This window comes from Nuphar pumila, chromosome 10 (genome assembly GCF_984573655.1).
Source record: "Nuphar pumila chromosome 10, dmNupPumi1.hap1.1, whole genome shotgun sequence".
Lineage (NCBI taxonomy): Eukaryota > Viridiplantae > Streptophyta > Magnoliopsida > Nymphaeales > Nymphaeaceae > Nuphar > Nuphar pumila.
The window spans coordinates 35,253,870-35,398,048 of NC_143258.1; the positions used below are offsets into that span (position 1 = coordinate 35,253,870).

A 144,179-nucleotide genomic window follows, 5' to 3' on the forward strand; every position below is an offset into this window, starting at 1 on the left:
GAGAAATGAGAATGACCCCGATTACGCTTCAGCTAGCAGATCTCTCTGTCAAGGTGTCGAGAGGTATCTTGAAAGATGTGCTAGTGAAAGTGGATGATTTCTACTTTCTGGTCAATCTCATTATCCTTGACATGGAGGGAGTTGATAGCCAGCACCAGACTCTGATCATTTTGGGCAGACCATTTTTGGCGACTGCCAATGCCTGCATCAACTGCATAACCGGAGCTATGGACTTGTCGTTCGGCAACAGAAAAGTCAGGCTGAACATCTTTAATGCCGTAATGGGTCCCATGGGAGATACGGAGTGCTTCCAGGTTGATATAGCCCAAGATTTAGTAGAAGCACATCCGGAGTTGTACATGACAGAGGAGTCCCTTGATGTGTATTATACAGTAGATGATAGTTGTGGAGATAGTGTAGATATGTCGATAGTGTCATCAAGACCCCATCAATGGAGAAGGAGCATTGAACCTCTCCCACCACTTGCTGCTACCCCAGCCAGACTATCGATAGAGTCTCCCCCATAACTTGAGTTGAAGCCCTTGCCGGATTCACTCAAGTATGCATATCTCAGAGATGGAGAGACTCTGCCTGTGATCATCTCTTCGCAGCTCACTGAGGAGCAGGAGCGTAGATTGATAGACATCTTGTGAGAGCACAAGGCAACGATCGACTGGGGGGTAGCAGATTTGAAGGGGATTGATCCTTCATTTTGCATGCACCGGATTCATTGTGATGAAGAATCCAAACTGGTGCACGATATGCAGAGAAGATTGAACCCCAATATGAAGGAGGTGGTGAAAAATGAGGTGGTCAAGTGGTTAGATGCGAGAATCATATACCCCATTTCTGATAGTCAGTGGATCAGTCTGATTCGGATCGTGCCGAAGAAATCAGGACTCACTGTTGTGGAGAATGAGAAGGGGGAGAGCATTCCGTTGAGGACCACCATAGGATGGCGAGTCTGTATTGATTACAGAAAGTTGAATGTCGTATCACGGAAGGATCACTTTCCGTTGCCATTCATTGATCAAATTCTGGAAGGACTTGCTGGAAAGAGCTACTACTGCTTCTTGGACAGATATTTTGGATATAATCAAGTAGCTATCCATCCTGACGACCAGAAGAAAACCACATTTACATGTCTGTTTGGCACCTTCGCGTTTAGGCATATGCCGTTTGGGCTCTGCAATGCCCTGACAACTTTTTAGAGGTGCATGATAGCTATCTTCTTTGACATGGTGGACGATGTCATGGAAGTTTTCATGAACAATTTTTCTGTGTATGGCTCTTCCTTTGAGGATTGCCTCCAGAAACTTACCCGAGTACTAAGTAGGTGTATGGAGGCGAACCTAGTTCTGAGTTGGGAAAAGAGTCATTTTATGGTTCAAGAGGGGATTGTGCTTGAGTACATTATGTCCAAAAGAGAGATAGAGGTTGATCGAGCGAAGGTGGAGTTGATTTCACGATTGACTCCACCTACCACTGTTAGGCAGGTACGTTCATTCTTAGGGCATGCCGGATTTTATAGGCGGTTCATCAAGGATTTCAGCAAAATCTCTTGACCACTCTGCTCATTATTGGCAAAGGATCAACCCTTTGAATTTGATGATGATTGCATGAAGGCCTTTGAGACACTCAAAGAGGCCTTAACCACTGCACTCATTTTGAGATCTTCTGATTGGACGCTACCATTTAAGATCGTGTGTGATGCTTTCGATCATGCGATGGGAGCCATTTTAGGGTAAAGGATTGACAAGAAGCCCTATGTGATATACTATGCGAGCAGAACTCTAGCTGATACTCAGATGAACTACACTACAACAGAGAAGGAACTGCTCGCAGTAGTGTTCGCTTTGGATAAGTTTATGTCCTATCTTCTCGGTTCGAAGGTGGTTGTCTATTCTGATCATGCTGCACTGAAGTACCTTCTCAGCAAGAAAGACACCAAATCGAGGCTCATCCGATGGGTCTTGCTACTACAAGAGTTTGATCTCGAGATTTGAGATAAGAAGGGAAGCCAGAACGTAGCAGTAGACCATCTCTCTAGACTGATCGTGGATTTCACTCAGGATCATAGGCCGATCAGTGATTCTTTCTCCGATGAGCAGATTATGGTCGTCGAAACATCGTAGCTACCATGGTTCGCCGATATTGTGAACTATCTGGTTTTGCAACAGGTACTTGTGCATTGGAATAAGAATGAGCGAGAGCGATTCTTAGCACAGGTGAGGGAGTACTATTGGGATGAACCAGAGTTGTTCAGATATTGCGCAGACCAGATCATTAGGAGATGCATCCCGGAGGAGGAGTATGAGTCCATCCTCAATTTTTGTCATTCGCTACCTTGTGGAGGGCACTTTAGCAGTAGGAAGACAACTGCAAAGGTTTTGCAGTCTGGATTTTTTTGGCCCACACTCCACAAAGATGCTCATGAGTTCTGCAGAAAGTGTATCTGATGTCAGTAGACAGGGAACATGTCCAAGAGGGACATGATGCCCTTACTCCCGATGTTAATTGTTGAGATTTTTTATGTTTGGGGCATAGATTTTATAGGCCCATTCCCGCCATTGTTTGGCAATTTATATATCCTAGTGGCGGTTGATTACGTGTCCAAGTGGGTCGAGGCTGTGGCAACCAAGACCAACGTTCATCAAGTCGTGCTTAAGTTCATTAAGCATAATATTTTCAATCATTTTGTTGTGCCACGTGCGTTGATAAGTGATGGTGGAAAACATTTCAGGAATGTACAGGTAGCTTCTCTTTTGAGAAAATACTCTATCAATCATTGTTTCACCACTCCTTATCATCCGCAGACCAGTGGACAGGTTGAGGTTTCTAATAGGGAAATCAAGCGTATCTTAAAGAAGACAGTCCGCCCGGACCGCAGGGATTGGTCCCAGCGATTAGATGATGCTCTTTGGGCATATAGGACTGTGTTCAAAATCCCTATTGGCATGTCCCCATATCGTCTAGTTTTTGAGAAAGCGTGCCACCTCCCTGTCTGATTGGAACATAGGGCATACTGAGCAATCAAGAAGTTTAACTTCAATATCACCCAGGCTGACAAAGAGCGATCATTGCAATTCACTGAGCTCGAAGAGCTCAGAAATGATGCATACGAGAATGCCAAGTTATATAAAGCTCGCACTAAGGCTTTTCATGATAAGCACATTATTAGAAAAGTGTTTGAGCCAGATCAGAAAGTATGGTTGTTCAATTCTCGCTTGCATCTGTTCCCAGGTAAATTAAAGTCAAGATGGGATGGACCTTACATTGTGAGAGAAGTATTTCTGCATGGGGCAGTGACATTATTTGACCCACGTACCAAAGGCACATTCAAGGTCAATGGGCAAAGACTGAAGCCCTACATTTCAGATACCTCACAGACCGGTGAGTGTGAGGTTTGGGATCTCACAAAAGAATAGGGTCTGAGCGGAAAAATGTATCGTATATAAATAGTAGAATTAGGTTCTTCAGTTTTCGCATTTATTTTTGTTCATTCATTTGATTTCATATAAGCTTACAATTGCTTTGATTCATGCAGCTTTACCTAGCATTCAATGTGTGAGTATAGGTTACTAGATTTAGGACATGGCCTTCAAAGCAGGCAATTGGCAAGGTCAGCTGAAAACTGAGCATTGACGTATGCTTAGTGGTGGAGCATGATCCAGTCAAGAATCAACTCAAGAGGCCCCGCATATCAGGTTGTATCTATCTGTTCTCCTGTCTTGATTTCAAGTCACTTAGTGTGCATCTACATTGCATTCTTACATCTCTGCATGCCACTAGAGACAGTGTCATTCAAGCATGGGGGGATGGTTCAGTAGATACACACTATTTTTGCTCTAATTATCCTGTTTCAGTAGCTAAAACTCATAAATTAGGCGTTTCAGAATTTTTTTATCATATATGAATATTTTTTACATAATCTAACATATTAGAAATTTTTAGAAGCCCCATGAGGAAATTTTTTTTTAACAAAGCTAAAAAGAGTGAGTGTTTATGTGAAGTTCAAAGAAAAGACTGTATTTGAATATGAAAAGATAATTTTGAATCACAAAGTATAAGTAAGCACAATTTGAAATAAACTACTAAGTAATTAAAAAAGATAAAGAAAAAGCTCGAGCTCAAAAGAAAAGAGCATGCGTTAAGTTGTTTGGATGATTTCACAATCTTGAGTACGATGAGTTCAGACGCAAGTTGAAATGTTTGAATTTCATTCAAAATGAAAAGTGAGAACTTCGTGAACCTTAGAAGTTGAGATCACACACAAGTTGAGATCAGACACAAGTTGAAGTGTTTGAACCTCATGTCGAAGGGGTAAATGAAGGAAGTCACTTTTGTGTCTAGTTAATGTCTTTAACATACGGATAGTGGTATAAAAAGGCTTTAACATTGCACAGAGCACAAAAACAAACCACACGCAAGCTAGTAAAAGAAAAGAAAAGAATCTGAAAAATTGGAAAAATTAAAAATCCAATGAAAATAAGAGCTTAATGAAAAGAAAAAGTCATTACTTACAAGTAGGATGAAAGACCATGCAGAAAAAGATATGAGTGATGAAAAATGAATAATAGCATGATAATACACAATTTTCTGAGAAACAATCATAGATAAATGTGATTTTTAGAAGAGTGAAAGGAAAATTTTTATCGTGGAGGCATAGAATCTCTAATTATGTTCTGAGAAGTGAAAAATTATATGAAATGTCTGTTAAATTTGATTTCTGGAATTGCCTAGCATTTTAGAAGAAAATTTTGAAATTCTGCATGATTTTTATGTTTGTGGGTAGCATCTCTGCAAACCCTCACGAGACCTTGCTCGTCCACTGGGGTAACCCAGGTGTTTAAAGGGCTGGTTGCATGAGCTAAATGCAACCGTGATTCCTACAAAAGTGAATTAGTTTAATAAAATAATTTGCATTTTTATCAGGTAAGTCTGTATCTTCGTTGTCAGGGTAGTGCAAATTGCTAGGGACTAGCAATCATTCTAGCATGGGGGTATTTGATGAAGCATAAATTGCGCATCAAAGATTACATTAGAGTCATGCATTAAAGCATCATTTTTAGGTTTAGAACCTACATTTCGATTCATTTGAACATGAATGAGCTATGGTTCAAATCTTGTTCGAATCAGAGTTAAAACGAGAAAGTTATTGCATTTTCAGTGCATCGGGTCGGACCTCGGGATGAATTGGGGCAAATCCAGATCCAAATGGCCAATATGGGTCTTGGATCCATGCAAAAACCATATTATCCAATCCCAAATAGACCCAAACTCGATTTTTTATTTTATTTACTAAAACCCCCCTCTGAAAAGGGCACCCAACAAATAACTCCCTTTTAATCCCTTTTCTGGAAATAGTAAAATTTGGGATTTTACTATAAATGTGGCTATAAACCCTAGGCAAATCATTTTTGCCTAGAGATTTGCACCTAAAGTGTTGAGTCTTTACTCCTTCACGCCTCCCTCCTCAGCCCCCACACTCCATTGCCTTCTTCTTCTTGGTTTTGCTTGGATGTCTATAGCATCTCCAATAGCCGCCCCTCTCTTCTTCACCATTTCTTCTTCTCTTCCGTTGCTTTCGTTTTTTTTCTTCCTTGGTGTGTACTGAGTCATTTTTTTTTGCTGTGTTTGCAGGTGCAGCAGCTTGTGGAAGGTGTCATTCTTGGCTGGAGTGTTGTCTACTCCATTCGAGATCGTCCGGTTCTATCTCTTCGGCCTACTTCCCCACCCGAATTTGATTCAGTTCACTTTTCATCCCTCGGTGTATGTTCACCATGCTACAGCCAGCAACCCCAGCATTTTGACGCAGCCACAACATCCTTGAAGGGCTTTTGGCGCATTTTCATAGGCACACTCTGCTCACTCACCATCTACCCCTACATTCGTCGGATGGCCTCATATGGTATGTCTTCTTATCCCATTTCTTCTAGCTAAAACCGAGTATATGATTGCTTTGATTTTCCTTTGTCTGCATTTTCTAAATTGGTTCCAGCCTTAGTGTAGTAGTTGGTGCATCAACCAGTGCCCTAAATCGAGTCTAAATCGCAGTCCTAATTGATGTTTTCATGTTTTAGCATTTAGTTGAATTACTTTCTATTTTGCTAGTTGGTTGTGGCCCATTTGTCATTAGGCATTCTTTTTACTTGTGTTATGTAATTTAGCCTATTTTTGAGCAGTGAATTAATAGTACTAATTTCTGTAGCTCTAGTAGTTTGATTAGCAATTCAATGGTATATGTGTCATAACCCTCATACAACCAAAAAAGTGAAAACCGATTAGAAGTCCTTCTAATCGACTTGGATTTCTTTCCAAAGAGGTTATGGCATGTTAATTTCTGTGTTGATTTTTGTCTTAGCAGCATCTCTTGATTAGTTTATATGCTATTTAGTGGTCTGCTATTTAGTGAGTTAATGATTCTTGTATATGAAAGTGGTGTTATTTTGCTGAGATTGCTGTTGGGTATGATTAGATCATAAATTAATTTTGTCTAAGTTTTAGTTTCTTTTTATGCGAGTTGGGTTGCATATCGGGTTAGGTTGCTAGTTTTTGTTGTGGTCTTACCATAATATTCCGTCAAGTGTTGTTAGTATGGTAGTTTAGCTTGGGTTAATATTCTTTTACTGGTTTTTATTGGTGGAATTAGTTTAAGGATGTAGTAGAACTAAGAAGTTTCATTGTCCTGATTAGGCGATTTTAGGTGTCTTTCTTAATCACAGGTATTGGGTTGAATTGCGTGTAGAAGCAAATTTTCATGAGTTCCTCTGTTAGATTGTAGATTAAATTAGCCTACAGCAGCTTTAGTTTGTTAAATTTTGTTTTAATATTAATTAGTTTTTGTGTTAGAAGCTGAGTTGATATACTTTCTATATTAATTGAGGGTAGCATGGTGTAGTTGAGTAGTCTCACAAATTTCCATTAGGGTTAGAGTACCAGCATGTGCTATGGTTTGTGTAGTTAACATATCTTATGTTGATTAGTCTAGCTATTGTAGATTAGTGATTTCAGTTGTTATTGTATTGTCTTTAACATTTGATTAGTTGAGAACCATAAATCGACTAGAATCACTCTAGTCGATTGAAGCACTTTATGAGTAGGTGAGCCTACTATCATTTTCGGGTTTTCTAGCTAGTTGGATGTTGATTAGTTATTCTGCAACTTCTCACTAGCCTATTGTGGTTAGATTAGACTTCGTGTAGGTTTTGTAAATCCGTTGCAATAGTTTTAGCCTTCATTGCCGAAATCGGCTAGAGTCTTACCTCTAGTTGGAATCATTAGTCGTTGCAAGGAAAAACAACAGTTTAGGGTTATTGGTTTCTATAGTTTAATAGGGTAAGTAATATAGTAATTAGCATATTCGTGTTTCAGCAGCATGAGTAACATTTAGGGTAGAGTTTCTTCGTTGTTTTGACTGCCGCTATTTTAGAATTTCTTGATAGACATATCGCTACTTTGTCACTGACTTTGTGACACCTATATCTGGAGCTCTTGGGTTGATATTCATAATCTGAGAGTTGTGTTGTATTCGTGATCAAGTCAAGAATCCAACAAAACCAACATCGCATCAATCGGACTCTGTTTGAGCAGTCTGTTGTTCAGTTTCTGAACATCTATCAGAAATAAGGATTTAGGGTTGCGTAGGGGCATAGTTGTCTTTTTCTATTTTACATAGTTGTTCTAACTTCGGTTTTTAGTATTTCAGTAAGTTTTTAATATTAGTTCAGAGCTAATTGCAGGGTTAGAATAATTAGTTTAGGGGGTTAGTTCGGGTAAATTTGTGTTTTCCGTATAAATTAGATTATTAGCTAACTTTAGTATTAACATAGACGTAGTTGTTTTTAAAATCACTAAGTTAGTTTAACTAACTTCGTTTTTGTGTTTTGCAGGTAATACAAAGTTGCAGCTTCTACTATACTCCGTAAAGCTTTGGACTCATCTCATTGTTTTCTCTTTTCTTTTTATAACCTGTTTAATTTAGTTTTCATTGTATTATCCTCTCACTACAAGAAAAATGTGGATTAGCAACGGACGCTATCCGTCGCTAATCTGTCTCTAATCCATCGCTAAACAGTTTAGCGATGGATTGGCAATGGATTAAGATGGATAGCATCCGTCGCATAATCCTGGTCGCTAATTAGCGATAGAACTTATCTGTCGATACTTCCGTCGCTAATTTACGACAGATTAACGACGGACATGATCCGTCGCAAGTACGTCGTTATTTTAAATTAGCAACGAATAATATCCATCACTAAATTTTAAAAAAAAATTAAAAAATAATATTGCTCCCTGCTGGGCGGTATTCCGGCAGCAATAGGCCGGACTTGTACCGCACCACACATATGTTGCACCCGAGCGGCCCAGCCCACCACTGCAGGGTCTTTTGCATAAAACCGTCACGCTCTTCGGCATGCTCTCTGGTGCGCTCTCCGATGCACTCTCCGACATCGCGAACAATGACTTCAGCCCTCCCACCATGAACAGACTCGCCCCCTTCCCCTGGATCAGCCGGGGCCGCCTCGGGATGTCGAAGATCTCTCCCCACTTTCGCCGCTCGAGTAGATGATGAGAGAGTGGACGAAATTCGACTCACATCAGAGGTAGAGGAGGCCAGAGGATACGACAACGGGGATAGCGGATGAGAAGGGGAGGAAATCGAGCGAATAGCAGAGCCAAATGTCACTTTCGGTATCGTAGACGTAGAGGGACTCCGACGAGGCGCGGTGGGACTTTCGGCAGTGCGAGGGGTGGACGACGAACCAGCTGAGGGTGGTGCAGAAAGCGACCCGCTGGAGGAAGAAGGGGCAAGTCAGGGTCTGTTGGAACAGTTGGCACACAGCACGGCAGGCGAAGATCTCCCGGAGGGAGAGGTGCGAGAAGATCTTCTCAAGTGGGTCGGTCGGCAATTGATGTATGGTGGTCCGGCTTGTAGGCTCCATTGGACGCTGGAAAATCGACTCTGCCTGGTCCTCCAGCGCCGGCGGGCGACTCTAACTCCTCTTCTTCCTTGCATTCCTCTGCCATGAAATCGTCATCGTTCGAGAAGTCATCGGTTTAAATTTCGAACGAGGAGAGAGGGAAAATTTTGTGCCTTAGCTGAGATGGTTTAAATCGAAAAGTAGCGATGGATTAGTGATGGAATTGTTCCCTCGCTAATTAGCGAGGGAATCCCTCGCTAATTAGTGATAGATTAGCTACAGAATAATTCCCTCGCTAATTCCTTCGTTAATTAGCATTTTTTCTTGTAGTGTTTGGCGATGAAAAAATATTGTCACTAATCTGTTTCCGTAGCTAATTTTGCAAATATTTTGAATGTTAGCGATAGATAGTTTTATCTCGCTAATTCGTCGCACATTTACGATAGAAAAAATGCGTCGGAAATGTCCATCGCTAATCCACATTTTTCTTGTAGGGTCTGTAATTGAACAAGTTCGATATCAATAGAGTGTAATTGTTTGATTTAAATTGAGTGTATCCCATTCCCTGTGGATCGATCTGTACTCACCACGACAGTGGGAAGTCGGTTTTATTACTTGATTGGCGATTTTCCAAAGCATTTCAGTGAAAAATATGTTTTAAAATAACGATTACAAAAATCCGATCATCCTTCAACTTGGAGATGATCAGGGTCTTCCTTCGCCCCAGAAATTAGAATTGATAATGATGTCTCTTTTGATTGAACTCTTTTGATAGTATGAATCAAATATCTTTTAGGGCTTGTCGGGAGGTTCATCTCATTGGCCTTCAACTCGGCGATGATCTGAACTTTTCCTGGAAGGATACATCATACAATCCTTCAACTTGGAGGTGATTTGAATCTTTTTTATTCCTGGGGGTCTAACTCGCATATCAGTCTTCAACTTGACGATAGTTGAGAGATCCCTTTTGCAGATAATCAATTATACTTGATTTATTGAGAATTTTGAGTGGATTCTATATTGCTCATAATATTTCTACAATCATCTTTTAAAATACACCATAGCCATGATCAATATCAGTCCGCTTTTGGCTTTTCAAAATCATTGAACATTTCTTTGTTAATCATACCAAGGATATTTCTTTCATCCTTTTGGTTGATCAATAGGGAAAAGGTTTGAATTTTGCTCTTTTTCTCAGCAAGCTTCACCTTTTAGGAAAGAATACTAGAGGTAATCTATAGTGATTCTTTTATGTAGTAAAATATTGAAGTCAACAAATGTTTTTAGCAGATTGGCAAAAATGTTCAAGAATCCTTTATGAAACAATTACTCAATATCAATTTTGATGGGACCTTGAGCTAAAATTTGGAGGAAATAATGTGGAAGTTAAGAATAACATTGGTTTAATTAAGAACAACATCGGTTCAATGGGGATTCAACCTAAGAACCGTAAAGAATATTGGATCAGCAGTTATTCAACCCATAGATTGAATTTTCGAAAAGAAAATTGGTTCAAAAGCGATTCAACCTAAGAACTACAGAGACAGATGGATCAGTAGGGATTCAACCTACAGATTGAATTTTTGAAAATGAGATTGGTTCAAGAGGGATTCAACCTAAGAACCGCAAAGAAAGATGGATTAGTAGGGATTCAACCTACAGACTGAATTTTTAAAAATGAAACTGGTTCAAGAAGGATTCATCCTAAGAACCGTAGAGAATATTGGACCAGTAGGGATTCAACCTACAGACTGAATTTTTGAAAAGAAGATTGGTTAAAAGAGGGATTCAACCTAAGAACCGTGGATCAGTAGGGATTCAACCTACAGACTGAATTTTTGAAAATGACATTGGTTCAAGAGCAATTCAACCTAAGAATCTTGGATCAGGAGGCATTCAATCTTCAGATCATATTTCTTAAAAACACTAGTCCAAAAGGGGTTCAACCTAAGGACTGTAAAGAATATTGGATCAGGAGGGGTTCAACCTACAGATCAAATTTTCAACAATGAGATTGGTTCAAAAGGGATTCAATCTAAGAACCGTGAAGAAAGACAGATCCAGAGGGGTTCAACCTACAGATCAAATTTTTGGACAAGAAATTGGTTCAAAAAAGGATTCAACCTAAGAACCGTGAGGAAATGAGACCTGTGAAAAGGATCGATTTCTGACAAAAATGGGTCCTTCCTGAAGTTGGGATTTTTGAAAGAAATGTGTGAGTCAAAACTCGGTTTTGAAGGAAAGTCTGAGTTAAAATTTGGATTTGGAAGAGAAGAAGTTTGAGTCGGAACTCGAATATTCAAAAGAAAAATAGACCAATTTGAAAGTTGGTTTTGAAAAAGAAGGAAATCCGAGTCAGAACTCGAGTATTCAAAAGAAAATAGACCAATTTGAGAGTTGGGTTTTGAAAAGAAGGAAATCTGAGTCAGAACTCGGATGTTCAAAAGAAAATAGACCAACTTGAGAGTTAGGTTTTGAAAAGAAGGAAATGTGAGTCATAACTCGGGTATTCAAAAGAAAATAGACCAACTTGAGAGTTGGGTTTTGAAAAGAAGGAAATCTGAGTCGGAACTCGGGTATTCAAAAGGAAATAGACCAACTTGAGAGTTGGGTTTTGAAAAGAAGGAAATCAGAGTCGGAACTCAGGTATTCAAAAGAAAATATACCAACTTGAGAGTTGGGTTTTGAAAAGAAGGAAATCTGAGTCGGAACTTGGGTATTCAAAAAGAAATAGACCAACTTGAGAGTTGGGTTCTGAAAAGAAAGAAATCTGAGTCAGAACTCAGGTATTCAAAAGGAAATAGACCAACTTGAGAGTTGGGTTTTGAAAAGAAGGAAATTCGAGTCAAAACTCGGGTATTCAAAAAAAAAATAGACCAAATTGAGAGTTGGGTTTTGAAAAGAAGGAAATCTGAGTCGAAACTCGGGTATTCAAAAGGAAATAGACTAACTTGAGAGTTGGGTTTTAAAAAGAAGGAAATTCAAGTCAGAACTTGGGTATTCAAAAGAAAATAGACCAACTTGAGAGTTGGGTTTTGAAAAAAAGGAAATCTGAGTCAGAACTCGAGTATTCAAAAGAAAATAGACCAACTTGAGAGTTGGGTTTTAAAAAGAAAGAAATCTGACTCGGAACTCGGATATTCAAAAGAAAATAGACCAACTTGAGAGTTGGGTTTTGAAAAAAAAGGAAATGTGAGTCGAAACTCTAGTATTCAAAAGAAAATAGACCAACTTTAGAGTTGGGTTTTGAAAAGAAGAAAATCCGAGTCGAAAATCGGGTATTCAGAAGAAAATAGACTAACTTGACAGTTGGGTTTTGAAAAGAAAGAAATCTGAGTCGGAACTCGGGTATTCAAAATAAAATAGACCAACTCGAAAGTTGGGTTTTGAAAAGCGAGGAGTCTGAGTTGAAACTCGGTTTGGAAAGGAGACTAGAGCAACCCAAAGGTTGGAAAAAGAAGTCTGAGTCGGAACTCGGATTCTCAAATAAAACTTTAACGAGAAGGTTGAATTTTGAAAATCGCTAGTGTGAGGACTGGGTTCAGAAGATGGTTTGATCTAGGATCAAAAGTTTTGAGGATGACCAGTTCGAGGACTGGATTATTTAACTTGCAATAAATATTTTTGATGAAGACTTCTTAATTTAATAGACCATCATAGTTAACTGTATGTGGCCTGCTTTTAGGGTTATCCCCTTATTCTGAATGGAGAAGTTTGATAAAAATTAATGATGAATGATTTTATTTGATCCTGCCTGTATACAGGGTTTCTGAAAAACAAATTTTCATAAAATAAAAAAATGCCCTAGTATAATGGGGAAGAAAGAATAATATTTGAAGAAGGTTCTTTGAGAAGAAATACAATGACAAAAGAAGAAAATCAGAATTGATAATGAGCATCCTTGTGAATTCGGGAAAATATTTTAAAAGGAACTTTGCAAAAGAAGAAAGGCAAGCAAAAGCTTTCAAGGGAAATTTATTCATCACAAGAGATATATTGCATGAGAATTTGGAGAAATCATAGAGAAAGTGACACCCAGAGATAAGAAAAAAGTTGATGATTTCATTGATGCATTAAAAGAAATGACAAATTGAAAAGCAAAAACAACTGGGACTATATTGTCCTGACAAAAAGTAGACATGACAAAAGATGAGAGGGCATTGGTATTGTCATTCTTTTGAGTGTTCCGGAAAAGGCTTGGTCATGACACTCGGTTGTTCTTCTTCTTCGCCTTCCACCAAAATATTCTTATCAATGCATCCCTGGATGATGTTCTTAAGAACGAAACAATGCTCCGTGTCATGCCCTACTGACCGGTGAAACTTGCAAAACTGTTTTTTGAATTTGCCCATGATTGTCGGAGGATCGATAACTTTTGGTAAACAAATCATATCTTTCGCGAGCAAATATTTCAGAACACTCTCAAGTTTCTGGTCCAGAGGGGTGAACTTTCGGTCAGGACTCCAGTTTTTGCGTTTTGGTTTTTCCTAATCTTTCTCTTTTTGCTGAGGTCTAGATTAAAAAGGCTTATCATTATTGAAAAACTTTCCTTTGGGGCCTTTGAATCTCTTTGAATGGTTGCCATGATCATTCTTATCATCTTTGTTGTTGCAGGCAAAAAGGGTGAAGTGAGTTTTCTTTTTTGCATCTTGACTACTTCTTGCAATGGTAATGGTCTCATAGATTCCATTCTCTATCTCCATTTCGAGCCATTCGACTCATTCTATTAATTCAACAAAGGATCTTAATGGGTTGGTAGAGATCAGACCTCTCAAAGGTTAGGAGAAATTATTTAGGATCATTGACAATACATGCCCCTCCGATATCGGATCTCTCATCTTGTTGCAGGTGGATCTCCACCTATGAATGAAATTTCTGGCCTTTTCATTGTCATTCTATTTCAGATTGTAAAGATGGTTGAGGGTTGGCAAGGCCTCAGCATTGAACAAGAACCTTTCGATGAATAAGTCAACAACTTTGTCAAAGTCTCGCAACTCTATAGGATTGATATGCTCTGCATGCCACTTTGTTGTTATTCCCTCCAGACTGCGCAGAAAGCATATAAATAAAGCCCTGTTGTCCCTTTTAAACTGATTGCATTCTGCGAAGAACATGGCCAAATGAGCCTTGGGATTGCCAGTTCCATCAAATTTAATGACCTTTCGGGGAAGGTCTTCCAGGTTGTCATCCCCTTCTAGGTCGTCATAGAAATCTTCATGGGTGTAGACTCTCTTGCCTTTGTCCTGAGCCTGTAAATCTTTGACCACGTGAGTTATCTCCTTTAATTGCAGCTGGATCGGGTCTTCTACCGGGGTCTAAAACTTAGTTTTGTTCACTGACTCATCTCCTAAATGGCAAGGTCTGGACTAAACGTCCAGACCGAATGGGGCTCCACCCACCGCAACGGTCCAGGTCTGGACCGACTGGTCCAGACCATGCGGGGTTGGCTCAGACTTGAACATGGTCTGGACCGGATGTCCAGACCCAAGTTGGGTTACAACCAACATCCAAGGGTGGGGTGCAAGCCCACCAACCTGCACCTGGCTGCAGCCCAACCATTGCAGCCACTGCATCAGGTCCGAGAACCCAAAACAAACAGTGCAGGGCTTAACGCCCCAAACAGAAAAATGTGAAGGGCATGCCGCCCAACCGAACTCAGCTTAGGCCTTTGACAGGTCTGGACCATATTCGGTCTAGACCATGTCAGGCCAAAGGCAAACCGGTCCACACCCACCCGGTTCGGTGGGTTCGGCCATGGTTCACGTTGAACCAAAAAGAAAGGGGAAGGAGAGGCACCCACGTTGGGGGTAGGTCTGGGTCAATCACTGTTGGAATTTCACTATTCTTCTTTGATGCTCCCCTTTACGATCTCTTTCCTTCGTTCTCCTTCAACAGAAGAATAGAGAAATTCCAACAAATCTGCAAATTTTGAAGAACTGTCATCCAAGGGCGTGTAGTTCAAACACTTAGGTATTTAATCAGGCAAGGTCTTATGTTTGTAATATGCCATTATATTTCACTAAAGTTAGCATCTAATTGTTCGTAAGATCTGTATATAAAAGAACAGATCTGTCCCCTGTGAATTAAGTCATGCTACAGCTCCATACCACCAAGATATCGACAATGATGATGGGTATCTGTAAGAGATTTGTTTAATATGCCAATCTTATGCAATTTTTGAACCATGAAGTTTTATCTATTTCAAAATTAGATTTGCTTCATTGCTAGCCCATTCTTATATCACTTATATCTCAGCAAATTTTTTTTTTAGCTTATTTGCACATTGTGTTTCCATATTGCTATAGTCCCCCTTTGTTAGTAGTGAACCCATCTGGTGGGTCTTGTATTATTACTACCCAATTTGTACAAGCGAGAGGATAGGTTTTGTTGATGTTAAGACCACCGAAGTGATGAAGGCTAACTTGATGACAACCAGGTTGAAATCCAGTTGGATTCAACAAAAGCTTCTATGTTACCTGTGTGTGTTTGCCATCAGAAAGAAAGCAGTGTCAGTTTATAAGAAGTTGTGAACACCCCAAATTTTTCAAAATTTTATAAAATTTCCCTCTTGGTCTCTGACCTCATCTTTATGAATAAATTGAGTCATTTTCAATCCAAATTCCAGTTATTTCTCGGATTCACTGGAATCCAAATTCATGTTATATATCTGACTCAATTTCACATCCGGATACAGTGCTAGAATTCCAAACTGAGCCTCGTTATCCAGTTTTCAAAATCAATTTCACAAAGATACCAAAATCATTTCTGAAAGGCTCAGACAGTCCATTCGGTATCCATCTGGATCCATTAACTCTGTGTTTCTCAATTCGAGGTTCAAAACTTGAATATTTCCTCAAAACCAGGATCCAAATCCATTTTCTGAAGAAATCGAACCTAAATTCTCAGAAAACCTCTTTTTCGTAAATATTTCTCAAAAATACAAAAAATGGTTATAAACCCCTTTATTTTCCTTCAGTTTTTAGAGTTTTATTTAAAAAACACAAAAAAATACAGAAAAGGAAAAAAATATAAATAGACTTTGGAAACCTCCCTTTTAAAAGCCTCTTTTAGCTTAAAAAGCCCTTTTCAGAAAAATCTTTTGAAAACAACCATCATTTTGCAAAAATCTCCTTTTAAATTCGTTATTTTTAAAAATTCTTCTTTATATTTTGTTTAACTTAGATTTTAAACCCTTTAAAATCATAAAAATGTTTTTTTTTAAGAAAGGTCGCCTGATGCTGCCTCAGCCCTAAGACCCTCCAGAAAAATGGGAAGAAAAGGAGGAGGAAACAGAGGAAGAAAAACAGGAGGAAAAGAAGGAAGAAAATGAGCAGAAAAGATGCAGGAAAAGGAGGAGAAAGAAGGATAATAAGACAAAGGAAGGAAGGGGGAGAACATTCAGCGATTGGTGGTCAGCTCTCTCTCTCTTTCTCTCTCTCTCTCATCTCTCCTCTTCACTTGGAGTTTACGAAATTTGGAGAAGTTTTCAGTCCTTTCTTTCAGACCCCTTCAGCCAAGGTGTGTATTTCTCTTCTATTCCCTTAAAATTTCATGTCATAACATGATTAATAGATTAGAATCTGAGTTTTCATCTTCCTATTTGCTGCATTTTAATCCCGGTTTAACATATTTTGATTGAGCCAAAAGAATTGAAGTAATTTGATCGTTTTAGATCAAATCCTTCTTTCAAATGGGATACAACAAATTAGATTTGTGCCTCAGCCATTTTGGTTTTTTTTTAATGCATTTTTTGTCTTAATTTTTCATCATTCATGCATTCATTCATATTTTAAGGCATTAGATTTCATGTTTGAACATCTACGCATGTGTAGTTTGCTTTCATTATGCTCAATTGTTTTCTGGATTGTATTTTTAATTCTGTTGTATTTTAGATCTATCAATTTATATGTAATCAGAGCTCATTTCAATCTGAATTTTTTACTACAACTTCATGCATATGTTTTCATGCTCTCCACCAAAACTCAGATCATTCTGAGTTTGTTTGATTCACTTCAAAAATCGAGATTCAGAACCTATTATTTTGCACCGTCAGGATTTTAGCAGAATCGGGACCAACTTGCGGGAGTGATTTCTCCCTAACCAGAGATGATCTTTCCAATCCGTAAAAAGGGTTGTTTTCTAAATTGAATCTAGTTTGTCCATACCAAATTTCAGCGATTTCTATGGTGTTTTTATACCTGTCACCCTATGTCATTTTAACAGCTCAAATTTTGATCCATTTTGTCAGAATTTTATTTTCCTAATGGGCGATCATTTTTCAATTATGTAAAACCGGTGCTTATGGCTTATATGTCTAGTTCATCCCTGTAAATTTTTAGAGTTTTTCATGGTCAATTGATATTTTATTTTGATTAAATACCAGAACTCTGTATCCAGATTTTGTACATGTTCTGATTTTGGCCCCCATATCATGACTGTTGTAGCACTCCTTCAATAAATCGCCATCTGATTGGCAATATTCTTCAGCAAATTGTTGTTACGATTTTTTGGGTCTCTAATGAGTCTCTACTATGATTTGTAGTGTTTTTGGGGTCTCCAATGAGCCTCACAACGATTTGTAGCGTTGTTCGGTCATCCTACAGCGATTTGTAGTGTTGTCCGGTCTTTTAACTACGATTTATAGTGTTTTCGGGTCTTCAACGAGATCCACAGCGATTTATAGTATTGTTGGATCTCACTACAGAGATTTGTAGTGTTTTTCGCTAAACACTGCAGCAATTTGCGATACAAATCATTGTAAATCGCCACCTGAATTAGGACCAACTTGTCAGAGTCATATCTCTCTAACCAGATATCAGATTTTAAATCCGTAAAAAATGGTGTATTTGTTATGGAGTCTAGTTTATCCCTGTAAATTTTCAGTGATTTATATAGTCATTTGATGCCCCATTTGGATCTAAAACCAGACCCCTATCAGTTTGCCTTATTTGAGTGACACAGGTTTTAGTTCATTTTGTAGGAGTCATATCTCCCCAACGAGAGATCATTTTCCAAATCCGTAAAAATGGTTTTCTTTCTCTATATGTCTAGTTTATATCTATAAAGTTTTATAACTTTCTATGCTCATTTGATATTTCAAACCTGTTGAAAACCAAGACTGGTTATAGAATTTCAAATTCTGTAACAGTTTCATTTCCTGTTTGGAAATAGTGACTTCTCAAAGTCGCCATTTTCAAACCAAAATCGATTTTTCAATTCTGTAAATTAAGTTGGTTTTTTAATTAAATTGAGCACCTTTTTCTTTAAATTTGGAAGAAATTGGGTTTGTTTAGCTTCTATAACATCCAGTTTACTGAAATCTGTCTGTTAAAAATCCAATTTCCTGTTTCTGAAATTAATGCTCTGATGTTTTGATGATAATTCTAGTTTCAAGAATGATTTTGATACTCTGTAAAAAGGAAATGTTTTTTTTCTGTGTTGTGAATCTATGTATTTATTTTGAGCTAAAACTGAGTTGTTTAAGGCTTCCATCTGCTCAGAATGCTCTGACAGGTTCACCTGCAAAATCCTGATTTTGCAAAATCTTGTCTTATCTAGATAAGAGAATCCAAATTCGGGTTTTCCTCAGATGATTGCTTGGCATCTTTAATTCTGCAATATTCATCAGATTGTTTAGCATCTGCATATCATTTTAGAAATTTCTAAGATCATTGACCATTAATTCATTGCATCTTTCAAAAAAAAATTATTTTATAAAAGGGTATTGCTTTGTTAAAATGAAGTTGAATTGGCCATTTTATCACTCTTAAATTCGATCTTCAAACATGATTCATATATTTCATAAATAAAAAATGAATTTTATCAAGTTGGAATGCCTTGACTTTATTTCAAACAAGCTTTGGAGTATATTTGTCTTCATTTCAATCATTTTCAATAGATTTTCATAAAAATCTCAATTTCAAGGTTAAATTCACTTTGAATTCAAGTTTTAAAATGAATTTATATGTTTTTAAGCACTAATTTCAAAAATCTGAAACTCCAAGGATGCCTTTTCAAATGCTTTCATGAAATCATGCATCATATGTGTTTATTTTGTTTAATTTTCTTTATCTCTGAGGCATAAAAGGCTAATTTTGGATGTATTCTTCCATTTTTCAATAATTGAGGGAAAATCCATAAAAGCCTACACTAATTTCTAACAAGTTTGCTCATTTTGCAGGATTTTTTGTTTTGTTACTTCTTTTTCAATTGTTGTATCAATTCAAAGGTTGTAATAAATCAATTAATGAGAAGTTTACTTTATGCTTAGCTTAGAATGAATGAGCATGTAGTTTAACTTTTCATTTTTCATAATCAATATGTTGCATTTTTATTTTTATTTTCAATAGCACTATGGTGAAACACGAATGGCACAAGCACCATTCTAATAAAAGGTGATTAAATCCTAAGTTGACGATTTGCATATATAGCCATAGTCAAAATGTGAACAAAACTTAGGGTTTTCATCTTTTATGGAACAACATTGGGTCCACACTGGATCTCTTTTCAAAAATCATCATGTTTTTCTAAATATTTTCCTCCTTTATCAGTGTTTGATTTAAAATTAACTCAAAACATATATCAATGGTCATAGTGAGGATATATTGAGAGTTAATTTTATTTTAATCTCTATAAAGGCACCAAAATGTATTTTATTCTTCAAATGAATTTAAATACAATTATTATATAATACATTTTATGGCCATAGTCAGAAATGTATTATATCTTTAATCTTATTTCAATTCACTTAAAGAATGAAATATGTTTTTCAAAACCTAATTTCAAATTTCTTTTAATGCATTCATCATTTAAGATAGAATTGCATCAGCATTTTCCACCTCTTTGAAACCATTTTCAAATTTTCAAGTGAATTTTGAAATAATTTTCAAAAGATGTTTTTCATTCCTAAACTCCAAGTTATTGTTTTATTCCACTTCATACACCCAATCTTATTTCTCAATTTCATTTCCAATTCCCTTTAACTTTAAATCCTATTCCAAATACCCATTTTCGATTCCCAATTTTTAATTTTATTTTTAAATTTCTATCTTTGAATTTTACATTCCAACTTTGAATTTTATTCCTTATTTCCCTCAAAACCCAAATCTCGATTCTTGAGTACATGCTGACCAAGGGATTAGTCAGACTCCCAAAAGCCGCAAGCCTTCCCACGATCATGGGAAGATTCAAAGACCAGTTCTGCAAGTTCCATCGGGCGGTGGGGCATGACACTGATCATTGTTTCGTCCTCAAAAATATTGTTCAAGACTGCGTTGAAAAAAATCTCTTTGCTAAAACGGAAAAGAGGAGCATCCGGCGGTCTTAACTGAGCAGGGTCAGTCCAACTCCCAGAAAGGGGTCAACACCCAACAGAAGTCAAGCAAGCCAAAGAAAATAAAGCATGATGGTTGGGGTCATGATCGCAAGTTTACCCCTTTAGGTCAGCCAATTGAGGAAGTTCTCAGATACCTGCTTGTGAATAATATGATCGAACTCCCGAGGATCGTCAATCCTTTTGTCACCATGGGTAAATTGAAAGAGTGTTTCTGCAAATTCCATCGAGCGAGAGGACATGAGACAGAGCACTGCTTCGTCCTCAAAAACATAGTACAGGATTGCATCGACAAAGAAATTTTTGTACCAGAGGAAGAAGAGGAGCAACCTGCAGCTCTGACCAAAACTTTCCCAGACCACTCAGAGAATTGATGATGCCAAAATTTTCCTGCTTTCCTCCTTTCGGTCACCTCATAGGGGCAAGTCAACCCCGGTCTTTTGTTACCTTGTGGTCAAGTGCTTGTAAATATGCAGTCTCCTGTTATTAGCTTTGCTTATCAATGCAAATGTCAATTTTCTTCATATCTTTGATATCAAATATTTCTTTCTTTTTCCATACTGGGGCATTTGTTTTTGAAAAATTACATTTTCGTTTCAAAAATCTCCTTCGTCATCAGCTTCTATTAAGCCGCATTAAATTTCTATTTCTTCTTAGAAAGAGGGACAATCCTGACATCATTCATGAGAGAAATGATATTACCTATGGGGGTTTTTCAAAATCATGAAATTTTGAAAATTTCTGCAAAATCTTCATTATGATCACCACAGGTTCAATATTTTTGGTTCAATCCTCTTCAAAATCGACCATCGCGGTGAGCCTCTTTTCCTAAATTGGTTTCGAACCATTATCTTCAGAATCAACCATCGCAGTGATCTTCTCTCCTTAAATTGGTTTTGAACCATTGTTTTTCAAAAAATCAACCCTTGTATTGATCTTATTAGTTTCAAACCATTATATGCAAGAATCAACTCTGGTGTTGACCTTATTTTTTCAAAATTGATTTCAAAACCATTATATTCGAAAATCAACCCTTGTATTGATCCTATCTTCCAAAATCGGTTTCAAACCATTGTCTTCAAAAATCAACCCTTAAGTTGATCTTATTTTTAATTTTGCTTTCGAACCATTGTCTCCAAAAAAGAATCAACCCTTGTGTTGATCTCCTTTTCTAAATATGGTTTGGAATGATTGTCTTCAAAATTAACCCTCATGATGATCTCTCTTTAATCAACCCTCGTGATGGATTCCCCTTTCAAAGATCAGTTCTGGTGCTAATCATTCTTCTTGCGATCAATTTTTCTTCCCAAAATGATTTCTCACTTATCTTTCAAATAAACATTTTTCTCTCACTTTAAAGATCCCACGTGCAGGCAGGATCAGACAAACTCTTTTTCTAAAAATCTTATCAATTTTTCAGTTAATCTTGTTATCTTTATTAGTTGCATTCATTTCATTCTCCAATTTAATCAAATTTTCGTCAATTTATTATTGTTATCAATTTTGTCAAGTTTTTATCAATTTGTTCATCAATTTTATTAAATTTTATCAATTTTATTCTTATTACCCTTTCAGGTTAAGGGATAAACCTGATGCCGCTTTCCCATGAGGTATTTCCTTTTCCCCTTCTTTCCCCTCAGGTTAAGGGATAAACGTGACCCTCGTTCTTCGAAGTGTTTCCCATTCAGGATAAGGGATAATCTTGAGACCCCTCATAGGAGCGATATTGTTGCCTATGAGGATTCTTTCGCAAAAACAAATTTTTATCAATCTTTCTTTATTTTGTAAATTTTTATCAATTTCTCCTTATTAATTTTCCTCAAAATTCTAGTCTTCACTTCCCTTTCAGGTTAAGGGATAAACCTGAACCTCGGCCTTCGAGGTATTCCATTCCCCTTTCAGGTTAAGGGATAAACCTGAACCTCATCCCGCGAGGTCCTTCTTCCTTCAAGATAAGGAGTAATCCTAAAGTCTTTCCTCATCAATTTCTCTCTCAAATTTCTAACAATTTTCAAATTTTATTAAAATTTTATTAATTCTTTATTAAATTTCCTTATCGATTTTTTTTATCAATTCTTGTATTCTTTATCAATTTTATCAATTTTTGTTGATTCTTGTCATTTATTCTACCCCCTTCAGGTTAAGGGATAAACCTGAACCTCGGCCATCGAGGTATTTCCTTCATTCCCTTTCAGGTTAAGGGATAAACTTGAACCTCGACCATTGAGGTATTTCCTTCATTCCCTTTCAAGTTAAGGGATAAACCTGAACCTCGGCCATCGAGGTATTTCCTTCATTCCCTTTCAGGTTAAGGGATAAACCTGAACCTTGGCCATCGAGGTATTTCCTTCATTCCCTTTCAGGTTAAGGGATAAACCTGAACCTCAGCCATCGAGGTATTTCCTTCATTCCCTTTCAGGTTAAGGGATAAACCTGAACCTTGGCCATCGAGGTATTTCCTTCATTCTCTTTCAGGTTAAGGGATAAACCTGAACCTTGGCCATCGAGGTATTTCCTTCATTCTCTTTCAGGTTAAGGGATAAACCTGAACCTCGGCCATCGAGGTATTTCCTTCATTCCCTTTCAGGTTAAGGGACAAAATCTGAACTCCCTGTTCAGGATAAGGGGATAATCCTGAAAGCAGATCACATACGTTTAGTTATGTTGATCTATTGTGTTTCAAAGGATCCAGCAGCTCACTGGTCATGTATTTCAAAGGATCCAGCAGCTCGCTGGTCATGTATTTCAAAGGATCCAACTCCCGCTGGTCATGTATTTCAAAGGATCCAACAGCTCGCTGGTCATGTATTTTCAAAGGATCCAGTAACTCGCTGGTCATGTATTTTCAAAGGAACCGGCAGGTCGCTAGTCATGTATTTCAAAAGATTCAGCAGCTCGTTGGTCATGTATTTCAAAGGATCCAGCTCCCGCTGGTCATCTATTTCAAAGGATCCAACAGCTCGCTGGTCATGTATTTCAAAGGATCCAGCAATTCGCTGGTCATGTATTTTCAAAGGATCCAGCAACTCGCTGGTCATGTATTTCAAAGGATCCAGCAGCTCACTGGTCATGTATTTTCAAAGGATCCAGCAACTCGCTGGTCATGTATTTTCAAAGGATCCAGCAGCTCGCTGGTCATGTATTTCAAAGGATCGAGCAGCTCACTGGTCATGTATTTCAAAGGATTCAGCTTCCACTGGTCATGTATTTCAAAGGATCAAGCAGCTCGCTGGTCATGTATTTCAAAGGATCCATCAATTCGCTGATCATGTATTTTCAAAGGATCCAGCAGCTCGCTGGTCATGTATTTCAAAAGATCTAGCAGCTCGCTGATCATGTATTTTCAAAGGATCCAGCAGCTCGCTGGTCATGTATTTCAAAGGATCCAGTAGCTCGCTGGTCATGTATTTTCAAAGGATCCAGCAACTCGCTAGTCATGTATTTTCAAAGGATCCAGCAGCTCGCTGGTCATGTATTTCAAAGGATCCAGCAGCTCGCTGGTCATGTATTTTAAAGGATTCAGCAGCTCGCTAGTCATGTATTTCAAAGGATTCAGCAGCTCGCTGGTCATGTATTTCAAAGTTTCAGTTCTTGTTCGTCATGTGTTTCAAATCCAGTATTTTTCACTAGTCGGTATTATCAAAATCCAGTGTTTTCACTGGTCAAGATTTCAAAATCCAGTTTCCCATAACTAGTTAGGATTTCAAAATCCAGTTTCTTATAATTGGTCAGGATTTTAAAATCCAGTATTTTTCACTGGTCGGGATTTTAAAATCCAGTATTTTTCACTGGTCGGGATTATCAAAAATCCAGTTCTTACTGGTCGGAATTTCCAAAAATCTGACTTTCACGTCATGCATTTTAAGTTTTAACTCAAGGTCCCATCAAAATGGATATCAAGTAGTTGTTTCATAAGAGACTCTCAAACACTTTGTCAATTTGCTAAAAATATTTGTTGATTCCAATATTTTACTGCACAAAAGAATCACCTCAGATTACCTCTAGTATTCTTTTCAAAAGGGTGAAACTTTTTGCGAAAAAGGATAAAATTCAAATCTTTTCCCTGTTGATCAACCAAAAGGATAAAAGAAATATCTTTGGTATGATTAGCGAAAGAAATATTCAATGACGTTGAAAAGCCAGAAGCAAATCGATATTGATCATAGCTATGGCGCGTGTTTAAAGACGATTTTCTAGCAATTAGGCAATGAAAATATCTTGAGCTATAAAAAGAATCCACTCAATCATGTCTTCTCAAAACCATTTAAGCTGCAATCAAATATCTACAAAAGGGATCTCTCAATTGTCGTCAAGATGAAGATGAATATGCAAGCTAGACCCCTGGGGCCAAAGAAGATTTGGATCATCTCCGAGATGAAGGAGTTTTTGAAGGATCTTTCCAGAGAAAGTTCAGATCACCGTCGAGATGAAGGCGAGTGCGATGAACCTACTGACAAACCCTAAAAGATATTTGATTTCTACTATCATCTAAAGACCTTTCGAGTCAATATCATCAATAGAATTCCTGAGACAAAAGAAGGATCGAAACATCTCCGAGATGAAGGAGTTTGTGGCGTACCCTTCTTCGAAAAAGAGAGAAAAGTCAGGACACATCCAAATAAAGGATGATATTAAAAACCCGAGAAAGTTCAATGACTCAAAAAGAGTGCAAAAAAAGAGATCATCAAGGGAAAAGTCCCAGGACATCAAACTGCCAAAATTGCCAGAAATCACCTTTTCTTATGCGAAATTCTTTCATCAATATCTTTTCACTGATTGCTTTTATGAAATTAAGAATGTCTCTTCTCTTCTCATATCAGGAAAATGGATAACTTCCTTGAAGAAACTCAATAGCATTAAAATTTGAATTTGACTCTGTAAACCAGGGAGTTAACCTCATTTGGAAGGAATACTCTAGGGAATATCTTTTGCACACACGTGCACATTCTGAAGTATTTGAATCAACTACAAATTTTATCTTATTGGCAAAACCTTCTAGTTATCCAAGAATAAAATAAGTATTTAATATCTATTTTTGATGCAACCTAGCGTTGTCTACATCCAGGAAAGAATCAACCGAGTTATCTCATTTAGACAAGGTATTTCTTCTAGTCCCATCATGATAGGGATTTTGAAATCTAGTTTCTCATAACAAGTCAGGATTTTCAAAATCTAGTGTTTTCACTGGTCGAGATTTCAAAAATCCAGTTTCTCATAACTGGTCAGGATTTTTAAAATCCAGTGTTTTCACTCGTCGGGATTTCAAAAATCCAGTTTCTCATAACTGGTCAGGATTTCAAAGTCCAGTGTTTTCACTGGTCGGGATTTCAAAGTCCAGTGTTTTCACTGGTCGGGATTTTAAAAATTTAGTTTATACAACTGCTCGAGATTTCCAAAATCTAAATTTTCATAATATCCATCCGGAAAGAATTTTACTTGAGCTTCATCTCACAAGGCATTTTTCAAAAATGTCCTGTCAGAATCCGCATGTATTCCTTTCCCATTCAGGTAAGGGTAGAACCTGAAATTCATCTTGATATATCTTCGTCCCATCCAGGTTAAGGGCTAAACCTGAGACATTCCAAAAGTTGATCATCTCACTCATGAGATATGATCAAAATTCATATTTTTACCATTACGGGATCTTCACCAAAAGTCCCATCACGATTTCCTCATTCCTATTATTCAATCGTATCATTTTTTTTGAGGATTTTGTCTCTCCAAAGCCATTCAGGATAAGGTTTTAAGCCTGAGAAATCATGTTTATCAAAATAAAATTCTTCCACACCCAGTTCAGATCTGCTGACTGGGGCATTTTTCAAAATTTGGAGTGTTTTCTTTGCCACTAAGCTCGGCTTTCAACCGGCTTAATAGCAAAAAGGGGCATCTGTGAACACCCCAAATTTTTTAAAATTTTATAAAATTTCTCTCTTGGTCTCTGACCTCATCTTTCTGAATAAATTGAGTCATTTTCAATCCAAATTCCAGTTATTTCTCAGATTCACTGGAATCCAAATTCATGTTATATATCTGACTCAATTTCACATCCGGATACAGTGCTCGAATTCCAATCTGAGCCTCGTTATCCAGTTTTCAAAATCAATTTTACAAAGATACCACAATAATTTCTGAAAGGCTCAGACAGTCCAATCTGTATCCATCTGGATCCATTTACTCTGTGTTTCTCAATTCGAGGTTCAAAACTCGAATATTTCCTCAAAACCAGGATCCAAATCCATTTTGTGAAGAAATCGAACCCGAATTCTCAGAAAATCTCTTTTTCGTAAATATTTCTTAAAAATACAAAAAATAGTTGTAAACCCCTTTATTTTCCTTCAGTTTTTAGAGTTTTATTTAAAAAACACAAAAAATACAGAAAAGGAAAAAATATAAATCGACTTTAGAAACCTCCCTTTTAAAAGCCTCTTTTAGCTTAAAAAGCCCTTTTCAGAAAAATCTTTTGAAAACAACCATCATTTTGCAAAAATCTCCTTTTAAATTCGTTATTTTTAAAAATTCTCCTTTATATTTTGTTTAACTTAGATTTTAAACCCTTTAAAATCATAAAAATGTTTTTTTTAAGAAAGGTCGCCTGATGCTGCCTCAGCCCTAAGACCCTCCAGAAAAATGGGAAGAAAAGGAGGAGGAAACAGAGGAAGAAAAACAGGAGGAAAAGAAGGAAGAAAATGAGCAGAAAAGATGCAGGAAAAGGAGGAGAAAGAAGGATAATAAGAGAAAGGAAGGAAGGGGGAGAACATTCAGCGATTGGTGGTCAGCTCTCTCTCTCTTTCTCTCTCTCTCTCATCTCTCCTCTTCACTTGGAGTTTACGAAATTTGGAGAAGTTTTCAGTCCTTTCTTTCAGACCCCTTCAGCCAAGGTGAGTATTTCTCTTCTATTCCCTTAAAATTTCATGTCATAACATGATTAATAGATTAGAATCTGAGTTTTCATCTTCCTATTTGCTGCATTTTAATCCCGGTTTAACATATTTTGATTGAGCCAAAAGAATTGAAGTAATTTGATCGTTTTAGATCAAATCCTTCTTTCAAATGGGATACAACAAATTAGATTTGTGCCTCAGCCATTTTGGTTTTTTTTTAATGCATTTTTTGTCTTAATTTTTTATCATTCATGCATTCATTCATATTTTAAGGCATTAGATTTCATGTTTGAACATCTACGCATGTGCAGTTTGCTTTCATTATGCTCAATTGTTTTCTGGATTGTATTTTTAATTCTGTTGTATTTTAGATCTATCAATTTATATGTAATCAGAGCTCATTTCAATCTGAATTTTTTACTACAACTTCATGCATATGTCTTCATGCTTTCCATCAAAAATCAGATCATATTGAGTTTGTTTGATTCACTTCAAAAATTGAGATTCAGAACCTGTTATTTTGCACCGTCAGGATTTTAGCATAATCGGGACCAACTTGCGGGAGTGATTTCTCCCTAACCAGAGATGATCTTTCCAATCCGTAAAAAGGGTTATTTTCTAAATTGAATCTAGTTTGCTCATACAAAATTTCAGCGATTTCTATGGTATTTTCATACCTGTTTTTGGTCAAAAACCACAACCCTTTCACCATGTGTCATTTTAACAGCTCAGATTTTGATCCATTTTGTCAGAATTTTATTTCCCTAATGGGAGGTCATTTTTTCAATTCTGTAAAACAAGTTCTCTTTGTTTATATGTCTAATTCATTCCTGTAAATTTTCAGAATTTTTTATGGTAAATTGCTATTTTATTTTGATTAAATATCAGAGCCCTGTATCCAGATTTTGTACATGTTCTGATTTTGGCCCCCATATCATGACTGTTGTAGCACTCCTTCAACAAATCGCCATCTGATTGGAAAAAATCTTCAGCAAATCATTGTTATGATTTTTTGGGTCTCTAATGAGTCTCTACTATGATTTGTAGTGTTTTTGGGCCTCCAATGAGCCCCACAACGATTTGTAGCATTGTTCTGTCATCCTACAACGATTTGTAGTGTTGTCCGGTCTTTTGACTACGATATGTAGTATTTCCGGGTCTCCAACGAGACCCACAATGATTTATAGTGTTGTTGGACCTCACTACAGCGATTTGTAGTATTTTTTGCTAAACACTGCAGCGATTTGCGATACAAATCGCTGTAAATCGCTACCCGAATTAGGACCAAATTGTCAGGGTCATATCTCCCTAACCAGAGATCAGATTTCAAATCCGTAAAAGGTGGTGTCTTTGTTTTGGAGTCTAAATTATCTCTATAAATTTTCAGTGATTTCTATGGTCATTTGATTCCCCATTTAGATCTAAAACCATACCCCTATCAGTCTGCCTTATTTGAGTGACACAGGTTTTAGTTCAATTTGTAGGAGTCATATCTCCCCAACGGGAGATCATTTTCCAAATACGTAAAAAGGGTTTTCTTTCTCTATATGTCTAGTTTATATCTGAAAAGTTTTATAACTTTCTATGCTCATTTGATATTTCAAACCTGTTGAAAACCGAGACTGGTTACAGAATTTCAGGTTCATTTCCTGTTTAAAAACAGTGACTTCTCGAAGTCGTCATTTTCAAACAAAAATTGATTTTTCAATTCTGTAAATTGAGTTGGTTTTTTAATTGAATTGAGCACCTTTTTCTTTAAATTTGGAAGAAATCAGGTCGGTTTAGCTTCTGTAACATCCAGTTTACTGAAATTTGTCTGTTAAAAATCCAATTTCTTGTTTCTGAAATTAATGCTCTGATGTTTTGATCATAATTCTAGTTTCAAGAACGATTTTGATACTCTGTAAAAAAGAAATGCTTTCTTGCTGTGTTGTGAATCTATGTATTTATTTTGAGATAAAACTGAGTTGTTTAAGGCTTCCATCTGCTCGGAATGCTCTGACAGGTTCACCTGCAAAATCTTGTCTTATCTAGATAAGAGAATCCAAATTCGGGTTTTCCTCAAATGATTGCTTGGAATTTTTAATTCTGCAACATTCATCAGATTGTTAAGCATCTGCATATCATTTTAGAAATTTCTAAGATCATTGACCATTCATTCATTGCATCTTTCAAAAAAAAATGATTTTATAAAAGGGTATTGCTTTGTTAAAATAAAGTTGAATTGGGCATTTTATCACTCTTAAATTCGATCTTCAAACATGATTCATATATTTCATAAATAAAAAATGAATTTTATCAAGTTGGAATGCCTTGACTTCATTTCAAAGAAGCTTTGGAGTTTATTTGTCTTCATTTCAATCATTTTCAATAGATTTTCATAAAAATCTCAACTTCAAGGTTAAATTCACTTTGAATTCAAGTTTTAAAATGAATTTATATGTTTTTAAGCACCAATTTCAAAAATCTGAAACTCCAAGGATGCCTTTTCAAATTCTTTCATGAAATCATGCATCATATGTGTTTATTTTGTTTAATTTTCTTTATCTCTGAGGCATAAAAGGCTAATTTTGGATGTATTCTTCCATTTTTCAATAATTGAGGGAAAATCCATAAAAGCCTACACTAATTTCTAACAAGTTTGCTCATTTTGCAGGTTTTTTTGATTTGTTACTTCTTTTTCAATTGTTGTATCAATTCAAAGGTTGTAATAAATCAATTAATGAGAAGTTTACTTTATGCTTAGCTTAGAATGAATGAGCATGTAGTTTAACTTTTTATTTTTCATAATCAAATGTTGCATTTTTATTTTTATTTTCAATAACACTATGGTGAAACACGAATGGCACAAGCACCATTCTAATAAAAGGTGATTAAATCCTAAGTTGACGATTTACATATATAGCCATAGTCAAAATGTGAACAAAACTTAGGGTTTTCATCTTTTATGGAATAACATTGGGTCCACACTGGATCTCTTTTCAAAAATCATCATGTTTTTCTAAATATTTTCCTCCTTTATCAGTGTTTGATTTAAAATTAACTCAAAACACATATCAATGGCCATAATCAAGATATATTGAGAGTTAATTTTATTTTAATCTTTATAAAGGCACCAAAATGTATTTTATTCTTCAAATGAATTCAAATACGATTATTATATAATACATTTTATGGCCATAGTCAGAAATGTATTATATCTTCAATCTTATTTCAATTCACTTAAAGAATGAAATATGCTTTTCAAAACCTAATTTCAAATTTCTTTTAATGCATTCATCATTTAAGATAGAATTGCATCAGCATTTTTCACCTCTTTGAAACCATTTTCAAATTTTCAAGTGAATTTTGAAATAATTTTCAAAAGATGTTTTTTATTCCTAAACTCCAAGTTATTGTTTTATTCCACTTCATACACCCAATCTTATTTCTCAATTTCATTTCCAATTCCCTTTAACTTTAAATCCTATTCCAAATACCCATTTTCGATTCCCAATTTTCAATTTTATTTTTAAATTTCTATCTTTGAATTTTACATTCCAACTTTGAATTTTATTCCTTATTTCCCTCAAAACCCAAATCTCGATTCTCGATTCTCAATTCAATTTAGACCTCAAATTCTAAAAAACTTGACTTTGAATTCGATTTCCAGATCTTCGATTTCAATGCTTTTGAATTCATTTCAAATTCTTGAATTTCAAAATCGTCATCCGATTGGTGACATCTTTCAGTAAATCGCTATTGCGATTTACCGTGTCTTTCCATAAATCATTGTGTGATTTACAATGACTTTTAGCAAATCATCCTGCGATTTACGGTATTGCGATTTATCGCGTCTTTCAGAAAATCATTGTTGCGATTTACAACATTCTTCAATAAATTTTAAACCAATTTCTAAACTTTCGGGTCGTTTCTTAAAGGATGTTTTCAAAAATCCATTCCCAAAATCACTTGGAAATTCTCAAATTTTCTGAAGCATTTCTAAAAAATATGCATTCTTCTCAAGTTCAAAATCATAGCACAAGCATGATTCAATGTGCATTTAGGACTTAGAATAAATACTTAGATAATATTTTAGCAAAGCAAAAAGGCATAAATTTGATCCTTGGTTCGATTACCCCTGGTAAAGGTGTCAGGAACGGTTGAACCTCGTACCGACGAGTGAATCCCGTCTCTCCATTTTCCCGCAAATTTTTCAAAACGGAGGCGTGTGATTTTTCAAAACATTTCTTTGGTCAAATGAGACCTTGCAAAAGGATTTCTCTCTCTTCTTCCTTTTCTTTTCTCTCTTCTTTTCTGTCTTTTATTTCCCCTTTAAAAAGGGAAATAGAGGCTAGAAAGGCAAAGAGAAGGAAAAGAGGAACAAGAGGAAAAATTTTGCATGATCACAGAAGTAACTTGTTCATTTGTGTAATGTTTATTAATCACTTCTGCATACATTACATCTCACATTTTTTTTATAGCATATGCTCTGTATTTGCTTTCCAAATCAGTGTTTGTTTATTATCCTTGTTCTGCAAGTTTCCTGCATATATTCTGCAATGTTCTGCATATACTCTGAAATTTTCCACATACATTCTGCATCGATTCACTGCAACTTCTGATTTTCATTCCTGCACTTCCATCACTTTATTCACCATAATGTTTGATTTGCTTCTTAGTACAATACCTACTGTAGGTTTCTCTGCAAGTGCCTCTCGTCAATATATGCTGGAAATTCCCTACAAATGCACTTCGTCAAGCATTTGTTGTAAATTATTTTGCAAAATACATTTTGTGGGTACCTGCAATGAATCATTATTCAATGCATATTTCACAGTACATTGTCTGATTTTCACTGGCGCCTTATTTAATAAACACGTTGCTGGGTATTCCAACAGGGTGTCATTTAACCTTTCCCAATGATTTGCTGGACGCCCTTCAACATATTGTCATACCTCGAGCACATCTTTGCCACCTCATAGCCATTGCCATATTGTCACTCATCCCCTGCTTATTAACATTACTACCTACGTACCTATTTTGTATACCTAATATTAACAGCATATATACTTCTGAAAATCATGTTGTTATCTTGTATTAACATTCAACTACAGTAAAGTGACTATTCCCCTATGCATTTTATTTGAAGTATATATACATACTGGTTATATTTACATATATTAGTATCGAGTTTCTGCACATCATGGTAGACTAACCTTTATATGTTAACCTGTATATCATTTAACCTTCTCACTGTATGTTCTATACCCTATCATCTGTTGCATTTTCATCTGCAACCTAGGTATGTTCAAGATTGTGGCTTTATGCTCATCACAACAGTCCATCTAAGTGCTATGGCTTCTTATACCACTTCATGTTTTTCTTAGGTACCATAATCCATCCCCACCCTATTGTTTGCATGTTTACCTCATACCGCTCTACATATCTACCCAATGTTGTCAGCATTTGAACATCTTCCATTTAGAATCCAATTGTAATAGTGTTAGATGTGAGGTCCTAACTTGCTGAAATAGACTAAACAAAGGTCATTTTTTGTTCATTTGATTTACTGTGACTGGTAGCTATAATAATAAAAAAAAAAGTCAAAATTAGTCAAGTAGTCAAGTAATTCATATCTAGGCGTAATGTAATATAAGATCTTTCATATCTAGGCGTCATTCATTATTGTTCATATAATTCCTTAGATTCATTTAGGTCATCTCTGTATATAAACCAAGTTGCGATCATACATATTGCAACTGTAGCAATACATGCATTCAAGCCACATATGCATTCTCCATTTCAATAAAGTGTGCATATACTTAGATGAACTCATATATAACCTATTAGGCATTCCCTCATAAAGTTTAGGCTTTCATATTTAGTTAATTTTATACCCATTTTCCCTTTTTTTTATTAGTTTTGTATATGCATATCCACATGCATCTTCTCCTTAAACATAGATAGGGCACTTCCTTATTGAATATCTATATTGCCTTAGATAAATGTATATACATTTAAATAGTCATATTCTCATGCACTTAGAGATAATGCAAATTTTCATTTAATTCAAGTATTGCATCTAGGCATTTCTATAAGCATCCCAGTCATACCTATAACATTATATTTTCATTAAATTGTACATTTCCATTGTAGTTCATGTATAGTCATTTGCGCATTATCATCAACATGAGATTTTCCATCTCTCTTTTGTATGTCGTATTTCTTGTGCCAATGCTCGTTTGCAAGAAAATCCGGAAGATGTGGCTTCTTTTGGCTCTATTTTTTATTATTTTTATTTTTTTTTTTTTGCTTTATGTCAGCAATGTAATAGTTAAGTGCAAATTTGGAATAATATTTACTTTCACAACTTAGATTAGGATACATATCATATAGTTTGAATTCCTACAATATCCTGATTATGTGATTTATACATTGTATTTCAAAATCACTGTGGATGAACACGAATGGCACGTGCACCAACTCTTAGGGAGTTGATGAACTCAGTGGAGTCCATATTTACGGCCCTAGTCGGAATATGGACGAGACCCAAATTCAGCATCTTTTTACTAGTCACACCGAGCCTACACTCTTAGGCTATCTTCCAAAATTCACTGCATATCTTCAATTTTTACAAAGTATTTTAGAATTAACTAAGTAAATTACAAACATATTTACGGCCATAGTCGGAATATGTAGTAATCTTACCTTAGTTTATTCATTCATTTAGGATAGTTCACATCATGAAATCATGTGCATTTATGTAAAAACTTTATTTCAAAGAAATTGATTTCTCAAGATGCTCTGAAAACTTTTCAAAGATAGATTTTCCCAAGCTAATTAATCCATCATGCATAAAGTCATGCAATAAATCAAATTAACAATCTACAATTGCTATTATGGTTATGCTAAGTGAATTAAGAAAACAGGAAACAATCAAACAAGTCAAGCAAAAAATAAGTAAATTATACTAATAAAAGAAACAAACAGTGCATAATTGCATAGCCTGGGTTTGGACTTTGCGCCAACGAGGGGAGGAGGAGGAAGGAAGAGAAGGAAGAAGAAGAAAGGGAGGAGGAGAAGAAAAAAGAGAGGAGGAGGTGGAGGGAGGAGGATAAGGAAGAAGAAGAAAGAGAGGAGGAGGAGAGAGAGAGGTACTTATTTCTCTGTCATCGTCACCGTCGTCGGAAGAGGGGAGGAGGAGGGGATGGAGAGGGGGAAGCTGTCGGGGAGGGGGGGTTTGCAGTCATGCCCTAATACCCCCCCACCCACCCACCCACCCACCCACCCCTTTCAATTTTTTTAAATTTTGGACAAACATAACCCTGGGTGCAGGTTGATCGCACCCAGATTTGTTTGACCTCACCTGGTGCAGCAAATTGCATATTTTTCGCACTGAGTGTTGCACCTGCATCGCATCGCAGCAGCTGAAGACTCCTGCCTTCCGCCATGCTGGTGAGATCTTGAAGTCATTAACAAGTGAAACAACAGAATTCCAACAATTTATTAACTTTAAAAGTCATTAAGGCAACAACAACAACTACGCCTTCATCCCAAAACAATTGGGGTCGACGATATGAACCAAAAAATAAAATCATTCTGAGTCTTCCATATGAATCCTTCTCCTCCAATCATTTCTATCCAATGCCATGTCCTCAGTGAGGTTCAAAGCATTCATATCCTTTCCTATCATCTTCATTTATGTCTTCCTAGGCCTACCCTAACCTCTTTTAACTAATATATTTTCTCATTTCTCCATCCTTCTAACTGGAGCATCATTAGGCCTTCGCCGAATATGTCCAAACCATCGTAAACGATTCTTTCTCGTCTTATTTTTAATGGGTGCAACGCCTACCTTCTTACGTATCTCCTCGTTCTGAATCTTATCTTTTATTGTATTTTCACACATCCATCTAAGCATACGCATCTCAGCTACACTCATTTTTTGAATATGATGTCTCTTGGCAGCCTAGCATTCTGTACCATATAGTAAAGCGGGCCTAATAGTCATCCTATAAAACTTTCCCTTCAACCGCAATGGCATTCTACGATCGCACAACACTCCAGTTGCACTTTTCCATTTCATCCACCCAACCATTATCCTATGATTTACATATCCATCAATTTCTCCATACTTTTGAATGATAGATCCCAAATATTTGAAACAATCATCCACCAGTATTTCTTGCTCACCAAGCTTCACTACACTCCCATCACTACTTCGTTGCTTACTAAACCGACATTCCATATATTTTTTCTTACTCTTACTCAACTTAAAACCTCTTGCTTTCAATGTCTGTCTCCATAATTCTAACTTAGCATTAACCCCAACTCTAGACTCATCAATCAAAACAATATCATCAGCAAACAACATACACCATGGCACATTTTCTTGAATTGATCTCGTAAGCTCATCCATCACTATAGCAAATAGGAAAGGGCTTAAAGCAGATCCTTGATGTAACCCAACCTTTATAGGAAAATTGGTTGTCACCCCTCCACAAGTGTGGACATTGGTTAATACTCCTTCATACATATCTTTAATTATATTAATGTACTTGAGAGAAACACTTTTCTTCATCATTGTCCACCAGAGAACGTCCCTAGGTACTCTAACGTATGCCTTCTCCAAATCAATAAAAACCATATGCAAATCTTTGTTCCTCTCTCTATTTCTCTCAATAAGTTGTCTAAGAAGATGTATAGCTTCCATAGTTGATCTTCCAGGCATAAAACCAAATTGATTCTCTGAGATCATGACAACCTTCCTCAACCTAGACTCAATCACCTTCTCCCAAAGTTTCATAGTATGACTCATGAGTTTTATACCACGATAGTTTGTGCAATCTTATATATCACCCTTATTCTTATATAGAGGCACCAAAGTACTCTTCCTCCACTCATTAGGCATCTTATTTGTCCGCCAAATCTTGTTAAAAAGATTTTTCAACCATTTTAAACATTTCTCTCTCAAGCATTTCCAAGCCTCGATAGGTATACCATCTGGGCCAACTGCCCTTCTTGATTTTATTTTCTTCAAAGCTTCTGCAATTTTTTTCTTTTGAATCTTGCGCATGAAGTCACAATTCATCTCATGAAAAGGAATGGAGAAGTATCCAAGATCCTGAGCATGACTTTCATTAAATAGCTTATCAAAATAATATTTCCATCTCTCCTTAATCTCCTCATCTTTGACTAAAACCCTTTGCATTTCATCTTTGATATATCTAACCATACCCAGATCCCTCGATTTCCTATCTCTCATCTTTGCAAGCCTATAAATATCCTTCTCGCCTTCTTTGGTATCCAACTTGTCATAAACCTCCTTATATACCTTATCCCTCGTGTTGCAAACTACTTTTTAAGCTTCCTTCTTTACTATCATGTACTTCTCCAAATTCTCATTATCACGACTCTTACTTAGATTTCTATAACACTCTCTTTTAACCTTAATAGCTAATCTGACATCCTCGTTCCACCATGATATATCCTTACCTAGCAGTGCACTGCCTTTAGACTCACCCAATACCTCCTTAGCAACCTTTCTCATGCCACCCGCTATCTTATTCAACATTGATTCTGAATCTTCCTCGAGACACCAATCAGCTTCCTTAACTACCTGCTCTACAAACATTCCTTGTTTAGCTGCTTTCAGTGCCCACCACTTAATTCTAGGATATATTCTATGTCTATCCCTTTTGCGGCATTGTCTAATTCTAAGATCTAAAGTTAAGACTCTATGTTGTGTAGCTACACTTTCTCCCGGTATAACCTTACAATCGATGCAACAACCCCTATCTCTCTTTCTAAGTAGGAAAAAATCTATCTGACTCGTATTAACCCCACTTTTAAATGTTACTAGGTGAGACTCCCTCTTCCTAAACCAAGTGTTTGCTAAGATCATATCATAGGACAAACCAAAATCTAAAATCCTTTCTCTACTTTCGTTTCTTTCTCTTATACCATAGCCTCCATGGATACTCTCAAATTCATCCCTACTAATGCCTACATGTCCATTAAGGTCACCGCCGATGAAAAGTTTTTTTTCATAAGATATCCCTTGTACTACTCCATCTAAATCTTCCCAAAATTGACGCTTAATGGAATCATCTAAACCTACTTGAGGTGCATAAACACTAATAATATTAAGGCACTGCATGGAAACTAGTAGCTGGGATGGGAAGTGGCATTTCAGGAAGTGGCTACCACCTCCTAGAAGTGGTAGCGGTCAATTTCATGCTTTAGTGTAAATACAATGCCACTTCCCATCCCAAATGCATTAACTCCCATTCCAGCTACCAGTTTCCAAACAGCCACCAGGTGGTAGTTTGACCAAATTTTTGTCAAATGCATTAACTCCTATCCCAGTTTCTACATTCCAAACAGGCCCTAACACTATACGATTGAAACATTCTGAAACAACAATTTCTAAACAAACAATTGAAGGGAAAAAAAGAAAGAAAACTGGTTTCTCAGAATTTCAACCATTAATCACAACGATGAATCAACAAAATATGGTCACAATAAAAACAATCTAAGTGATTACAATTTGCGGAGGGGCCGCAAAACGGCGGAAATGCTACACGATTACCTCAGGGTGACACGAAACAGACTTTCTGAAGGTATAAAAAAAATGCAAAAGGCGAGAAGCAAGTTGCTTTCAAAATAAATCCATATGCTAATTATTTAAATTAATTACAACAGCAGCAGCAGCAGAACTGCCTCCAAATGAAGGAACAAAACAAACTAAGCAAAAAAAAGGAAGTGATTTCTTCCCACAATGAGAGAGAGAGAGAGTGGTTGGTTTACTCGTTGTCCTTGAGGGGAGCGTTGGCACAGAAATGTTTCTTGGAGAGGTAGAAGCTGCACTGCCGCTCCTCCATCCCTCTCTCACTCTCTCTCCGGACGCAGCTGCTACGACGGAAACTCAATGTTGTTAAAACCGGTTCACTAAGTGAATCGGTTTCTTAATAAAACAAAGGTTCAATCGAATCGTCGATACATTTAAAATTGATATTTATTAAAAAACAGAAAAAATAAGAAAAAAACAGAATAAAAAAATGCTAGATACTTCAATATCTTAGGAGAGAGAAGAAGAAGCTAGGGATGGAAGTGGACCCAGGGAATTGGCCCCGCCCTTCCTCGTCCCATTTGAACCGGGGATGGAGAACCTGAAACGGGAAATGGATCGGGGATGAAAGTTAAAATCAAAACTCATGCAGAGATGGACTTACTCTTACCCGTGCCCATCTGGCCCTGCTCTGTCTTCCATCTTTGTTAAAGAAATTACTATTATACCTTTATATATATTATAAAATATTATATATATATAACCCTAACATAAAATCCTTTCTCGAATCTCTCATCACTTCTTCTTCGAGCCGTGCGATATCCATTTCTCTCCTCTCCTTCTAACGGTGGTAGGCGACAGCGGCAGTTTCTATCTCGCAGGCTCATGCTCTACAACCCCCACCTTTGGGATTTATATCAAGGTAAAAATCAGGCTCTACACTCCAATAAAGATGGCATCTAATGATAGATTAATGGAGTGTTGATTGCAACTATTGCCAAAATATTTTTGTTTATATAATATGAAAGTATGAATCATATAACATGTTCTTAATTGCAAGATAATCAATATTTGCATTGTTAAATGCTTCATATGTAATTTTATGATTGTATTTTGTGCAATTCATCGGTGTTTTTTTTTCTGATTTTTCATGATCTTTTTGAAAAAAATTCAAAAAATATTATTAAAAAGTTATGATTTTTTATGATACAATAGGTATCTTATTTTGGGCCCGACCAGTACGGATAACGATACAATACTTACAACCTTGGTCCAGTGCCTCCATAATGAATAGAAAGTTATAAGAGACATGACAGTTTACAAGATAGATCTGCAATATAGAACGTGATTTTAAAATATCCATAATATGTGCAGTCTATCTAGTAGCGTTTTGGCCCTTGGAAGCTTTCTCCGTTATTTTACTTCCTTGTCTCTGATCTTTTCTGTCTGTGCACTCACGTAATCTTAATTAGCCATGCCTGAGGTGTACTTTCTGTACCAGAAATTTGAGCTCTTTCTCAGTGGTTTGTCACTGTTTATCAAGAAGCTCCAGAGTTCTGGTAGATAGAACTGATTAGGTTGGTCTTTGTTGCTGTAAGTGTGTGATGACAATACTTGGTGTGAACAACCTGTGGTTCGTGAGGTCACTGCTGCTCTTAGTCATGTCCTGAGCACTTGTTTGAAATCTGTGACAGATCTTAGTTCAGTATTGACTTTAATATAGCTTGTTATTTACGAGAGGTATTCAGTCTTGTTCAGCAAAATTTGTTGTTGCATCCTTGATTTAGATTGTTGCAATTGCAATTGAGGATTTGAACTTGGATGCTGTTGAGTCCTTGAGGTGTGTTCCATATTTGGCAGTAGGGAAATATCTGTGTGGACCTTCTACAAGTTGCTACTTTGAACCTTTTCTTTTCCTTAACGCTTACAGTATTGATGCATGTACTATTTAAAGGCTGGCACTTGATTGCTTCTTTTCCTTAACTTCAAACTGGATGCTGTTTTAAATTGCTTGTTTCATGTTCTGTGCCACCAGATTTGACCCTTAGGTATTGCCTTCCTGAACAATGTCATGAGAAGAGGTCTGTCCAGTCTCAGTCAAAACGCAATCTGAGTGGCCTTGCCCTTAAGTCCATAGAATCGACACAACCTTGATGGATAACGACCATTATCCTTGACACTTTTAAGTCGGCTCAAACTTCTTGTGTCATAGTCACATAAATAGCATTATTGCCAAACTCTTTGGATATGAAGTTTAAGAGCCAAGATAAGACCATGTAGTTACAATGCGTCCGCACGGCAGCTTCAAAAGAACTCAGGTCTGGCTAGTTAATAGACTCGTCGATAAAGCCAAGTTTGTACTAGGACAATTCTTGAATTATCAAAATGATGAAAAAATGGAATAGGCGAGTCCAATAATTCATTACTAGATTTTTGTTGATTCCATTTTGATTCCTTCTCAGACATGGCCGTCTCAACAAAATAGAGTACAGATGAACTAGACTATGGAGAGATTATCGCTAGCAGAGTCAGCCATGACAAGGCAGCAACGAGGTAGTAGAGACAACAACAAGAAAGCATCGTATTAATTCATAATCCAAAACATGATGCTCACTAAATGTGATAAAAAATCAATATGTAAAGTTTGATCGATGAAAACTCAATCATTAGAGAAGGAACATTGTTGATTATCATCGGTTGTAGATTTTGGATCTTTCTTTGGTTGGATGGTCCTCTCTCTCTCTCTCTCTCTCTCTCTCTCTCTCTCTCTCTCTCTCTCTATATATATATATATATATATATATATATATATACACACCATAGATTATCATCCATTGTAGATTTTGGATAGTCTTCTTTCTCTCTCTATATATATATAACCAATGCAAGGGTGTAATAGTAATATACAATGAAAGCAAGAAGTAAAGCAGTAACTAATTGTAGGAGCGTAAATATAAACAAAAATACAAAAAAAAAAAAGCCTAGGCGCATAAAGCTCAACAGCAACAGAAAAGTAAAGTGCACAAAAAATAAAGAGGACAAGGATCGTCAAACCGCATCCTTAAGTTAAAAGACATACGTATATATTTTTATATGAATACATATATAATTGTCTCTTTCTTTCCATTTTTAATTATCTTTTCTTATTTTATCATTTGTCCATTCATTGTTCTTTCATGCAACATTCTCTTACCTTGGAGGGGTTGTGGTTCTGTGTATGCTTGTGAGCATAAGTACGAGTGTGCTCGGGCCACGAGGTGTGAGCGGCTCCGTCGTGCAACCTGCAAGCGTAAAAGCAATAGCATGACATGATAAAAAATAAAAGGCGGGTCCGGTAAGACCTAAAGTACCGAACCCCGATACGAGGGTAGGCAGAGAGCTCTGCTCCCTGTAGAAGAGCAACAAAGGCAGGGAGCTTAGGGTTCCCTACTTGCTGGAACAGCAAAGGCTCTCCTGCCTAGGCCTTGCTGGCTGCAGGCAAGGAGCAAGCTCTCTGCATGCTCGAACAACAGTGGGAGGGGGGTAAGGGGCTCGGCCCCCTGCCAGCCCAACGAAAGGCCACAGAAGCAGGGGCTCCACCCCCTGCCAGATGGAAAGGAGCAGAGATAGGGGTTGAGCCCCTATCTACTCGACAAAAGCAGAGAGAGAGAAGAGGGGAACGGGGAGGGCTTGGCCACTCCCTGCCAATAAGAACGTTGGGAGGAGCTCAGCCTCTCCCTTGCAATAGAGGGAACAGGGAGGGGCTCACCCCCTCCCCTGCAATAGAGGGAACAGAGAGGGGCTTGGCCCCTCCCCCGCAAAGGCAAGGTAGTAGGGAGGGATCTGGCTCCCCCGCTGCGCCAACGGAGGAAAAAGAAGACAAAGGCAAAGGGGAGGAGCCCTCTGTTGGTCGGAGAAAGTAAAGTCAGGGGGCCTTGCCGGTCGGAGAAGAACAAAGGCAGGGGGCGCCGCCCCCCTGCCGGACAAAAAAAGAAGACGAGACGAAGAGGAAGAAAAAGAAGGAAGAGGAGAAAAAGAGATTACCTAAGGACCACCAGTGTTGGGGTCACGGTGGTCGGAAACGCAGAACGAGGAGAGAACGATGCAGGGCATCGGCAAGGTCATCGACGTTAAATGGCCTCCGGTAAGGCTGCAGGCGGAGGGAGATGGCTCACTGGAGCTCCTGTGAGGGGTCGCCGATAGCAGAGAGAACATAGGAGAGAGTAATGGAGAGGGACGAGCACGGGGGAAGAAGAGGAGGTTGACTGAGGCTGGCAAAAAGAGGGCTACGACGAAGCAGTGGTTGCCAGCATTGGCAGATCTAGCAAAACAGAAAAGAGGGAGGAGAAGGGTTCCACGTCGAAGGAGATTGGGAGGTTTTAAGGGTTTGCCAAGAGAGGTGGCCGACGAGGTTGACATCGCTGGCGGGAGGATCACCGACATGATCGTCGGCGTCTCGATCGTCGGTGTCAGTCGAGAGAGGGGGGGACAGAGGCGGGAGGCAGAGAGGAGAAGAGAGAGGGTGGCGAGGGATTTTTGCCCCTCGCCCAGCTCAGCTTGCCTCTTTTAAAGACGCAGGCTCTTGAATGTTCAAGAATCCGGGTCTGGGTCGGGCTCGGGTCAGAGTCCAAGTCGGGCTCGGATCCAGGTCTGACACAGCGGACCAACCTTGGCACGTGTCTGACACGTGCCCATCACATGTCTGACATGATTTTTTTTTAAAGGGTTTTACACTAATAGCACCAGCCATGAATGTATGTGTAATCATAGTACGAAAAATGACCATACTGGGTAATTTGATCTGATTCCTTAAAAACCCTACAATTTTTTATATTCTCTCAATGTTCAAAATTGTAAATATTCAACATCATTAGGACATTTTCACCCTCACAACTGCGAATTTAAGCTTTTTTGCGATAAAATTATGCTGCTCGTCCAATATGTCCAACACCTACTTAAATTCAGAATGGCATGTTTTTTTATGTGAATTTAGACCTCACAAAATCACATAAATTTATTTGTGAACTCTCAGTGAAACTGAAACCACCAAAATCATAAATATCTTACTATTTCGCATATATTTCATGGAATCACAAAAATATATGTGTGAAACTCCACTTTAACACTTATCACTAAATTCGCAAATATCATATTTTTTTTAGATATACTTCCCAAAATCTCATAAATTCGTATACAAAACTACAATTACCACTTACCACCAAATTCGCAAATATCTTACTTATTCGCATATATGATGTGATATGACATAAATTTATAGCATTGTTCCATATTGCAAAGATCTACTAAATTCGTAAATATCTTACTTATTCGCATATACTACATGTTCTCGCATAATGTAATTTGTAAATCGCTTAATATCATAAATATCGTACTTAACTATTTGTGAAAGCATGGCACATATGCGATATTGCTTATTTGTTTTGAAATATTTTCTCAAATTATATAAAAACCCGTTGTTGTGCGCAACCTAACTGTTTTTGCATAATCTAGGGTTTTTGTCTTTTGTTCCCAACTAGTGGTTTCCAACCTACTTCCCTTCTGGAAACTATTCATCGATATTGAACTATCGACGATGTGTTTTTTGGTAAGTGCAGTGTCACTACAAGAAAAATGCTAATTAGCGACGGAAATTTACGATGGATTTTTTCCGTCGCAAATTTGCGATGGATCAGCTAGCGAAAACTATTTGTCGGTAACATTTGAAATATTTGCAAAATTAGTGACGGAAATATATTCATCGCTAATTCCGTCGCTAATTAGCGACAACGTTTTTTCGTCGCCAAAACACTACAAAAAATTATAATTAGCGACAGAATTAGCGAGGGAATTTTTCCGTCCCTAATTCGTCGCTAATTAGCGACGGATTAGGAACGGAAAAATTCTCTCCCTAATTTCGTCGCTAATTTTCGATTTAAAACCGTCTCGCCTGAGGCGAAAAATTTTCCCTCCCCCCCGTTCAAAAATTTTCTTCCCTCTATTTTTCCCTCCTCCCGTTCGATTTAAACCATCCCCACCTTCCTCTGACGATGCGCAATGACCTCTTGCACCACGGAGGTCGACCTTTTCAGGCACCTCTCGCACCACGCGCAGCTTCTGCAGCCGCTCTGCAGCGATCCCTCCGTCCTCGTCTCATCGTCCAACCCGACGGCACCTCTCGCACCACGCGCAACTTCTGCAACCGCTCTGCAGCGATCCCTCCGTCCCTGTCTCGTCGTCCAGCCTGACGGCACCTCCATCCTTCATTCTCAAGCACCTCTCGGTGGAGACTGCTCAGGCACCAATGGCACCTCCATCCTCCGCGTCGTCGTCCAGCCCGACGCCTCCTGCAAGTTCTCCCCCGTGAACCCTGGCTACGCCGCCTGCCTTGACCGCTCCTCCCGACGGTGCCCCTCGGCAGTCTCCACCGCCTGTCCCGCCTCTCCCTCACTGGATCCTGTCTCCACTACGACCCTCGCCGGATCCCATCTCCAACCGTGACTAGCTCACTGCGGAAGAGCGTCCCGATGCCAGTTCTGTACAAAAAAAATTGCTCCCTGCCGGAGAACGCGCCGGTAGCGAGCAATTTTTTTTTATTTTTTTTTTTAAATTTAACGACGGATTAGCGACGGATATTATCCATCGCTAATTTAAAATAGTGAAGGACTCGCGATGGATCATATCCGTCGTAAATTAGCGACAGAATTAGCGGCGGATAAGTTGTGGCACTACTTAGCATCGAAAAATTCACGATGAAAGTTATTCATCGCTAATCCGACGCTAATCCGTCGCTAAACAGTCTAGCGATGGATTAGCGTCGAATTAGCGATGGATTTAGGTTGTCGCTAATCCACAGGTTTCTTGTAGTGTGTGCCCTTTTGTTTAACAACTTAATCAAACATTGTTTCATTTTGTTAAATAGCTGAATCAAACATTGTTCTATTTTGTTTAATGACTAAATGAAACAGTGTTCACTTTTATTTTTGTTTTTTCGAAATGTAAATATGTTGTTTGTTTTTTGCAATGCATGTTCAATATTTTCTGAATTGTTATCATAGAAAAATTTAAATTTGTTTATTGATACAATATAGCCAATAAGAAGAAGGGGACCACACCCACATCATCTGAAATTCCTCAAGCACAACAATAAAAGCCAACGAAGAATTATTAATTGGGTCATCCTGGTAATTTGAAAGCATGACTTATTGTGCATAAGTGGGTGGAGAGAGAGCCACATTCATTGTGAAAAATGTGGGCGTCCGATGTTTTTTACAAAAAATGCACTATCAATAATCACATACAGTTGCGTTCAAGAAGTGAGCTGGATGTACAACATGAATTGTCACACAGTGAACAACTATAAGTTTCAAAGTTGTCATATCTAAGGCAAAATGTGCATAAAAAGTTGAGTTGTTTGTAGGCACACTCTTGTTTTCTATCCCGAAAGCATCTAAGAAGAGAGGGGTGACCTATTGACTGGCTATGAGGTTGTTTCTAACCTCAATGGCCAGATAAATTAAGCGAGAGATGTGGACACTTGTAGTGGCAGCTGTGAGAGGGCAAAGGAAGTACCTAACCAAGGAGTTAAGGTTAATGTGGACCCTCCTAAGGAAGTAGATGTAATTGAGAGCCATGTGGCTGGGTCGGATGCGAACAACACTCAGGAGTTCGTTGTTGCTCTCCATGCACAAAAGAAAGTGCATGCTTAGATGAAAAGGTCACAGCAGAGAAGAAGGTCTGATGCTCGTGGACATGTTAAAATTCATTGCAATTGACTGCTTTTATTAATTAAATTGATATATATATATATTACTACTATGCATGAATACAATTGATTAGTTTGTCATGTATTTATGCAAAATTTAGAAATTTATTGCAATTGATTGATTTTATTGCTTAAATTGATATATATATATATATATATATATATATATATATATATATATATATATATATATATTGCCATTATATATTAATGTAATTGATTAGTTTGTCATATATGTGTGCAATATACAAAAATTTATTGTAATTGATTGATTTGATTGATTATATATATATAATATATATATATTGCTACTATTTCATTAATTAACTTAAGATATATATATTGCTACTACACATGAATGCAATTGATTTGTTTGTCATGCATGTGTGCAAAATGCATAATATCATTGTAATTGACTGATTTCATTGATTTTATATATATATATATATATATATATATATATATATATATATATATATATATATATATATATATATATATATATATTGCTACTATAAATAAATGCAATTGATTAGTTTGTCATGTATGTATGCAACATGTAAAAATTTATTGCAATTTACTAATTTTATTGATTAAATTAAGATATATATATATATTGCTACTATACATTATTGTAATTGATTAGTTTGCCAAATATACGTGCAACATATAGAAATTCATTATAATTGACTAATTTCATTGATTTTATATATATATATATATATATATATATATATATATCACTACTATACGTGAATGCAATTGATTAGTATGTTATGTACATGTGCAGCATTTAGAAATTCATTACAATTGACTGATTTCATTTATTATATATATATATATATATATATATATATATTGCTACTATATATTGCTACTATATATTAATTTATTAAAATTGACTGATTTGAGTAAAATTAATTTGGATTGAAGGATTTTTAGTCAATTGATTTAGAAGAGCCAACATCCTGTATTGATCAGTTCTAATGGAACCAAGTACACCAATGGTTTTCAACACTAACGAAAGAAGTGAAAGAGTTATTGAATCGAATGCATTTTCGCAAATTCTTGGAGATCACACCGTAGAACATCAACCACCTATTGTTAAAGGTCGCTGTGTAGTTTTGAAATTCGACAACCAACACATTCTAATTCAGAGATCTTGAGATGACTATCACGTTGGAGGACGTGATACGATTAACCTGACTAAAGTGTCATGGGGAGCCAGTTAGTGAACAACGGTGGAGAAATTTCAAGCAACTGTGTAATATTTATTTGCAAGTAGATGATGATGTGTTTGAAGCCGATAAAATCAAGTTTGCATAGCTTCGAAGCAATTATAACCCTAGTAAGGCGAGAAGGATGAAGGCAAAACTATTATGTGATAGTGGGAAGGGCGATAGTAGGGTAGACAAGACAATGAGAGTATTTTTGCTATATTTCTTTGGCTCATGCTTATTTATTGACAGTGGTGAGAAGTTAGTTCATGCATCGTACATTGAACTATTTAAAGACCTTGATCGCATCAATCAATACGCATGGAGAATAGCCACACTTGTACACCTATTTGCAAGTTTGAGTAGCACGAGGAGTGAAAGAAAAAACCTTGTCGGGATGTTGGTGTTGTTGGAAGTATTATTCCTTTATTGTACCTAAACTTTTTTTATTTATAGTTATTCTTATACTTACATATTATGTTTTGATACATATTGTGTATTAATCTTTGTTAATCATTGCTATGCAAATTTGGATATGGGAGCATATGTCCATTGAAAAGCCTCAGATGCATTACATTGCCCATGAATTTTCATATGCCGCAATGTGTAGTTGGTTATGCAACAAAGAGGGCCCTGATCGAAGATTGGTGGGTCCTTACATATCATGTGCCGACTGCGCTTAATCCCTTCGCGGGCTGACTAGGGTAAATATAAGTATTATTGTTAATACTTTATATATTTTTTTAATAAATGCATGTTAGTAGGCCTAACCATAAAAATAAATGTAGGTAAACTAGTGCCCCTACGAAGACATGTTGGAAGAGGAGGAGAATGTTGATGTGGTAGTGAGGGCGAAGGACATCGTCAAAAAAAAATATTTGGATGCACAACATGAATGAAGTTGAATGTCAAATGGTCAACTGAGTTGTTCGATAATTTGAGTTTGTTCAGTAACCAATCGGTCACCCACAGTTAGCAAATTTCTATCGCATGCCACAAGGATCAGACGAAGGATTACCCAATGGTATTCCTCTTCAAACTTCAAGACCGGCATGAGGGCAGTGAAGACATTGGCTTGTTGTCCACAGAACATGCCACCAATAACGATTTTGTAACTGCTCAGTAAGTTGCATGTTCTACAACGATAAAGAGGGTCTTTCAAGGAGAGAAGAAAGTTGGAGAAAAGCACAGGAAGAGTGGAAGTGGATCAGAGGGAGACTTGGCTCTTGTACTTAAAAAAATCTTCATGTTAAAGAATATAATACATACTTAAGAGGATATGATAACGCAAATAAGGTCATCGAAGAGCTACAATCATGGCAATCACATTCTCAACCGTAGAAATTTATTTGATTATTTTTTATTTTTTTTGTATATATTCAAATATCAACATTGTAACTCATTGACTTACTCATTGATTTGTATATAATGTCATTTGAATTTTCTATGAGTGAATTTTTGTGTAGAGTAATTTGTTTGTCATTCATTTATATATAATGTCATTGATTAAATGATTTGAATGTAAAACTAAAACCACTGTTGAATGTTTAAACTAAAACCAGTGCTTTTGCACTTTAAATGATTTGAACTGAAAACATTGTTGAATGATTTGTATATAATGTCATTGTTTATATGTTTTCAAATCATTTGAATGTTTAAATGATTTGAATGTCTATTTTCTTGCATTTATTATTATTTGGGTTGTTATATGCAAAAATTCACAGTGAGTTTATATATGATTCGAGAAATTCCTAAAAAGTAAAAAAAAATATTTATCATAATTTTGTAAATATTTAAGTATGATATTTGCGATCTAGAGATTCACAAATAACTTCATGCGAAAGTGTTCAATATATCCGAAAAGTAAGATATTTGTGAAATTAGTGGTAAGTGGAGTTTCGCAAATATATTTTTGTGATTTCATGAAATATATGTGAAAGAGTATGATATTTGTGATTTTTGTGGTTTTAGTTTTACCAAGATTTTGCAAATAAATTTATGTGAGTTTGTCATGTCTAAATTCGCATAAAAAAACCTTTGATTCTATATTTAAGTGGGTGTTGAACATATTTGACGAACGGTATGATTTTATTGCAAAAATGCCTAAATTCGCAGTTGTGAAGGGTAAAAGTGTCCTAACGATGCTTGATATTAGCGATTTTGGACATCAGAAGAATATTGAAAATTATAAAAAATTTCGAGAATCAGGTCAAATTACTCATATAGTACGGTCATTTTAAGCATAGTCCCGAGCATCCATGTGCACATTATATGTATGTGTGTACATGTGCTTGTGTGTATAAAGACCAAAAAAAGAAAAAAAAACATCTTGATATTGGTTATTCTGTCCAAAGACAATTCTTAACTACGACCCATATATCATTCTTTTGTTCATTACGCCGCCGCTCCTAGCATATTGGGCACATGGACCTGTAAGTTGTCACAAGAATGAGAATGCATAAACGGGACAAGATGTGAATACTCGTGGTACTGAATAACAGTTTTCAGAAATTAGGGCACCGGGACGGACGTATACACATACAGACAGCAATGTGCGTGTAGAGAGAGGGATGATTAATTAGCTCGTATCTGTTTGTCCTAAACCATCTTAAATGTTTCTGAAAAACATAGTTCCACATGTTTTATGTTTAAACCTAACCTATAGATGCAATCATCATTGCTTATTGACTAAAAACCATGCTTTGGCATGAGAAACCTTGATTTCTATTTTACCAAGTTTTGATGCAGTATAAGCCACCAATCTTCAATAGCTCTAATACGCATCTAAACACAAAAAATGTCTAATCTACACCTGAAACTTTGTCGCATGAAGCCGTTAAGAATGGTTTAGGAGATGAGACTGTTTAAGGGTTACTCTCTCTTATATATATATATATAACAATACTTCTAAATAACTATAATTAAAATCATCAAATATTAAAGCTATCAAAATTGAAATGTAACGTAGTTGATGACAAATTTTAAAAGAAAAAGAAAAGTGTATGCAAAATAAGTTAAGACATGACCGACACTGGTTTGATTGTCCATGAAGTGTCCTAGCGTGTTTGAGAGGCATGTCATGTTGACACGGAACATGCATGCTAAATGCCCTGTACGCAATACCTTAAATATCATGAATCTGGTACCTGAGTGCATGAGTAACGTCAGGATTAGGGGTGACGTCTCTTGAGCTCATGGACATGAACTACTACCAGGTACACTACTTGGCATAAATGAGAAAATGTACTTGGTCAATGGTAAATTTTTTGTGATAAAAAAGGTGATTTGAAGGGACACTTAATATCTCCCTCGCCTCGCTAATATTGAAGCTCCAGATATTCATTCTCTTATATTGGGAGTCAGTCATTCACTTGTACCACAAAAATAAAAAAATAATATAAAAATCAAGTGAACACGTCAAATACAACTAGCTATATGGAAAATAAAGGGTTTGAACCCATCTAGCCGATCATCATTGGTTAAATATATTGCACCTTCCTTTGGTTGCACGATCCTCCAGTGTGCCATTTCAATTCAAATCAGGGGTCCGATCCAACCCAGATCCGTAATCTTTGGCTTGGTTCCATTAATAAAGATCTGAATAAACTCAGGTCGGGTATCCTACCCGGTGTAATAACTCGATAAGATCCAAATATTTGTTAAAAGATTAGGAACAATAAACTCAAACCTCTAACCTCCCACATGCGCCACACAACTGCTACCCACTAAACCAACACATTTTCTGCAGATTATGGAGAAAAAATAGAATAAAATGCAATATTGAACCCAAATTTCAAGAACCTAACCTGACTCCCGACCCAACCCGTTAATAAGTCGCACCAGATTCGGGTTTGGGAATTTGAAAAAAAAAGCCAGATATGGTTTCTTTCATGTCTGACCCAACAACTATCCCAACTCGAACCCAAACCCTGTTAATGCTTATGTGGGTGGATCAGGGTTGACCTAACCCGGCCCTCATCCAACCCATTGACAGACCTAATTCCAGCTAAATTCTATACTTCCATTAATTAGTCGATCTTGAACAGATACCTGCAACCAAGAAGTGTAAATGGAAACCTGGATAAAAAATACAATTTAGACTAGAATGAGATGCAGAAAGGCACCCAGGTCACTTCTTGAAGAGTGACGGCAAATACACATGTTCAGCAGATATGACATAAAAATTTTAAATTACAACACTACAAGCTGCTTAAACAAATCAAAATTTCTCAAAGAACAGCGTTTAAGAATGGTGCAACGTCAGGAAAACTGCCGACGAATCGTGATGTCAGCTCAGAGTTCAGAATCTTTCCGTGTTGAAGAATCAGATTTTGCCTTTGGATAAAGGATATTACAGCCTTTTGCTGATCAATTTTATCTAATTCACCTGCAGTACATCATAACGGGGTCAATCATCACCATTTATCAAACGTTGGATAGCTAGTGAAACCTAGTAGCAAGAAGTTGTAAAAGAAACGACTTCCTTCCCCGCATAGACATGGTTCTTGGAAATTCTTAGAACACAACAGTGAAGAGAACATCTCACGTCAGGCACTGATATATGGTATTGTTAGATGAGGAAAGACAACGGCAAAATGTGCCAGACTCGTTAACAAACTTTAAGTTAAAACCAATGTTTTAAAGGACAGAAAAGCACTAGCTTTCTGAAGCAAAAATGAAAAGATTCTCACGTAGCAGATGAACAAATGAACCAGCACCAAAGATCTTATGAAAACAATGACGCATTTAAATTTTTCTTGGGGAAAAAGCAACATATCCAAAATACTGGGGCGATGAAGAAGGCAGTTCTCTCATCTTTCTTGCCAATTCAGAAAGACACGACATACAAAATGTCAACATCCACTTAAAAGAGAGCCATAGGCATGTTTACCAATATTGACGCCACAGGCTTGTTTACCAATATTGGCCTCTTGAGGACAGTTTTTCTCAGGAAAATTTAGAAATAGTTGATTTTTCTCTAGAAAATCGAGCAGTTTTTTTTTAAAAATAGAAATAGCAAAATTGAAAAGTTGAATTTCCTTAAAACTTGAAAGCCCATGATTTCATGACCATCATATCACATGCTTCCAATATTTTCAATTCATTGTGGAATTCGCCATTTTTTGAAAAAAAAAAAAAAGTGAAAAGGATGATATTAAGAGCACTGAAAAGAAAGAAACTATGCATTTCTGCTTAATACCTCAGCCTGAAAAGTAGCTCGAAAAGGCTCCTTAACTAACAATCTCAAAAAAGTCATATCATATCACCGATGTTTCAAATATCAACAACCAAAAGTTTGCACTGGACAAATACGTTAACAAGACTAAAACAATACTTTCCAGGCTGTGCATAACAAGATTGTTACATTAATTACTCTAAAAAAAATTGTTTGAAATTTCCCTATGTAAACACGTCCTATTGGAAAAAGAAATTCCAAACTTTAATATGTTCCCATTATTTTCAAATAGAATATCTTATCTTTTCACACTTCCCGAATCTTTAGTATGTCTTGAGGCATTTTATGTTTTACAACTCTCATGCTTCATCAATTTTTTTTCATTCCCTTAGCATATAGAATTCAGGAATCGTGAAAATGTAACTTTCCAGAACAGACTGACATTTCTAATAGCCCCAATGGTATCTGTGCTTTTGAGATACTTGAGTCTAATGATCAAGGAAATATAGTTCAAAATAAAACTCTGACACGTCCAAGCTAAGGAAAGTATCCATCAACATACAGTTTCTGAAACCACAAAGTAATGCATGATGCTTGTGAAGGATCAAAACTACAGCTATTTAATAGTAGAAATTGTAGACTGCATTATGTTTTGCAGAAGTCCTGTGACTGCTGTAATTTTGACAAGGGTAGGGACCGATAAGATTGTTCACAGTATCAGAATTTTTGGACAGCATATGAAGATCAGCAGAAAGCTAGGACAGCATAATAAATGTGCAATCGAACTAAAAATCAATATGGTACTCACCCAATTCAATTTCTTGGATTTGATCTTCAACATCACCTTCGTCAATAGTAGCCACATCAATATTTCCACAAGTGGCTTGTTCATATCTCTGCAAAAACTCTTCTTCTGTTTCTTCATCATCATCATCATCATCATCATCATCATCAGAAACCTTTGAAAAAAGAAAAAAACACAAGGCCTTGAGAAGAATAAAAAACAAAAGCAATCAATCACCAAGGTTGAAAGAATGACTTTTGAAACCTCATCTGTATCAGTTTCATCATCTTCATCATTAACATCCTCCATATCAATTTCTTCATCGTCATTATCCTCAACCTCTTTTAGATGAATGGTTGCTTCCAGAAGAGATGCAAAGCACTTTTTCACAACCTCAACATCTTGTTCTGAAAAGGACAACAGCTTTCTCTCCACAAAAGTCATCAATGTCATAACTGCATACAGTCAAAAAAGGCAAAACGTCAGCCTGATGTAAAATAATGGGATTCCTAAGACCTTTTTTTTCCTTCACTCAACAAACTTTTTTTGGTTTATATTTTATTTAATATACTACCATTTGAGAAAGTAATGGATTAGAGGGCTCAAGCCTTCATAAAAGAAAATTGGCAAAGCAGGAGAGCAAAAACAAGGGCAAGGAGCTAAAAGTAAAACACAAGCAGCTTCTGACTCCATAGTGGTCCCCGAAGATGTCACACATTATATCACTAGTATTGGACAACAACAGATAATAGCAAATTGTTATGTAAAAGGAACAAAAAAAATTAACTCTTTGTATTAGAAAAACTAATGGAAGAATAGATGAAATAGACACATGACAAGATTTCCTTTGGAATCTCACTACACATTAGGCGTATCTCTTTTATGCTCTTCGCCTATGTAACACAGACCCTTCTAACAGGGCACCGCACCGGCATTTGGATACAACTTCCTTTGTGTCAGGTGAAGTCAACCACACTGAGGTCCATTTTTGTCCAAAAGTAGATTCAGTTAACCTTAACCAAGTCCAGTTGTATCTATATTATATATATAAATACATAAATGCACACACACACACACACACACACACACACACACACACACACACACACACACACATATATATACCTCCGCACCAATGTGGTGTTATTTTTTATTGATGAGGAATAGCAAGTGTAAATTCTTAATTTGGTTTATTCCATAAATTTATAAATGATGAATTGATGATATAATAATTGCTTTTATTTCATTAGTGTTAAGTTAAAACTGTTAAAAATTATATATATATATATAGACACACCCTTCCTGCAACCCCGCACCCAAGTTTTTTTAAGGTGATGCATCGCCGCATCCGCACCCACACCCATGTGACAGCTTTCCGCAAACCCTCAACAATCAGAATGGGATAGATGATGGTTCGATAATAAAGATATTGCACGAGCAACAGTCAGCAAGTTAACTAAGAAGATCACAAATCCAAAGTAAATGCTAAAAATTTTCTTGATATATTGAAATGACATGATAGTTTGATTTCTGCCAAAAGCCAGTAATGAAATATACAATAGACTATGTCACATAAGTGTGGATACGGATACGGGTGCGACGATGCGGCACTTTAAAAAAACTTGGGTGCGGGGAGTATATATATATATATATATATATATATATATATATATATATATATATATATATATATATATATATATATATATATATATATATTAACAGTTTTAAGTTAACACTATGTGTATTTGTGTGCATTTATGTATTTATATATATAATATAGATAAAAATGGACTTGATTAGGGTTAACTGAATCTACTTTTGGATAGAAATGAACTTCAGTGTGGTTGACTTCACCAAACACAAAGGAAGCTGTGTCCAAGTGCCGCACCTGCCTGGGTGCAGGTGCAACACGGGGGGCGGTGCCCTGTTAGAAGAGTCTGTGTGACATAGACAATAGAACTTGCATACCATAATGATGTTTCATATCATATTAGTCATCTCATGACCAATGTTCATTAATACTAGTAAACATGATGACCTAAAAAAAAGTTGCATTAAATTAAACTAGAATAAAAAAAACATTTTATTGGATTTCAGGGCACGAAATCTAACAACTTCATGGTGGGCAAAGTTGTCAAAGTCACATTTTCATAGGCAAGTGACATTGTTGTGATGATGGATTTGATGAACACATCCTCAAAGCTTAGATGAACAAGCAAAAACATTGGCATAGGATATGGTGGCTCAGAAAGATGGATGGTAGCATGACATAGTCCTCTCCAAATTTGCCAAAATGAAATATTTCAACTAGATGGATGGGCAAACTGAAAATATCTTAAGACTGTATAGTCCAGAGTTGTCAGTCAAGGAAGCGAGAACGAAAAGCAGTTTGGGAAGCGGAAGCGAGGCACTTCTAAAATTTTAGGAAGCGGAAAGTGCGGGACAACTTAAAAACGAACCGGAAATCATCTTGGAAGTGAGAAGGGAAGTGAACCAGGACTCGAAGGGGAAAACGAAAAAGAAAATTACCTAAGATTCAAGTGGTAAGCTAATAGGGATCGAAAGGAAAGCAAAAATATAATTATATTTTTCCTAATTTTACCAAAAGATAAAATTTATGTTATATAACTCAGACACATAACTTAGAAACAGTCAACTAGAAATATAACTCAGAAATAGTCAACCAAAAACTATGTCACATGGGTGTGGGTGTGGGTGCGGGTGCGACAAGAGTGCGGCGCAATTTCAAAAATTTTGGACACAGGGTCTCGGCTATATATATATATATATATATATATATATATATATATATATATATATATATATATATATATATATATATATATATATATATATATATATATATATATATATATATATATATACAACAACAACAACTACGCCTTCATCCCAAAACAATTGGGGTCAGCGATATGAACCAAAAAAGAAATTCATTTTGGGTCTTCCACATGAATCCTTTTCCTCCAATCATTTCTATCCAACGCCATGTCCTCGGTGAGGTTCAAAGCATTCATATCCTTTCCTATCATCTCCATCCAAGTCTTCCTAGGCCTACCCCGACCTCTTTTAACTAATATATTTTCCCATTTCTCCAACCTTCTAACTGGAGCATCATTAGGCCTTCGCCGAATATGTCCAAACCACCGTAAACGATTCTCTCGCATCTTATTTTCAATGGGTGCAACACCTACCTTCTTACGTATCTCTTCGTTCCGAATCTTATCTTTTATTGTATTTCCACACATCCATCTAAGCATCCGCATCTCAGCTACACTCATTTTTTGAATATGATGTCTCTTGGCAGCCCAACATTCCGTACCATATAGTAAAGCGGGTCTAATAGTCGTCCTATAAAACTTTCCCTTCAACCGCAATGGCATTCTACGATCGCACAGCACTCCAGTAGCACTTTTCCATTTCATCCACCCAACCTTTATCCTATGATTTACATCTCCATCAATTTCTCCATACTTTTGAATGATGGATCCCAAATATTTAAAATAATCATTCACCGGTATATCTTGCTCACCAAGCTTCACTACACTCCCATCACTACTTCGTTGCTTACTAAACCGACATTCCATATATTCAGTCTTACTCTTACTCAACTTAAAACCTCTAGCTTCCAATGTCTGTCTCCATAATTCTAACTTAGCATTAACCCCAGCTCTAGACTCATCAATCAAAACAATATCATCAGCAAACAACATACACCACGGTACATTTTCTTGAATTGATCTCGTAAGCTCATCCATCACTATCGCAAATAGGAAAGGGCTTAAAGCAGATCCTTGATGTAACCCAACCGTTATCGGAAAATTGGTTGTCACCCCTCCACAAGTGCAGACATTGGTTACTACTCCTTCATACATATCTTTAATTATACTAATGTACTTGAGAGAAACACCTTTCTTCATCATTGTCCACCAGAGAACGTCCCTAGGTACTCTATCGTATGCCTTCTCTAAATCAATAAAAACCATATGCAAATCTTTGTTCCTCTCTCTATATCTTTCAATAAGTTGTCTAAGAAGATGTATAGCTTCCATAGTTGATCTTCCAGGCATAAAACCAAATTGATTCTCCGATATCATGACAACCTTCCTCAACCTAGACTCAATCACCCTCTCCCAAAGTTTCATAGTATGACTCATGAGTTTTATACCACGATAGTTTGTGCAATCTTGTATATCACCCTTATTCTTATATAAAGGCACCAAAGTACTCTTCCTCCACTCATTAGGCATCTTATTTGTTCGCCAAATCAAGTTAAAAAGATTTGTCAACCATTCTAAACCTTTCTCTCCCAAGCATTTCCAAGCCTCGATAGGTATACCATCTGGGCCAACTGCCCTTCTTGATTTCATTTTCTTCAAAGCCTCTGCAATTTCTTTCTTTTGAATCTTGCGCATGAAGTCACGATTTATCTCATGAAAAGGAATGGAGAAGTCTCCAAGATCTTGAGCATGACTATCATTAAATAGCTTGTCAAAATAATCTTTCCATCTCTCCTTAATCTCCTCATCTTTGACTAAAACCCTTTGCATTTCATCTTTGATACATCTAACCATACCCAAATCCTTCGATTTCCTATCTCTCATCTTTGCAAGCCTATAAATATCCTTCTCGCCTTCTTTGGTATCCAACTTGTCATAAACCTCCTTATATACCTTAGCCCTCGCGTTTCGAACAACTTTTTTAGCTTCCTTCTTTGCTATCATATACTTCTCCAAATTCTCATTATCACGACTCTTAGATTTCTATAACACTCTCTTTTAACCTTAATAGCTAATTTGACATCCTCGTTCCACCATGATGTATCCTTACCTAGTGGTGCACCGCCTTTAGACTCACCCAATACCTCCTTAGCTACTTTTCTCATACCACCCGCTATCTTATTCCACATTGATTCTGAATCCTCCTCGAGACACCAATCAACTTCCTTAACTACCTGCTCTACAAACATTCCTTGTTTAGCTCCTTTCAGTGCCCACCACTTAATTCTAGGATCTATCCTATGTCTATCCCTTTTGCGGCATTGTCTAATTCTAAGATCTAAAATTAAGACTCTATGTTGTGTAGCTACACTTTCTCCTGTTATAACCTTACAATCGATGCAACAACCCCTATCTCTTTTTCTAAGTAGGAAAAAATCTATCTGACTCGTATTAACCCCACTTTTAAATGTTACTAGGTGAAACTCCCTCTTCCTAAACCAAGTGTTTGCTAAGATCATATCATAGGACAAACAAAAATCTAAAATCCTTTCTCCACTTTTATTTATTTCTCCTATACCATGGCCTCCATGGATATTCTCAAATCCATCCCTACTAATGCCTACATGTCTATATATATATATGCATATATATATATATACATATATATATATAGAAGCAATAACATAGCAACAGAAAAAAATTATTAGCAATTTCATTGTCATTTATCAGTACATGAATATATAAAAATATCAAGTTTTTCAGTAGAGAAAATATGACTTGCATATGAAAATATACATCTTACAGGAAGAGGGCACATTCATGTTTCAATTACCTTTGCTCTGGCTAAATCCTGGTTGTATTGTATTTATATTCCTTTAAATTGATAAATTGAAAGATATTTCAAGAATAGAAAATTATGCATATACAACTACTAAGTATTGGTCCTAAACACTGAGAAGCAACTTTCTAGTAGGCAGCTCAAGCATTTACGCTCATTTGAAGAATTTGCATAGTATCAAAAGAAGCACAATATATAAAACAAATCACCCCTAAGATAGATGGAGAGAAAGAAACCAGAAGCACCCAGACGTGTATGTGTGTGTTGGTGTGTTTTGGGGAGAGGTGGGGCAGATAAACATTAAAAAAGCACTACATGAACCAGTCAAAGTATGTTTTTGTTTAATAAGTGTATGCCCCATGAAAGCAGGGCCCACTCAAGCATGATATTGGTAGTGCACACCCTTCGCTGGAGGAATCACGCTTCCCCTTAAAGATCACACATCCCCAATAAAATGGATCAGAGTTGCATAGACTGCAGTTGCATAGACTGTGCAGTTGCATAGACTGCAAGTCACAGACTGTGCAAGTCACAGACTGTGCAGTTGCAGTCTATGCAACTGCATTGCAGTCTGGTTATATATATATATTTAAAAAAAAAGTTATATAAAAAATTATTTTTTTTGTTTTTCTTCTTAAAAATGGACATTTTTGGACTCGGTCAAAGTTGACCGAGTCCAAAATGTGGACGGACTCGGCCTCGACTCTTTGACCGAGTCTGACTCAGCGTTGACCGAGTCTGGGCCGAGTCCGAAGCCGCACCCGTGTCGGGGCGTGTCGACTCGGGTGCGGTGCCTCCCTAGCCAAGTCCGTGTGACAGACCAGAAATATAAATTATATAACTCAAAAATATAACTCAGAAACAGTCAACCAAAAATTATAACTCAAAAACAGTCAAACAAATTATATATGAATTACACACACACACAAATATATATATATATATATATATATATATATATATATAAATGAAACACACAAACACCGAATATATATAATATACATATTATAATAACTGAAATACATAATATATAATATAACTGAAACACAAGATTATCAGTTATATATATAAATATATAACTGAAAAACATAAACTATAGCAAAAACAAGAAGACTAAGAGAGAGAGAGAGAAAAAACAAGACAAAGAAAAAAAGAAAAGAGAAGGAAAAAACAAGAAGAAAAAAAAGTAAAAAAGAAGGGAAAACAGGAAGAAAAAAGCAGAAAAAAAAGGAAAAAGGAAATGAAGGTTTTGTCTTTTGGTAAAATTTACATTTTTAAACGATAAAACTGGAAGCTCGCTTCCCATTTAAAACTTGTGCTTCTCAACATGTTTCGGAAGCGCTACGTTTCACGCTTCCCCACCCCTATAGACGCTTCTGGTAACCCTGGTATAGTTAATGTGTCCTTTATCCTTTGCCTTACCATGTCATGACACATTTGATAATTGCATATATATGCTTTATAATAGATGTGAACCAATGCATCCTTCCCACTCTAAGATACGCAAAAACACCATCAGGCTATACCAGATCAACCAATTAATGACTCATCTTTGATAAAAATTTACCGACGATAATTTTCCAAGCTCATAAACTGCTAAAGAATTGAACCAAATGAGGCTGCTAACTGAACTGAAAAACACTTCAAGGCTGAAGCAACCTGTCATCCTTGATGTAGTCGAGAATGCTTTTGAAAGGAAACTGAGACACAACTATTAAGTGTCGTATGCTGGTTTGAGAGTTTGGGCCTGGATCCAGTTTGGGTCTGACCCAGACCCAAACTGGGAAATCCTATTGACGTGTTTACTGGGGCACGCATGTAATTTGTAACTTATTCAATTGTAACCTAATACCTAATGTTTAAATACATTAAGCCAGGCCACGATAAGAGATCGAAGAGAATATCGTCAGCCTGTGTGCAGCTAAATCGACTCAGCGTCTATCTTCTTTCTCCATTTTTCTTCTCACCTTTCCCTCTTTTGCAGATCAGCCCAGGGGGAAACTGAAGTTCTAACATGGTATCAGAGCATGGTTGGACCTAGGGCTCGGTGTTGATTCCAAAAAGGTATGACCTTAGAGATCATCTAATTTCAGCCAGGAAACATTCCTTCTTTCTAATCTGGGTTATCGTTTTCTCTCTCAAACCCTATCTTTCTCTCTTCTCCTCTTCCAGTTTTTTTTTAAAGCACTATCGTGTTTTTCATTTGAAACCCTATCTTTCTTCCTTCATCTGAAAACACGATTTCTTCTTTCTTTCTTCTCTAAAATTTGTTTTCTCATTCCTTTATCGTGTTTTTCATTTGAAAGTTCGTGTTCCTTTATTGTTGATTAATCTGCAAATACGATTAATCTGGGTTATTGTTGCTAATACTTTCCTTCCTTTTCTGTCTGTTGGATATGTTTTCCCATTCCTTTATCTGAATATTCATCGTTGATTAATCTGAAAACTCAGTTAATCAACGTGATCTGGCCCTTGTTCACGTGATCCGATATCTTGTATATGCATAACATTGATTAGTTGTGCTTTGGCTTGATTCATAAATATTGAGTTGATAATTTGAGTATTCTCGTGATCTAAAAAAAAAAGGATCCGAGTTCTGTTATAGTGAGTTCTCTTCTGGACTGATTTTGAACAGTTACATTATCTTGAGTTTTTAGTAATCATTTGATTACCTTTCTTAGAGTGCTTTCCATTTTATATTCTCGTGTCTCGTTACCATGGATTCTTTTCCATCTCAGTCTGGTTTGTCATCAAACTTCCTCAGTCAACTTGTTTCTGAAAAATTAAATAACTCCAATTTCCTGACTTGGAAGAGGCAAATAGTTCCTTTTATCAGGAGCCAAGATCTCTTTGGTCATCTAGATGGATCAATTCCAGTCCCACCAGAGTTCATTGCAAAGGAGGAAACAAACGCTCATGAGGCTGCACCTACTCACCGTGTTCGCAACCCGGATTATGTCTCTTGGATGAGAAAAGATCAGGCATTGATTGCCTACATCACCTCTACTTTGTCTCAGAAAGTACTAGTTGCTATCCCCGACGACTGCACAGCGATGGAATTGTGGAACAAGTTGACACAAACATACTCTCAGATATCTGAGGCAAGAGTTTTATTCCTCAAGCGAGAATTCCAGCTTCTCAAAAAAGGTGGTCTATCTATCATGGATTACTTGAATAAGATGAAAATCATTACAGATCAATTAGCCATTATTGGATGTGAAGTGCCGGACAAGGATAAAGTGCAACAGACATTGAATGGTTTAGGCCCAGATTATCATGTATTGGTGACATCATTATTGTGCTTGCCCTTGCTTCCCACATTTGAAGACCTCCGAGCAAAACTTCTACAATACGAAATGTCATTGAAAGGCATCGCTGAAGATTCTAGTGCTCAATCTGACTCTCAAGATGTCTTAGCCACTGGGTTCTCCTTTGGTCGTGGACGTGGAGGAAATGGCTTTAGAGGAGGAAGAGGTCGTGGCAGATTTGCAGGTCCAGGTTTGCTTCCCACACCCAATATGTCGTTCAACTCTAATGCGAAGAACCAAACTCAAAGAGTTGTCCCGACATGTTACCTGTGCAATAGAAAGGGACATATTAAGGCAAATTGCTGGTTTAATCCTCAAAATAAAGACAAATTGCAAAACACTGAGAGCAAGAAGGAAGATAATGTTACCAAGTCTGATGGGGAGGTGAAACAACTGTTGCTGGCAGCACTGTCTGGGTTACACTTGAAACAGAATGATCAAGGATCATGGTATGTTGATTCAGGAGCAGCGACCCATGTTACAGGCGATGTTGGTAAGCTCTCGAACTCGGCTTCTTACTTTGGTAAAAATAGTATTGTTACTGGAGATGGATCTCACCATCACATTTCTCACATTGGTAATGCAATCATTCCTTTGTCAAAATCATCTCTCAATTTGTCAAATGTTGTTCATGCTCCTAACATAAAAAAGAACATCATCTATGTGTCTAAACTTGTTGATGATACACATTCTTATGTTGAATTCACTCCCTCTTCTGTGTATGTCAAGGATCTTCAAACGAGGAAGACATTCGCTGAAGGGGAGCGAAAAGGGAATATGTACATCTTCAAGGAAGATCCACTTGCGCATACCAGTCCCGTCTTGAAGCCCTTATTGAAGTCTAAGTCTTTTCAGTCTGAGTTATCTAAGTCAGGTCCTGAGTCTGTTTTTAGTCTTTCCAAATATAATAAGCCAAGTCTTTGGCATGATCGTCTTGGTCATTGCAGTTATTCTTTTCTTGAGAAACTTGTATCAAGCAAATTAATTCCTAAATCAAGCTTAGCCCTTGAGACCAGTAATAAAAAATGTCCCAGTTGTCAGATGCGTAAGAGTCATGTACTTCCTTTTGATTCTATAAATAAAAGAGCTTCAAGATCCTTTGAAATTGTTTATTCAGATGTTTGGGGTCCTGCGCCTGTATGCTCTTCTTCTGGCAGCAGATATTATCTCATCTTTATTGACAGTTACTCTCGTTATACTTGGATATTCGTTATGAAGCATAAGTCTGAAACCTTTTCCATATTTCGCAACTTTCATGCCTTTGTTCGAAACCATTTCTCTACCAATATTTTGCATTTTCATTGTGATGGAGGTGGTGAGTATACATCGAAGGATTTTACTGATTTTCTCCAAAGTAATGGAATAAAGCGTAGAGTGTCTTGTCCACATACGCCACAACAAAATGGGGTCGCTGAGAGAAAGCACAGGCATATTGTTGAAACTGCCATGAGCATGATGCACGACAGTAATCTTCCCATTAGTTTGTGGACAGAAGCATTCCATTCAGCTGTTTATATTATAAATCGTCTGCCTATGACAGTTTTGCAAAATAGTTCACCATTCTGTTCTCTTTTCGGCATTCAACCCGATTATAATGCTCTGCGGGTGTTTGGATGCATTTGTTATGTTCATATTGATGATTCTCTCAGGAACAAATTCCAACCAAAGGCTTCCAAGTGTAGATTTGTGGGATATGCTGATGATTATAAAGGCTATCGGTGCTATGACCCCATGACTAAGCGTATTAGGATTTCTAGGAATGTTGTGTTTGACGAGAATAATCTTGAAGATGTATCATTTAATACTAGTCAAGGGATTCCCAGAGAAGAAGTTTATCATCCGTGGATGAATGCAGAATTATTTGCAGATACTTATGGTGATTGCTCACCTCAGTGTACTCAAGAAACAAACTCGGCGGACCAAAATAATATTGACTCAGGCCAAGCATGTTTACCTCAATCTGGGGATCAAGTCGGTGGAGCTTCATACACTGAAGAAGGGGCAGACCCACAATCGCATCCTATTGAAAAATTTAAAGGGTATGTGTATGTGCGAAGAGAAAAGGGTACTCCCCCTGCTCCTCACATTGGATCAGATACTTATATGTCTATTGGAAACCTGAGGAGTTCGAATAGAATCAGACATCCTATTGACAGATGGGTCAGCTACAATAATTTTTCTATGGATCTTCAACTTTTTCTGTCTCAGGTTGATAAGCATGATGAACCTATAGGGTTTCATCATGCTGTGAAATCAAACAAATGGATTGAGGCCATGAATGAAGAAGTGGAAACGCTTCATGAATGTCAGACATGGGAAATTGTTGCCAGACCTCCTAACAGAAATGTTGTTGATTCCAAGTGGGTTTATAAAATCAAATACAGACCCGATGGCACTATAGAACGATACAAAGCAACACTTGTTGCAAAGGGGTTTACATAGGAATATGGTCAGGACTATGATGAGACTTTCAGCCCAGTGATCAAAATGGGGACAATAAGAATTATATTGTCTTTAGCCGTCAAACATGGATGGACATTGAGTCAGTTAGATGTCAAAAATGCATTTCTTCATGGAGACTTGAAAGAAGAGGTTTATATGGAACAACCTCCAGGATATGCTGAGGGAGACCCGAGCACATATGTATGCAGATTAAAAAGAGCCATATATGGTTTGAAGCAGGCCTCACGCTCGTGGTTTGAGAGTTTCTCCTTAGAAATACAGAGGCATGGGTTCTGTAAATCTCTCTTAGACCACTCCTTATTCATCTTCAAGGATAAAGGCATAACCACCTTGTTGTTGATATACGTTGATGATATTATAGTTACAGGGAACTCCATGAATCACATTGAAGAAATAAAAGGACTATTAAGTCAAAGGTTTAAGATGAAAGATTTGGGAGATTTGCGTTATTTCCTTGGAGTCGAGGTAGACAGGAAGGATGGTTACCTGACCTTGACACAACATAAATACACGCTAGATTTATTAAAGAAATTCGCTATGCAAGACTGCAAGCCTTTGTCTACACCGAGTGTCTTACATCAAAAGCTCAGTTCACAGGATGGAGATTTGTACCCAGATCCTACAAGATATCGAAGTGTAGTTGGCATGCTTCAATATCTTACATTTACTCGCCCTGACATTGTTTATTCTGTCAATCAAGTGTCGCAGTTCATGCATGAGCCACGAACAGGGCATATGGATGCAGTCAAGAGGGTGTTGAGATACTTAAAAGGTACTATTGGAGATGGGTTGGTGTATCAGAAAAGTTTGAAAAAAGGAAGCATGCATGATGTCATGATCTACAGTGATGCAGACTGGGCAGGAGATCCTGATGAAAGGAGGTCGGTTTCCGGATATTGCATCTTTCTCGGGGAGAACCTAGTATCCTGGAGCAGTAGAAAACAAAAAGCAGTGGCTAGATCAAGTACTGAGGCTGAATATCGATCAATGGTTGCTGCAACTGCTGAAGCTACTTGGATGAGACATTTGTTGAATGAATTGGAAGAACAGATTTTCAAGTGTATTTTATTGTGTGACAATCAAAGTGCCATTAACATATCCTTTAATCCTATTTTCCACAGTAAGACAAAGCACATTGAGATAGATCAGCATTTCATTCGACAGAAGGTTGAAGACAAAGAGATTGAACCTCATTTCATTTCTACAGAAGACCAAGTGGCGGATTTGTTTACAAAGGGTTTGACGAAAAACAAATTTTGGTTCCTGAAGAACAAGTTGTCCATGGTTCAAGACCATGCACAACTTGAGGGAGAGTATTAAGTGTCGTATGCTGGTTTGAGAGTTTGGGCCTGGATCCAGTTTGGGTCTGACCCAGACCCAAACTGGGAAATCCTATTGACGTGTTTACTGAGGCACGCATGTAATTTATAACTTATTCAATTGTAACCTAATACCTAATGTTTAAATACATTAAGCCAGGCCACGATAAGAGATCGAAGAGAATATTGTCAGCCTGTGTGCAGCTAAATCGACTCAGCGTCTATCTTCTTTCTCCATTTTTCTTCTCACCTTTCCCTATTTTGCAGATCAGCCCAGGGGGAAACTGAAGTTCTAACAACAACCACAGGACAAACATCTCCCCCATAGTACTTGATACAACACGAATTTCAGCGATGGAACTCTCTTGATTTAACAATTCAAGTGAATACCAAGTAAGACAATGCTAAATTGCAGTTTAGAAACAACCAAGGGTACAGATAAGAAACACCAAGCATTATAATACGGAGCTTATCAAGATTTCTGAAAACAGAGAGAAAAGGAAAGAGAACACAAAGGAACAAAGCAAGAAAAAACCCAGAAAAGTTTAGCAAACTCACCAACCAACTTGATCTCAGATTTAGACGATAGACTTTGTTCAAATGAGCTGGAAGAGATGCATGCCATCCCCGACGCCCAAACCATGAATCCATTATTCACATCCTTTTCCAATATTTTCTTGACATAATCAGGATCGGATATATAACATGCACCAATAAGTAGCAAAAGAGGTTTCCACAGAGCAACGGCCTTATTTTGAATCCGCTTGAAATGTGAAAAAGATGCTTGGCTGAAGCTGAAAATAAGTGCCTTCTTCACACCTTCAGTTTCAAATGAGAAACTTGGTAAATGCAGCAACATATGTGCACATGAACATGCTCTCCATGTTGCAGATGGATATGCTGAAATGGCCTTAGTAAGGAAAGCTCCAATGCCTTCTATTATAGAACGGGGAGGAACCGGTGGCACAGGTGGAGATGGAGTCTTTCTAATCAAAAACATCTTCAAACTATACTTCTTATCTATGTTAATAGCTTCCTCAATGGCAGCAAAGACTGCCATATCCTCCATTTCCTCCCAAGCATCCCACTCTGCTATCAATTCTGACCATATCACAAGTAGCTCTTCAATTCTGTAACGTAATAACTCAGACTTTCCTGTAACAAGCTTCATCATGGTACCAAGTAGTGAAGAAACTTCATCTAAGCATGATGGTGGTGGCAGTATACCACAAGCTTGTCCATTCTGAAAAAAAATTGAAAATCTTGATGTATTATGAATACGCCAAGGACTAGTGAGCATGGTGAAAAAGGAAATACCAACAAATAATTATGAGAATTGTCTCAAACAATACATACATACATATGTTGTATGATTGTATCCCATACCGATGTGACATAGTCTGCCATTGAGGATTATATTTGAAAAAGGACCCAAATAACTTTGAATAGGTCATCCAGGCACACATCATGCTTTTGTAGCTTCATGGCAGCAGATCTCTCTAAATGTTGCGCTGAAGGAGGATAAATGGTGGCCTTATTTTGTGGAAATAAATATTGAATTTGTGGTTTCCAACTGCTTTTGGGAGCTTTTATTCAGCACTGAGATGTCAAATTCTGGAAATCCAAAATCCAGGAGTTGGGAGTCATGGAATTTGCCAACACTCACCATTGTTTGCGAGTTCGTATTTGGCAACCAGCTGGACTTGGCATCTCCTTGCCAACTAGCAGCTCCCAAACATCAATGTAAACCATAGTCACAAATATCGGTATCGGCTATATCTCAGCAAGGCTATTTCTTGTGATATTATATGTTAGGTGACAAGTCTCAGGGCTTAAAAAAATTTAAAAGCATAAAATAACAAAAAAAAAGTAAGAAAATATCATGTTTAGACAATAAAATACATATATAATAAAAGAAATAAGTAAAAAATATAAAAGAAAGAAGAAAAGAATATTTAAGATGTAGAAAATAAATAAAAATGATAATATCACATTATTATCACGAGAATATCGTGATATAATTAAATTGGTGATATTTTACCTTTAATGTCATGATATTTTACCTTTAATGTCGTTCGCTGAAAATACAGTGACAATATTTTGAAAATATCGCCGATATCTATGACTATGATGTAAATTAACATGGAGTTGAGAAGGGAGATGACAAGGGTGTCCAACATTAGAGTTGCCAACTCCAACAAATACAGGTTGTAGTGGGGATTTAAGAGATGGGAGGGTTTTGGGACTGCCAAATCCATCCCATCTCCTGGGATTTGTCACATCCAAGCTCCCAAATTGTGGTGGTGTCGGGGATCACATGAATCCCCTCCAAAACCCACACAAAAAGGGACCCCAAATAGAACCCTGTTGAAAACCTTCTTCCATTAAGAAATCTGGATTGAGAGTTTAGAAAGATTGGATGAATGCTCTAAGGAGAGAACAGAAATCATGGCAGGTAATGTGCTGCTCATAAAATTTTGGCCAGACGCTTGGATTGATATAGTTCATTTGGCTATTTGCTTCCTGGCTCTATTTTCCATAGCTAGGAATAAAGAGATGCAGGTGATTGACTGCTATAGTGCTATGGGAATTGGGATAGTACATTCTGAAGAGACCCTACACCAAGTGGGAGTAATGAGATGAGATACATTGCTAGAGGTTTTGGATGGCAGATACCCAATTGAAGGAGGCAACAATAACAAAAGGGTTTGTGAGAAATCTGGGGTCTTCAGGTTAAATCAGGGTATGGTTCTCTTTTGGAATCTACGACTTCCCATTCTCAAATCTCAAATAATAGACAATTTGTAGAAGTAGGCCATAGATCGCAGCATCGGTTTGATTGTCAACCACAATAAGCACAATAACATTTGTTAGTGATCAAGAATGTACATGATGCATGAACTCACAGCATGTACAGGTGACAACCAGGCTTTTTGTAATAGACCAGCCAACGATCCAACCACAATAGCTGTACCATATCCCCATTCATGGGAGATTGTATTTGGGTCCTCTTTATCTGGAACTGAATCAACCCAAGTACGACTCGTTGCTGCCAAAGCAGCAAATGCTGGTTCAACAACCTGGTCAACAGTTCCAATTAGTTGGAAGAATGTAATATGCAAAAAAAAAAATGAACATTGATACCATAATATTTTTTATCAAAGTAATAAAAATTCATCAAATAAGAGATTGGACCATTTGAAAATAAACTGAAAAATGCTAGTCTGATTTCATTTGAAAATTCCAAGAAGCAAAGTGTAGTGGGGGAAAACACAAGAAACATAGGCAGTAAAGGATTTGTAAGAAGGCAATTAACGTTAGACTACAAGCATTACAAAAAGGTACCTGCGGCCATGCTTCTGGACCGGGTGGTATGTGCTTTGAAATAGCATCCGATATTGCTGACACTATCATAGGTACATGAACTGTAATTTTATCATCACCTACAGTCACTACGGTCATTAAAAGATGGAACATAAGAAAAGCTACGTTTTCATCATTGTCATTCACCCCATCAACCAAGATTTTCAAAAGAGGCAACCACTCGGGTGGCTCATAATCATTCTGCAAATAAAATTCAAAAAGATATAATATAGAAAACAAGTAAAAATAAATGGGAATGTTGAAATCTGGCAAAATGTACCTCAAGCAATTCTGCAACAGCTGCAGCAGCAGAAGCGCGGACTGGATAACAACATATATCATCAACATCAGGCATGACCATTGCCTTGAGTAACACAGTATATATATCTCCACTCATTTCCTGAACAAAGTAACCACAGTGAGAAGCATGAAAAAATTGCAACAAATATAAGGTTAATATTTTCATCATATTCCGTTAAATCTGCACTATATGCATGACAACAGCTGCAAGCATGCATGTGTGAACATCCAAAAAAAAGAGAAAAATAAAGAAAACAAAGTCAAAGATTAGAGTAGTCCTAATCCATGGGATCAAATCCAGCTAACATCCAAGCCAGCCCATTTGTCATGAGCAAAATGGCTTTACTTGTAAGAGGGCAGAGTCTTATAACAAATTAATCATCTAATAACAGGGCCCACCAATTATTTCATGAATAGCTACCACCACGTTCTTAACAAAAAAACAATTCAATAAACTCAATATCCAGGTACCTAGTCCACCTAATTCAGTTGGAAGAGAGAAATCCCACTCAACTAGGTAGATCGTCTTGCCAGTAGATAGATACTTCCAAAGAAAAGCAGCAAAGATCTCAATCTTATTGGGAGGAATGAATATGATCAGAGATGAGAAGGAATATTTGCAATACATGTTCCTTCTACATACCCTGTCTAACACTTTCAGTGTATTGCTCTAGTTATGCCTTTGTGAATGCTTAAGCTGTGATATTTCAAAGGGAGAGCACCGAGGTCACAACCATAAACAATTGACATCTGTGCTTTTGTTGTTAACATCAATACTAGTTTGCGGTGTCTTTCCAGACCCCAGTTTACTGAGAAGCAATTAAATGTCAACCACATTTCCCTTAATTATTCTCAGTTAGCTTCACCAAAAATCAGTGCTATCATCTGCAAAAAGAATGAGTTAGAGAAGGAATACAAGATAAGTTTATCCCTTTAAATAATATGTTCCCTACTGCTTTCACTAAACACCTCACACGAACAGTTGAAATTTGAGGTTATATAGGATGTCCCTATCTCAGACCTCTTTTCATCAAAAATGGAAAGCTTAGAGTAAACATTGATGAACACTAGGAAGGAGGCCAAAGAATACACTCTTAAATGGTTAGGGGCTACATTTCTGTCACATTTGGTGACAAACAATGAGAAGAATGAGAAAAACAGATTGTTAAGAAGAGAAGAAGAGGCACAAAAAACCTCACACGTACAATTCTTAGCCCATGTATGATTTCCAAAATCTGGAATAGATGTATGCATACTTATGATTTTAGAAAATCTGGAAATGAATGTGTATACATCGATTCTTAGAAAATCTGGAATTGAATGTGTATGCATTGGATTTTAGAAAATCTGGAAGTGCATGTGTATGCATTTTGGTTTTTAAAAGATCTGGAAATGCACGTGTATGCATTGTAAATTTTGAAATCTAAAAATGTACGTCTAGGCATGTCTATTTTCAGATAAGCCTATAGGGATTTTTCACATATGCCTATATTGATTTTTAGACATGCCTACGTTAATTTTCGGAAAATCATTGGAAATCAGGATATTTTATTAAATCTGATTTTCAGCAAGTAATGTGTTACATATGAGCACTTAAAAAAAATCAAGTTCGAAAAATGATTGTTGGGCCATATATATATATATATATATATATATATATATATATATATATATATGCTTGACTCAATGTAATAGGCAAATACCCATTAGGAGTATTTTTGTCTTTTCACATTCATGTAATAGGTTGTGCCCATTAAGGGCACAACAGGCTTTTTCATTATTCTTTTAGAATAGGTTTTTATATTTTTCTTTGAGGGCTTAAATGTAATCCAGCCCAAAGAGTCGTTGGGACCTCCCCAACGGCTACAAATAGAGCCATTAGGGAGTGTCCCAATGGCCCTATGGGCTTCATTGTGTGTATAAATAGGGGAGCTCTCCCCCTTGTAAATGAATGATTTCTCAAGTATTTTCTCAATACATAGATTTATATTTTATGTGTTCTTGTCGCTTAGTGGGAAGATTGTATGTGTTTATATGATTGACTCTTAAGTGGACATTTGTAATTTGGTTGTCTTCTTGTAAGCCCATAAGAGGCACTACAATATTCTTGTTTTTGTTTCATTACTACGGTGCACTAAATTTACATGTGAATGTAATATTATACTATGGTTATGATGAAATATCTGATTTTTAGCATCATGCTTTGAATGAATGTATATTAAACATGTTGACTATATGCGGATTTGAAATTGAATCATGTCTATGATATTGAGCATGATATTATCATGATATGTTGAAATACCGGATAATGATATTACTTGTTGATTCATAGTGCTGGATGTCATGAACTGTATGCATGCACTATGTGAGCTTATGTAGTGCCTTAATGCTTATGTGTATGTGTGGCATGTAAATTAAGTTGTACTGTAAGGCATGTGAAGCATTTTTGTACATGTCACTCATGAATTAGGGTTGATGAGAACCCAAGAGTAAATAATGCACCATTATAGATGCACATAAATTAATTGATTTGCCTTTACGGGTGAGATGCTCAAATGGTTAAAGGCACCAGAGCACACTGAATGGGTTAAGAACATATCGAAAAAATGAATAATGTATCTACCCTGAATGAGTAGTGTGTGTGGCCCTATGTAATGAAATATGCGGAAATACAAAACAAAGGCTTATAAGATCATAAACACAAAGTGCACATACACATGCACATACACAAGTCCAACTAAGCGACAATACAAGAGCACAAAGGCACTACACAAGCACTAAGTGCATTCAAGACATCAAATAACTAAAGAGAGGAACACAAAAATATAAAAAATATTCATCTTATTAAGCATGAATGCTTAAGAAAAATATTGAAAAATGAAAGGGGATAAAAGCCCCTATTTATATACATACAAGAGAGAGGAGACCATAATAGAGCTTTTATTGTTCCAACAATTATAAATATAGCTGTTGGATTGGTCCCTAGTCAAAAAAGAACCCAACAACTCTATTTGGTAGTTAACCAAATAGTCCCTATAAAAACAGAAGAATGACAAAAAGAAAATAAAAGTATTAATGTGCCCTTAATGGGCATAACCTATTATAATAACTGAAATAACCAAAATACCCCTAATGAGTTTTTACCCATTACATCATTATAAATAATATATATATATATATGTATATATGTACAATATAAACCAAAAATATATATGCATGAAAATACATACATATATATATACAACTTAACACTCCCCCTCAAACTTACGGTGTAATATACTGAAAGTTTGAAAATACAAAAAAATCAACGGGAATGATCAATGTCTTCAAGTGTATTCATTGGAAGTCTTCATCTTTATGTCGCATCAGAGAATTTTGCAAATACAAGTCTCTGAATGTCTTCATTAGTGATTGTCTCCAAACGCCTTCATCGGCTATCTCCATCTTCATTCATCAAAGATATTCATTTCTTAACCCATCGCATCTGTAAGAACCTCGGCAGAGAACAAAACAAAGATTTCAACTACACAAAGAAAAATATCCTAACCTAATAATTATAAAGTTTTTAAAACAAATATATTTTTGAACAAGAGAAACATTAGATAATCATTAAGAAAGATAAGAGGAGCATACTTCAAGGATAATTTTTTATCAAATCAAATCATAAACCCAAAATCAATATATATTTTTTTAGGAAAAACATAAATATTGATCATAAGAGAATTAAATCTTTAAAGGACATAAATCATCAAGAAGAGATAAACAATCATGCATAAATAATATCCCAAGGATTTTTAGAAAAGCATTTCAAATGAAATAACAAATCATGACCGACAACATGCATATAAAATATAACATTTCAAAAGGCCCTCAAGAAAAGAGGAGATAATTAAATCCATGCATGCAACAATATAAACAATTTAATTAATTTGAAACACATATATATCCAACATGCAATTAAAGCATATAATAATGAAAGAGAGCAATCTCACAAATCACAACCCATTAGGATTCATTCACACAACCTAGAATGGGCTTAAGCACAAAGGACCAAACATCAATCTTAATATATATATATATATATATATTATTAATGAAATGCACGTAAGATGCATAAAATTTTATCAATAAACATTGTTTCATACAAGTAAAAAAAGACTAGAAATTTTATTGAGAGATTTTAAAAAACCCACACAACAAAAAGAATGATATTTATAAATCTCAACAATAGTTTGACCACCATAAGCAATCACCTCACTAAACCTCCAAATCTCAAAAATCAAGTTGATCAACAACTAGAACAAGAGCATAATTGCAATGTCACTAATAGGCTAAAAAACACAAAAAGTGTGAATAACCAACATCTCTTGTCTACATAAAATGACACGTAAACAAGTGTGTCAGCTACTAAAACAAGAGCATAATCATAATGTCACTAATAGGCAAAAAAACACACAAAAAGTGTGAATAACCAACATTTCTTGTCTACATAAAATAACACTTAAACAAAAAGCATAATAGAAGAAAACACAAGAGGTAAGAGAGCTTGTAATGAAAACAAACTAATGCCATCAAGAAAAATAAGAATAACGATTTTAACAATCTTTCGAAACTCCATGATTCCAAAAACATAACTACCATCATAGAAAAATCAAAATAGCAAGAATCCAATATTGTAACAATGGACACATAAACAAATGAGTAGTAAAACACACTCATAGAAACGAAGGTCAATCACTTGCCAGTTAGATACATACCCTATACTGACAAGATGACATGAGGTGCACACATAGCTCGCCCCAACGACTAACTCGGATTTCCAACAACAATAAATTTAAAGGCCAATCAACCATCAATTATACCCAAAGCAAGTGACACGCCACTCATAACCCCTGGGAATCTAGACAAATAATATGACATGAGGTGTACACATAACTCACCTCAACAGCTAACCTCAACTCCACAACATCGAGGTGCACAAGAAACAAATGAGTGACAACACACTCATAGAACCAAAGGTCGATCAATCGTCAGTCAAAGCCAAATCATTTGGCAGTCTATACTGACAAGAAGACAGATGTGCACACATAACTCACCTCAATAACTAACTCTGGTCCCACAACATAGAAGTGCATAAACTCACCTCGATAAGGCCAACAAATAATAATGGATGTACTGAAATAAGAGTGGACTTACAAAGCCAAATAATAAAAAACCTTGAAAGACACGTTCCAAGGAACAAGAACTGATAAAACAAAAAATTTCAAGTCAAAAAAATCCTCAAGTAATGCAATTATAAAGCCTTTAATCACGAACTGAAATGTCCACCAATATTAAGTGGATAAACAAAAAAATGTCCTCTAAGGAACATTCTCACAAAACCCGTAAAGAGCTACACAAGAAGTCTCACAATATAAAAAAAATGATATTTTATTGAATATCATAAGCATGCAATAGAAACATAACACTTAAGACTCATGTGAGGTACCATGATGCAAATAAGTTTTAGTAAAATCATGCAATCATACGACAAGATAAAATGTCTACCAACGAAAGTCTTCAATTACGAACAAGCATGTCCACCAATAATGGACAATTACTAAAGTGAACCATGAGGGAAACACTTAGAACACCCACAAAGGGAAAACACAAAGAAGGTTCTCATAATTCTCAAATTAATATTTTTTTAAAACTAAGTATACAAAAATACATATATTTAAACCCATGCAAAACATGTAAGATAATGTTCATTAAAGAGCTATGAGACTAAGAAAATAACGCAATCACAAGGACCACAAAAAGGCCAACAAGAGAAACACCCAAAAACATAACTATTTTTAATAATTTTTAAAAAGGAATATATTTAAAAGGCATTTATAAAAGAGAATGGTTCCCATAAGAAATCATGCTCAATACCTTATGCACGAATAGATAATCTCATTCATCATGTAAGACAATCACAAGTGCACAAGGATCGTATATCAATATAAAATTTATTTATTCAAAATTCAAAAATAGCAAGGTATCCATGATCACTAAGATCTTACCCACATTGTAATATCGTGTGTTTTTCCATGGGTTTTAAATTCTGAAATCTTGGCTAAGTGCTTTATAAAGTTGATAAAAATCATAGAAAATATCCTCAAATATAGGTGACGTCAGCTGGGTCTGGGCTTGGCCCAAGGCCCACTAACAAGACCAAAACGAGACGATTAGTATTTGTCAAACTTTTTATTTTTAACCTTTAAATTCAAGTGAAATTCAGGTTAAATTCAGGCGAAGTTCAAAGGTGAAAATCAGGTAAGTATACTGTTAGATGTGTCTCATAATTCTGAGAACATTGATATTTTGTTTTTCTACAATCGAGTTAAGGTTGGCCCAAAAATCGCATTTTTCAAAAATGACCCACCTATATTTCTACCATTTTCTGGATCAGATAGGATCTGATCCATTTGATCTGAGTTGATATGGATTTGGAGTTTGGACCCAGTCCAAGACCCATATCGACTAGGATCTGATCTAGGTTGGGATCCATATGGATGTTGGATATGGATTTGGATCTTGGATCTAGATCCAAAATCCAAATGTAACCAATTTTAAAACTTTAAAATCGATTTAAAGGTTAAATTAAGAGAGAATTCTACTTTGAGGACTTCCAGAGGGGGGTGACACCCTCTGGAATATTCTAAAAAAATAATTATTTAATAATTAAATATTAAATAATTAATAAAAAATATTAATTAATTAAATTTCAAAATTTTATTTATTTAGATAAGTTAGAGTTCAACATTGAGCAGAACTCTACCTAGAAAGGTGTTCTAGAAGGAGCGTCACCCTCTAGATAGACTCCTAGTTAGTTAATTAATAAAAAAATAAAATATAAGAGATAAGAAGAGGTTAGAGAGATATATAGTTCTACGTTTAGTAAAACTCTATCCTCTAAAGGATAGAGCACTCTAGAGACGACGTCACCCTCTAGAGGATCCTTTTAAAAGAGAAAATAAGAAAGAAAAATAAAATTCTAGAAAGCGGTTATAAGAGGGCTGGACTTTCCCCTCTCTCTAGAATCGATATTCTAGAGAGAGAGGGAGCCCAACTCGTGGGAGAGAGATAAGGAGCCCAACTCGTGGGAGAGAGAAAGAGGGAAAAGAAAGAAAGAAAAAAAGAGGAAGGAAGGAGGAGAGGAAAGGTGGTAGATCCATCCTTTTCACACGGCATACGACGATTTTCCAGCTTATTTTTTTTCTAATCTAAGGTACGAGTTTCTCTCTAGGTTTTTACAGGAAGGATTAAGTAAAAATTGGATTCATGTATGGGTTTGGGGAAAAAGGAAAATCTGATTGCGAAACAATATATATTTAGGTATATGTATTGTCGATTTTAGTAGATTAATGTATTCGTATAAATTTTCATATGTATATCGATTTCCCTAAGTGCGCAATCTGGAAATACAAGTAAAAAAATATTTTCAGATTTGTCGATACTTATGCTTTTAATTTCTTTATTGAGAAAAAATAATAAAGGAAGCATGAAGATAGACTTGATATTTTGTTCATGTTCATGTGAATATACATGAAATCTGCATTTCTGAGTGTATTTCTTGCTCCGTGTGTGTGTGTGTGTGTGTGTGTGTGTATATATGGATGGTGCCCTGCAGACTTTCGAGTGGTTGTTATCACACTTTTTTTCTGGACTGATATTATTCTCTCGCCAACCATTGTGAGTTCGAATTTGCTTCATAAACAAATCTGATTTTTTCTTGTCCTAATACTGATTTCGAAACCGAATATGAGTTCAAGGTTTTGACTATCATTGGATGTATGCACTTTATGTGTTGTTTGACACCACTTTGTGGACTTTCACCAGCATGATTCATGAAGTTCTATTTTGACGTCACTTTGTGACTGTCATAAAAAAAAGAATGTTTCAACACGCCACTGTGTTGTTTAGCTTAGAATCAGGTGATGGATGTAAAACCTGTCTAGATGCCATGTATATTAAAAGTGTTATTGAATTAATTTTTTATCTTATGGCCGACTGTCCTATGTAACTGTCATTAGCTTACTTTCACAAAAAAAAAATCTGTTTTGGACACTCATAAGTGGGCTGCTAGATAAACTTAGTTGTGGACTGAAAAAAAAACCAAATTTAATATGCTCATAATTAGACTGTTATGACAGTTAATTTTCCTGTTTGAAAATCAGATTTGATTTGACTATATCATGGACTGTTATTAGATTGATTTTAGTTTGGCCGACAGTCATCAATTGGGCTTCACTTTATGAAACTCGGTTTTGACAATATTATGTGATTGTCATAACAAAATTGTGACAAATCACTATGCTGATCAGATTAACATTATGTGGTAGATGTAAACTATTAATTGATTATGTATATCAAAAACATGTTCTGCTGGTATGTATATCAAGAGTTTGATATATTGTTTGCTTGTTAAATTGTTTTACTGTTATAAATACTAAACTGTCTGGCTGATTTTGGTTATCAAACTGTTGTTGTGCATATCATGTTATGTTGTTGTCATGCATAACAAAACTTGTTTGGTCGTTGTGCATACCAAACCATGTTGCAGTTATATATAGCAATTTGTTTTGTTGTCCAGAACTGCCTATGTCATGTTGTACGCTGTCCACCATCAACATTGACTCACCTCACTAAAATCCGTCTTAGGTTGTTTTTTTTGGGCTGCCTATAACCCTGCGGGATGTGGCCTGTTTTCAATTGCATTTGGCAGCCGTTAGGGGCAGCAGTGTTGCACCTTATGCACAGCCACATGGTGTTGTTCACAGCACCTTGATGTGCATACTGGCAGCATAGCATGCTGCGGGCAGCATATTGTTGTTTGCCTTAGCACAACAGCGACATGCAATTGATCGCATGTCATGGTGTTAGATGAGACAAAATGCATATAGATATGTAGAATATTAATTGGGCATGCTATACATTTAATTATCATATTGCAAGTGCTCATATCATAGACATTGAAAATTCTAAAATTTATTTTGATGTTTGCATGAATGTGATCATGTGCATGTTTGAGAGTTTATGCATGATGTGTGATGTAGACATATGTTTGCATGCGTATGCATATTAGTTTCGTGTACAAGAAATGGAAATTGCATTATGGACATGATTTGTATATGCATGTTCATTGAGAATTTTGCATAAGATGCATATATCACATCTAACGCTTTTGTGGTCAGATGTGAACCACTGCAAGCCATGTGAGCCTGGAGCATGTGTTGCTTCAAAATTTTATTTTTATGCATTGCAAAATCTATTATAAAATTATTGACTTTCCAAAATTATTGCATAGTTAAAATGTGACGGGCCAAAGCCCGAGTTGGGTTTGGCATGTTGATTTGCAAAATGGTTCTTGTGTAAAGAACTTGAATTTGTTAAAAAAGTTACAATAAACAAACAGTATAATTATTTTTTTCTTACAGGATTTTCACTCCACAGTGTGGGAATCTTGGATGGCGGTTTTAGGGAAACCGTGAGGATATTAAAAATTTGTGTGCGATTGTACCCCTGAACCCGATGTGGTGGTTCAACTCCCGGCCACGGTTTTAGGAATATTTCAATCACTTTGCTTGGGGGGGGATGACACAACTATTGTTATTGATATACCAAAAAAGTGGCGTCAATGAATGTCGATTTTCCTGACGTCCAAACATTAGATATTGATTTTTAATGTTTCAATAGATGGTGTTGATTCCTGATATTGGTCGAGGAACAAGTGTAGAACCCAGTAATAAAATACAAATTGTGTGTTAAGCTACAACTAGGAACCTAACTTAGACTTCAAAAATTGGTGTGCCCGTTTTAGGTATCCGTGAGTTTAATAACAAGTGAAAACTAGAATGTGTGCACTTCATAACAACAAGCCTACAAAAGAAACTCTAATTAATAACTTAATAAGTCATTCATGCATGTACATTAAATCATGCATCTTTACTGTTTTGCATTAGTTTATGCATTCATACTGATTTTATCTCGTATGAAAATTGTTATCGAATGATACTTGTTTTAAATGCTTGAATGGTAAATTGATTATGAAATTGTTGTTGTTTATATTCCTCTGAAGTTATGCATGAATACAAAAATTTCATACAAAAAAATACAAAAAAAAATCGCAATTATTTTAAAAAAAAATCAAAAATTTCACTTTTCACGAGGATAAGTTGGGATCGTTACACATAATTTGTCATACTTCATAATTTATTTTAGGTTTCACGTAAGAATGCATCAAGAGTAAAGAAATAAAAAAAAATCAAATACAAATTAAGCAAAATCTCATAACATCGTATTTGTGAATGAAACAATAAAATTTCAAATTATCTTAAAATATTTAACAATTTTTCAAAAGGAAACAAAACAAAATTCAATAATAAATACGAACATGATTTGACATTTATAACCATGAAGTGTTCAAACAATGCATCTAAATGCCAACAATAAATGCTCAAGAACACTAGATCATATATGTATATATTAAATAAAGCAAGTTCAAAAAACTAAGATTCAAAGTTCAAACTAGATCTTATAAAAGCATGCACATATATAATTTCACAAGATCAAACAAATATTATAAACCTTATAAAACATTTAATAAAAATAAATCCACTAATAATTAAAAAACATTTAAATATTTAAATTTTTAACAAAAATAACAAATAATTTTTCAAAGATAAAAAAAATGAGTTTTTCTTATGCATAATGCATGAGATAGATAGCCCAAGTAACACTAAAGATAGAAAATACATACCGGGTGAAGATTTTCCTTGAATCTAAGCCACACAACGATCACAAATCCTTCATGAAGCACGAACTCGAACAAAAGAATCCAAGACCCAAAAAAGGCAAAATACCAAGAAAGATTTTTTGGCTTTGGTACCATGTAATGAAATATGTGAAAATCCAAAATGAGGGGCTCCAAGGGCTTATAAGATATAAAAACAAAATGCACATGCACATACACAAGTCCAACTAAGTGACAATACAAGAGCACAAAGGCACTACACAAGCACTAAGTGCATTCAAGACATCAAAGATCTAAAGAGAGGAACACAAAAATATAAAATATATTCATCTTATCGAGAATGAATACTTAAGAGAAGCATTGAAAAATGAAAGGGGATAAAAGCCCCTATTTATACACATACAAAAGAGAGGAAGACTACAATAGAGTTGTTGGATAGTTCGAACAGCTATAAATATAGTTGGATTGTTCCAATAGCTCTATTGACTAGTCAAAAAAAAACCAACAACTCTATTTGGTATTTGACCAAATAGCCCCTATAAAAACAAGAAATAACAAAAAAAGAATAAAGTAAAAGTACTAATGTGCCCTTAATGGGCACAGCCTATTAACATGACTGAAATGACCAAAATAGCCTTAATGGGTATTTACCTATTACATCATTATAAATAAAGTATATATCCATATATATAAATATATATGTACAATATGAACCTATGTCATAGGGATTCGACCAGACAGGTGCCACACCCGCATCGACGCGACGCGGGTGCAGCACCCAGTTCAGTCAACTCGACCCTAGGTGGGGTCAACGCACACAGGGTCATTTTGATCCATTTTTGGATTTTTTTTTAAATTGCCCTATGAAATGGGCTGCAGAATTTAAAAAAAATCTTCTGGGGGGGGGGGGGGGGGCGCTGCCCCCTTATAACCCCCCGCCAAGGGCAGCCCCCCTTGGAGCCCCGCCCACTAACCGCGCAGCGGGACCCGTGCCGGGGGAAACCCCCGACCCCTCCCCCCCTCTATATATATATATATATATATATATATATATATATATATATATATATATATATATATATATTTTATTATTTTTTTTTTTTTTTTGCCGCACCCGCACCCATGTGACATAGATATGAACCAAATATATATATATATATAACTTAATATCCTATTGGTATTGGGCAGACTTGGTGGAATATAAACTTTGTAATAAAGAGATCCTAATAACCCAATCAGAACACGGTCTACCTTGGAGATGGTAGGTGGTGCAAACCACGAGATACAACGTTGTTAATATGTTAAGTGAGAGTATTGTTGAATCACGGCTCACTTGGTCTCTAGTCCTCGAGTGTTAAGAGGTTTGGGACTACGGAATATTATCCTAGGTAGTAGATTCTTCTGACTACTGCAATTAGTATAGGATGCATCCTAGTGTATATGATACATATGCAAATATTCTCCTCGGTAACTGACTACCCTCATTTGGTTTTCAATTCAATTTAGACACTCGGGAAAGATAAGATACATAGCATAATAAATACCCGATGGTTTGTCTCTTCTGTCTCGAGTAGTTCCATAAGTGCCCGATGAAACGAGTAATAAAAAGAAACAACAAGCTTATACATGATCTGTTTTATTTCTGCCAAACTAAAAACATGACCTAATCATGCAAACACTTCAGATTTGTTATTTATCTTAAGAGTATTGCATGTTATTCTGAGATGATGGGTGAATCATAGTTTGACATTGGTAGGAGATACCACATGTTTGTTATTATTGAATTGGAATTGTATATCTTGTTTATGATTGTCTCATGAATAGATGTTACTTTTGCATATACATGCTATGACGATCATAGATGTTGTTATATATGTTTTAGTTATTTGCAAGTATTGCAGGGTTATTGTTAACCTACCAACCTTGATGAGTCTGACCCCTTTTATTTTACCATGTTTAGGTGATGATTAGCCATCGCAGGCTATGGCTGGATGGGCGACGAGTCACTGAACCACACTTCTATCCTTTGTTTCTTGGACTCGTTGTTAAAACTTTGTTGATATGTGGGAATGTTTAACACTTAAGTTTGATTAAATATATCTCAATTATGGTTTGAATGTGTTTGAGAATGAATGGAATTCAAATATTAAATTCGTGTGTAAGCTTGGACACAAGCCCAAAGGGCTTTGGATCCAGTCCTTATCAATGTGTGAGTTTATATGTAACCAGCCCAAGATCTGTTAACCCAAGAATTTTTTTAAAAGAATGTTTTCTGTTGTTTACTCTATTACAAAAAAAATTACACATTTTCAGGTTAAGGATTTTGAGGCGTTACACATTTTGTTGTTGAAAGCTTCGTCTTTTCGGCCCTACATTGCTGACAGATAAAGTCAAAAGCAAGGTTGTCAAACTAAGAAGCGGAAGCAGATAACTATACGGGAAGCGAAAGTGAGAAGCAATGCATTTGAAAATGTATAGAAAGCGGGAAGCGAGGAATAAAAAAAGAAATATAAAAGTTGAATGGGAATCAAAATAAAAAACAAATGAAAACTAAAATAAAAGTGATAAATATTAAATTTCATGTTTATTTTGTGTAAAAAATAAATTTTTAACAAAATCTAAAAATGATGACTACTAATTTAGAGAAAGCACATGGAAGTGAGTGAGAAGAGTGAGACAAAACACATAAAAAACAAGAAAAGTTGAGTAAGAGAACATATACGAAGAATAGATGAAGCGTGTGGAAAGCATAGGAGAATTGTGGGGAAATAGAGATTCTCATAAAGTTTCGGAAGCAAGGAGTATCGCGCTTCCAAAGCGAGTTTCAGGAAAGTGAGCTTCCCACCTATCTAAGAATTTTCTCTTAACTATAGTCAAAAGTATCGTAACAATATTTTGAATCTGAAATTTTCTTTTTTTTCTTCCCCGAGCATGCAAAGCCAGAAGGTTCACTCAATAAACATGTCAACAATGATAATTAACAATGGGGATAAATATTGTGAAAACTTCACCTGGGTAGTGCAGCAAGACAAGTGTAATCCTATTTTAACTGCATTTGATGTTTTTCCTTCACTTTACACACATACAAACGCTTTGTATTTTGAGAAGAGCAAAGAAAGTGTTATGTCAGCTATGTATTTTATCGCCCCCACCCAAGGTTCACTTATTACAGAGAACATGAAAAGGTAGCTCACCTGAGGCAAACAGGATGCAAGCTCTCCAAGAAGCCAATTTGCAGTGGCAAGCAAATAAGGTGAACATGATGAGGAGGAATATAGTGGCATCACACTATTTTGAACCAATCTTGCAGTGTATTCAAAATTTTTCTCTTTCAAGAACTGCAAGAACCCAAAATTTCATTATACAAAGCTTCACTTTGGTTATTAACACAAAAATGGCAATTAGAGTAGCATGTACAAGACAAGCATACATCTTGAAGACCTCCATATGCCATTAGAACACCATAATATCTGCAATTTCAAATCAAAAAAATGTTTGTCATTGATAATGTAAAGAAAACAGATCAGCTTCCCCATAATGCTTCTTTTCAAAATCGTCTAACTCCTCTTATACTCACTCATATATACCCCTTGAAGTGACCATGGAACCTAAGGGAATGGAAAACTTGGACAGAAATGGCATCACAAGTGACTCTCCAACAAGACAGAACCCTTCCTTTGCTTTAACATGTTTGGCACCTTTTTTACGCTTTGCTGAAATTGGAGGACTAGGTCCCTGCAAGTTCAGAAAATAATAGAAGTATTTCCCTACAAATCCCTCAATATCTGAATCTGGAAGATCAAACAGTGAAAAAAAATATGAGAAGAAGAAAAAACGATGAGAATAACACCTTTGACGTTGCCATAACGCCTAGTAAATTTATTGCACTTTTCCTTGGAGTAAAAAGTTCTTCCTTCCATCCAGAACTTTCACCCTAAAGCATGAAACAGCAAAAGGATATTGCAACATCATGAAAAACAGAACATTAAGGAAACGTAATTTCTGACAAAGTAATATCGCATACAAGTTCAGATGGAAGGTTCTTCCGTATATACTCCTCTGGATCTTCTTCCCATTCGGATATATCCTTTAAAAAGCCATAGAGTTAGAATCACAAAAGGTCACAAAAATCAGCCACTACCTTTAGTAACTAATATCATTTTAAAATGATATATCTTCCATATGCTTTTGAGATAGAGGTTCTTTACATTATAAGAATCCAGAAATAAAAAACATGTAGAAATAACAATAATGTAACTATCTCTAACCCAAATAATTGTAGCACTCATACGGATAAGACAAAATGTAAGACCCGAGATTTAATATATATATATATATATATAGGATCCAACCTGAATCCAGTTCCCAGCCCACGTGATGCATGGGCTATTTAAACCCCCTCAGGAAGGGTGGTTTTTCTTTACGAAAATAGGAAACCCCATGCACGCTCGCTCGCTCTCTCCCTCCCCACGCAATGTGTGGGCCATTTAAACCCCCGCAAGGGGGAGTGGGGGGTTTCTCTTTACGAAAATAGGAAACCCCCGTACGCTCTCCCTCCCCCTGCATGCTCTCTCTCTCTCCCTCCTCGTCTCGCAACTCACCCCCGAGCTCCCCTGCGCGACCTCTGACCCTGTCGTCTCCCTCTCTTTGCTCGTCAGAGCTGCCTGACCCCGCAAGTACCCGCTCTCCCCCTCTCCTCTTTGTTAACCTCTGGCAGGAGGGCGACGCCCCTCCCGCCCTCGCTCTTCCCCTCGTTAGCAGGCAGGGGCGCCGCCCCTCCGGCACTTCCTCTTCCCTGTTAGCAAGCAGGGGTGATGCCCCTCTTGCCCTTCCTCTTTTCTATTAGCAGGTAGGGGCGATGCCCCTCCTGCCCCCTCTTAGTTTCCCTGTAAACCAAGGCAGAGGAGGGGCACCGCCCCTCATGCCTTCTTCTCCCAGCAAGAGGGCAGCACCCTCCTGCCCTCTCCTTTTTCTTTTTTGTTGACAGCCGCAGGAAGGCAACGCCCTCCTGCCCGTTCTTTTTTTCGACAGTTGCAGGAGGGCAAAGCCCTCTTGTCCTCTCTTTTTGACCGCAGCAGCAGGAGGGCAGCGCCCTCCTGCCCTCTATCTCGGTTGTGGCCTGTCCAACCCAGCCCAACCATGCTGAGTAGGCCCGACCGAGCTGAGCTCGGTCGTTACCGAACCCAGCTCAGTCCCCGACTTCTGCTGGTCGAACGCAGCCGAGCTGAGCCCGGCTAGCACCGAGCCCAGCTCAGTTCACTCTTGGCATGAGCCCGGCTCAAACAGGTCGGCTCGAACCAGGTTCGACCCCTGTGACGCAAGCATTTCCTATTTCAATGATTTAAAAAGGTTTCATCGTTTATTTCACAGCACGATAAAATACCTTTTAACACACCCCATCGAAACAACAGATGCGACACGCGCACCAAGGCACGAGCGCTTGATAACCTATGATCAAAAACATCACTAATCCGACCATCCCCGAGGTAGAGGAAAGTTGCATACAGAGACAATGGCAGAACACTTCTAATATATATATATATATATATATATATATATATATATATATATATATATATATATATATATATATATATATATATATATACATATATATATACATGTTTTTAACTCAAGAACGCAGTTTTGCATATTCTTGTCCATTTAAATTTATGTCATTTACTTTGTCGCTGCGTTGTTATGTACACAGGATATTGCTTACACAATTTATTTAGCCGATGTACGGTTTCATACATCGTGCATCCCTTGCGCAGTTTATTTATCTCGATGTGTAGTTTCTCACATCGAGTTTGGCTTTATGTCATTTACTTTACCACCACGTTGTTACGTGAATAGGCTACGCGATTTGCTTAGCCGATGTATAGTTTCGTACATCGTGTTTTGTTTACGCAATTTATTTAGCCGATGTACAGTTGCGTACATCGTGCATCGCTTATGCAGTTTACTTAGCTCGATGTGTGGTTTCGCTAATCGAGTCTTACTTTATGTCATTTACATTGCCGTCGTGTTGTAACGTACACAGGCTTACGTTTTGATATATACTTGTAATATGTCGTCGCGCCGCCGCGTTGTAATGTGGTGTATGCTTTGATATATATGTATTATATACACATATATATAACATTATAAGGTACATAATTTTTGGTACTCTTGCCCATCTTGCATTACGCTTGCTTTTAAAGACGCAGATTTACGCATGCTCGCCAGGTCTTTAAAAGAAAAGAGAATTTCATGAGAAATTCCAATGTTTGTAATATTCGTTATTTCGAAAAGCAAAAATGAATATTTGGCGGTTGCTTATCCGCAACCAAGTCTTTCCCTCAACCCTGCGTAGCCCTAAAAGGTACGTACAGTCTTTTGTTTTGATATCCAAAAATGACTCAGATATCCCCGGCCTAGAGCGCGGGACGTTGAGATTTTCTAAACAAGTTGGGGTTTCTTTCTGAGAAACGGATACCTCTTTCATTATAGTAGTATTATCAAACATGCACGGCATGTTAGTACTACGAGGATTGGATGAGAGGTTTATGGTAACCTTGTAGCGTGCAAATCACAATGTTGAAAACCACATACATAGTAATGATCGCCTTCATAGGCAATATGCTCGAGTTGGTTTGAAAGACCAGAGAATGTAGAATGGGTCGTCAGTTAAAATAGAACCTGACGTACACATTCGCCTCTTTGGTTCCATCAAGGGAAAGGATGGGATGGTACAAAAACCTCGATGGATAGGTTGTTAACAACTACGCTCCTCGAGTAGCAATTGACTATGTGTCCCTGGTCATCGAAGATAGGGGACGGGGCTATGGAATATTATCCTAGGTGATAGACCTCATGGACTCCTGCAAAAGTTGGATGCATCTCTTACCACGAATGCCTCTAAAGAATTCTCTCTCGGTCACTAGTCGTACCCTTTAGAACTGACTCAACTTGTTGCCTGGGGTATCAAAATACAGAGAATAACAAATCCCCAAGCAGTCTCAATTGTTTCTACATTTCTCCTGTGCGTACCCTCAGAACAGTTAATATCGAAACAAAGTTATCATGTTCATTTTACTTATGTTGAATTGCATATCACGAATGTCGCATGTGTTAGTCTTGTTCTAAAATTGTTATATTTATACACCTACCAGGTTTTCATCAATCTGACCCGTTTCATGGGTACACGTGATGATTAGGTCGAAACAACAGAAGATGGCACGATGGCAGGATGACATCAAGATCCCACTGTTTTCATGGTATTTTGCTCCTGAACACGTCTTTTTTTTGTAAATTGTGTATAAGGGTTTCCTTAGAAAATTTCGCTTTTGTATGAATGCTAAATTATCAAAAACCTCATTTTTAATCTATATAGTTTCAATGTTTGTATGGAGATGCAAATCCGTTGCGTAAAGGAAGGTTCACCGTAATGTGCCCAAGGTTTGTCGGCTTGTTATTTCAAATACCATTTTCCATTGAAATGCTATTTTAAACTCTAAAAAATAAAGGATTTCAAGGCTCTTTAAAAAATTTCCTAAAAGTTACAAGTTTGGGATTTTGGGGTGTAACACAAAAACACCTGAGTAAGATGAAATAACTAACCATGAACAGAGGAAGTCTTAGTTTACAGAGATCAACTAGCTAAAAGAAAAGAACTTCCTGCATCAAATGGGCAAAAGCAGCAAACCAACCTGGTTATTCAGTATTAAAACAGGAAAGATCACTGACTCCAACAGTGATGCAAAATATGGTGAAACTATTCTCCATCCCTGAAAGTAACATTAAAAAAATAAACCATTTTGCAGAAGAATAAAATCAAGATGGACATACGCAATAAGAATAAAATTCATTGCTACGAGAGGGCATTGCAGGATAGCTTTTACTCTTAAAACCATGTAAGTTGTAACTAGCAAGCAGCAACCACACTGATAACAGCAAGATCAATTACTTGCAAAATAACTAGAATCTACTACACAAGTGTACTTTTAACAATCATGAGAAAAGGTCCAAACTGAGTCACATCAAATAAATCACTGCCTCTCATAGATTTAAGCAGGATTTAATAGACAAGGTTGTAAATAAAAGCAAAAGCCTAGTACCAACAATGAAAAGCAAGAACTTGGCATGCAAAGGATGATTAACAACAACTGAATATTGTTGAGAAATGTAATACTATGTATTTCAGTTTTAGGTAATACCCATCCTTGTAGTTATGTATGTTAGAGGGCACTTATGTAATTTAGCATTAACTGTGTAGTGGAATATGTAAGAGGATCAATTTGGTCCCAAAATAGCCAATGTAGTCTTGTAAAGGGTCGACCCTTATATGTTATCTCTTTTCTTCTTTTCATTCTAAAAAAGCTTCTAGTCTTCTCTTATCTCTTCTTGCTTCTTCTTCTATCTACAATCATGCTTGTGTAAGCTCGAACAAGGTATCAAAGCCATATCAAGACTGAAGAGGAGATTGAAAAGGGCTCTTGGCAAGAACAATCAATTGCTGACCACAGTTCTGCCCCGGATTGCATGTTGCTGACATCATCAGTGCCTCAGATGCCTAGCAGGGTTGGCTGACTCTGGTTAGTTTGTGTTGGAAATTCAATAGTTCTTAATTTTAGAACATCATTGAATCAAGAATCGCGGTTTTTGATGGAGTATTGGATTTTCTACAGATTTTCCAATACTTTCTGGATTAAAGATAGCTTTTCGTCAAGATTTGAAGAATTTCTCTATTCTGGTCATATTTTCAGCCTTTGATTGGGTTAGTTGCTTGTATCTGAGTCGTTTTTTAGTAAGGATTGTGTTGGTGATGATTTTGGGTGGAAAACTTATGATATTTGTGAGTTTTATTGAATATTCTACGAAGATGTATGATTCAGTAACCTTATTTTGTTGATACTATGGTGCTGGATCATGAGAACAAGATTACCTTTGTGCTATACTCGGAAATCTGTGAAGGGTTTCCTTATACCGGCCTGCTGTGTGTGGCTTTTCGTATTGGCTGACTCAGTTTGTGAAGATTTGGTTCCCACTGAGTATCGGCAATCCAGTTTGGGCTCATATACATAGTTATAACTGTGTGTAATCTTTCGTTTCTTGAATATAGAGTTTTCTTATTATTTATTGTGTTTTTTTTGTGATTCACTACTTGTATAGAAATTGAATTATAGTTGGGGGTTAGGGTGTTATGGAGAGGAGAATTTATTAAACTTATTCCAATGAAACTCGATGGGACCAACAAACTCACAACTGCAGTGATTGAAGGAAAAGGTCTTGATGGTTATTTAGATGAAACTTGTGGTAAACCCAAGGCACGGATGCACGCTATGATAAATTAAAGAATGAGTGAAAGACTAATAATGCAAGAGTGAAGGCATAAATTCTGGGATCGATAGAGCAAAGGATTACTACGAATCTCTCAAAGTTCTCGGAGGATAAATAGGCTTAGGGATATCTAAACAAGTCTATAAGCAGGAGAATTGGGCAAGGTAGTACCAATTAATGGAGGAGTTGGGGGCAATGAGATAAGGGAACAAGTTCATTCAAGAGTTTCATTCTGAGATGTAGCAAGTGAGGGATGCACTTGCCTCGATAGAGGGAACAAAAAGTGTGACATGCAAAAGTTGCAAATCTTGTGTTGACATGAATAACCAATCAAGAGAAGTAGTTAGAGTAACAAAGTTTTTTATGGCACTTCCTCCTAAGTTTGATAGTGTGACAAGTGCCATGATAGACAAGACACTCTTCTGTTACTCAGGCTCTTTCAGAGCTCATTGCTGAGGAGACTAAGATGAAGTGTCTTGGGACTTACTCTTCTAGAGAATCTGCAATATCTGTGTTGAAGACAGGTGGTTTTTAAGTGACGTTATTTTATATTTAATGCTATTTGTAATTTTACCTTCATTATGGACTTGGCTGTAATTTTTTCTTTAAGCCTCTCTCTATTTAACATAGAGAGAGACCCTAATAATATTATCGAGTCCTCTCTTCCTGTGCAGGCATCTCTCTCTCTCTCTCTCTCTCTCTCTCTCTCTCTCTCTCTCTCTCTCTCTATCTATCTATCTATCTATCTAGGGTTCGGTGCTTTTCTCTACATGGTATCAAAGCCAATAACCCACTTACTATCAGTCGGATGAAGATGAGTTCTGGTTGAATAGGCAACACCAGCTACAGGAGGGGTGGAACTCAAAGGTCGACGAGCTATCAGCTCCTCATATTCCGCACGACTAAGGGTGATACTACTTTCATGTGCAAAGATATTTTTCTGTGCCTTTGTTGCCTCGAGAGTAGTAACATTTGCTTTAGGAGCATATGACTTTTATGAAGAGAGGTTTGGTCGGCCATGCTTATCCCAGCAACGATCTTCTAAATGTTCAGATTTTCCATAAAATGTACATTGAAGTTTTCCTCTGCCTCCCACACCTCGTCCGCGACCTCGTCCTCTGATGTTCTGAAAATTTTCACGCCCATATCCAGATGAGACAACTAAAGCAGATGACTGAGTCACAGGCTGAGAATGTGGAAGAGAGATCGCAAGTCTACTCAGACGATTATATGTCTCAGCAAGAGTAGGTACATCTGAACCAATCAACATTTGGACTTTTGCAACAGAGAATTCTGAAGATAAACCTGTAAGAAACCGAGCAACCATAGTTTGTTCTTGATCTCTTGGAGGAGTAAGAAACAAAATGTGGTTTCTAGGTCGAGTGCAGAATCAGAATATCGGGCTATGGCCCAAACAACTGCTGAATTGATGTGGGTTCGTACTGTTCTTCATGATCTTCAGGTGAAGGTTTCTTCTCCCATGACCATGATGTGCGATAACAAAGCTGCAACATATATAGCGAACAATCCTGTATTTCATGAGAGAACAAAGCACATTGAGGTTGATTGCCACTATGTAAGGGATATGGTTCAAGCTGGTCATATCACTACCAGATATCTAAAGTCGGAAGACCAAGTTGCAGATATGTTTACAAAACCTCTTGCTAGACCAAATTTCTCAAAATGTTGTAACAAGCTGAGCATGATTGATATCTATGCTCCAGCTTGAGGGGGAGTGTTGAAGACAGGTGGTTTTTAAGTGACGTTATTTTATATTTAATGCTATTTGTAATTTTACCTTCATTATGGACTTGGCTGTAATTTTTTCTTTAAGCCCCTCTCTATTTAACATAGAGAGAGACCCTAATAATATTATTGAGTCCTCTCTTCCTGTGCAGCCATCTCTTTCTCTCTCCCTCTCTCCCTCTCTCTCTCTCTCTTCTCTCTCTCTATCTAGGGTTCGGTGCTTTTCTCTACAATCTGCTAAGGTCAGATTGGTGGGTATGGTAGTGGAAAGCGAAGGACACCTAAAAGTGACCTGAGTGGAGTGAGATGTCACTATTGTAAGGAGTTAAAACATATGAAGCAAGAGTGCCAAACTTTGAAAAAGAAGAATTTGATGATGGATGTAGGTGTTTCTGTAGCCAATGCAATGGGTAGTGAAAAAAGCACTGGAAAGGATAAGCAAGGCCCATCCGTCACAGTAACACCATCTACTATTGATGCTCAGTTGTTTGTTTTGTCTAGGCTTGATCAGATGCAGCAGCTCCTTGCTCAATCCTCTATTTTTGCTTCATCCACTACTCCTGATACCTTTGATTGTGCCTTTGCAAGTATTCCTAGTGTTGGTTCAGGTCCGTTACTAGACTCAGGGCATCATGTCATATGACCGCTGATGAGTCTATACTAACTAACTGTAGGCCATGTTAGTAGTGTATTGGTGCTCTGCACCAAACTAAGAATAGGGGAAAGAAGGAGAGAGAGGATTACCTGTGGAAAGACTCAAAACCTTTCCCACAGAAAATGAAAATCAAACAGATCATGTGAGTGTGTGTGTAAATCATTCTATACATACAAACATATATATATAACATATATTTATGCTTATATATTTAAACACACACACACACACACACAGATTTTATATATATATATATATATATATATATATATATTCTCAGCCTGGCCCGACCCAATTAGGCCCACGGGCCTAATGGCCGGGCTGTGGGTTGTGCATTTGCCAACGGGATGTGGTATGACATGGCCAAGTCAGGTCAAGGGCCGGTCCATTAGCAGGTCGGGTGGGTTTGGGCTGGCCTGTTGCCCACCCCTAAAGGAACAGTAGCACAGTTCCATCCATGAAATGCGACATTTAAAACAATGATCACAGAGATTGGTAGGCCTAACCACCATGGCGTAAACTACAAATCAAACCACTGTTGAGCAATAAAAGAGAAGTTCCATTGAGATTATATAAGTTGAACCACAAAATGCATGCATACTGATCTCTATAATGTGCCGATCACGTTCCTAACAGAACATCCGGGGCCCAACCCATAACAAGAATTCGTGAATTCATCGCATGGAAAAATCACAGTCCCACCCAAAGCCTCCTGACTCAGTGTTACGAAAAAACCCAAAGCCCACCGTAACTGGCCTTGAACCACAAAAATTTTGCATGATAGAAAACACACTCGAGCAGCTCATGCCCACAAGACCAACCTTGCAAAACCTCCCATACATTGACGTACATATTCACACTCATCCACACACATACCACGAACACATACACCTACCATAACACACACACTACCTGTTGTAATCATGGCTTTTAAGTTGTAAATCACCAACCTTTGATCATTAAGCAAGCTTCAAAGGGGCGTACAAGCATCTTCAATCTATAGTATAGACGAATAGTCTATGTAGTCATAAAAGAATCAAAACCTTTTGCTTGGAAAGTATTTCCAAGATAGGGCTTTGGTGTCACTAAAAATTCATTTTTTTTTTCAGTTTTTTCTGAATGTCATGCTATGATGCTACTTTTTTTTTTGGACTTCATACTATTGCTGTGAACTTGAAAAGTGGATCCAAGTGTACACTTGGAGATGTCATAAAATTTTCAAATCTTGGTAACAACCGAGACATACCTTGAATTGCTTGGATTAGCCTGTTGCGTCCAGCCTTGCTGCCCACTTGGCCCTTCTGGTTCTTGACAATTATATTATCAAGCTTGGGCGTTGTTCTAACATGCTTTGATGGTAGTGGGTTCTTCAATGACCAGTTCAAAAGCATGCCAAATAGTAGGGATGAGGTTGAGGAATGAGCAACATTGTCCACACAAAACAAATAATGGTTGTGTAATTTTGGAAACTAACATGAGAGAGAGAGAGGCAATCGAGAGATTTAGTAGAAGCCTAGGTAGGTTTATGAACATTTATCAAGGGCAGTTTTAAGGTATGGTGCATGTGGAAAGTAAAAAGAAGGGGTAGACCTAGCTTATGAGTGCATATTTTGTGCGAACGGTTATGACTGGTATGCATGTAGGTAAGGGAGTGATTTAAGTTATTTCAAGAGAGAGAGAGAGGTGAACGTGGGAGGGCAGGTGGAGAGAGAGAGAGAGGAAAATATGGAACCGTTAGACTGAGAGGTTTTAGTGGAAATATTGGGACCATTTAGAGAGAGATAAGTGGAGAAGGTTATGAGGAAAATCCAAATTTTTATTGGTTGCTATTTTTTAGGACTTTGTTTGTATCAGTTATTTATGGTGCTTTCTATATAATAATAGATTGTGCAGTCTTTACTCTTGATTGTTGATTCATGCAAGATCAGTCGTCCAAGAGGAAGATTGTAATATCTCACAATTTTTCCATGATTTTTAAGCCCAAAAAATATAATTTTAAATTATATACTTATATTTAAATTGATAAAAATCATGGAAAATATGTATTTATGAGGTGACGTCAACCGAGTATGAACGTGGCCCAGAGCCCACTGACAAGATCTAATTATGTTAATTAAAATATGAGAAATTTATTGTTTTTAACCTTTAAATTCGAGAAAAATTTAAGCAAAATTCAAGTTAAATTCTGGCAAAATTCGAAAGCGAAATTAAACTAAGACCACTGTTAGATCCGCCTCGGAATGTAGATCTCGTAGGAGATCTATTTTCCCGAATTTGAATTATGATTGACCCAAAAAATGCATTTTTCTAAAATGACCAGCCTCTATTTTTTGGTCTTTTCTGGGTTAGATCGGATTGGACCCGCTCCGTTGGACCCAAGTTAATATGGATCTAGACCCAGTCCAAGATCCAATCCAAATTGGGATCCAATTGGATTTATGGATATGGATTTGGATCATGGGTCCAATCTGGATCCATAATTCATCCATGGCAATTTTAAAACTAAATATCTTAAAAGTATGAACCTTTGGAACCCAAAATCTCACACCTAAAAAGAGGAAATGAAATAAGGTGTGTTTGAGGGTCAAAAAGGAAACTTATAAGTGAAAAAAGCCAGCCAAAATTGGCTGAATCTCCTAAAAGTATGAACCTAAGTACCATAAATAAATATATATATATATACATATATTAAGTTCTGGTAGTGTTGGTATCATGAGACACACTCTGTATCGGTGTGTTGCGTACAAAATATATTGATATCATACGATATGCACAATACACATATGATACACGGCTGAATCTAGTTTCAAGGGTTTAATTGTGTTAGCTTTGCCTTGAAAAAGTTGTGTATACAATATACATTCAAAATATATCGATATCATACGATATGCACAATACACATATGATACACTGCTGAAACTAGTTCCAAGTGTTTATTGTGTTGGTTTTTCCTTCAAAAGTTGTGTATTATAACATATTTTTTAAGGGTAGATCACTACTAATAGAGGTTTAAACAGACAAGGATGCATCCCGGCTGCTATGTCACATGGGTGTGGGTGCGAGTGCGGGTGCGGCACTTTAAAAAAACTTGGGTGCTGGGGTGCGGCAAAAATATAAAAAATTATATATATAATTTTTAAGTTTTAACAGTTAACAACAGTAACCTGAAGCATTAAACACATGTAAATAAGAGTTTTAAAAGAATCCGAGATATATATATATATATGAGAACTGAACATATTAGGCCTCATTTCTCGTTTTGCCCCATTCTGCCCCATAGTTTTGAAGTGTCTTATGATAGATCTGAAACATTAGATGTGTTTAGCATGCTCGATTTAGTGAGAATCGACTCTTGGATCATGATTTTTTGATGAAAAAATATATTTTTATGAGCAAAAAAACTGATACCTTACCTTCATACTTTATAGGCTCATAGGTCATAGCCATTTATTTTGATTCTTGAATTACCGGAAAAAACTGTATACAGGTCAGATTCCGGTGATCCAAAAGTTGGTTCCGGAGAGAGAGATTGAGAGACGAGGGGGGAGAGAGAGAGAGATTGAAGGAGAGAATGAGAGAGACAATACGTACCGGAAGCTCGAAGTCGTCGGCGGCGGTGTCGGGAGACGGGTTGCAGCGTCGAGGTCGGGAGGATTAGGGCAAAAAAAATTTGCCTAATCCTCCTCTCCTCGGCCCATTTCATCGGTGATTTTTTTAAGTCCAAAAGTTGGACATATGTGACCCTGGGTGTGTTGACCGCACCCATGGTCGGGTTGACCACACCAGGTGCCACACCTGCATCGTGTCGCGTCGATGCGGGTGCGGCACCTCGTTGGCCGAATCCCTGTGACATAGCCTGGCTGAAAAAACATTTCACAACAAACAAAATGATGCAGTCCTTTGCACCTCAAAAAACTACAAAATGCTTGTAAAAAATTTAGAAGTTGAGAAAATAAGAGAATAAAAATTGGTGGTTGGAATCTCCCAGTATGTGACATCAAAGAAGTTGATGGAAGTGATAGACTTGCTATCAGTACCCATATTGAGTAGGAGATTTAGATGTAAAAGCATAAGGGTGTACACACCAACGTACCAAAACAAATACATAAGATCACTAGTAGGAAGAGAGAATTTGGGGGACAATCCAGAGTGAATGCTGCGGACTATTTCCCAACGAGAACCACTGATCATCCAACCTAACAACTACCCTTCCATAGCCTTCAAGGCAAATGATTGCACAAACAGATATAAGAAGACTTTTCCTTCTATGAGACTAGCAGAACATTTACTGCAACAAAATTTTTTAGTTCATTACTATGGTCAATGCTGCCATAAACATAAGCTCTGGTATAGATGTCATCTTAAATATGTTGACAATTAAATCTTGGATGCAATTGTAGCTGTAAAGCAGCAGCAGTAATGAAATACATGGATAGTGGATACACAACAACAAAACAAGAAACTTGATTAATTTATTGGTTTATCCTAAAAGTGTGCTATTTCGAATAACCATTAAGATATATCAGGCTAAAGATAGTGAAGGCTTCTAGCAGTACTTGAACCAGTAATATGTGGTATGTGGTAAAATATAAAAATAATAATGTAATAAATTATCTCAAACCAACTGCAAAAACAGTTAAGAATATTATAAACGCTTTCTTTGGTACCTAGTGCATTAAGATTGAAAATACTGGTAAGATTGATGCATTTCCCATGTAGTTGAAGCACATACAAGGTTCGCGGGGGTTTTTTCTGTTTAGAACAAACTAAACTAACCAGTGGTGAAATTATCGAAGGTTGGGCCTGACAAAAAAAAAGCTCATGTTCATGCTGGAATACAAGATGAGTGATATCTTCATGCTTTACTCAATCACATACTACTGAACTTAAAGAGGCTGATCAATGGCATACAGTTGTTTTGTCCTACATTAACAATTGCATTAACAATGTTTTGATAATGCAAGGACTTATTTTGCACTATAGTGCCATACAGCACATCTTTGTCATAAAACAAGTGGCATTTTTCTTATGCAGGCAATAGTGAAAGAAATGGAGCACATTAAAAATGGAACTGTCGCTACAACAAGTGTTGAGAAAGGCTGGCAGTGATGACAAGCTACTTATGCTCTAGTTGTATAATGATATAAAGCTAAGAAACAACATAAAGATAACTTTTGGGGAAAGAAGATGTAATATCGCGTATTTTCAAACTTAGTTATTTTGAGACTTTTCGAAAATTTAGCCAAGTATAGAAGAAAAATCGGTAGATCCTCGATTTTACGCCGATGCTTGTGAGTCTGGGTGTGGCTTAGGTCTCATGGACTAGGCCTAAACGAGCTACTTAAAACGTGAGGAAAAGTTTTATTTTCAACCTTTAAATTCAAGCGAAATTTGAGCAAAATTCGGGTTATTTTCGGGCAAAATTCGAGTTATATATCGTTGGAAGTGTCTCAAAATTCTGAGCGTAACGATATTTTACTTTTCAGAATTCAGGCTACGGTTAGCCCGAAAATCGTATTTTTTTGAAAATGGACCGCCTTGACGAGCCGAGTCCAGATTTGGATTGGACGGAATCCAATGCTTTTGATCCAAATTAATATGGATCTGGACTCTATCCAAGACCCATATTAATTTGTAATTGATCCAGTCCAGAACCCAATTGGATTTTGGATATAGATTTGGATCCAGATCCAAAACTCATACCCAACGAAAATTCAGTTTTAAATTCATTTTTATATTTAAATTGAAGATAATTTAGAGTTAAAAAGACTCCCATAGGGATAAGGTACCCTCTGGAAGTTTTAGGATATTTAAATATTAATAAATAATTATTAATTAATTCTGAAATTCAATTTTGTTAGTTGATTAGGATTCCTTAGTAGAATCTTGAATGGTCTTTAGAAAGCTAAAGAAGATTTGAAAAAGACTTTTAAAAAAATTAGAAACTTTGAAAAGTCAACAAAGAATAGAGTTTTAAAAATTTAGGAAAGTGAGCGTGAGAGTCCAAAAAAAAGGAAAGCTCTCTCTCTCTCTCCATCCATCTAGAAGGGGGGGGAGGGGGGTCACCCCCTAGCAGATCTATATAAAGGTCAAAAAAAAATGTCAACCCCAGCAAGAGAGAAAGAGGAAGGGAAAGGGAGAAAGAAAGGAAGGAGAAGGAAGAAGAAGAGGGCTTCTTCTTCAATCATCCGACGTTTCCACCGTTAATTTCTAGTTATTTTTCGATCTACGATCAAGGTACGGGTTTTTTTCTTGTTTCGAATGAGAAAAAGAGCATGGATATGATTTCCATACAAGATTTTAGTAAAAATCTATGGGAAGAGTGTAATTCTGAATATTTACTCTAATATGGGTTTTACGTTTCTCTTTTCCGGGGTTTATGTTGGAAAAAATACATATATTAATGCTTGTATCCCTAAATTGGGACAGATTTGCCATGTACATGCGCAAATCTGGCCTAGATTTGGTGTATGAAAATTATTGGAAACCTAATGCAAAAATCGACATATGCATGTAGGTTTGTGAGAAAAGTTGTTCATACATGCATATCTACATGTAAATCTGCACAAGCATGTTTATTCGGACACAAATCTATGCATACCTGAATGCATGTTTGCTTATCCATGTACTTTTGAAATATGCGGTCGTAAATTCTTGTATTATGATTGAAGAGACACATATTCATGCATACTTAATTGAAGAAGAGTTGCATATGCTTGAATGTAAATCTAGCTACATATGATCTATGTTGTCAAAAGCGCTAGGCGGGGGTAGTCGGTGGACCTTCAAAAAGGCCTAGGCGGGCAAAAAAATTATGAACAAACAATATAGAAAAAGATAAACTACACAATATTGAGATAAATAAAGCATGTATGAAGCATAACAATTAATATTAAAGGGTAAAAACATAAGAGTGAATGACATTAAACATCGAACAAACAATTAATATTACTTGGGTTTGCATCTTCCATTGTTCTAATTAAACATTTCGAAACAAACAATTATTAATCAATAAAGTAGATAAACAAAACATACACAATATATAAACAATACATATATAACAGTATGTATAAACTGTTCAGTATATAAACAATACATATATAAAATATATAACTGTTATATATATATGTATATATATATATATACACTCAACAGTATATACATATACGGTTCAATATATATGTATAAACAATATATAAAGTAACAGTATATATATATATACTGAACCGACTAGGTAGCTCGCCTAGTCGAGCTGGGTGGCGCCCAGCGCCTAGGCGCGCCTTTGACAACATAGCATATGATTACCTGAAATTTAATCTAAACATACATGCAGTCTTGAGCGTAAAGCTCCTTTTATGCATACATACCTGCCATGTAAATCTTTAGTTATGAGCATGGTTGAATGAGGAGACTGTTTTTTCTTTTAGAAAAAAAAAAAGGGGGGATCTTGGTGTTTCAAAAAAAATAAATTTATAATAAAATTTGGTTTTGATGGGCTGGCTGTTAGACCAGCCAAACCCTGTTCGGCTGGCCTGACATGTCAGGCCCTACCAGGCTCGGCTGGGGTCTAGTCAGGCCAGACCAGACCCGGCCTGGTGCTGGCTGGGCCCTGTTAGGCCTAGTCCAGCCACTCGGCTGGACTGGTGTAGGCCTGGCAGCCGCTGCGAAACCTGGTCAGGTCTGCCTAGGTCCAGACCCAGCTGACTGAGCTCGACTGGGCCTGAGCCGAACCCCAGCCGACTGGGTCAGCTAGGTGTAAGTGTTTTCTAAAAAAAAAAGTGTATATATTATAAAAAGCCGGCTTGGGTTTTGTACTGAGTTAAAAATATGGGAACTTCTCGTGCATAGAGGATGCAAATTTATGATTGTGCATGTTTTCAAGAATTTCAACAATGGACCATGGATTGGACTATAGTGGATATGTTGCATTATGTTCTTGGAGATTTGATTAAGCACACAAAATTTCCAAATTTGTTATCTGAATTGGTCTTGGTTTTATGCATGAAAAAGAATGATGTTTTTCACATGCTTGGACTTGTTATGCTATGCATGTTCATAGTGGTAATGCATAGTTGCTTTCATGTGCATGTACATGTGCATGTGCATACATGAAATTAATGTCTTTGTATGTAAATAATTTCATGGATATAATTTCATGCCACTTTGCCTGGGGTAGTGTGTAGACACAGTTGTTTTAATATACCAAGAAAAGTGGCATTAGTGGATCTAATGTTTCAATGGATGGTGTTGATTTATAATATCGGTCGAGAGCTGAGTGTGGAACCAGTAATAAAATACAAATTGTGTGTTAAGCTACAGCTAGAGACTCACTTAACCTCGACAAATTTTACCCGTTTTGAGTATCCGCAGGCAGCAGTAATAAAAAGAACTAAAGTTTCTATACATTTAATAGATACGTGCATATAAAAGAAAACTATGATAAAAGATAATAATTCATTCATGCATATGCACTGATATCATGCATATTCATATTAAGCATTAGATCATGCATATTTACTTGTTCCCTTACTTGTAATGTATTGACGATTGCATGATATTTGCTCTCTATTACATGATAAATGTCTTTATTACTTAATTGTTGTTATTTATTGATAATAATTGTTTACTTTTGTTTAGCAATTGTTCTTTATTGCTTGAATGGTTATTTGAATTATGAATTTGTCATAATTGCATCCCTCTAAAATCTTGCATGAATCTTATTTATATTCTTTTTGCTTATTTGTTTCATTAGAGAGATTTGTACGCAATATCTTTGGATTTTGATACCCCTACTTTTGTGTTTTACAGTCTCTGAAGCCCAGTGGAGGGACTTGCTTTGCGAGAAGCTACGATGATTATGCGACTACTTGACAGATTCTTTTGAAACAGCGTGGCTCCGCACTTTTGCTTTATTTATATTTACTTGCACATGTCTTTTGGACTCTATGAATTTAATTAATAAAGTTAGTTTGTTTTGAAAGATGGGTATAAGATCCATTATAGTTGTTGTTGTGTTATAATTGTAAAGGCCCCGGGTGTCTGGGAATGTTTCCGCAATTGTTTAAAAAAAAAATTGCCAATTTTTCTCTGGTATGAGTTGGAGTCTTTACAGAAAAACTATTATGGACCATCTTGGAGGACAATTAGATGAAAGATGAAGCAAAGATCATAATCAATATATTTGATGTTACAACCACTCAAAAACTTAATTAGGGATTTCAAGAGAAGCCATTTGAAAATAGGGTCAAGGATCCAAATCCAGAAATAAGAGTGCATAATGCTATCAATTTCAACTTACAGATGCATAGTCAATGTCAAGTTGATTTTGTAACCCGAATATGTATTTTACATTATGTATTCATTCTTTGTTGTTTAAAACAAAAACATCAGTGTCTGCAAATGATTCTTTATTGTACATGCAGTATAGGATGGCTTTGCCATAGATGCTCTCACATTGACTGATTTAATCAGAATACTTGAAGGCAGACATGTCATGCAGGATAGGCAAATCGGTTACACTTAGAACTAAAAGGTAGAGGACATGCAAGAACATAAACCTAGTATCGGTTATGGCATAAAAATAGTGTATAAAAATATTGTTTCAGTTTCCCAGGTTGCACAAGTATGCAGTTGTCATCCCCATAACATAACCTGGTGACAATAATTTCAAGCTGAGGATACAATCACTTTCTATGGTTGTATTATAACCTATATATGTTGCTTGCAAATTCTAGCATATATCAAGTGAGATATATGTGTGTTTCCAGTATATATCTGCTGTCAAAAATTGACAGCAAGAATAATTATTAAAGGTCTAGGAATACTTATATTATGCCAAAAAAAATCAACAGGTAAATAATGCCAAAATGAATGTTAGTGTAGCAATTAAAAGCATAAGTAGTTCAAGACGATTAACCACAAAGAACAAGACCATAGATACTATGCAAAACGTCCACAGCATTTAATGGACATTAACAAGTTCACCATAAAATAAAATGACATGGTGGTTTCATGCATTAACTACAATCACCGTGCATTTTCATAACCATACAAAGAGTAAATGACATTTATTAGCTATAATTTCAAAACTGTACAATGACTTCTAATGTGTTTGTTTATAGCATATAACCATTGCATATTGTAAGATACACTTGATAAAAGACATTATATGGTTGTGGTTTATTCAGTAACGGATGTCTCAGCCTAGCGGATTCTCAGAACAAAATAAAAATGTAACATACCGGTCCTGTTTCAAGAACATGTGAAATGACATCAAACGCCAGTGACATGACACGCTCAGGAATAAAATCCATCTTCTGCATGCATGCTAGACAATCAGATTTGCCTGAACCCTTCAGCTTTTGAATACAGATATGATAAACAGTAAGGAATTGAAGCACATTCACTAAAAGAAAAATTAACCTCATAAATGATTATCCAGAAATTTATAGCCTGTTTCATTCTTGGATATTATGTAACAGAATAGTCTATAATGGCCCTACAAAAAAGAATATCGAGCACAAATTCTCAGAAGTTCCTTTTGAAAAGCGAGTTGTGAAAGCATAGTTATTGAAGTTCCTCAATTTCTCAAATAGCTTAGAGAAAAGATTGATGAAGTAAAGAGCATGCCAGAAGAATGCACCTAATGAGAGCGATATATGAAAGGCATAGTCATTGAAAACCTAACAATGATCAGAAAGTGTATGAGATAACATTCCTCAACTGCATGTTTCACTTGAATGGATAGTCTGAAGGATGGCACACAGACACAGCCCACAAGATAATGACAATATGTTTATGTAAAACAGCATTTTAGGTCAACAAGTCTCCCATATGTGCTGACCACATCTCAGAAGAATTCTTAGGAATCGTGTACTCTTATCTTGATAAGGGGCATGCTTTAAGTTTAGCACATAGCAGTGTGAATTTAGGTCCCTCGGGCCTACGGTGCATGTCTTCAGTGTTTAAGCATCAATGTTATGTATATATTTCTGTCTTGTAATAGCTTTACAAGTTTCGAAATAACTGTGTACTAAAATCAGCATATGGAACACGTTTTCTCTAAGGGCACATTGAAGTAGTGATTCATTGGCATGGTCACCTTAACCACAGCAGAATCATTTGTGACAAAAAACTTACATGCACATGAGGGCTCTGCTTGACCAGAGAAAGAGCAGAAGTGATGATTTCAGGCATCAACCTGCAACAAGGATATCTATTTGAAAGGCAGAACTTAGCAAACAAGAAACGAAAAGGAAAAAAAAGGTAGTAATTACTTGTCAGCTTGCTTCCGGTGCCGAGTCACTAGAGAACAGAAAATAAGCAAGCACCTCTTTCCAATCTTCATCCTCAGTGTTAAGCTTTCTTCAGAAGTCTCAGTTTCCAATTTTAATGAACCAAGAAGAAGAAAGAAATCTTGACACCATAAATGCAAACTAGAACCCAAAGCAGATGGCATGTATGATCTGACCTACACAACTAACCAACCAAGGTCACTTCTCTAGAATGCATCAGGAGCATAAAAGTAAACAAAAAAGGACAGGATAATTTCAAAATACAAGAAAAATGAAACCCTGATTAACAATGCGCTTGGGACTGCATTCCACAAGAAGCCTCATGTCTATCATCTTGCAAAGAGTTCTTCTAGTCAAGAAAATCAAGATGTATGTGTTTCTAATTCGGACAGACAGGTGCCGTACCCACGTCGACGCGATGTGATGTGGGTGCGGGTGCGGGTGCGGCACCCGGTGCGGTCAACCCAACCCTGGGTGCGGTCAACCCAACCCTGGGTGCGGTCAATGCATCCATGGTCATTTTGGTCCATTTTTGGATTTTTTTTTAAAATTTTGCCCTATGAAATGGGCTGCGGAATTTAAAAAAAAAATCTTGGGGGGTGCTGCCAGGGGCGGCCCCCCCCCTATAACACCCGCCAGGGGCAGCCCCCCCCTGCCCGCTAACCGCGCAGCGGGACCTGCGCTAGGGGAAACCCCCGGAATCCCCTATATATATATATATATATATATATATATATATATATATTGCCGCACCCAAGGTTTTTGAAAGTGCCGCACACGCACCCATGTGACATAGGTTTCTATGGATTATGAACCTTGGATATCTTTGCTCTCAGAAAAGGAAATTTAAGCATCACCAAAGCTAAGCATGATTCTTTTCAATATATGGAATGTTAGATGCATTAAAGGTTGCACATATATAGTGTTGTATGTATAGGTGGCTAGAGTCAAAGTCATAAGTGTCAAAACTGTCCACTTTTATATGCACCAGTCATTATTGTATTTATGTTTGTTGTAAAGGCCATTTTGTCAAGTAAAAGTTTGTGAAGAGGGGTCACCCTTCATATGTTACATCTTTTCTCAAAAAGAAGTAATGGTATTTCTAGTTTCCTGCATTATTCCTCTTCCTCTTCCTTCGTACACTTGAGCATGTATAAGATGTATTCATAGCAACATATGGACACACGATATGGTATTATAGTGTAACATCCCGTAAAGTACAAAACCAGAATTGTTTTTTGTGTGCAATGGAAAATACTCTATTATGCATGTCTGCATTTATAATTGGTACATGCAGACACTGAGTTGCACAAAGGCATTTAGTGATGAAAGCTATGATTATGCCTGCATGGATTTGTAGGAAAATATAGAGATGCACAACAGCATTTATGTCATGCATGAAATAATTCATATCTACAATTATTCAGCTATTAGCTATATATTGGCATTTACAGAAAGTTCCACTTGTGCTTGCCTGTATACCCTCTAGGCTAAATAAATTTTCAACTATGTAGATTCATAATAACTTCATTATGCTTCTGTTAGAAAGTAAGCGATGGATGAGCATGACAACAGATGGGAGAATAGTGGTGCCCAATCAGTGCTAAAACATTATATGAATCAAGCACCTCTATCGTATAGGTTTAGAGAATAAAAGGTTCAAGAGTGACATAGTAATGGGAGTTACTAATTTCATCAGGTGCCGCCGACTATAAGAAAAGTATCATAATAGTCGAACATGCACCATGGGATATGATAATGGATGAGAAAACACCAAATGATAATGGCTTCTTCTTTTTCCTTTAAAAATGACAAAATACATAATTGAACATTTAAGATCCCAGTATCCAGTCAATTGGGCTATACATTTCTGAGTGCCCTTTCTTGGAGACTAGGCCAGCTTTTAATAAGGGTAATCACCACATGCAATCTAATTAGCCCACTTTAATAAGCAAAATTTCCTCACAAACACTGACACACAGATACACATGCAGACAGACATCATGTGTGTGCAAGCACCCCATGCAATGTGCACGCATGGCACACACAGATGCACATGCATGCATACACACAAACATACGTGCACTCCCACACATGCAAGAACATACAGCATAGCACACACATATCTATATACATGCACAACCCGAGCATGCATGCATACACATGCATAAAGCCATTAAGATAAAAAAAGCAACAGCAAGCACAACAAGAAAAATTGGTCATATGCATGATGTTAGTCAATGCAGATCATACAATGGATGAATTGGTGAACTAGAGAACTATCCAGCAAGCTGAATATCTAGCATTGAGTTCTTTTGTATTTCATAGCATTGAGGATGGTAACATGAGATGCTGTTCCTCCTTTCTCCTCCCAGCTTTCCCACTTTTGTTCTCATTCAAATTTTATCAGTGTTAGACATTGTTGCCTTTTTTCTCATGTTTGCTTGCAGGTTTTGCAGCATAACGAATTTAGTCTATAACAGCCGGAATGTTGGGTGGCTGGTAGCTAGAGATGTTAACATTTCTATGCATCTCCTGGCAATGAAATTAGAAGTGAAAAAATCTAAAGCATTACAAGGAACTCATTCCAAAGACACATCAAAGTAACATGAAGGTGAAAAAAAAAGGCTCAATCAAGTGCTAAAGTAGTTATAATGACAATAACTTACAGCAAGATAAATACACTTGCAGAGAATAAGAAGTACTCTCATAGGTTCCACATGCTTTTCATCCTGAAGCAAGAGAACCTGTAACATGAAGTCAAAGAAGAAGAAATGATACCATGTTCCTGTTCCTTGAAGTTGAAACAGAAAAGTGTAAGTAAGGTAAGGCACATAACCTTCTCAGTAGCATGGTGAAAAATAGCCTGCAAAGGTACAATAATTTCTTTGGCAATCAACTCTAACTGCTGTGGAACTGTCTCCCTTGTAAGTTGAGGGTTCAAAAAGTACTGCAAATTGAATGGTAAAAGCCACTAAAGATCCCCAAGCAAATTAATGTCATCACCAAGTGATGCACACACGCATGCACACACACTCATGCACACACGCATGCATGCACACACACTCATGCACACACGCATGCATGCACACACACTCATGCACACACGTGCACGGAATGATACCATGTATTAATGAGTAAGCCCCCATTAACTTTTACATTTTACTGCATGTTTGGTGGATCAGACCCCATAAACGTGACATCCATAGTTTATTTTGCAAAGACCATATGCTGGCTTAAAAAAAAAATCATGCTTAGACAGGTTTATAAAAGAAACTTAAAACCAACAATGCACCAGAACTAACAACTACAAAACAAATAAGACATCTGTCTCAGAATCAGTTTGATCCAAAGTATGTAATAATCGTTAGTGAGCAAGCAAAACTTAAAACCTGTGGAGAACCATGAGATGGTCAAAATTTGCCTATGGATGACAGTGATACAGTGATTCAAATAAAAGCCTACAACTATGATCAAGGTCATAAGCAATCAAAACCAATTGTTCATGTTCACAGAAATCGGCCGCATAATGGAACAGGAACGGAATATGCACCTCTAGCTCTATATTGATAAATCACATTCCAACCACAAATAGGAACCATAATTCACTTGATTTCTTAGGCAGAACATAGAATTTTAACTTGATGCATAATGAAGAGCATATACCAATCCTTAAAGGTGTGGCCAGCACATACCTTAAATGGTTTAATGGTGGCCTGAAGAACTGTAAGAGCATTTATGGTCTTCCATGGAATGCTTAAAGAACTACTGATAAGATTACTATTTTGAATAGCGGACCTCAAATCCGGCACAAGTTCAGGCCATGAATTTTCCTTCACAAAGTCAGCATTAAGGACAACGCGATACTGTAAAAAAAATAACGACATAGAAAGGTAACAAATTAGCACTTCCTTTTCAGATCATTGCAAAGTATGCAAATAAGTCCATCCTTATATCAAGAACAAACTTGAATAGCCTAAAGGATCAAATACTTCAATACAGGAAAAATATTAGGTAAGGGAAAGAAATATATATACATGTGTATGTACATATAAATGCATATATAATTCTCCATTTCAAACTGTGAAGTTACACATTTATGCAAACAGGGATGATGTAGAAGTGATTAATAGTTAATATATGATGAAGCATGATGGTAATGTGACAGCATAGTCACCGATCTCATTCTTGGTTTCTCGCTGTGTTTCTCTCCGGAATTTTTTTTAGAAATTGGTTTTTCTTTGGAAAATCTCAGATGTTTCTAAAAAATTAAAAAAAAGTATAGAAAATTTAATAAAGACAAGGAAGAATAGGTTTTAGCAGTATTTTCTTATGAAAAATATTAAAAAACAGTTAGAGAAGATCTTAAAAATTAAACAGAAAATCTGAAAAATATATTCTTAAAACAAATAAAAATAAGACAATAATAATATTGTGATGTTATTGTGATATTTATGTTTTCAGCGATATTTTGAAAATATCAAGATATTTTAGTTTCAAGCTCCTTGATTTCTGAATCTGATCTCGTCATAATCATCTTCGTGACCATTCAGCAAAATCACAAGTCCATCTCCCACAATACGCTGAAAAACCCTTTATGGTCTTCAATCATCATCTTCCACTCATGAACCATTCGACTTTAACACCAATTATTACAACCCACGATCATAACAAGAGTAAAGAGAGAGTTGCTTCAACGTGAAGAGAAGCTAACTCCAAACACCCATAAATTCATCAACATAGGTTTCTGTAATGAAAAACCCTTATTTTAAAGACTACATCATCAATAATCCATCTATTAATCTACCTAGACCTGTGGCCCAAAACATCAATTACAAAACCCCAAACCTAAGACCTCCTTTACAGTCCTTGTTCTTACTCCGAACCCACCTCATGGGCCCAAATTCATAACATTGTATTTGTATGATATGTAACAACTGGTGACCTGCTATGGCCTGCAACAATTGGCCACTGCGTCCTACCGTGGCTGCAAACAGGTGCATGATTATTGACCTTTTCGAGGTTATTTGTAGACCATGCATATGGACATAATATGTTACTGCTCTTTCCTTCTCCGCTTCTCTCATCCTTCCATTCATCTGCATCACTCTATTCTGGCTTCACAAACTTATATAATCAATCAATATTCATTTTTACTTTATTGAAAAAGGATTTCAATTGCTATGACTATATGATTATGATCTCATATAATGACCAATTCCTTGGGAAGGTGAAAGCCATAGGTTTGCAACTGAAGTATTGAACTATTAATCTTGGTTAAAGATTAAATCACAATAAAAGAAAACAGGAATATAAACATTAGAGAGAATCTAGGGTTGACACCAACAAAGCAAAAAACTAAAAAATGTCATTTAAATTTAGTTGACAGTACAAATGTGTAAAAAGAACCACACAAAAAAGATGGTGTGGTGCATATTAAAGAGACCAATAGAAGAGAAGTAGCAATAAGGACTTAGAGAGTGGTAGTGAAAGGCAACAGAAAGGTGTAAATAACAACTGAAGACTAGTGTTTAGAGGAAATGGATAAAGAGAGTACTTTCATAGCTAAAAGAAAATAAATAGACAAGGATTGATGATGAAGAAGTGGTTGTGTCAATGATGATCTTTTCACTAATAAATGTAATAATCAGAAAAGAATCACAGAAACAAGGAACGTAAGAGCATTCTAATATGGTACATGTTAGGCTCGGTTTGGGCCCGCTTTGAGAGCAGCAATGGGGGTCGCCGCTGGTTGGTGTTGTGGAGTTGGGATGGGAGTGAGAGATCGGAGTGGAGGCATGACGAGTGATAGTCCTTGGAACGGCGGATTTCAACAACATCCCCCCGAGGATGTTGTTGTGAAATTTGTGGATGCAACGCTGCTCTCATAGCCCCTCCCATATCCCTCACGACACTGGCTCCCAAACAGAGCCTTAATTGAGATAGATCATAAAAAAATTATATAATAAAACATAGGAACTCCTCAACATCATTATTTGTTTGTCTCACCCATAGTCACAAATACCAGCCATATCTTCAGTTTCTCGCTATTTTATCACGAGAAATTCAATGGCCATGGCAATCCTGTCAAAATTACGGGAAAATTTTAAAAGATCACCTATTTTTTATATACCATAACAACGACAGGATAATGTTGTATTCTTCATATTTCACTATATTGGATATTTATTGCATTTTGGCTTTCATAATTAGTGAATCATTTATTTTAAATATGTTGAGATTTTCATAATATGTTCCCAGAAACAAGCTTTTGATTTCTTGTGAGATACGAGCAACATACAGCATCAACTAATACTCTAAGAATTCCCGGTTCAACTTGAAGCAGCGCCTGCACAAGCTGATTCCTGAACTCCCCGCGAAAGTTGGAAAACGAATAGTGCAGGCTTCCACGATCAACTCTAGAGATGAAGTTCTTTAAGTAGGTAGCAGCAGCAAGTCTCCAACCTCGGTCGTACTCTCCTAATCAGAACAAGAAATTAAAAATCAATACATACAAACATTGTAGATCCCGCCGCATAATAAAATCCTTTAACGCAAATATCACTAATACAACTGATCGAATTCAGCATCAGCCACGGTCACTTTCGAAGCAACAAACCGCTCACGCTAAATATCAATAACCCAACCGCTGAAACACTAAATCTTGCCACAGAGGAAGCGCCTTGGGAGAAGTAAACACCACTATAATGAGCAAATTTAATGGTCATATTCCCAAACCAGAGCAGAACAAAACAGCAAATTTGATGGTTATTTGGGGAGATTGGTGAGGGAGGTTCTGAAAGTGATGAATGAAACAAGGAGGATGGAAGGTTGTGGGGGGTGGGGTGGAGATTATACCTCTGATGATGGCGATGAGAGAGAAAGGGAAAGCCGCGAGGGTGGAGAGCTCATGTAGGGCTTGTGTCGCAGACCGAATTAGGGCTTCGTCTGGTGATAGCGTGTCGTTGAGGTGGTGAGCAATCTGGGGAACGAGGGTTTCCATCTCTGAGAGATCTCTCTGTGCCCTCTTCAGAGGAGAGAGAGAGAGAGAGAGGCGCGGCGCAGTGGAAAAGCGGGAAAATTTTATATGACCGCCAGACTTCATGTAGGGTTGGAAGCAACTGATTAAAATCTCGCGATATATTGGGTACGTTTGGAAGAGAGAAAGATGCAGGGAAAGTGGTGCAAAATGGAAAGTGAGTGCGGATTTCCGACCCTTCAAAAATAGACTTTTTTGGTGAGAGAATTTTTCTAAAAAGTATATTTTTTTTAGGAAACATTCTTCACGGGTGACGAAAGATTATTATCTACCAAAAAAAAACTTATTTATTTTTACACCACCCATCATCTCACCATCACCACCACCATCCATCCATCTCACTACTTACCCACCACCGTCACCACCACCCCTTCTCTTCTCTTTCATTTTTTCACTTTGTTTTTCTTATGCTACACAAACAAGCGAAAACGTTTTTTTTTTTTTTTTGAGAACTTCTCATGTCAAAAACTCTCAAGGCAAAACTTTTTTTTCCTACCAGAGTTTTTCTCTCTTCCAAACGTGCCCAATGAGAACTTTTCGTCTTTTGACAAAATCTACGTCCAAATAGATTTTGCATATATCTTATATAAAAAATGTGAGAATATGTAAAAGCCAAAGCAGATTTTCTTTATATCTTTTTGCAAAAATGGCATCTCTAGCAATACTACTAAGGCAAAAAGTGACTCAAGTGAGATGCTTTTTTTTGGCATTTAGCTAGCTTTTTGTTTATCGATTATTGAGTTTGTGGTTTTTAATACTATAGTTGTGGGACTCAGTGGCTTCTTTTGCATGTGTGATGATGTATATGCATATAGGATGAGATGTGTGAATGATGGTGCGTACATAGGTGGATGTTGACCCATATACGGGTGTGAGATGATAGTGCATACATGGGTGGCGGCTTCTTTTGCATGGATTGTGATGTATGCATGTGGGATGAGATGGAGAGCAGATCATATAAAATGGCGGGTTACATTGCTATGTCACCCACCAACCATAACAATTAACCCTCACCCCCTCTTTTAAAGTTAAACTCACAAAGCAAAGGTTAGTGGTTGTGGTTACTAATGTCACCCACTATTTTATACGATCTGTTTGAGATGAGACATGTATGTGGTGATGTGTATATATGTGTCTTACATACTGCAATGGTGGGTGGTGATATATACGTATAGGATGAGATATGTGAATTGTGATGTATACTGAGTGTCTCTCGTACTAAAGTGATATATACATGTAGTGTAACGCCCCAAAAATCCCAAACTTGAAATTTTTTATGAAAAGGTTGAAAGCTTTGAAATCATTCATTTAACAGACTTTAAAATAAAGGTTCAACGAAAAAGCATGTTTGAAATAGCAAGTCCCTAGACCTTGGGCGCATTACAGCACCAACTTTCTCTCACAAACAGATTTGCAATTCAATATTGAAATAAGAAGAAATAGAGTTTTGGTAACACAATTTTAATAATTCAGAATTTAATCAAAAGAGAGATTTTTAAAGTAACTTTATACAAAATTTACCAAAATGTCCTCAAGATTTTTAAAGTAACAGCAGACAAAAAGTCTCATCCTGATCTCATCATACCATCGTGTCATCGTAGATCCGAAACACCACATGCCCATAAGATGGGTCAGTTTCGCGAAAAAACAGTAAAGGTGCAAAAGACAAGAAGAAACAAAGACTGCAATAAGTAAGATAATTGTTAAACTAAACAGGAGAAGCAAAACTAGCAGAGCTAACTATGCATGTTGTTGAGTATTGCAAACAAAACTCAAATAAAGCAAGTAGCTAAACACGAGAGCAGTAACAAACAAAGTGCTAAACAAGCGAAATAAGCAACTGTAGCAATCTGACTAATTCTATAGGTAGAGAGTAACTAACTTCACCAAGCAGTAAAGCATGGTAAGTAGAGTAACTAAACAAGATATGCATTCATAACAGAGCTCACAATGCATGCAATTACCACTAAATTCTTCAGTCCACCAGCAAGTAACTACATTAATCATTAGATGCAAGTTATTGCACAACAATCAGTTTATAAGCTACACACGATAAGCAATCACATGACAACAGTTATATATTAATCACAAGATGTAGACAGCTTATAAGATAAACAACTACATTAGTCTTAGTTGTAAATAGTTCATAGATTATGAGTTATAAGCAATCACATTCGTCATAAGATATGCAAGCCAACAAGTGCTACATTACAACAAGCACCAAGTAGTAAAGCAAGTCACATACTAATATATTGCAACTAGTATATTGCTATTATCATAAGCATTTAATTAGTACGAGCAGCTAGTTATTACTAGCAAAGAACTGCGTAAGCAGTTCAACCAACTAGAGCAGCGCCATAACAGACGTGTATAGTTCAACGAGTAGTACGCTGAACTACAGAGCAAACAAGCAATTCATGTCATAGCACGCACATCTCATAATAATATGAGTAGGTTATATTTTGCTCTGATTATTAGCTAGCCATTGTGGGTATGCACAAGGCACGAAACGTAGAAACAATCGAGATCGATCTAGGGGTTTATTATGCTATGTATTTTATAATACTCCGAATGACTGACTGAGTCCGCTCCTAAGGGGACGACCAGTGACCAAGAGAGTAAATTCCAAAAGGCATAAGTGGCTCATGGATACATCCAAACTTTTGCAGAAGTGGCCTGAAAGCTATCTTTGTAGCCTATTTTCCCTGACTTTGATGACTGGAGAAGCCGAGTCTTTTGCCCGTAATAGCCATTAATGGTCTGTCTATCAGAGTTTTGTACCATCTATCATCTATCTTGATGAACCATTTCGAACAGGCATGTCAGGGGTTTCTTAACCGCCGCCCCATTTTACATGCTTGTGTCCATTATACTCACCCAAGCATCTTGCCTGTGAAGGCGAAACCATCATCATTAGGTGATTAAACGCGTCAGTGCATATTTGAGGCAACCACACACCTCTCATCTGACTCACCGCGATATACAACGTACATGTTCAAAAGTATAACTACGATGAGAGGAGTCAACTTATTGTGAGGGTGAAAATGTCACTATTTTGTGGTCTCAAAACACGTGTCATTGCACGTCCGAGATAGACATAGACCTTTCATCCTACTCATCGTAGTACGCAGCATACATGTTCAAAAGTACAACTACGATGAGAGGGGTATGGATTTCTCAAAGGAAATCCCCACAACATTATTTTAGCAAAGTACACTATGTAACCATTCAAGTTCCAACTTGACATACTCTGGTCCTTTAGACCGTCACGAGCTTCTTGCCTGTTAGGCAAATATCAAGGTTACATGATTACCATAAAGTCCCAAAACATATTTTGAGGTTACCTAAGACCTCTCATCCTACTCCTCGTAGTCCAAACATATCGTACATGACTAAGAGTACAACTATGAGGAAAGGGGTATGGATTTCTCAAAAGAAATCCATCAGCAATAATCTCATGAAGGAAGAAAATAAGCCAACTATCTTAGTTTGGCTAGAAAACCCAATAATTAGGTCCCGCGTCAGAGGTGATGTAGCAATGGTCTAACGATGGCGCATGTTCCTCAGTAGAACCTTTGCCCATCCCATGCACATGCCCCTAAACGGGGTCATCCGAGTTGCATCAAAAACATAAGTTGAAGTTGTAGAAGACTTCTCCCGAATACATCAATTTGAGAGATCCAACCACTATCTCGTAAAAGACTTTAAAAATCCGCTTTACAAAACTATACATTTCGAAAATAGGTTTGTGCCTAAAAGTCATCTTTTTTGGAGAACCAAAGTGCATAAGTGCGCATCGTATCTTTTAACACAAATGAATGAAAAAGAAATATACTCAAAGTTGCACTTAAGTGCAAGTCAGCAGAAGCGAGCATGTGCATAATACAGTGCGATGATAAAGTGCAATCGATTCCCAACATGCAAAACTATGTGTCAAGCATAAAATCTCATAGGCAATGCATAAGGTATGAAACAATACCTCAGCTAATCAACCAAGAAAGTAAGTACTCAAGGCAATGCATGAGGTACAAAACCACACCTCGGCCAAACAAACATGCAAGCAAGTGAATACCCAAGGCAGTGCATAAGGTACAAAACTGTAGCTCAGCTAACCAAACATACAAGCAAATAATATGCAAAGTAAAAGAGCATCAATAATATAAAAACCAAAAAGGACAGAAAGAAAAGCCTTGGCGCATAAAGCACGGGGCAACAGAAAAGAAAGTGCATAAATTAAAAGAGACAAAATGTAAAAGTCCTGGCGCATAAAGTGCAGGGCAACAAAAAGGAAAGTAAAAAAATTAAAACACAGAAAGTAAATGCAAAACAAAAGCTTGGGCACATAAAGCGCATCGGCAAAGTAAAGATAAGAAAGTAAAAAGCCATGACACATAAGGTGTGGGGCAACAAAAAGGAAAGTACCAAAATAAAAAGAAAAAGCCTAGGCACATATAGTACGACAACAACAGAAAAGTAAAATACAGAAAAAATAAAGAGGACAAGGATCGTGAAACCGCGTCCTTGAGTTAAAAGACATACATATATATTTTTATACGTATACGCATATAATTGTCTCTTTTTTTCTATTTTTAATTATCTTTTATTATTTTAGCAATTGTCTGTTTATTGTCCTTTCATGCAACATTCTCCTACCTTGAGGGGTTGTGGTTCTGCATATGCTGGCAAGCGTAAGAAAGCACATGCTCAAGCCACGAGGTGCGAGCTGGCTCCATCGTGCAACCTGTAAGCGTTAGCATGAACATAACTTGAAAAAGAAAGGAGATCGATAATGTAATATCGCGTATTTTCGTACTTAGTCATTTCATGGGAGAAAAATCGTTTGAGGCTCGATTTTTAGATCGTTGTCTTTGAGTTTGGGCTTGGCCCAGGTCCCATCGACAAGGTTGTAATGAGCCAATTGAAGTGTGAAAAAGAATTTTATTTTTGACCTTTAAATTTATGTAAAATTCGAGCAAAATTTAGGTTATTTTTGGACAAAATTCAAAGTTTGATATTTGTGTAATATGTCATTGGATGCGTTTCAAAATTATGAGTACAATAATATTTTATTTTCCTTGATTCGGGCTACGTTTGGCTCAAAAATTACGTTTTATAAAAATTAAGCAGTTTATCAAAACAAATTCTGAATTGGATCAGGTTGGATCCAATACATATGATCCAAATTATTATGAATTTGGATCTTATTAAGGCCTACTTAAATCTAGATTTAAACCAGATCTTGATCCATTTTCGTTTTGGGTATGGGTTTGAATTTTTGGATTCATATCTAGTTCCAAATTCAAGCCCCTTGATTTTCCAGCTTTAAATTGAATACAAAGCTTTAATTTGAGGTTTAATATGGTTAGGGAGCCTTCTAGGTTAATTTGGATATTTTTGGAAGTTTTTAGATAATTTTAATTAATATACAACTCCATGTACTATAACATTGGTGTAGACTGTGACATTGTGCTTTTGGTAAGTTTCTATCTATATGATTACCGTATGTTGTACCGTGGCCTAGAATTTACTTGCTTTTGTATAAACCACAAGTTGGATTTTTCATAGACATGTTGGGTGTCAACATTGGCCCGTGGAGGCTTCACATCACAGAGGTTGCTCCTTTACAAAATAATGACATCGATTGTGACATCTTTGTAATAAAGTATATTGAAGCAATATACTATAGACGAGCACCAGAATTTACTGTTGTATGTTGTACACTTAAACATATTTTATTATCCTATATTATTGGTGACTACATTTCTATATTGGTTAGACTTTCAATTTTTTTTCCAGGACGATATATCTGGATTCCGCACCAAACTATGCGAAAAATTGATAGATTTTCTAATTGTAGAAGATATAAAAATCAATATCATCCTGCAACAAAAAGGTAATATGACAACAATATATAAATTGAGTCTCCAATAATATAGAATAATAAAACATGTTTAAGTGTAGAGCATACAGTGTCGAAATCAGGTTCGTGTTCATTGTATATTGCTTCAATATACTTCATTATAAATACACCACAATCGATGTCATTATTTTATAAAGAAGCATCGTGTGTACAATGAAACCTCCACTCGCCAATGTCGACACCCAAGACGTCTTTGAGGAATCCCTCTTGTGGTTAATGTTGAAGCTAGTAAATTCTGGGTCACCGTACAAGATACGATACACTTATAGATAGAAACTCACCAAATGCATAATGTCACATTGTATACTAGTGTGAAAGTCCAATGAGTTGTAGCACCATAGTTGTTTTTTTCGTAAATCTATCACGTACAAGACCCAATGCACAGAAGATTGCCACAATATATGAATCAATATCTGCAAATCAATAATAAAATATCTTACAAATCGATATGGAAATTCATATTGATAGCTTATAAATTGATATTAAGAATCAACATACAAATCGATATTAAGAATCAAAACAATGTCTTAAATCGATATAATATCTTATAAATCGATAGTACAAATCATATTAGGATTGTTATGCCTCATAAACCATTGACAGCAAGTTTCTTCACTTAGCTTTTCACTTGACCAAAAGTCTCCGCAGTGATCATCATTACCCCAACATTGTTGTTCATCTTGAAATCCAATGGCGTATGGCAGTCGGCAGACGAAACATTGTTGAATGAAACAATGATAATAGTAAGGTTAAAACATGAAGCAACAAGAGTAAACCAAAAAAGAAAATAAACATATAAAGGAACCGATATACCATGAAATAAGGGGTGACGACGCGTCTAGTATTGGTTGTTGCGTTGCTTTGAATATACATGACGAAATCGTATATAGTCTGTTTGCAACAAATATGCACATGTTAACATACATACCCATGACATACGTAAATATATAACTAATAGTGGTTTCATACATACAAAATTATTGATAGTGTTTCCTTCTGCAAATTCATCTTGCAGCCGCTTGATGTTATCTAGAAGCTCTTTGTTGAGTTTTTTAGCACCTTTTTTTGTGGTTATTCCACTGACATTAGCATAATATTCAATAAACGATTTGTCATATTATATTGCAATTCCTTTCTATAATACACAAAACAAATCAAATATACGACATAAAAGAGACAAATTTTGAAGAAACTCATCACGAGGTTTAGAAAATATATGCCTTATTCACCGTCGTTGGTCGTGTAGTTATCGTCGTCTCCTTCCTCGCCATCAATACTCCCCTTACGATAAAGCAGGTTATATATTTGACCCACAAACACGTCATTTATAAAGGAAATGTCGGTTCATCTGTTCCTTACTCATGAAACAAAGTGAAGCAACACCCTCCTGAACTTGTGTGACGTGTCATTCATTTATAAAAAAATGTCGTTTCACATACCGCTCTTGTTCAAAAATCGTGTGCAAAGTATATAATAAACAAAAGTTCATGCGCAAAGAATTAATAAACAAAAAAGAATTTCAAAAATAGCATGTAAACTAAAAACTATTGTGTCGATTTATTTATTATTTTTCTTTTTCGCCTTTAAAAAAAAGAATTATAACTGGTTGCAAGCCAATCGATATCAAGCAAATCGCGAAAACATGTAGCTTTCATACGTACAAATCGTTTATGCCTTTTATCAATCATTGTGTAAATCGTGATAGGAAGACAACTCGTAAAAGTAAATCATAATTTTCACAGTGCATAACGCTAAATGCTTCTTCGGTTTTATTTATGAAGGTCGAATGTTACAACGATTTGTTCAGTGGCAATTGTGTGTTGCACTTATTAAAAAAGGAATTATACACTTATAGAATGTCACGTTACAAAAAAAATTATAGAATTACAACAAATACTTATCGAGATGTCGAATTGTATTTATGAAGTTACCGCGACAACGATATATCTTTGTTTGTCTTTGTAAACGATATCGATTTATAATATCATGATTTACTCATATCTATTTGTAAAAGTAAATCGTAATAGGATATTCAAACGGATTTGGTGGGATGGGATGTATTCGACTATCGGATGGGTTTAGGTGGGGAAGTGATTGGATTGGGTTGGTTGTGAGACCCATTTAGCTCTCATCAAATTCAAACTCAATCTAAACTATTTTATATATATATAGAGAGAGAGAGATACACATTTACATATATATATATATTTTAATTAAATTTATTTAGGTCTCAAATGAACCCAAATTCTATTTATTTAAGTAGGATCCATTTGAAATTTGGATAGATCCAAAACTTATTGTATTCTAGTAAAATTCACAGTACCCTCAAAAGATTCATTTAGATCATAAGTGAATCCAAATATTTTTTTCTTAAGTAGGATCTATTAGGGCCTCGAATTGAATTCAGATCCAAACAAATTCATTTTACCTTTATGAGATCCATTTAGGTCTCAAGTAGATCCAAAAGCCTTATTTACTTGTTGGAATCCAATTGGATCTCCAAATGGGTCCAAATGTTAATTTACATAATGGGATCTAATTGAGTCTTCAAGTAGATTCGATATCTTATTTTCTTAGTAGGATCCAATTTGGTCTCTAAATGGATCTAAAATACTTTTTACATTAGATTAGATTTATTTGGGCCTTAAATGGATCTAAATCTCTTATAGGTCCGGTCTAAGCCCTCATCTGAGTCTAAACTCTTTCCATATCCATGATAGTCATGTATTGTATCTAAGCTAAACCATTGGTCATGATGTATTGTAACTAAATACTCATATTTTTTGTAAATGAATATGGTTGTAAATCATATCGATTTGTAGTTATGAAGTGTAAACACCCCAAATTTTCTAGGTCTATTTCGGACACCCCCTTTCATAGATGTCGACCCCTGTAGTACAGTGTAGGAGTCTAACCCCTAGGTATATTCTAGTATAGAAGTAATTTTACCTTGTTTTACCTATAAAATTATCATTTTACCCCTTGGTCATCTTAGATCCTTTTCAGTTAGACTCAGCCAAGCTCATTTTAAGTTTAGAAGAGTTGAAATGTCAGACATTTCTAGCTCATCTGAGCTCACAATGAGTAAACTCTGTTCATTTTAACTAAATTTAGTTCATTTTCTAAGAAATGAGCTCATTTCTAGCTCAAATTCTATCTAATTGCCTTCGAGTCGGTCAATCCTATGCATCTAACTTGAGCTCATCAGGAGTTCAAGTGGTCCAGTTTTAGTCCAAATTTGTTTCCTACATTCTTGCAGTCCATTTCAGCTCATTTCAGCTAAAATTGAGCTAACATCAGTCAACCTAGCTAGTGTTTTAGCTCCAGATTTAGTTTACCGCAATATAAGTGACCTTCATTTTAGCTCAAATCCAACATATTCTCGTTACTCACTTCACTCTATAGTGCATTTCTCACCATTTCTCTTATAATTGTGTTTATTTTTAGTCATTTAGTCTAGGAATCTAGTTGAGTCAGTGTCTTTTTAGTTCATCTGAGTTTAGAAATCTTAGAATCAAGTTTAAACCAGTTTAGCCCGGTGTCATTATTTGCTCTGCAGGGCAAAATCATTTCTGATATTGATCATTCCTACTCGGAATGACAATTCTGTCGATTTTCAAGCTGGGATAATTCTCAATCTGGACTCGGATCAATTTATTTATCTGATATTTTATTTATATCCAAGATCAAATTCATGTTCCAAATTGGATCGGAACTGATATACAATATCCATTCTTTACTCCAGACCTGGATTCTGTTATTCTATTCACTCTATTATCTATATTCAGAGTTCGATTTATTTTTTAAAGCTGGATTATTTCATCAGATATCCATAATCCAATCATTTGTCATCTCGGATCCATTCTTTGATCTGATATCCATTTCCACCTTACTTCTGATCCGAGATCCACTTTTTAAGTCTATCTCTGATTCGAGAGCCATTTTATCTATTTTATCGAGATCCAAGATTCGTTTTTCAATTCTATCCAAGATCTTTCATCCTTTTCAAACATGGATCAAGCTCATGTTCGAGATCCAGATCCATTTGTTATTCTAAAACTTCAGATACATATCCAAATTCAAAGCTTTTCTTTCAATTTCAAACCTGAGATTCAAAAATCAATTTTTATATCTTACATCCAAGCCCAGTACTTTTGACATTTTGAAATGCCTTTTTCAGAAAAAAAAAACCTTTTTTAATGTCAGATCTGGATCCAGTTTGGATTTCGATTCAGATTTTTTATCAAACTCAAGTTTCAAAATGGATATTAGATCCAATCCAAAACAAAAAGACCCACCTAGGTGGCATCATTTTTTAATTATCCTTTCATTTCATTTTTCTAAATTTTTGTCATTTCAGAAGTCTAGTGGATTTAGGACTCCATCTTCATTTTTTTTAACTTGTGATTTTATCTTTTTATTTTAACTTTGTTTTTAAACATTTTCAAAAAAAATTCAAAACCTTTATTTATTTTTTTAAAACCAAATATGGGGCCCACCTAAATGGCGCCACATTTGGGGCTTTTGTTTAGAGTTTTAATTAGTTGTAAATAAGAGAAGTCAATAAGTCAAAATGAGCTTCTCTTAGGACTCCTCCAAAAAAATCGCCCCTTTAGTTTCCAAAGTTATTAAAACTTGTTAATTACAAATTGGTTAGAAAATTCAAAACTCTCTAGAAAACCTATCTCTTAGCCCAAAAAATCCTTATAAATAGGAGCCTTAGAGGGGTCGACCCCCATATGCTCTCTTCCTCTACATCTCTCACATCCTCTCAAGCCTCTCGCTCTCCCCTCTCAAGCTTCTCCCTCTTTCAGCCTCAAGGTATAATCCCCTTCTCTTTTTTTTTTTACTTTTCCATATTGTCGCCCCCTCTCTTTTCTTCTTCTTTTTCATCTAATTTTTGTATGGTAATATCAAGAACATGATCAGCTGCAGGTAAACTCAATTTTTTTACGTTTTTCTTTCATGTATCTTGTTCTTGAATGTTGTATTTCATCTCAGCCAACAAGAAGAAGGTGATTTGATCTTTCATAGATCGAATCCCTCTTTTGATCGACTACATCAAAGCAAATCTCATGCTATTTTCATTTTCTGTATTTTTTTTATTTTATATGCATATTAGATTTAGTTTCACATTATTTCATCCATAAAAAAAATAAAAAAATAAAAAAATATTGTATCTATAGTTGTTTTTTCATTTTATGCATGATAGATCAAGTTCTTTAATGCTCTTTAACAACCCTGCGTAAATCTTGATTCTGGCCTCGCATTTACAATGGTATTTTATATGATTTTTTTTGTACTTTTGATCTAAATTTTTTATTAGGGTTATATACTTATGGTTGCATGAATCTGGCAAAATTTCATAAATTTTGGGCATCTGATGACCTATTTATAAAATCAAGAATCAAAACATATTTTCTGCATCGTCAAAACACTGTGCGAAATTAGGAGAAACTTGTCGAAGTCCCTAACCAAAGATCGCTCTTCAAATCCATAAAAATTGGCATCTTCGTCTGCACGTCTTGTTTTTTCTGTGTGATTTTTGTGATTTTTAACAGTGTTTACTATTTTATTTTCTCCAGAACTCAGAACCTCTTCTTCTTGAATTGTCAGACATGGTTTAGTTCTTGGACCATCTTGTCAGAGTGATATCTCTCTAACCAAAGACGATCTCTCCAATACGTAAAAAGTGATCTCTCTGTTTACATGTCTAGTTTTTTCTATGTGATTTTGGTAATTTTCGCAGGTCGTTTGCTATTTTATTTTAACCAAGAACTAGAATCTGCTTTTCTTGAATAGTTAGTCAATGGTCAAAATTAAGTGCATCTTGCTTGAATCATATCTCCCTAATCGAAGATTATTTTTTTAATATGTAAAAAGGAGACTCTCTATCGTCATATCTAATTTATCTCTGTCAAATTTCATAAATTTTCATCTTTGTTTGATATTTTATTCTGATTTGACACCGTGATAGGTATAGAATAGCATGTTTAATAGCCTATTTTCTTCTTTTTTATTTAATATTTTTTTTAATATTCATAATTTTTTTTTATTGTATGCTATTTTTAGGGTTGTTAACAATGTCCATGTCAATTTTCATGATTTTTAGAAGTCATTTGATATCTTGTTTTGTTGTTTCTCAAAAACCTGATTCCCATAAAGTCCCATTTTACTGAAATATGGGCAAATTTAATATTTTTCATTTATTTCATTATTTTCATAAATTGTTTTTATAATTTCAGACTTTGATTATCTTTTTAATCATGCCAGAGTGCTCTCCACTCGATTTGACATCGTTTTGAATTCGTTTGGTCTTCAGATTAAGCATATTTTAAAGATCTTTTCTAAAAACTCTAATTTTTAGCATTGTTTTGCAATTATTCTAAACTTCTAGGGGTATTTTGGTTTTTTTGCCCTCAATTTTGAATTTCTAATTTTATGATCAGTTTATTTTTATAGCTTATTAAATCATGTATGTTTATTTAGTTTATTTGAAATTTTTATTTTATGAAGGCATGGGACAAAGGCTTATATTCGGACAAATCCCTCAATTTCCAGATATTGTTGGATAAATCTAGAAAAGCCTATTTTTTTCTACTAACCTGTTTGATGATTTTGCAGGAAAGCTCAAGATTGTATTTTCTTTATTTTTCTTTTTTCCTTTCTTTATTTATTATTCAATTATTCAATATAAATTGCAATAAAAAACCAAAAATAGTAAAAAAAAAATCTTCATAAATTAAGGTTGCATTTACATATAGTTTATTTTCAACAATTAATTGCTATGGTTGATGATTCATATGCATATATCAAATTCTACAATGGTCAACACAAATGACATGTGTACCTTCTTCTAAGAAGTTAATAAACTTAGTGGAGTTCATATTTCTGGCCATAGTCAGAACACGAATGAAACTCAGATTTATCTTCTTTTAAGTTACAAACAACCTACACTATTAGGATATCTTAAAAAATCATTATATATTTCAAAACCCTCCTTTTGGCCACAAATATTCAAAGCATATTTGTGGCCATAGACAGGAATATGTAGCGAATTTATACAAAATAAATTTCTAAAACAACGGGGGATTTCTTAATATTTTTTCTCAAATCTTTTTCCAAAAAAGAGTTTTGATAAAATAGCATTCATGCACCACTTAGAATAAGGTTGCATCATTTAGACTAAGGGCACATGCCCAATCCTTCTTCAGAAAAATTGATTTTCTCAAAATATATCATTTTCAAAAGTATTTTTCAATAATTCCAAGCATGCATCATGTTTTCAATCAAGATTTTCTAAAAATCATAGCACATGTATGATTCATTGTGCATTCTAGGATGTAGAGTAATTTTTAGACATTAAACTAGCAAGACACAATATTCGGTCCATGGTTAAATTACCTCTGGTTATGCCGCCAAGAACGGTTGAACCTCGTACAGACAGGCGAGTCCCATTCTCTCTCAAATTTTCTATATTTTCAAAATGGAGGCGAGTTTTTCTTAATTTTTTTTAAAAGGTTAGTTTGAAAGTAAAAGTAAAATTTTGCATGGTAACAGGTTTGGCGACCGTGATGGGACCTGTCATCATCTGGTTGACCCTGTGCTTTGCCTTGTTTGACTGTCTGCGTTATTATTCTACAATATCTGCTTTTTACGTGTAAACCTAGGAGCCTATAATCTAACCCAGCTAACATGATGCATGTAGACTTAGGCATGGTTTGGTAGGACCGATTAAGGAGGTCTATTCATGCTCACTTAGACCTAGGTCAAATACAACCCTCCTCAATCTAGGTGTTGAATAAAAAAAACTTGTATGCAAGTGTATGCTTCTTATGCTTTTCAAAATTCTATCTCTTAAGGTCTTAGAGTCGTTTGATTTCTTTCATGCTGAATCATATTTACAAAACATCACCTACCTATGTTGTCTCGGTCATCACGTTGCTAGGCTTTCTCCTTGAACCATAGTTCGGGACAAAGCCTCAGAACTGGGCCACTTATTTGGGCTAATAACCCCCATGCCATATACCGAGGACCATAGTCCAAAGTATATTGGCAGGCTGTTAAGGATGTTGGAAAACCATAACCTTAGAACCATAGATATATTTTATGCCACGTACATTGAGCCTCAGCTCAAGTATATAGGCATAGCATGATTGGACACATATGATCTGAACCTTAGAGTCAGGTTAGGGTCCTATGAGCCTTTTCAAAATGTTTGCATAATAGAGTCAGTTTTAGGGAGTGTTGTATGTGCATCCTTGTTTGTGCAACTCTATTGTGATGTGAATGTGATCCCGTAATTCTTTTTTTCTACATTTTCTTACATTCTTTCAGAATAATTTTCTAAAACCCTGGAAGCCTTTTCAAAAATTCCTTTATTTTTCAAAAATCCAGGCATCCCTTTTTCCTTTTTTTGGATCTCAAATTCTTCAATCCAATCCAGTTTTGCCTGCTATTTTCTTTAAAAATCGTGTGTCATCCTCGAATTTTGTCAATATTCTGATCCTCTTTACTTTCCAGTTTATCTTGATGGCATCAAACCACATCGATATTATCCTTGTTGAGAGCCATGTCTCGTATGAGATGAGGCAAGGTCTTCTTGAATATAGAATCCTTAACATCGGTCTTTTGCTTCCCTGGTGGTACTATTATTGGCTCACCAACTTTTCTCGTATGTTCTCGAACCATCTGAATGACTGCGAGTTGGAACTGGCATCAGTAGTGGGCAAGCAGATCATCAACGACAATCGTATTCAAGCCCTAGCAGTGCAGTGGAATCCGTGCACCTGCACCTTCTGGTTTCCATGGGAAGAGATGACACTACTCCAAGACGAATTTTTAGGTATCATGGGTCTACCTGAACCATCTGGTCAGCCAGATGATCCTCTAGAGCAACATTTTTTTATCAATGTCAAAGGACTTGATCTTCAAGATGCTTTGGCTCGGATGACAGGACACAGATCTTGGCCATTGATCGAAGCATATGGAAACCAACACGTCAATTTGTTTGAGCTCTACCACTAGTATGTGACATATGAAGATGTCATCACTTTGTCTAGAGCAGCTCGATAGAGAATACAATATGCTATGATGTTGTGCACCGTAGGATTGACCTTCTTCCAGGACGGACAAAACTACATGGACATAAGAACTGTTCAGCTTTTGTGAAGGTGGGGAAGTTAGCAGACCAACCGCCTCTCTATCGCCATGGCCGTCGTAGCCTTCTTGTATCGTGGTTTGACTCGCATTCCACTCAGAGATGCAGTCTTAGTGGAAGGGTGCACGTACGCTCTACAATCGTGGTTTCTCTAGCATGTGCTGACAAGAGTCAGCTCCTTCAGATACAATGGTAAAGAGTCAAAGCCTACTTCTCAGTATCGAACCTTGATCGAGAGTCTTCATGAAGAGGAAATCATTTGGGACTACTTTAACCGGCAGGAGTCACCTCCTCGCTACACCTACGCGTGTGGCAAGCGCTACAAACTACTCCGACCATTTTTTTGTGTCAACTACTAGCCAGAGAGGTGTGTCAGACAGTTCTCGTAGAGGCAAAAGTGTGGTGATACTCGACTGTTATTAGGCATTATGCCAGAATTTGATCTAAAATCTGCTCAGTGGTCCAGAGCATACCATTCTGCCAAATATAGTTGGGGCTCCTTCGTCATTCTTTCCATTTTTTCGGGGCCTAAAGTATCCTTCAACTATTTAGAGTGGTGGAAGATTGTTTGCCTTCCCTTTTTCTGTCTATTATCTTATTAATAAAAAAAAAATTGACATCTTCAATTCATTTCATGGTTGATGACCCCGCCTAGGTAGTGAGGCCCATTTTAGTTATTTATCTCATGTGAGTAATAACGCAATTGTCACAATTCCTGTGACGACCCAATCCCTGGTTATGGGGTATTTATTTGAAAATTGTCAACCTGATTCTCACTTTTGTCCTTCCTATCAAAATTTCTTTTCAAAAGTTCCTATCAGTCTAATCACCTCCTTTGTTATGCAGAGAGAGTTTTGACATTGTCGTTTGGTTCAGACAAGGTCAGGAAAGAAGATCGCACCCCCTCAGTACATCAACTACATCAGCGAAGAAGAGATGAGTTCCCCAAGTTCGACCAGAGGACAAGGTCAGCGAGGTGATGATGACATAGATTCTGCCATATATACCTTATTTCAGAAGATGATGACCAAGATGTTGTTAGAGAAAGCTAAGGCTAGCTTAGAGAAAGTGCCCTCCAAGAAGAAAGTCAAGGGCAAACTGGTGAGGAAGCATATCAAGATAGCTAAGAATAAAATCCAGCATGATAGCACTTTGGAAGGGTTCGATTCAGCGAAAGAGGTCTCTTAAGTAGAGCAAGAGGTGTTTAAAAAGCTTATTCAAGAGCTCGAATCTATTAACCAGTTGAAGATTCAGACCCTAGAAGTTGAAGATCTGATCCAATTGTAGCTCAAGGACATGGCCCGCATGGTCAAAGATCTTCAGGCCCAAGATAAGGACAAGAAAGTGTACACCAGCGAGGACTTCTGTGATGGCCTTAAAGGGGATGAAAGCCTGAAAGATCTTCCCCAAAAATTCATTAAATTTAATGGAACTGGCAATCCCAAAGCTCATCTTGCCATGTTCTTTGCGGAATGTAATAGATTCAGAAGGGACAACCGGACCCTATTCAGATGCTTTCCTTGCAGTCTGGAAGGCATAGCAACCAAATGGTACGCTGAGCACATCAATCTGATCGAGCTGTGAGAGTTCGATAAGGTAGTCAATTTATTTATCAAATGTTTCTTTTTCAACACTGAGGCTCTACCAACCCTTAATCATCTCTGCAATCTTAAACAGAAAGACAATGAAAAATCTAGAGATTTCATTCATAGGTGGAGGGGCACCTGCAACAAGATGAGGAACCCCATTTCAGAAGAGCATACACTCCAAATTATTCTCAACAATTTCTCTCAGCCTTTGAGGAGTCTTATCTCCACCTCTCCGTCCAGGTCCTTCTTTGAATTGACAGAGCGAATCGAGTGGCTCGAGATGGGAATGGAGAACGAGGTTTACGAGGGTATCACCCTAGTTAAAAGAAATCATGATTTAAAGAAGAAGGCACACTTCATCTTCTCTACCAATATCACCGGCAATAGTAATGACATTACAGGTGGCAAGAATAATCACAACAGTGGCTCAGGAAGCTCGAATCCCGGCAGAAGTGACCACGTAGGTCAAAAGGGCAAATCTTTCAAGCAGAATGACAAGCCCTTCCCATCAAATGTCCAACAAGAATCAAGACCACAAGAAAGACCAAAGCATAAAGGCTGGAGTTACGAGCGGAAGTTCACCCCGTTAGATTAGACACTCGAGAATGTTCTGGAGTACATGCTTGCAAAAGATATGATTCGGCTTCCGAAGGTGGCCGATCCTCCCGTAGTAATGGGGAAATTGAAAGATCAATTTTGCAAATTTCATCGAACAGTGGAACATAATACGGAGAATTGTTTTATCCTCAAGAATATTATCCAAGACTGTATCAACAAAAACCTACTTGTAGAAGATGAGGAAGAATTCCAACTAAATGTCTTGTCCCAGCCCTTCCCCAAGCATTCAGTGGCAGTCATTGTAGACCATCCTTTTTAGCCGCAAAACCACATTCAACCATGCTCCAATGAAGATATTCTTATTCAGCATCAAGTCATGGTCCTACATCAAGACCAGTCTACTGCAAAGAAGATAAATATTATCTCAGCATTGGGCAAGATAAGTTCATCAGTCGAGCCTGCTAAAGCATCAACTAAAGTTGCCAAGAAGATTCCAGGATTACCAAAGAAATTCATTAAGGGAGTCTGGAAAAAGAAGGCAGAAACCTCTGAAGCGGCAGAGGAAAATGCCAATCTTATTCAGAGGCCAATCACCGTCCTCTCCAATGTATCCATCCTTGAGTTGGCTCATGCCTCTCTAAAACATCAAGAAGTCCTGCATGAATTGCTGAGAAAGATCAAAGTCAAGCCAGTCACTACTCTTAAAGACATGGCACAGATTGTAAATCAAGCTATGACTAACGCTCCCATTACCTTCTCTGATGAGGATCTGCCAAAGCCTCACGCATTTCATAATAATGCCTTATACATTGTAGTGAGGACCAACAGAATGATCGTCCCCCATGTGCTTGTCGATGGAGGCAGCAACCTCAATATCTGTCTGAAAGTGACTGCTAAAGCTCTCGACATGAAGGAAGAAGAATACCTCCCAGATCCCATCACCATCTATGGTTTTGATAACCATGGGCAGACAACAAAGGGAAAGATTTTCCTTAAAATCTTTCTCAACTAGTCTATGCATACTGTCCTTTTCCATGTAGTCAACGTGCCACCAACGTATAATCTCCTGTTGGAATGAATATGGATCCATAATGCCAATACGGTGCCATCCACACTTCATTAGTGTATAAAGTGGTCAAAAGGAGGCAAAATTACTATAGTCTTGGGTGAAGATCCTGAAGAAAGACTGCCTCAACCAATGATTCCCCGCCTGAATATTACAACAGATATCCCTAGTATTAGGGAAAGCGATGAAATCGATCTCTGTGAAACTCTAAAGATGTTGAAGCTGAAAGTGGTGCAGCCAGTAGAAAGCGTCTCGGCAATGGTTCGATGGCAAGGACCACACTTTTTCAAGCTTGGAGGGCATCTTGACTGCACTTCTCTCAAAGAGTATCATCTATTTTCTCAATTTTTTAAAGTCAAGAAAGGATTTGATGTTATATTGAAGCATGGTTATCAGCCTTTTAGAGGCCTGGGAAAGAATGAAGATGGTAGACTAGAACCCCTCACCCCGATTCATCATCTAGTGAAAGCAGGATGTGGGTTCACAGGCAAAGAGTCTCACAAAGCGACCATCTTCGTCAAGGGGACAAATTAAGAGCGTCAATGCCATTGTCTTTTCATTTTCTTTCAGTTCTTTTGTCGTTTTGTAGGGACGATGTCCCATTTTTTCATAATTTGTCATCCTCTTATCAATTCATCAATAAATCATCAATTTTTCTCCCTATCTGGATGCCATCTCATTTGTCACTACAATTTATTGCCTTTCTCTTTTGCAATTTGTCATTATGATGGCGAATTTTCCTAAAATTCTATTCTTTTCCAAGTTTTTTCAGAATGTCTTCCAAATCGATAAAGAAGCTCATCGTCAATCCCAATCTTCCCTCAATTGTTCCAAAGCCGACAAGGATTCACCGGATAAAAGCAAGAACAGAGGTCAGCAAAATAGCAGAGCAGTTAGGAGAATCTACAGAGTTTGACTCAACTATTCAATAACTACCAGAATTCACTCAGATTCAAGGGCAAGACGAACCGTCTTCTTTGGTCAAGGATCCAACAGAAGATGTCAATATTGGTTTAGAAGACAATCTGAGAATCCTCAAAATCGGCACCAGCTTGAGCGCAAATGAGAAGGAGAGGCTCATCCATTTTCTTGAAGAACATCAAGAGGTGTTCGACTGGACTTATGAAAATATGCCAGGCTTAGACCCCAAATTAGTCGAGCATCGCCTCATTTTGAAACCAAATGTCAAGTCGGTCAAGCAGATATTAAGGAAGATGGATCCTTGAATTGAGCAACAAGTTAAAGAAGGAAGATTTGTAAAGGACGGGATTCATTCGAGCCATTGATTATCCTGACTGGCTAGCGAACATTGTCACAGTTCCCAAGAAAAATGGCAAAGTTTGAATTTGCATTGACTTCAGATATCTCAATAAGGCTACTCCAAAAGGTGATTATCCACTTGTTATCATCGCAAAATTTTTTTCTCCCTCTGCGAGAGAGAGAAACAATTCTGCGAGTCAAACTCGACCAAAGTTTTTAAAATTACTCGCCTTCGTTTTGAAAATTTGTGGGAAAATTCTGTGGAATGAGATCCGTCTGTCGATACGAGGTTCAACTGTTCCTGGCGCCTTTACGAGGGGTAATTAAACCAAGGATCAAATGTGTGCTTTGACTAAGTTTAATTATCTAAATCATGATTTATTTTCCTAAAATGCACAGAGAATCAGGCATGTGCTATAAGATTTTGAAAGAATGCAAGTTTAAGAAATATGATGTTTGCTTGGAATATACTTGAAAAAGGGAATTCCTGGAAAATCATTGAATTTCATTAGAAATCAGAAATTTGCATTGGAAAATGACTCTTGAAGGGAAAATTGATTCTCAAGAAAACTTGGACTTTGAGAAAATCAATTTTTGAGATTTGGAATGCTTTTTCTGAGAAAATCGATTTCTAAAATGGATTTGAGAGTTCTAGAAAAACCAAATTCAGAAAAAATTCAAGGATTTGAGAAAATTGATTTCTGAAAAACTTAGGATTTTGAAATTTGAGAAATGTTAAAACATTGGAAAATCATTATTTGAACTTGGGAAACGATTGAAATATCATTTAAAAACTCAAGTTCTGAGAAAATCAATTTCTGAGAAAACTTAGAAGATTTTTTAGAAAATCAATTTTTCTAAAATGGAATTGGAAAATGAGTTAGAAAATGATGCAATTTGAATGAATGAATGAGTTAGAAAACCATCTATGGTTTTGATAACCACGGGTAGACAACAAAGGGAAAGATTTTCCCTAAAAAATTTATCAACTAGTCTATGCATAATGTCCTTTTCCATGTCGTCAATGTGCCACCAGTGTATAATCTCCTGTTGGGATGAATATGGATCCATAATGACAATACAATGCCATCCACGCTTCATTAATGTATAAAGTGGTCAAAAGGAGGCAAGATTACTACAGTCTTGTGTGAAGATCCTGAAGAAAGACTGCCTCAACCAATGATTCCTCGCCCGACTATTACAGCAGATATCCCTAGTATTAGGGAAAGCGATGAAATCGATCTCTGTGAAACTCTAGAGATGTTGAAGCTGAAAGTGATGCAGCCAGTAGAAAGCGTCTCGGCAATGGTCTGATGGCAAGGACCACACTTTTTCAAGTTTGGAGGGCATCTTGATTGCACCTCTTTCAAAGAGCATCCTCTATTTTCTCAACTTTTCAAAGTCAAGAAAGGACTTGATCTTCTATTGAAGCATGGTTATCAGCCTTTTAGAGGCCTAGGAAAGAATGAAGATGGTAGACTAGAACCCGTCACCCCGATTCATCATCCAGTGAAAGCAGGATGTGGGTTCACAGACAAAGAGTCTCACAAAGCAACCATCTTTGTCAAGGGAACAAATTAAGAGTGTCAATGCCATTGTCTTCCAGTTCTTTTGTCGTTTTGTAGGGATGATGTCCCATTTCTTTTCATAATTTGTCATCCTCTTATCAATTCATCAATAAATCATCGATTTTTCTCCCTATCTGGATGCCATCTCATTTGTCACTACAATTTATTGCCTTTCTCTTTTGCAATTTGTCGTTATGATGGCAATTTTTCCTAAAATTCTATTCTTTTCCAAGTTCTTTCAGAATGTCTTCCAAATCGATAAATAAGCTCGTTGCCAATCCCAATCTTCCCTCAATTGTTCCAAAGCCGACAAGGATTCACCGGATAAAAGCAAGAATAGTGGTCAGCAAAACAGCAAAGCAGTCAGAAGAATCTACAGAGTTTGACTCAACTATTCAATAACTACCAGAATTCACTCAGATTAAAGGGCAAGACGAACCATCTTCTTTGGTCAAGGATCCAACAGAAGATGTCAATACTGGTTCAGAAAACAATCTGAGAATCCTCAAAATTGGCACTAGCTTGAGCACAGATGAGAAGGAGAGGCTCATCCATTTTCTTGAAGAACATCAAGAGGTGTTCGACTGGACTTATGAAAATATGCCAGGCTTAGACCCCAAATTAGTCGAGCATCGCCTCATTTTGAAACCAAATGTCAAGTCGGTCAAGCAGAAATTAAGGAAGATGGATCCCCAAGTTGAGCAACAAGTTAAAGAAGGAGGATTTGTTAAGGACGGGATTCATTCGAGCCATTGATTATCCTGACTGACTAGCGAACATTGTCACAGTTCCCAAGAAAAATGGCAAAGTTTGAATTTGCATTTGTTGAGAAACTCTGTTTTGATGTCACATAATATGAACACTGTCGTATTTGATTTTATATGATATGATAATATGTCTTCTTGAAAAATGTTATATTATGACTGAATATGTTTTGCCATAAATCTAACGAGTATTTGATGCAAGGATATCTCACCCAAAAAGGATGGAGACTTCTTGTTCAAGTACAACTAGTGCAATCATACTCCTTGAAGAAAAAGCTTGATGAGCCATGCATTCCTAAAGATCAACTGAAGAGATCGGCTACCTCAAGATGAAGATTTTTTTCTTCTTTAGAGTCATATGTAACAGAACCTTCAGGAACATGCATATTGCATATTACATACTCATTCATAAAAACTATATCATAAAAGTATACGATAGTTTCAAAAAGCTCCTTTTTGGAAACTAATAATTGTACCTTCTTACAACCCTTTATGAAAAAGGTATTTTGACATGATTTCAAAATGTAATAATTGTACCTTACATCATATACAAGACAACATGAAAAGAAATGTAGGAAAAAGACAAAACATGAAATCGGCTACATAAAAAAAAACAAATATAATATGTTTTTGAAAAGACTCTAGTTACCTTCTTTAAAGAAATGATTTCAAATATGGGTAAAAGACAAAACATGAAATCGGCTACCTAAAGAAAAACAAATATAATATGTTTTTGAAAAGTCTCTAGTTACCTTCTTTAAAGAAATGATTTCAAATATGGGTAAAAGACAAAACATGAAAATCGGTTACACAAAGAAAACAAATATAATAAAGTTTTTGAAATGACTCTAGTTACCTTTTTTACAAACCCATAGAATGTCGACTTACTTGAAGTCATCATTCTCTTTGTATAGCATTAAATACCTCCTGTAAGAAATCCTTGTTAAAATATCCTTCTCAAGAATGTCGACTTTCTTGTAGTCCTCATTCTCTCTGAAGACTTTGAAAAACACAACATAAAGAAAACACTTGACATGACTATGTACAAATAAATATCTCAAAGCACTCATTGTACTTATACTCATTTAAAGTAAAGAAGTACTTATATACCTCAAATCATTAATTAGGATAAAGACAAAACTACAATCCAACGTTCAATGTACTATTGTAAGAAATAGACTTTTTATATAAAATATGTATTACCTAAAATATTACAACGACTAGTGTACCCCATACTTTACTTTTATGAAAAAAGGCTTTCTTGAATTTCACATCTCAAAAAGGCTACGATTTCAAAAAGTAACGACTACTTTTTTAAAGCTATATAAACACACTCAAATAATCCATTCAACATGGAATAGAATGGACATGTGAGCTTACAAAGAGAAAAATACCTATTCGATATTTGAAAAGAGAGCCTTGAAAAAGAAAGAGAAAAAGAAAAGAAAGAAAAGAGAAAAAGTCAAGTATAGCTCTTTGACAAAGAGTATCCTCTGAGTGACAAACAGAACATTCTGAGAATCCTTCATTCGTGCATTCATATCATTCTGAAAGTTCTATAGGAAGTATTGTAACTCTGTTATTCACTGTTTTCCTTCTTTGTTGAAAGAAGTAGACCTCTGTGAAAGAGGGTGTTCCCCTTCTCTGTTGAGAGAAGAAGACCTCTGTGAAAGAGGGTGTTGTCCTTCTCTGTTGAGAGAAGAAGACCTCTGTGGAAGAGGGTGTGTCCCTTCTCTGTTGAGAGAAGAAGACCTCTGAGGAAGAGGGTGTTGTACTATTTATCCGGTGACTCGGATGTTATAGTGGAAAGCTCAAGTGTTTTGCTTGGGGACTGGATGTAGGTCTGGGTATTGACCAAACCAGTATAAATTCTGTGTTTTATGTGTTGTGCCTTATTGTCTGATTATTTTATTTTATCGATCTTTATCGTATTTCACTATTCACCCCCCCTCTAGTGGAATTTCATTTGGTATCAGAGCAGGTTTGCTGGTTTCGACATAACAAGTCTTTCAGCACAAATGACATCTACTTCTTATGCTCGTGATATTGAAGGTCAACACGCATCTCGTCCTCCTTTCTTCAATGGATCCAACTATGGATACTGGAAGTGCAGAATGACTATATTTCTCAAGTCCATAGATTTTGCTGTATGGAAAATTGTTGAGCATCCATACACATCTCCATCCGCAGACTATAACTTATGGTCTGATGAAGAAAAGAAAATGGCAAACCTAAATGCAAAGGCTATGAATGCCTTATATTGTGCCATTGATCAGAACGAATTTAATAGAATATCTATATGTGAATCTGCATATGATATTTGGCATTATTTAGAGGTTATTCATGAAGGAACCAACAAAGTGAAAGAAGCCAAGATCTCATCTCTTGTCAGAAAATATGAGTTGTTCAAAATGAATAAAGATGAACCCATCACAGAGATGTTTACCAGATTCACCAACATCACCAACGATCTGAAATCTCTGGGTGTAACATATTTCCAGACAGAAAAGGTGAAGAAAATCTTGAGATCTCTCACAACTGATTGGGAGAAAAAGACTACAGCTATTGAAGAAGCTCAAGATTTATCTAAGCTTACTCTGGATGACTTAATAGGCAATCTTATGGCCTATGAAGTCCACATGAAAGAAAGAAGGGAAGAAGAACAACCCTTGAAGAAAACTCTAGTCTTCTCAGCCCTATCTGAGGATGAAGACTCAGAAAAAGAAACTGAGATTGCGCTACTCACCAGAAAATTTCAGCACTTTATGAGAAGGAACCGACTTCCAAATAAGCATAAAGAAAGAAAAGATCCAAAAGAAGATTCTATGTGCTACCAGTGTAATAAGCCAGGTCACCTGAGGCGCGACTGTCCTCTTCACAAAAGAGAATCCAAGACTGAGGAACCAAAGAAAAGGTTCTTCAAGAAAAAGGCTCTGCATGCTCAATGGGATGATTCAGAACCATCCACTAGTAAAGAGTCAAATGATGATGAAGCCGAAACTGCAAACATGTGCTTCATGGCAAACGAAAGCTCTGTAAGTGAAATTTCTGATTTTTCCTTTGAAGAACTTCTAGATGCTTTTCAAGAACTATTTGATGAATCTAGAAAATTAAGTTTCAAAAATAAAACTTTAAAATCTGAAAATTTAGAGCTTTCCCCAAAAAATGAAAAACTCAGCAGTGAAAACTCTGAGTTGAAAAAGAAAAATCTTCTTATTACTTCTGAAATCTTATCTACTAGCTTCAAGACTAAAAATCTGCAAGTAGAAATTTTAGAATTAAAAAGTAAAACTGAAAACCTTATGAAAACGGTTTTCAAGTTTACTAAAGGAAAAGAGAACTTGGATAAACTCCTATCTTCTCAAAAAGTCTCTCTCTACAAGAATGGTGTTGGCTACTCTCATTTCAACAGGCCTTCTTGTATGAATCAAAAGATCACTTTTGTGAAAAATTCGTCTGAACCAAATAAGGAGTATTATAATGTTAATTTTTTTAACTCCTCTAAGGTTGTAGATAAACCCAAATCCAAATGGATATGGGTTCTAAGGTCTAACAAAAAGGGACCCGATTGGGTACCAAAAAGAAATTTTACTTGATGATTTGCAGACTCCAAATAAGAAGAACAGATGGATTCTAGACAGTGGATGTTCAAAACACATGACTGGACATTCAGACCTCTTTGCTGTTCTTCATAAAAAGGAAGGAGGAATCGTCACCTTTGGAGATAACAACAAAGGTTTGATAATAGGTATTGGTAATATTGGAAATATAGATAAACCTCTTATCAAAGACATTCTCCTGGTTAAAGGCTTAAAACATAACCTTCTAAGTATTAGTCAAATGTGTGATACAGGTTATAATGTTAGCTTTAATCATAATGCTTGTCTTATAGCAGACACCAACGAAAATATTATCTTAAAAGGTATAAGAAAAAATAATATATATAAACTATACCTAGAAAACATCACAGAACATTGCCTCATAGCTAATAATGACTTTCAACATCTATGGCACATGAGAATGGGTCATGTCAATTCTAAATACATGTCTAAATTAGCTAAAGATAAGTTAGTACGTGGGTTACCCAAAATATCTTTTAAAAAGGATTATTTTTGTGATGGATGTCAATTAGGAAAACTGTCAAAATCATCTTTCAAATCAAAAAATATCATTTCAAGCAAAAGACCTTTAGAGCTTCTCCACCTGGATCTTTTTGGTCCTTCTAGGATAGCTAGTCATAATCACAATAAATACGTTTTTGTCATTGTAGATGACTACTCAAGATTTACTTGGGTGATATTTTTGAAAAACAAAAGTGATATATTTTGTCAATTTGAAATTTTATGTAAAAAATTACAAAATGAAAAATCTTGTTCTATTGTTAAAATCCGTAGTGACCATGGAGGAGAATTTGAAAATGAACCTTTTGAAAATTTTTGTAACTTGCATGGTATTTCTCATAACTTTGCCTTTCCTAGAGCTGCACCTCAAAATGGTGTAGTAGAAAGAAAGAATAGAACCCTTCAGGAATCTGCTAGAACTATGCTCCAACACAATAATCTTGGTAAATCTTTTTGGGCAGAAGCTGTTAATACTGCATGCTACATAACAAATAGAGTTCTCATTAGACCCTTATTAAATAAAACACCCTATGAACTATTCTATGACAGAACTCCAAGAATAGACTATTTCAAAGTCTTTGGTTGTAAATGCTTTATCCTAAACACAAAAGATAGCCTAGATAAATTTGATGCTAAATCTATTGAAGGCATATTTTTAGGATATTCAAGTCATAGTAAAGCATACAGGGTTTTCAATAAGTGTTCTAAGTCTATTGAAGAATCTATGCATGTTAGTTTCTGTGAATCTATTAATCAATCTGTTCATAAGCAAACTAACGATGATGATGTTGAAAGTACAGTCTAATGAAGATGATCATCAAAGAACATTTGTCGATATCAAAGATCATCCTCAAAAGCAGATTTTGGGAGAACTGACAAAGGGGGTTCAGACTAGAGTTCAGCTAGAATGGATTGCAAATATGGCATTCATTTCTCAACTTGAACCAAAGAAGATTGATGAAGCCATCATCGATGAGTTCTGGATGCTAGCCATGACTGAAGAACTGAATCAATTCCAAAGGAATGAAGTTTGGGATCTTGTACCAAGACCAAAGGATCATCCAATCATTGGGACAAGATGGATCTTCAGAAACAAGGTAGATGAAACAGGTAATGTTATAAGAAATAAGGCAAGACTAGTAGCTCAAGGATACAACCAGGAGGAAGGTATTGATTTTGATGAAACATTTTCGCCTGTTGCTAGACTTGAATCTATTAGAATGTTTTTAGCATATGCAAGCTATATGGATTTCAAATTATATCAAATGGATGTTAAAAGTGCTCTTCTAAATGGTTTTATAAATGAAGAAGTTTATGTAAAACAACCTCCAGGATTTGAAAATGAACAATATCCAGATCATGTTTTCAAACTCAAACGTGCTTTGTATGGTTTAAAACAAGCACCTCATGCTTGGTATGATAGACTTAAAACCTTTTTGTTAAAAACTGGTTTTTCTGTAGGCAAAGCAGACTCTACATTATTTATAAAAATAGTGAATAATCATACCCTAATTGTTCAAATATATGTAGACGATATCATCTTTGGATCATCTAACAGCACTCTTTGTGAAGAATTTTCTAAGTCCATGCAGAAAGAATTTGAAATGAGTATGATGGGAGAACTCACCTACTTTCTTGGACTGCATATTAAGAAAACCAATTATGGAGTTTTCATCAATCAGTCTAAGTATGCTCGTGAACTTCTGAAGAGGTTCAAAATGAACTCAACTGCTTCAAAATCTACTCCTATGAGCACTACTACTGTTTTGGACAAAGATGAAGATGGTAAGTTTGTTGATACAAAGGTATACCGAGGTATGATAGGATCACTTCTCTATTTAACTGCTAGCTGTCCAGATATTATGTTCAGTGTTTGCTTGTGTGCTAGATTTCAGTCAAATCCAAAAGAATCACATCTTAAGGCTGTAAAAAGAATAATGAGATATTTAAAAGACACAGTTGATTTTGGATTATTCTATTCAAAATCCTCTACATTTGATTTAATCTCATACAGCGATGCTGACTTTGCTGGAAGTAAATCTGACAGAAAAGGCACAAGTGGAACATGTCATATGCTAGGGCACTCTCTTGTATCATGGTTTAGTAAGAAACAAAATTGTGTATCCTTATCAACTACTGAAGCCGAATACATTGCTGCTAGCCTAGCCTATACACAAGTTATCTGGATGAAACAAACCTTAAAAGATTTTGGTTTAAATTTTGAAAATACAACTATTTTCTGTGATAATACTAGTGTGATAAACCTATCTAAGAATCCTATTTTACACTCACGAACTAAGCACATTCAAATAGGACACCACTTCTTAAGAGAACAAGTCTTAAACAATATAATTAAACTGGAATTCATACCCATTAATCAACAGTTAGCAGACATTTTCACTAAACCATTGAAACATGAAGACTTTACACGAATTAGAAGAGAACTAGGAATATGCAAACTAAGTGACTTATAAATTAATCACACTTATTATAATACTTCTTATAAGTTTTGTTAAAATCTTATTTTAAAAGTTTTTCTTCTTATCGATTTTTGTTAGTTAAACTAGGTTTCCATATTCACGTACACTTTAAAACTCTTATAAGACACATTCTTTATGTCTTTCAACTTGTCATCTTTTCAAGTACACATCCATTATGACTTCTTGTCCTATCTCCTTTCACTCATATCCATAAAAACTAATTATATTAAAAGCTATCATAACATTGTTCACATCACTCATCTCATAACTCCTTTATTATTTTTGTCCTTTTGTGAAAACTTCTCTTACGATAAATTGATTCACCTTCAACATGATAACATATTAGTTTATGAGAACTCTTGCTTTTCAAATTATTAGTTAAAATCAAATGTTTATTTTGGTTCTTTTACCTTTCTCTAAAAGATCTAGTTGCTATGTTCTCACGTAAATTTTTACTATCATTTAATATATCATAGATTACATACACTCTATTATATCTCACGTAAATTTTTACTATATCATCTTTTATATCATAGCCTAAAGAACTATCTAGTATCATCTCTTCATGCTTTACATCTTTTACAAAAAGTATTTGTACTCCACCCATTAGTACGTTTTGTATCACCTTTTTTATCTCTCTCTCTCTCTATATATTTCACGAAGCTCCTTTTTCATCCGTGACCATGACTCTCTCATACATTTTATATCTCTCTCCAATCGAGACTCATTAAAACCTTGTCCTTCATATTTTTTATTCTCATTAGTACCTTTAGTACTTTCTTTCTCTCTCATACAAATTGAGTCTCCATTCTTGTCAATCCATGTTTGTGACTCCTTTACTAGTTTAAAACTTAACTTTATTCTCTAACAACTATGAACTTCCTCAAATCGAGTTTCTTTAAAAATATGTTTATCAAATAAACAATAACTCATGTCAATCATAACTTTATTTTATGTCTTTTATCTCATATCAATCATAATTTTTTATTACTTCTTATCCTACTCGAAAATCCATATATGTCATCTCACTTTTCTCTATGACTACTCTCACTCCTTCCACACATATCCATAAAAATATTTCTTATACAAGCAATTATTACTCTTCATTCATAAATATCTTTTTTGTCTCATCACTATTCATAGTCAAAGTGTGTCCCTCTCATCTTTACGTATACTCATAAAACAATACAAATATGAAGACACATTAATCATGACACATTTTTTTAAGGCATTCTTTTCTTTCAAAAATGTCATATCTTTCAAACCACATATCCATATCACCCTTCTTTATGTCTATTCATTATTTTTCCACACATATCAAAATATATACTTATTAAATAACAAATTATTGCCTCTCACTCTCTTATCTTTGTTTGTCTTATTCCAAAATCACTCTTCACGAATTTGGAATGCTTCCACATCAAGTAATATCATGTAGAAAAAGTTGTTTGTTTTATTAGGCCATTATTTTCTTCACTCTCTTCAATATGTCACTCCATACTCCATTCATAACATTTCTCACTACTCGATAAACTCTCCCATAGTATATTTGTTCAAATCTATGTCCTTCTTAACTTACATACCAATATGATACACTATCTTCCACCATTGATTTGATTTGTCATTCACAAGCCCCTTAACTTACAACTCACGAATTTCCTTATTCAAACTACAATCCAAAAATCATTCACTTCCATTGTCATTCAATTATTGTTACAATTATTTTCTCTCTTCTATTTAATCGATTGGTTCATTCCTCACCAATACCACTCGTAGCTCACTATCTTCATACATACTTTCAAACTCCTCCTCTCTCAACTTCCTTTTGTAATGGCTTCCTCTTCAAACTCTGCAATCACTGTCGCAGATCTTAGGTATCCAGATCTTTTTCATGACTACAACTTACTTTGTTCTCGACCCATTCATGAAGGAAAATTAGTTCACTATGAAGACTTCATGCTATTTGACCTAGACAGCTATCTCCCTGAACTCAAACATCTACTAGGATCTTCATCCCAAGCTGCCTACTATCCTGAACTAGTTCGACTATTCTACACAAATTTTTCTTCTGATCATGAACAAACTACCATCACCACCAAAGTATGCGGTCGTCTGATGTTCTTCGATGCTTCCAACCTAGGTAGAATTCTTAACCTTCCGTCCACCAGCACAGACCTCAACAACATAGTACCAATCGAACGATCGGTACTTCGAAAAATTCTTCTCTGCACCAACTGCTACCAACTTTCCTGGCACATAAGGAATCTCCAACCTCATGCTCAATTGCTTGCCCAGATTCTTCTCCACAATATCTATCCCAAGCCTCCACGCAAGGGATTAGTACCAAGAAAAATCTCTCTCCTTATCTACGCAATTTTTTCTTCTACTTCGATAAACTGGTCCAACATTCTTTTCGACCTTTTTCTTCGTTATCAAAAATTCAAGCCTCTTCATTTCGGGTGTTTTATAACTCCCATTCTAAAATACTTCAAAGTATCCCTTCACAATGAAGTTATCCTCTATCCTTCTCAGGTCCTCGATGCTACTACCTTCAATCTCAGGTCCCTGCACCTTTCCGGCTCTGATGAAGACGATCCAACATCCAACTTTGATTACTTCTCTGCAATGATGGATGTCCAGCGCTCTCAGGATTGTATCCTTCGCAATCAAGCCTTGTTGCAGCAAACTCATCAAGCTCAACAGCAGGATCTAGACGCCCCTACACATCAACCTACTCCACCTTCGGAATAAACTTATTTTTTTACTGTAATATTTATTATTGGTTTGTAATAACTCTCTTACTCTGATCTCTTTCTTTTTGTCTATGACAAAGGGGGAGAAAACATGTCTCCATTATTGGAGAAATACTCTCTTTAAACAATTTTCAATATTTTATAATATTATTATTTCTATGCATAATGTCTTTTTGACAGGGGGAGCATATTTTGTCATCATCAAAAAGGGGGAGAATGTTGAGAAACTCTGTTTTGATGTCACATAATATGATACACTGTCGTATTTGATTTTATATGATATGATAATATGTCCTCTTGAAAAATGTTATATTATGACTGAATATGTTTTGCCATAAATCTAACGAGTATTTGATGCAAGGATATCTCACCCAAAAAGGATGGAGACTTCCTGTTCAATAAGTGTTCTAAGTCTATTGAAGAATACTCAAGTCATAGTAAAGCATACAGGGTTTTCAATAAGTGTTCTAAGTCTATTGAAGAATCTATGCATGTTAGTTTCTGTGAATCTATTGATCAATCTGTTCATAAGCAAACTAACGATGATGATGTTGAAAGTACAGATTTATTTGGGATGAACTGGACATTCTGAGAATCCTTTATTCGTGCATTCATATCATTTTGAAGGTTCTATAGGAAGTATTGTAACTCTGTTATTCACTGTTTTCCTTCTTTGTTGAAAGAAGTAGACCTCTGTGAAAGAGGGTGTTCCCCTTCTCTGTTGAGAGAAGAAGACCTCTGTGAAAGAGGGTGTTGTCCTTCTCTGTTGAGAGAAGAAGACCACTGTGGAAGAGGGTGTGTCCCTTCTCTGTTGAGAGAAGAAGACCTCTGAGGAAGAGGGTGTTGTACTATTTATCCGGTGACTCGGATGTTATAGTGGAAAGCTCAAGTTGTTTGCTTGGGGACTGGATGTAGGTCTGGGTATTGACCGAACCAGTATAAATTCTGTGTTTTATGTGTTGTGCCTTATTGTCTGATTATTTTATTTTATCGATCTTTATCGTAGTTCACTATTCACCCCCCCCCTCTAGTGGAATTTCAGCATTGACTTCAGATATCTCAATAAGGCTACTCCAAAAGGCGATTATCCACTTGTTATCATCGCAAAATTTTTTCCTCCCTCTGCGAGAGAGAGAAACAATTCTGCGAGTCAAACTCGACCAAAGTTTTGAAAATTACTCACCTTCGTTTTGAAAACTTGTGGGAAAATTCTGTGGAATGAGATCCGTCTGTCAGTACGAGGTTCAACCGTTCCTGGCGCCTTTACGAGGTGTAATTAAACCAAGGATCAAATGTGTGCTTTGACTAAGTTTAATTATCTAAATCATGATCTATTTTCCTAAAATGCACAGAGAATCAGGCATGTGCTATAAGATTTTGAAAGAATGCAAGTTTAAGAAATATGATGTTTGCTTGGAATATACTTGAAAAAGGGAATTCCTGGAAAATCATTGATTTTCATTGGAAATCAGAAATTTGCATTGGAAAATGACTCTTGAAGGGAAAATTGATTCTCAAGAAAACTTGAACTTTGAGAAAATCAATTTTTGAGATTTGGAATGCTTTTTCTGAGAAAATCGATTTCTAAAATGGATTTGAGAGTTCTAGGAAAACCAAATTCAGAAAAAATTCAAGGATTTGAGAAAATTGATTTCTGAAAAACTTAGGATTTTGAAATTTGAGAAATGTTAAAACATTGGAAAATCATGATTTGAACTTGGGAAATGCTTGAAATATCATTTAAAAACTCAAGTTCTGAGAAAATCATTTTCTGAGAAAACTTAGAAGATTTTTTAGAAAATCAATTTTTCTAAAATGGAATTGGAAAATGAGTTAGAAAATGATGCAATTTGAATGAATGATTGAATTTTAAAGACATGTTTTTGGGAATTGAGAAAATCCTTTTAAATTTTGAGAAATACAGTGCATTTTTGAAGTTAGCCTAAAAATGTAGGCTGAATGTGGCTAATAGAAATATGACAAATATGGGTTTCATTTGTATTCTGACTATGGCCAAAAATATGAATTCCACCGAGTTTGTCAACTCCCTAAGAGCTTTTGCACGTGTCATTCGGGTCAACCATAGTGGATTTAGAAAAATATGCATTAATGATACATCAGATATTGAAATTTGCAGAATTAAACTATATGCAATGCAATCTTATTCTAAGCAGAAAATGTAAATCTTATGCCAAATATTACAATTTTTATATTACATTGAATTGAATAAAATAAATAAATGAAAGTCTTCTTCTTGAATATTCCTGCAAAACTAGAAAACATGTTAGCACAGAAATGTAGGTTTATCTGGATTTATCCAAAAATATTAGAAATTATCAAATTATATTAAGATATAAACCATAATTCATACCCCCTTTGATATAAACATGATAAATAATTAATAAAATTCAAAAATAAACTTGGAAATTCTAAATTAGAGTAAAAATGACCAAAATACCCCTTATGACCTTAAAATCAGGGTTTTCTAAAAGAATTTTTGTAAAATTTAGAAATTTGAAAATCAAATGAAATAAAATTAAACACAAGATGATGCAATATGATGATATGCATGAAAATTTAGAGAATTAAATATTCGAATTTCGAAATTGAGGTCAAATAACCAAAATACCCCTGATAACAAGACTATGGCCTTGAAACTAGGGTTTTCTGAAAAAAATAGCAAAAAATTGGAATATGAAATGAAAATGATATTGAAATTAACCCTAATATGATACTATATGCTTGATCACATGATTAAAACCCTAAAATTATGAAAATATCATAAATTACTGAATTTAACTTGATTTTCGCTTGATTTTCGCTTGATTTTCGCCTTTGAATTTAAAGGTTTAACTAACACACAAGGCCAATGAGCTTGAAATTGGCTCAATTTTGGCATGGACACCTTGACTAACCCTAAAAACAGAATGAAACTCAAAAATCTATTTTTTTGACATTTTGTTAATATGGAAATTAATTAAAAAACCTAAAAATCAAGATTTTTGCCTAAAATTCTAAATCTAACCTAATGAAAACTGAATTTCGGGTACTAACCTACCATAGAAATTCCTCAAATTTTATGCGGTGATAGAAGATAGTTAGGCAAAGATTTTTTTCCTTTTACGATTTTGGGATTTGACTCATGGTCGGAGATCTACAACTCCG

The 144,179-nt window shown here is 36.3% G+C and overlaps 1 protein-coding gene across 1 annotated transcript; it reads right to left on the minus strand.

The window, feature by feature from the left end:
- Positions 1-50,729: 50,729 nt before the first annotated feature.
- LOC149826644 (ARM repeat superfamily protein) lies at positions 50,730-109,815 on the minus strand. Its single transcript, XM_090020090.1, has 21 exons — positions 109,595-109,815; positions 109,038-109,216; positions 106,432-106,602; positions 105,576-105,686; positions 105,406-105,483; positions 102,719-102,912; positions 102,582-102,642; positions 101,684-101,758; positions 87,412-87,489; positions 83,745-83,807; positions 83,571-83,654; positions 83,298-83,455; positions 83,151-83,190; positions 82,915-83,058; positions 68,921-69,040; positions 68,623-68,841; positions 68,184-68,357; positions 65,836-66,520; positions 52,872-53,062; positions 52,632-52,782; positions 50,730-51,034 (listed from the first exon to the last, which is right to left on the minus strand). Exons 1-21 carry the CDS (start codon positions 109,737-109,739, stop codon positions 50,877-50,879), a joined length of 3,279 nt encoding a protein of 1,092 aa, XP_089876216.1. The 5' UTR covers positions 109,740-109,815; the 3' UTR covers positions 50,730-50,876.
- Positions 109,816-144,179: the final 34,364 nt, after the last annotated feature.

Bases quoted from the DNA above. Each gene is read 5' to 3' on its own strand.
- LOC149826644 (XM_090020090.1), bottom strand. From the start codon at position 109,739: ATGGAAACCCTCGTTCCCCAGATTGCTCACCACCTCAACGACACGCTA. The intron at 105,687-106,431 runs GTATGTGCTGGC...TTCAATTTGCAG, and splicing joins CCACCATTAAACCATTTAAG to TACTTTTTGAACCCTCAACT. The intron at 102,913-105,405 runs GTAAGTTATTGT...TTAGTTGTGTAG, and splicing joins GCAAGTGTATTTATCTTGCT to GTCAGATCATACATGCCATC.